This window comes from Crinia signifera, chromosome 7 (genome assembly GCF_055691185.1).
Source record: "Crinia signifera chromosome 7, ASM5569118v1, whole genome shotgun sequence".
NCBI classification, from domain to species: Eukaryota; Metazoa; Chordata; class Amphibia; order Anura; family Myobatrachidae; genus Crinia; species Crinia signifera.
This window is the reverse complement of record NC_139223.1, coordinates 62,107,017-62,209,724: the sequence shown is the minus strand read 5'-3', so window position 1 is coordinate 62,209,724 and position 102,708 is coordinate 62,107,017. Positions and strand designations below refer to the sequence as shown.

General features: G+C 44.7%; 3 protein-coding genes and 1 non-coding gene across 5 annotated transcripts; 3 read left to right on the top strand and 1 right to left on the bottom strand.

Annotated features, from left to right (window-relative positions):
* The first annotated feature begins 5,026 nt into the window (after nucleotides 1–5,026).
* TRNAL-AAG (transfer RNA leucine (anticodon AAG)) lies at nucleotides 5,027–5,108 on the top strand. Its single transcript has one exon. It is a non-coding gene; the product is annotated as a tRNA-Leu (tRNA).
* A 78-nt stretch (nucleotides 5,109–5,186) lies between these two features.
* On the top strand, nucleotides 5,187–49,985 carry POLR3E (RNA polymerase III subunit E). Its single transcript, XM_083153227.1, has 21 exons — nucleotides 5,187–5,333; nucleotides 10,677–10,768; nucleotides 12,856–12,906; nucleotides 14,245–14,322; nucleotides 14,650–14,765; nucleotides 15,688–15,770; nucleotides 19,076–19,183; nucleotides 19,716–19,765; nucleotides 20,594–20,713; nucleotides 22,534–22,619; nucleotides 25,749–25,793; nucleotides 25,961–26,052; nucleotides 26,881–27,001; nucleotides 28,309–28,390; nucleotides 34,979–35,038; nucleotides 36,598–36,755; nucleotides 38,611–38,675; nucleotides 41,144–41,637; nucleotides 46,933–47,010; nucleotides 47,120–47,245; nucleotides 48,934–49,985. Exons 2-21 carry the CDS (start codon nucleotides 10,733–10,735, stop codon nucleotides 48,988–48,990), a joined length of 2,106 nt encoding a protein of 701 aa, XP_083009353.1. The 5' UTR covers nucleotides 5,187–5,333; nucleotides 10,677–10,732; the 3' UTR covers nucleotides 48,991–49,985.
* A 7,047-nt stretch (nucleotides 49,986–57,032) lies between these two features.
* CDR2 (cerebellar degeneration related protein 2) lies at nucleotides 57,033–74,063 on the bottom strand. The gene is made up of 5 exons (XM_083153226.1): nucleotides 73,773–74,063; nucleotides 65,251–65,363; nucleotides 62,485–62,633; nucleotides 60,901–61,065; nucleotides 57,033–60,503 (listed from the first exon to the last, which is right to left on the bottom strand). Exons 1-5 carry the CDS (start codon nucleotides 73,849–73,851, stop codon nucleotides 59,654–59,656), a joined length of 1,356 nt encoding a protein of 451 aa, XP_083009352.1. The 5' UTR covers nucleotides 73,852–74,063; the 3' UTR covers nucleotides 57,033–59,653.
* A 64-nt stretch (nucleotides 74,064–74,127) lies between these two features.
* LOC146020250 (solute carrier family 68 member 1-like) lies at nucleotides 74,128–97,719 on the top strand. Of its 2 annotated transcripts, none has more exons than XM_083153225.1 (7): nucleotides 74,128–74,290; nucleotides 78,060–78,225; nucleotides 83,680–84,408; nucleotides 84,788–84,942; nucleotides 88,403–88,486; nucleotides 93,997–94,140; nucleotides 97,007–97,719. In XM_083153225.1, the coding sequence occupies exons 2-7, from the start codon at nucleotides 78,073–78,075 to the stop codon at nucleotides 97,134–97,136; spliced, it is 1,395 nt and encodes a 464-aa protein (XP_083009351.1). In that variant the 5' UTR covers nucleotides 74,128–74,290; nucleotides 78,060–78,072; the 3' UTR covers nucleotides 97,137–97,719. The 2 variants fall into 2 exon arrangements, with proteins under 2 accessions (XP_083009351.1, XP_083009349.1); XM_083153223.1 differs by having other exon boundaries at nucleotides 74,128–74,371.
* The last annotated feature ends 4,989 nt before the right edge of the window (nucleotides 97,720–102,708 follow it).

The following is a 102,708-nucleotide window of genomic DNA, read 5'->3' as shown; positions in this document are numbered from 1 at the left end:
GGCCCTTTTGGTGTAATGGTGGCCCTATTTTGTGACCTCCCATGGTAAAGCCCTTTAAAAAGGCTTTTTCTTATGTTTATCTATAGGGAAAAAAAGGCCTTACCCGGGTTAAGTGTAAAAGGGGATGATCAGGCAATTTACCGGGTAGCACTGTAGTGGAAATGTGTCTCCTACCCATGTCCCACCCGGGTTCGAACCGGGTACAAATTACCGGGTCCGACCCAGGTTGCTAGTGGAAAAGGGGTATTAATTATGTCAAACCACAAGCTTCCCACTCCCCCAGATAACCCCAGCCAGAGCTGACTAGTTGCAGTGGTAATGCTATGTCCGCAGGAACCAGTATAAACTGCAAGCTTACTTGCGATACCCACTTGGTGCTTAAAGGTCCATACACACTGGGCGATTATGTCCAGCGTGTATGGACAGTGGTGACCTCTGTCATCGCTGGGGGAAGCCGCTCAGTGCATACACACTGAGCCGCTTTCCCCCTACCCGGCACTGTCAGCGGGGGTGTGGGTGTGTGTATGTATGTGTGTGTGGGGCTTTGCATAGCGCAGCGCTATGCAAAGCTGTCCACAAAGCCGCAGCAGATGAGCAGCTTTCCCTGCGATGATGCGGGAGCGTGCATCACTGCTCATCGCCAGGCCGTACACACTGGGTGGCTTTGAGCTGACAGCCGCTCAAACTTGGTGTTTTGAGCGGCTGTTAGCTCAAAATCGCCCAGTGTGCATGGGCCTTTAGTTCAGGTCCTATTATCCTGACGGATGTGGATCAGTTGGTCCCAAGCAAGTTGTTAGACAGTCATTAGGTCGACACCATTAGGTCGACATGCATTTAGATCGACATGAGTTAAAGTCGACATGCAGGAGGGTAAACATGACTTTAGGTCGACGGGGTCATTAGGTCGACATGGGTCACGGTGCCTCGCTACCCTCGGCACACTATTTTATTCTGCCACCACGCCCTAGTGGAGTCAACATGGACACCAAAACGTACCACCGCATCCCGTGCATGGCTCGCTGCACTCGCCATGTTTTGGGCGCATTAACTCGATATGCTCGGCACACTATTTTATTCTCCCACCACGCCCTAGTAGATGGTAGGGCAGGAAATACTGCCTGTCAGCACATGTTGTGTCGACATGGACACCGAAACGTACCACGGCGTCCACCTCGCATGGCTCGCTGCATTTGTCTCTGACTCAGTGTGCAGCTCTCCAACCCACTTCCAGAAAATAGCAAGTTATCACCCCATAATGCGATTTCCCCCCTCCACACCCACTCCCCCCTAGTCCTACCCCTCCTCTCTCTCCCGTTATTCTCTCTTTCTAATCTAACTTTCCCCTACTATTGTTGATGTTTCTTGTATTAGTAAGTTGGGTACTCTTTACCTAGAAGGGCGCCCGCGATTGAAATCGCGGGCGTCGGGGGTAAAAATCGCGGGCATCGCGGGTAAATCGCGGGTACATAAAAATCTGCTACCCGCGATGACCGCGATTTTCCCATAGGGAACAATGTTAAAAAGGCTGATTGAGCGCGATTTTGATGTAAAATGCCTCAATGCCCGCGATTTGGCCATAGGAATCAATGTTAAATGGGCCACAGAGCCCAAATAGCCACAATTAACCCTTAAATGTTCCCCCAAATTTTTAACGCCACCCCACGATCCACGCCAACCCGAAGCGTGGCGAGCGCAGGCGGTACGCGTCCTCCGACCTTTTCATGCCCTACTATCCACTAGGGCGTGGTGTGAGAATATAATAGTGTGGCGAGCGCAGCGAGCCACCGAGCCCGAAGCGTGGCGAGCGCAGCGAGCCCCGCGAGGGGACGCGGATAACTTCACAGGTAGACGCGTCCCCTCGCGGGCTTCACAGGTCTCCGCGTCGCCACGGACACCTGTGAAGCCCGCGAGGGGACGCGTATAACTGTGAAGGTATCCGCGTCCCCTCGCGGGGCTCGCTGCGCTTGCCACGCTTCGGGCTCGGAGGCTCGCTGCGCTCGCCACACTATTCTATTCTCACTCCACGCCCTAGTGGATAGTAGGGCATGAAAAGGTCGGAGGACGCGTACCGCCGCCCCTCGCGGGCTCGCTGCGCTCGCCACGCTTCGGGTTGGCGTGGATCGTGGGGTGGCGTTAAAAATTTGGGGGGACATTTAAGGGTTAATTGTGCTTATTTGGGCTCTGTGGCCCATTTAACATTGATTCCTATGGCCAAATCGGGTCCATTGAGGCATTTAACACTAAAATCGTGTCCATCGGGCCTTTTAACATTGATTCCTATGGCAAATCGGGAGCATCGCGTCGCGGGCATCGCGGGTACATTTATGGCCGGCCGCGACGCGACCGACACGATTTCCATGTTTAACATGGGTTTCAATGGGAAATCGCGGGCATCGCGTCGGTCGCGTCGCGGCCAGACATAAATGTACCCGCGATCACCACGACGGGCGCCCATCTAAGTAAAGAGTACCGTAAGTTGTTATCACAACGATCTCCTGTTTATTTTTGAGGCGTTCTCCCAAGTATAATCTCCCTCTGAGATACAAATCTGTATTTTGATGTTTATTCTTAATAAAAACAGAATATACACAAAAAAGAAAATGACGCTGGCCATCTCCCAAACTACAGAAGTGTGTCAACCATGCCGCTGCTTTTGGGGCACTGCGACCAACACCTCAAAAACAGCTGTACATACAAAGTGCTGCTCCAGCGCAGATCAAACACCATCAAAGATTTACTTAGGAGGGGGGACGGCTTTGCATAGCGCACCCGCTCCATCCCCAGCCCGTCTGCTACCGGCCAGCCGACTACTACCGGCCTCCCACTCCATCCCCCACCTGTCTGCCTGAGGTTAGTAAAGTTGCAGAAAGAGGTGCAGAGGAGATATGGGGATAGAGGTGAAAGGGGTACAGGGGGATGGAGAGGTACAGGGGAGATTCACAGGGAGGATTAATGGAGAGGTGAAAGGGGGATGGGGAAGTGTATGGGGGACAGAGGTGCAGGGGGAATAGAGAGTTGCAGGGGGGATGGAGAGGTGCAGGGGGGAAGGAGAGGGACAGGGTGATGGAGAAGTGCGGGGGGGGGGGGGGGGCAGGGTGATGGAGCGGTGCAGGGGGGACAAAGATGTGCAGGGAAGGAGTAAGGGGGTTATTCTAGTTCATTCTTTCTGACAAAATCCTTCTTAGATGGACAAAACCATGTGCACTGCGGGTGGGGCAGATGTAACTTGTGCAGAGAGAATTAGATTTGGGTGGGGTTTTTCTTCAAAGTGAGATCTATATTGCAGTGTAAAATAAAGCAGTCAGTATTTTCCCTGCACAGAAACAAAATAACTCACCCAAATCTAATTCTCTCTGCACATGTTACATCTGCCCCCCTGCAGTGCACATGGTTTTGTCCATCTAAGAAGGATTTTGTCAGAAAGAATGAACTAGAATAAACCCCTAACTGAGAGGTGCAGTATGCAATATATATTATACTAGCCCCCATACAGCAACAGAAGGGAGGCACTCATGAGGCAGTGTCAGCAGTGGGGAAAAAAACCCGCTATATAGCTTTATTCCAACATGTTTCGGGCTTAATAGTCAATCGTCAGGGCCTTGTGAGTGCCACCCTTTTGTTGCTGTATGGGGGCTGGTTACTAGCCTTTGGAGAGCACCAGAGCAGGTGACCCATTCATTTCCATGAATGGGTCACTGTCTCATTCATTGCAGCCTGCGCACCAGCCACTCCTGCGCAGGCTGCAGCTTCAGTCACTAGGGAAGCAGTGCCGGCGCCGCGCTTGCTAGCGCAGACTTTACCTCCCTCATTCCAATCTGTGGCGGCTGCCAGGGGCCTGGACAGCCAAGTGCAACATCACAGCCAGGAGCGATGCACCCCCACGGATCGGCGATCAGTTAGTACTGTCTATGTAGCTGCTGTGGAGGAGCTTTCTTCTGACGGGGGTGGAAGGCTTGGGCCCCTAAGATTGTGGGGCCCATGGGCAACTGACGAATAACCCTATGCGTTAAGACGGCCCTGCCCCCAAACCCCTGCAGGCATGCAAATGGATGATTTGCATAATCATTATTTCACAGCCTTGGGTGCGGGGGAGAAATCATTCGATGGTCAGTGATCATCGAATGATTTCTCCAGCGCTCGCAGATCAGAAACATGTCTATGGTGTCTCAGACCTGCAAGCGGGCAGCTGACATACGCTGACGTCAGCTGCCCGTCCCCGGCACCCGCGTCAGGGAATTACCATGGGTACACCCATGAAATGCTGGGCTTTCCCATAGGCAAATTCCCCGGCCCGCCACCCCACACACTAATATTGTGCTCAGATTGTAATGCAAATACAATGACTGATATACTGTATGGGCACCATCATGATGAACTGTTCCAAGAACCTATGTTGACATAGACACCAAAAACCTTGAATTTTTTTTTAGGTGTAGAACTAGACACTGTCAATCTGCTATACTATAACCGATATCCCAGAGGAGGAGGGGGGGGGGGGGGGGAGTGGCCATCGACCATCGATGATTCAAAATCATCGATGGTTCATGGCCGATGTCGAATACTTTTGACATCGATGGGGGAGAACCAGATGGTTTCCCTCCATCGATGGTACAGCAAAACGATGTTTGCTTTTTTTTTTTTTCAAAGTGCTGGGACACGGAGCATAGCTCCGCCCCCTGACAACAGCAAAGCCCCGCCCACAGGCCAATCAATCAAACACAATGGATGACCATCGATATTTAAAAATATCGATGGTCATCCATTGCATAGTTTAGCACCATCGATGGCCTGTTGCAGAATTGCCATCGATGGCAACCATCGATGGCAATGGCAAGGGGGGGGGGAGCAAGCATACAGCATTAATGCACATATACTATAGCACAAGCAATGAGACTGATATTAGTTGTGGTGACAAACAAGTTCTCTCACAGACAAAGTATTTTCTCCATACGTGACAAAGATTAAATATATACATAACATACACTATCTGTTGCTTTATTTATACATTGCCATGTTATGCTATCAGGGTAGCGTGGCCGAGCGGTCTAAGGCGCTGGATTAAGGCTCCAGTCTCTTCGGGGGCGTGGGTTCGAATCCCACCGCTGCCAGATACTTTTTATTCTTTATCATTGCATTTGGTGTTCGGTGAGGCAGCGCCACCTGCCGGCGCTCTCACTACCCAGCGGAATGCTGCATTGTGGGTAAGGACAGCCGCTCCCCACGTGTCAGCAGCAGCAGCAGCAGCAGCGTTATTACAAGCAGTATGGCCGCTGCCTGAGCCGGGACTGCCAGCAGTCACTCACACACGCCGTTGATAGCGCCAAGCTTAGCAGGTAGGCCCGGTGCGGTGCGGGGACTGAAACAGCTCCGGTGTGCGGAGGGTGAGCTGTGTACCGGAGCCCGGTGTTGTCAGCATGTGCCACACTACCTGCCCCGGGCCTGATGGGGATATTATTGCTCCTGTCTGTCACAGCCGCCTGCAGTAGTGATGCTAGTATCCGGGTGCTGCAAAGTTCCCCGGTGTCCCATGCAGCAGCCGTGCCCCTTAGTGACATGTACAGTATATAATATCATCAGTTAATATGTAGCGATAGCATGTATAGCAGGCACACTAGCATGCATTGCATCATGTCACTTATGTGTCAGTGACACATAAGTCTAATGTCACCCTATATGCTGTACCTGTTGTGTATCTGTGTGTTGGCAACACGCTGCAATGTGGGTAATGGGCATGGAGTGGGGAGTAATGGTGTCAGGTAGTTGGGGATAATGGACAGGGACTCGGGGAGTAATAGTGCCAGGTAGTTGGAGTTAATGGGTGAGGAGTAATGGTGCCAGGTATTAGGGGATAGTGGGCATGGAATGGGGAGTAATGGTGCCAGGTAGTTGAGGATAGTGGGGAGTAATGGTGCCAGGTAGTTGGGGATAATGGACAGGGAGTGGGGAGTAATGGTGCCAGGTCTTAGGGGATAATGGGCATGTAATGGTGTCGGGTATATGGGGATAGTGGGGAGTAATGGTGCCAGATAATTGGGGATATTGGGCAGGGAGTGGGAGTAATGGTGCCAAGTGGTTTCTGTGTGTTTTTTCACATCGCTATGATGGGTTGCCCTTTATATACCTGGTGGAACTGCCAGTTTGGTTGACCTGGATTATTAGGTATTGTGCTTTCACACTGCACCTCAACCTGGGTTCACACAACAGCAACCCGGCAATTACCTGGGTTATTTTGGCGACGTGAAAGCATGTGTTTCTTCTGTTGATGAGCATGTCATGTGTTCTGGAAGCAGCGACAATATTTCAGTATACCAATTTCAGAATGTTGAGGCGCATACACACCTAGCAATCGGCGGCAGTGCGGACCCGGTGAAGTACCGGCACCGACATGTGCATACACACTTGCCGATGCGAGAGGGGGGAGCATTCTGCAGCATGGCCCTCGTTAACGATCCGTCCCCTTTTCTGTACATACACAGGCAATGGAGGGGGTTGTTAATGACCCGCGGGAGGATGCATTGGCCGTTGATTGGTACATACACAATGGGCGATCTCTTTTATCGAGCAATGTGTACGGGGCTTTAGTCTCAAAAATGTTGGTATTGTAATGTTAACCCTACAGTACTGTTGTGATTGTAAAATACTGCCTGCTTCATTCATGTATTTATTTATTAAGTTTCTCATATAGGGCATACATATTCTGCCGCACTGTATAGAGAATATTTGAACATTCACATCAGTTCCTGCCCCAGTGGAGCTTACAATCTATATTCCCTACCATATATATACACACATTCTAGGGTTAATTTTGTTAGCAGCCAATTAACTTACCAGTATATTTTTGGATTGTGGGAGGAAACCCAGGCAAGTACAGGGAGAATATACAAACTCCACACAGTTAGGGCCATGGTGGGAATCGATCCCATGACCTCAGTGCTGTGAGGCAGTAATGCTAACCATTACACCATCCGTACTGCCCAATAACTAATATGGTTATTTATTACCTGTTCTTTATATAGCACACACAGTTTGCGCTGCTTTTACAGAGGATATGCAGGCAATTACATTTAGCCCTAGTACAGCTTCCAATTTGTAATTCCCCTGCCACATGTTCATAGACATCTAGTGTTCATTCTAGCACCCGCCAACTTTGAAAACCCATGCACCCTGCTTGGGGTGTCGCTGTCTGTTGTGTTGTTGCTAGCACAGGTCTGTTTGGCTATTAGTGCTGATATAAAGACCACACTGTGCTAGAAGCACTACAGCAGACAGCGACACCCAAGGCAGGGAAGAGGAACTGCATGGGTTTTTAAAGATGGTGAGTGCTAGAATGAACACTAACATCCTATGGGGAAAAGTGGAGTGTTCAGAAGAAGCCTATGCAAGTATGAGGAGAACATATAAACTCTAAACAGAGGTGGGGATATAAGTCAAGACCTCGGTGCTGTGAGCCAATAGCCTTTACCCTAGTTACATTTTGTTTTCCTGATTTTCCTGTGTTCTAATTGACTTATTTTAAATGTAGTCAGCTGATAAATATATATCTAATAAATAGATTTTCTCCTGTAAGGCAATGCACAGTTAACAGAGAATGCAGCCATTGTAAATATAATCTGACGTAACATTGCAACAATACCCAGCAAGAAACTGACAAACATGGATGTCTGTATCCAGGCAGGTGTGAGACTGTGAGTCATGGGGAGTGGAAGGCATTCAGCACAGACTGGGCCTGTACTCAGTGAAGGAGCATAGTCAGATATGGGGAAAGGGACTAGGAGACCAGGAACACTGAACGCTGGGGTACTTCTGGGAATAGATTTCAGAAGACGATGGTTAGCAACTATCACTATTACCACTTCCATTGAGTTGCAGGTATCTCATAATTCCCAACCATTGGATGCGGCTTTCTGATGTCCATCTTATGACTGGCTGTTTCAGTGCAGCTACGGACATCTAGAAGTGGTGTCTGCAGCTCAGCTAATTGTCACATGCACGGCTGCTCTGAGAGCTTCTGGACATGTGCACACTAAAACCCTCAATAACCTTGAATGGTTGAGATGACTAGTAGCCATTAAATCTCTGGATTTGATGTTGAAGCCTATTATTATTATTATTACTACATTTTATAAGATGCCACAAGTGGCTCACAGTGCCGTACACATGGCATACATTAGAACAATAGAGGATGCACTGAACTGAACATTACAGTAACTAAGAAGCTACAACAGAGCACATGCCATAACCAGCCCCAGGCTCAAAGAGCCGGTTCTGGTTTTTAGAAATCACAGGGCAAACCGAGTAGGGGATCCCCTGATTTTTTTTAAAAGCAGCACCAGGCTCAAGGGCCAGTCCTGGTTCCCAAGCTACAGAGGACAAAATTAGTAGGGGTCCCCATGTATTTTGTGAACCAGCACCAGACCCAGGGAGGCAGTGGTGGTTTTTTTTTTTTTTGTTAAGGGAGAGTTCCCCATAAAAAACTCGCCCAGTGGGGAGCGCTCCCCCCCCCCCCCCCCCCCAAAAAAAAAAAAACACCACTGAAGAGGTTAAAGGGCCCTCTGGAACTTGTAGTACTTCAACAGTACAAATATATATAAAACACACACACCAGAAAAGTATAACTTTATTACATACATCCCATACATTCTGATACTTACCTACTTTGACACTTAGATGTCCGTCCGTCCGCTGGTCCTGAAGATAATCCATATGAGTACCTGTTGAAGGAACTTATACTTGCATCTTGCGTGGGTCACATCCTATTCTGTCCATGTGGGCACCCAGGTACTTGGCAAAATAATAAACCGAGTACACGATGCCATGCCGAACTGAGAGAAACGCTGAATGTACAGTTAGCACTTCTTACTCCGAATAGCGCTATTGGCCACTTAGCGGCCAATCAGGAGCCGGCTTTCCAAAATATGTAATATCCAATTTTAATTAACAATATGCAGGATAATGATATCATAGTGCATATCGTTCAGTGTGTACCCACTATATTCTGAATGATGTGTGCACCCACGGATCGTTACCTGTATGCCCGCTCGTCTGAACATGCAGTTCAATCTGGCGATATTGCTTGCCAGGGTCCTGGTGATGGCACTGTAAGATATTGTTAACGTTTTTGTTTAGTGTTTAACCCGTGGATCATCGGTTTTTGCAGCACCACCAATACCTGTATGAGAATACGGATCTGTAGTACATCTGCCACAAAAGCTGAAAAAGTGCCCATGTACCCAGTCATGTTTATACCCTTTATTTTCCTACAGAGCCTCAGACTGTACTTCATGTTGGGTCTGTCCTGCGTACAGTCATTCTCTTGTATACTGTGTTAAGGAATTCGGTACTTGTGTATTTTGGCGGCGCCCATCGCATCGCATACCATAAGGCATACAATGGTATGCAATGTGATATCGCGCGATATTGTACAATGCCATACAATTTTAAAATTGTATGACATTGTATATGGCATACAATGCCATACAATGCGATGCGATTAAACATTGTATAAGCACCCTAATGGGTGCTTACAATGTTAAATGCACCCCCCCCCCCACTATAAACGTGAACCCGAAGCGTGGCGAGCGTCAGCGGTACGCGTCCTCCGACCTTTTCATACCCCCACTATCCACGTCGGCGTGGAGTTGAGAATAGAAAGTGTGGCGAGCGCACGCGGATACCTGTGAAGGCCGCTTTGGGCTTGGTGGCTCGCTGTGCTCGCCACACTTTCTATTCTCAACTCCACGCTGACGTGGATAGTGGGGGTATGAAAAGGTCGGAGGACACGTACCGCCGCCCCTCGCGGGCTCGCTGCGCTCGCCACGCTTCGGGTTCACGTTTATAGTGGGGGGGTGGCGTGGGGGTGCATTTAACATTGTAAGCACCCATTACGGTGCTTAAAAGCACCCTTTAGGGTGCTTATACAATCTTTCATCGTATAGGGGGCAAAAATCGCGTCGCATCGCATGCCATCGGGTGCATGCGATACGATTAAAACATCGCGCGATGGAAATCGGGGGCGCCGCTATAATACACAAGTACCAGGAATTTTATTAAATTAAGAAAAATAATAAGTTAATTCCCTGTATAATCACTAGTATTGGGATGCAGTTACAATCCCGACGCCGGAATCCCGACCGCCGAAATGCCGACACATTCTCCCTCCTGGGGTGTCCACGACACCCCTGGAGGGAGAATAAATTAGTGTGCCGAGCGTAGCGAGGCACCGGGCCCGCTGCGTGGCGAGCGCAGCGAGCCCGCAAGGGGGGGGGCGATCCACGTCCCCCCCTTGTCGGCATTTCGGCTGCCGGAATTACGGCGTCGGGATTCTGAACGCCGGGATCCCGACCGCCGGGATTCAATACTGAATCCCTAGTATTACCCCCTTAAATAATGTCATTATTTTGACACCCCATGTATTGTTGCCTTATTAAACCCAGCTGTTGGTATCGGTACAAACTTGTGGGGTAAATTGCAATTAAATATAACAAGATATAATTGTCAAATTCACAACTAGTGTAAAATGAGTTACCAGGCCCAGATTAGGAGGCAGGGAACCCTCTGATGTGACTGCAGTCTACCACATTGTCATGCACTTAGTTTTAATCACTGGGCATGTCCATACAGCATATGTACTTCTTGTTATGTGTAACAGTCTCTATTGTTCCCTCCCTCTTTTCTAGGGATATTACTCAGTCCAGAGTTGAGAGAAAAACGGATTCTTGTGGTTCACGGTAGTATGGAAAATGAAGATGACGATCCAATTATACATGAGGTAAAACAATTATCACTCTGGCGTTATGTTTCATGTTTCTTATCCATTTGCTGACTGCGTTGTACGTGAGGAACGTTGCTGTCCCACCATGTTTTGTTTTAGTTTGATTATCTTTAGGAATGATTTGGACAAATTCAGTATTTGCAAACTTGATGACTAAATGAAAAAGGATTACAATGGTAGAGGACCAACTAATTGTAACATTTTATGGAGATCTGGTTGTTTCATTTGGTGATCTAGTCACATATTGCCCCTCATGGAGCTACAGCTGCTCCAAGCAGTCAGATCGCAGGAGTGTCCATACAAAGCGGATGCTTTCATAAGCTTTCTGCTCTGACAAGGTCATCTTTCACCTTCTGCCATCTCCTCATTGCACTCGTACATTGCACTATACCTGTACACCACTGATGATCCGGTATCGTTGTGCCAGATTATCCATTTTTTTTTTGAGTAATATTTATTGATACAAATGAAAATAGATGCACAACTGTACATTTTAACATTAATAGTGGTATTATGCATTGTATGATACAACGGTTAACAATAAACAATCGTAAGCATTTCAAAGAAGTCCGTGTTTGAGTGTTTACTGTGTCAGGTGACACTGCTTACATGGAGAGGTTTAACGACACTACAGAAAGTGCACATGGAGCAATTAGGTGTTACATTTTCCCCTAATAAACTTATCCCGGTACCTGTAAGATAGAGTACCATCACCCCGCCCCCCTAACAAATAAAAGATAAAAGAAAAAAAGAGGAAGAAGATGTGCAACAAGGCAACACAACAATTCGTTGACATCACAATAAGATGCAATGTAATCGGAGCTCCCAACATCCCAGGGGACAACGTTCTTATTGTCTGAGAGGATACGGGGATGTCTTAATTTAGACAGTGGCAGAGAGAGGGTGGGTCGGCGGTGAGGCCTCGAATATTGGGGATCAATGAGTAGGTAAATCTTGCTGGGGGTCAGCAGACAGGGCCAGCCTAGAAGGGGTCCATCTACTCCATTTGGTTATATAGGGAGCAAGTGTGCCCCGTGATCTGTAGGTGAATCTCTCGTGTCCTACAACCTCATTAACAAGGGCCCTCCAGTTATAGATGTTTGGGTGTGCAACGTCGAACCACCTCCTGGCAATAAGGACCTTAGCTAGGGCGGTAAGGCATAGGACATATTTGTAGACTGGGGGCGAGTGGGACTCCTGAAGGCCCAGAGCAAACCTACAATATCTGGGATCGAAGGGGGGGAGAGATGGTTCAGTGGTGATTATGTCGGCCCATATCGTCTCCCAGAAAGCTAAGATCGGTGGACAGGACCACAGCATGTGCCAGAAGTCCGCGCCGGGTGAGGCGCATCTGGGGCAAGTGTCATCGGGTCTTAGACCCGCTCGCAACATGGAGACTGGAGAGCGATAGGGCCTATGTAGTACATAGAATGAGACTTGCTGATATTTCAAGCAGGGGGTGGCATGTCTAACCGAGTCGAGAATCTCGGCACACTGTTCCCAGATTATCCATTTTGACGGATTATCGTTGGTATCATAGTGACATCCTGACCATTTACCGCCACCCCCTCACCGCCTAAACCTCCCACCAACCTAACTCCCTCTGGCAGCTTATGTGTCTGGCAGGTTTAAAGTGCTGTATAATCGAGATTGTAGCTGTATTTATTTATTTATTAACAGTTTCTTATATAGCGCAGCATATTCCGTTGCGCTTAACATAGGGGACAGTGATACAACAAAACAGGGTATTTACAGTCAAAATGTAGGAGGGCCCTGCTCGCAAGCTTACAATCTATAGGATTGTTGTTCCCCTACACTGCTTAGATTGTAAGATCATTTCAATAAAAAGGTCCATCTTTACCCTTTGTTTCTTGTACAGTGCTGCATTATATGTTAGTGCTTTATAAGTAAAGACTGACCAGAATCATGGTGAAACTGTCAGCAGCTGTGAAAAATCTAGCACAACTGAGCAGTTATCTTGCTTTCAATGTCAATAAGTTTAATTTTTTGCCTTATTAGAGCAGACATCTTTACAGTTACATTGTTTTTCTTGTTTTGCTCTGACTGTTACAATTGTATTTCAGATGGATGTTTTCCTGGCCAAAAGCCTGGCAGATAAGCTGTACTTATTCCAGGTGCGTATAAAGCATGCTTGAAATTGATCTATAAATTAGTTACATATAATAAATGTCGTTAGATGTTCTAAATGTTTATTCTTTATTCATTCGTGTAATTGAGATGCTGTGTGGCCTGTTGGAGATTGGGTGGTGGTCAGTATGGACAGGGCTGGTTAGCCGGTGTGGCGCTATGTTGTACTGTAACCTATGTGAGCACTGCCTGATTATAAGCCATCTACATGCACAATGACTTCACAACTGGGATTCTGAATGTTGGTTCTGTTATTGGTGATGTGCTGTGCATGTATCAGGCAGATACGCAACCCCTGATATGACTAATTTTCATGTGCAGCTCTTTGTGGTACTAGACTAATAGTTGTGATCTGAATGGGCGCAGTGTGGCATTCCTAAATGCAACATCACAGCCATTGCATTGAATTGCATCCCTTCCAGTTTGTTCAGTGATCCCCATTGGTATCTGTGCCAATGGTGTTTTGAGCCCAGTGCTAAATGGCACTGTGCAATTTTGTATTATCTACAATCAGGCCATGTAGACTGGTGTACTCCCATGTTATTGCTGTAATACCAACACAGTAATAGATGTAATATGTCAGTTTTTCCCAGTACTCAAGATACCGTAACAGTCCATGATTTAAGTATTTCCATGTTTGAGTGCAGGTGACTATTTTGTTACCTCATTCATTTTGATTAAACCATGTGATCTCATCGATGGAAATACTTAAAGCCTAAACTGTTAGGGTGCCTCGAGGACTGAATTTGGAAACCACTAGGGATGCCAATCCCAGGGCAAATTTTCAATCCCAGAAATCGGGATTGAAAAATGCCTAATGCCTGGATTCCCGGTATACCCGGGATTGAGTTTGTCAATATAATGGCAAACTTTAATCACCCTCTGTACACCCCAAACCAGTGTCACTTAAGTACCCTGGGTGGAGGTGATGAGGTCAGGTGCCGAGTTGGTAGGCGTGGATCGGCAGGCGTGTGACCTCTGCCATCAGGTACCTCTGCGCAGTGCGCTGGGATCAGGAGAAGCCAAGCAGTGTCTGAGCTGGTCTCTCAGCGCTGCCCTGCATTAGATTTGTGGATTAAAATCCCAGGGTATTTAAGGTCAAATCCCTAGAAAAAAAAAAAAAAAATTATATATATATTTTTGCTAAATATTTTATTGACAGATATAACAAAAAGAAAAAGTAACAATGCATGTTCAAGACACGCCTACATAAATAACGTATAGTGGTTACAAATACATGTGTAAAGTGACCCCAAGCTGTGGGCACCACTGTATTATGTATTGCAACATATATATATGTATTTTTTTGTTTCCTTCTTTCCAAGTATCCAGTCCGACCAGCATCGATGACTTATGATGGAGTCCCGCATCTGTCAGCAAGAATTAAACCAAAGCTCCAGAAGGTGGGACAGACATTGCCAATATTCTTCTGCTAGCTCATTCTATCTCCCCCCTAATTTATTTGCTGTTTTTTCCAGTTCCCCAAACTTGGTTCTCAAGGAACCCTAACCGCTCCGTTTCTAAGGATATCCATGGCTGAGTACAGATGGTTAATTCAAGTTGATTGCCGTACTAATGGAGTTACCTGTGCCCAAACATGGTTATCCTTTAACTCTGGACCGCTAGGGCGACTTGAGGACCTCGTTTGGTAACCGCTGGTATATTAATTCTCATTCTGAACGCAGTGTATTTTCCAGTAAATCCAAATATTCTGTTACTTATTCCTTCAGGTGGAGATTGATATGGCCATCAACACAGTGAGTCCCAATTACTGCCGCAGTAAAGGAGAGCAGATTGCCTTGAATGTCGATGGCACTTGCAGTGATGAGACAAGCACTTACTCTACGTAAGTACACAGCTTGCTAAGCCTCGCCTCTAAGCCTTATCTAGCAATGCCAAAAAATGATAGTCCTCATCTATCTATACAACTTCCCGATTGATTGTCCGGAGTTGTGGGCAGGGCTTTGTGGAAAGGTGTCCCCTGCACTGTCCGCCACGATGCCAGCGCATATGTACTAACATATGCGGCTGGAATCGCGGTGTGGTAACGGAGACCCCCCGCGATACCTGTACTGTGGTCTGCGGGGGGTCTCCGTATCCTCCCTGCTGCCTACACGCCGGGGACAGCTAAGCAGGCTGTCTCCGGCGCCTCCTCCTCCCCCTGCAGCCAGAAGGATGTCCGGCTGCGCTGCTAGGGGGAGGAAGGGCTTACCTTCCGGGGTCCAGGAGGACCTGCAAGAAGGTAAGCCCAAGGGAGGGGGAAAGGGGGGGTCGGCGAGGCGGTGGGCGGTGAAAAGAAGCCCATAGGTCTCTATAGGGTATCGCCACCTTTGTGTGGCGATAACCTGCCCAGCGAAATAAGTGCGGCTGGGTAATAGTACATAGGAAAATGCGGTAAAAGGGGCGTTTTACCGCATTTTCCCTTTAGTACATCCCGTCCTAAGAGGAAAAAGCACATGAGGATAGAGGGCCCTGCTTGCAATGGAGAGGCAGACAGTCAGGAGTGACACAGAAGGGGTATAACTGAGCATATATATATGTCTGGCCTTTGTAAAGTTTGTTTGTCTTTATTAACATAGTTGATCTTACCCTTATCTGCACATTTTGTAATTCTGAAAATACATACATAAAATAGGGGTTTCATGCATTAAAAAGGCCTTAGTTTCTTCTCATAGCTGCTGCCATGAATGTATTCAGAGCTGTGTTTGCCTAGTATATTATAACTTCATGGTCACATCTCTCTATCTCTGCAATTTCCTTTATTCCAGCAAGCTCATGGACAAGCAGACCTTCTCTTCCATACAAGCTGCATGCAACACTTCTCGCTACGCTGCTGCCATCTATCGGAAAGGTATGTCATCATTATGTATGGAGGCTTCCTAGGTCCTATCCTTGTAACCTACTGTAGGTACAGATGTTATCACATCCAAGCATTTTACTGTAAGCTTGGGAGCAGGGCCCTCCTACCATTTGACTTTTTGTAACTACCCAATTTGTTTTATCCCTATTTCCATTTGTTTAAATTCAATGATTTTTTATTGAAATTTTCGAGATACAACAAACAGACTCCCCCCCCCCCCCCTGCATAGACAGTAAGTGTAACACACACATGCATCAGATCCCGCATAGTTGGTAAAAAGACATCCATAGGGCACACATATAGTAAAACACAAAATGGATATATGGAAAAAAAGTTTTGCATTACAGGATATACGGACTACCAACGTCCAAAGGCGCCATTTGGACTGGTGGCAGTAGGATATAAATAACGCACAGATATATATGATAAAATGTCTCACTAAAATACAACATATGCTAATGGCATGTTAAAGACATTCTAGAACAGATTGTTGCAAGATCGGATGTCTGAGCAATCAGGGAATATAAGGAATTAAAAATAGGGAAAGAAAATAAAACTTAATTACCACTAACTAAAGTAAAGTACTACCTACACTACCCAAAGCAAAACCCCCCATAATAACCCAAAACAAATCTCCCCAAAATCCCCCCACCCTGTATGACCTAACCCCAACCTAGGTATACTTGGATCCCTAACAGCCCACCATTCCCCCCAACTAACTATACTACCCACCACTAAAAAGAGATAAATTAGTGGCCATCAGCTATATTAGACAACCTAGCCTAAAAAACCTAATTCACCCCTTCCTCCCACCCCCTACACTACCGTACCTATCTAAACCTCCTCCCCCCCCCCCCCCCATATAGTGATCGGATGAAAAGCGGATGGGTTAACTGGGGCCATGGCTTGGTAATATTCAAGGATTTTAATCGTCTGTGGAGAACCCGTCTCTCCCTCCGACAACAGGATATCTTATTAACTAGCATAGGAATAACTGCACCTTTATGAATAGCGAAACAATTTCAATTTGGTCTTGCCAACATGGAAATATATGTTCAACAGGCAAACATAAACAGGAACTGTAAGGGCCCCGGGATTGGTACACTGAGGCAGAACTAAAAAAATGTATAGTTTTCATAAGAAAAACTGACCGGGCACTAATAAGGAAAACTACTAAGCAAATCAGGACTGACACATCTATACATGACAATCACAAGAGTCATTATGCCAACAGGCATTGAAGGGCGCAAGAGGTAAAAATATTAATCCGGCCAATCTTCCGCCAGCAAAGGAGATGTATATAGAGCAAGTTTCTCTCCAACTGGATATATTCCACCATAAGCAGGGCAGCAAGCCCAGAGTGGTACATGGACCATTAACATGAGGCAGGGCAGTCCAGGGCAAGGTTCAGCAAGTGGAGAGCCTCGGAGCAGAGTATTCAGAGGAGCCTTTACAGTAGATACAACACCCTGGGAGCACATATTTTGGGTATTCAGAGACACAGGAGCTATTGGGGTTGCCACATCTCCGTGCTCAGGAAAAGTAACAGGCAGCATTTCAGCACTTGGATCACTTATGCAGGAGAGATAATTGTCGTCTCTCTGGACATCTGTAGCTTGAGACATGGAATCCTCGCCTATATTGCACTCCTCCACGAGAAGGGAAGTCCCAGATTCAATTGTAGAGGTATCAAGTACAAGGATTTGGAGTGTAGAGATATTAGACATAAGAGCAGGATCAGCACTTATAGTTGGAGTAGAAGAAGCACCGGTATTTATTGCAGTGAGCTCACGACAGAGCCTGTCGGCAGAGGCGTTTATAGCCCGCAGGATAAAGTTCAGAGAGACCTCCATTTTAGTATAGGAATTAAGTATGGCCGGAGTCTAAGTTAGACACACGAGTCGCCAGCCCAGGAGAGGAGATCTTAAGACTGAATTGGTGGTGGCTAGCACACCACCTGTTTAAGTATAATATGTGGTACGGATAGTCAAGAAGCTAGGCACAGAATAAGGCAAGGGCTGTTAACATGGAGATCCCGTATCAGCACACCTGCAGATATGCAGAGGATAGTGGCGGCAGGGGCACAATTGTCAGTGAGCACAGTTACCTGTAGCCAGCAGGGAACATGTGAGTCTGAGATGGCCACCGGAGCAGTCACAGCCAGCAGGCAGAAGATCACAGGGGAGAAACAGCTGCCGCTCCTGTGCAGGATAGTGCCGGCGTCCCCAGCGTGATGAGCTGTATGTGCGGCTGTAGCAGGCACAGTACGTCCGCGCCACCCCACAATCCGGCAGTCTCTCCCACCTCCAGAGCCCGGAGCAGGACGCAGCAGGGGGAGGATGTCAGCGGTGCCTGTGAAGCATGGCCCGCCGGCGCAATAGCAGGGGGGATCAGGCCGGAGCTGCAGAGCGGGTCCAAAATGGCGCCCGTGTCCAGAGCGCAGGAGGCACAATCTGCCGTTGAGTCCCACACCGGTCGTCCCGGAGGCCGGTGGAAGCCGCAGGAGGTGCAGGAGAGGTTCCGGGGAACGATGGGGTTAAAGTAGTTTGCCAGCGGTCCCTTAGGCAGGATAATATAACAGGATTTTTACCGGAGCTCTCCCCACCAGCGTCCGCTCACCTCGCCGGCCAAGCCACGCCCCCCCCTATTTCCATTTGTAAAGTGCCATGGAACCTGCTGAGCTGTGTAAGAAACTTCATAAATAAATATTGTGGTCAAACTTATAAATGTTTTATAAGTAGAAATCGTCTTACTTTGACCATAATACGATAATGTGTGTAGTCACTACATTAAACTGCATTATGCCTTATACTGTATGTTATGTTCATAGCCCATGTAAGTCTTTCCATATTGTCTGCATGGTAATGATTTGATCTGTAGACCTAAATAGCTCTTGTGTGTTCAATACACTAACAAGCTGTATTCAATCCCATTATATTATCTTAGTACATTGTGATTGAGACCTTCAGAAATGGGATGTGGGTATGAATCATTATTGTGTGGAGAACTAGTTTTAATGTGGGCCTGTCACCTAGACACCGGGGGAGGGGGGGGGTTTGTGGATTTTGTTAGCTAAATTAAAGATCCTTAGAATGGAGCAAACAAAGTCGCTGGGAAACAGAGCCTCATACTGGTCAGGAAGGAAGGTCTCTGGCAGGTCCAGTTTGCAGTCTGATTGGCTAACTCCACTATATACTAACGCAAACGAGTAGATTTGTCTGATGGGCCCTTTAGCTTTCGCAGTGTAAGAAGATTACGACTGAATTCAAACATATTTCTTATGTGTGTTTGTGCAGGTGAAATTCATGTAACTCCTTTGCAAGGGATTCTGCAATTGCGTCCGAACTTTGCATATTTGGACAAAGCAGACTCCAAATATCGCGAACGAGAAGCCGCCAATGATGGTAAGTTATTGTACAGATAGAGTCTCCTGTATCCGGAGATCTCTTATCCGAAATATTCCCAAAAATGGTTGTGTTTTTTTTTTTTTTTTTTTTAAGAATATTTCGGATTTTATTTTTTATTCCCCCCACCCCCCCCACCCCTTTTTTCATATGTCCACGGTGGCCTTCAGGATTTTCAGCGGTCCCAGGAGTGCATTGTGTGGTGCGCAGGGGCGCTGGTGACACCGACGTGCCTGCAAACTCGGGCAATGCACTCCTGGGACCACTGAAGAAGATCCTGAAGGCTCCCGTGGGACCATCGTAAAAATCCCTTATCTAAAATGCTTGTGGTCCCGAGCATTTCGGATAAGGGATACTCAACCTGTAGTAGTAGTTTTTTTTCCTATTTACGATTATAGGACTACAGCAATTTCTGTTTTTTTTTGCTTTCATCTCATTTTCTCTATGTAGAACGTTATCTACTTGTATTGGATGGGAGCAACTGTACTATTAGCAGTGATTTAATACACCCTGACTTGTCTTGTTTATATAGCTGGTGACGACTCGCAGGATGAAGTTGAGGATGATGTCAAACAAGTAACTGTAAGTCCCACATGGCAAGGCCTGTCTTGGCTGTATTGAGTGCTTTTTCTTTTGTTAAGTAATGGGCCCCATACATCAGCAATCACAATTAATGGTTTTCCAGATCCAGTGATTTTTTTTTTTTTTGGCCAGATAAATGGTTTCTACAATCTATTTGACTTGCCCACACATTACAGATTTGTTTCAGTGATCGGCAGATTTTTCCCATCAAAAAATTGCACCTTCATATCCCATACATCACCTCAATCGATTGTCATTTCAGATGTTGCTTCTTTTCATAATTTAAATAGAAGAAGATGACGAAACAGGAATGTCCACACATAAAAAAACAACCTTATTAAACATGTTTAAAAATCTGATTCAGCAATCGGGGAGCCCACACATTAAAGACTAATTGTGACAATCATCTACAGATCTGAAGATTGTCACAATTAATTGCTGATGTATGGGGCCCATAACTCTATTCCCATAAAGCAGACATAATTATCTTTTCCCCTAAAGATTACTGCAGGCACCTACCAAAGATGTATGCCAGTCTCCTTGTAATGAGATAGATTCTTTGTCATCCACTATTGCTTCAATTTAATTTTTGTTTAGATGCTTCACTCATTTAATTCCATGTGTTCCCTCAGTGTAGTGCTATTTCTATAGTAGTCTGGTAATAGCCCTTTCATTTACGGTTTACGTAGAGGTAGCATTGGTATTGCAACATATGATTTCCTACATAACTGTAAAACATAATCCCTTTGTCCAAGCAATGTGATTAATGCTCCTTGTATGTGCAGTGTATAGAACTTGTCCAGGCTGACCGTTTTCTTCCCCACGTAGGTACGTTTCTCCCGCCCGGAATCTGAGCAAGCTAAACAGAGGAGGGTGCAGTCCTACGAGTTCCTGCAGAAAAAACAGGCTGAGGAGTCCTGGGTGCATCTACAATACTGCGCGGCCAAGGTGGGTGAAATCGCATACACCTGCAGAACACATATGCGCAACTTTCTGTTTATTTTTATTTTCTGCTTCAAACATAATGTTGGGACAAGTGATTCACTAATATTATAAACCAAAATTGGAACTACTGTAATATAGAAAGACCTGGTGTTTCCAAACTTTATTGTATCATGGTGCCCTAGCAAATAAGCATTTATTTTTTATTTTTTACAACTTTGTATTAAAGCATCACATCCATGAAGTACATTGCATAAGAGTGTATCAGCATTTTTATTCATGGCACCCCTAGTCCTGGTTTGCAGCCTCTAACACTGGCTTTACCTATCTCTTTGACCATAAATTTTGGTCCTGGACCACCAACCTGAAGCATCCCTGCAAGACCCTCGTGGAAACCCAGGGTGCCCAGACACACAGTTTAGGAACCACTGGTAAAATCTATTTCCTTCAGATTTCGAACTGTCCTTATCTGTTATATCAATTTGTTGTTTAAAGCATACAGAAGTGGTCAGACACTGTCTGCCTACTGTTCCGTGAAATCACAGGTTGGACAGAAGTTGGCTTGTCTATTAAGAAAGTTGGTTAGGTGAGTGGGTCACACCTAGCCAACAAGTTTGACAATTGGAGGAAACTTGATCTGACGTATTTCCAGCATTATGAAATGCCCTTCCGTGCACATTAAGACTCTCCTCTAGCCTCCAAACTTTCAAGCGTTCCCTGAAAACTCACCTCTTCAGGCAACCCTATCATATTTGGGAACCCCCACTCAACCTCCAGTAGCATTCATATCTAATTGCATCTCATCAGGATTGTCTTGTAGTCTGGTGGAACTGCCATGCTATGGAATTCTATCCTTATGTATCCCTCCTATTATCCCTATAGATTGTAAGCTTGCGAGCAGGGCCCTCTGTAGGTTTGTTTCTACCCAGTTTGTTTAATCACTGTTGTTTCCAATTGTAAAGCACAATGGAATATGCTGTGCTATATAAGAACCTGTAAATATATCATTACATTCTCTGATTTGCGACCCACCAGGCTTTAATATTGACCCTTTTAAAGGTTAGTAGGTCATATGGTACTTGTGTAGTTTCACGGCGGCACTGCCCGCGGATCGCATCGTATGCAAATGGCATGTGATGCGATTTAGCACACCCCCACTATCTTCGTCAGTCCGAAGCGTGGCGAGCGCAGCGTGCCCCGCGGTACGCATACTCTCGACCTGTTCATACCCCCATTATCCACGTCGGCGTGGAGTTGATATTCTAAAGTGTGGCGAGCCACCAAGCCCAAAGCGTGGCGAGGGGACACGGATTACTTGACGTGTATTCCGCGTCCGCTCGCCGCGCTTCGGGCTTGTTTTGCGCGTGCACTCGCTGCGCTCGCCACACTTCAGGCTTGGTGGCTCGCTGCGCTTGCCACACTTTATAAAGTCAGCTCCACGCCGATGTGGATAGTGGGGGTAGGAACAGGTCCAGAGGACACGTACCGCGTGCGCTCGCCACGTTTCGGGCTGACTTGGATAGTGGGGGTGTGCTAAATCGCATCGTATGCAAATCACATGCGATTTTGCATACGATGCAATACATGCGCAGTGCCGCCGTGAAACTACACAATTACCAGTCATACATGATGCACTTTAAGTTTAGGGTTGTATTTGACAAAGTATGTTTCTTATTCATAAATGTTATACCAGTTTATTAAAATTATTATTATTTTTTTATAGTAGCTCAAATCTAACAGACAAATATCCATTTGGATACGTACAAGCCTAGCTCTTAATTATGTTCTCCATCTTATGTATATTATATTAGGCTTTTCTCTTCTAGGACAGCCGCTCAGAACATGAAAGACAATATTTGCTTTGCCAAAATCCTGGCATGACTGAAAATACAGAACTAATAAAATCCCCCAGGTAAGTGTTTCATTAAATACTTATGTTGGAAAAATACCTGGCTTGTGGGTCAGATCACATTTCTCATGCACAATGCAACACCTGCGTGTGGTTGTTTTGTATTTGAGAGGACTGGGCACCATACCTCTTCAGAGTGAGGACATTGGTTATACTCCGTAACCTTCTATTCTTATCCATGTATATGTTTTCTCGGTACTCGTGTAGTTTCACGGCTCCAGCATGGCGCTACTTCCGGGTGTACGCTCGCCACTAAATATATCAAATAAAGTAACTTAACTCCATGCCAACATGGATAGTTCATGCCTCCACTATCCATGTTGGCATGGAGTTGATCTTAAATAGCGTGGCGAGCGCAAGGGGACTCAGACGCACGGCGCCATGCTGGCGCTGTGAAACTATACAAGTACCGTTTTCTCCATCAACGGAGGGACCCAGAAGTAGGTTACATTACCCCTATGAAGCTGGAAATCTATTGAAGCTTCCTTGTCCCTATATCTCCACTGTTCCTTCCCTTCCTCTGTTCTGGGGGACACTGGCAACCTTGGGGAGTAGAGGGTGCTGTGCGCATCTGGTATACTAAACTTGACAGAAGCAAAGCCCTCCTCCTCTACATACCATCAGCCCCCTTATCCACTTGGATTTCAGTTTCGGCTGTGTGCCCTTGGAGCAGGTACCATCTCCGTTTAGGTGGAGGCGCGGCTAAGTGAGTCTTTTCTTTTTTTCAAGCCATGCCAGTATTGGGCAAAAAGTGTTGAATATATCTTTTGCTGAGCTATCCCCTATTAGGGGATGCTTTTGAACGTACAAAAGTTGACAACGTCCCCTACATTTTAGGACAGTGGAAAGCGAATTTGATACTTGTTCTTAAATCAATTCCATTTAATCCATCTGGGTATATATACTTCACGCCTTCCCTCTTCTAATCTCTTTTTGATCACTCAGGTTTGAGTGTGGTTCTGAGTGTTGTGTTATGTTTGAATTTAAATCGTTGGGTTGTATAGGGGGAGGGCTTGGCTTCAAATCTCCACAAAATCACCACAATGGAGTTTGCCCCAGATTTAACTCTGCATGCCAAAAATAGACGGTGGGCACAGAACTCATGTCGTAATTTTTTTTTAGCTAAACTTTATTCCTAGTGGATGGGTGCTGCAGTAATAGAATACTGCACATGTCAAGTGGCCAACCAATAGCAGCAGCTTCTCAGCAGGCACTATGACTTGAGTGTACATGATCCAGACACCTGTGATTCTAATACTTCCAGCCTTCAGTTTGCTTCAACCTACCAATGTAGGCTAGATATCCACTCATTATTCCGTCTTTCGGAAGGGACAGCGGTACCTGGCCAACAAGTGCGGTCTCTAGCACCCCAAGGGCTTTTTCTTAGGAAAGTGTGTTGTTTTTTTCCTTGTAGTTTGCCTTCTAGTTATCTAGGGTCTTGCTGACCTTAGCATTTCTACCCTTTCTCTTTCATGGAGCGAGCAATTTACTTTGCCAGGAATGCTTGACCAAAAGGATAGTTGTTAGGAACACAAACTTTGTAGACTACAGTTATGGCTGTGTCAAATGGGAGACTAAATTGGCTATGACACAATTTGTCTCACTCCATAAGGGAAGAAATAATTATATCAACGTTGTTTAATGCTGACAGGAAAAATGGTCCGCCTTGTGAAATGTTTGCACTGCCAGAATGTTCGGTGGCAAGCAGGGTTACCCACTAGAGCAGTGATAGCCAACTCCAGTCCTTGAGAGATACCAACAATTCACATTTTCCAGACAACCTAGCTGCTGCACAGGTGCACTCATTACTGACTAACACATTTTAAAAGATCCACAGGTGGAGCTAATTACTTCACTTGTGATTCTGGGAGGAGACATGGAAAACGTTAACTGTTGATGGCTCTCGAGGACTGGAGGTGGCTACTCCTGCACTAGAGGAACTAGTTGGGATAGAGGAATACTCACCTGATTGCCGAAGGTCTGACCTGGAGACAACAGTCACATGGCTACCAGGCTTACCCTGTTATTACAGATGGTGTAATGTAGGGGTGGCCAAACTCCTGCATGTCATGTTTTCCAGGCAACCTAGACAGTGCACAGCTGTAGTCCATTACTGTAATATTTTTAAAGGTGCTGCATTAATTACTAACCAAAAAAAAAAAAAAATGCACTAATCTCGTCCTAACATAGTCCTTCTTCCAAGGTAGTGTCTTCTCACATTCAGATATCAATGGAATGTAAAGATATAAGGGTATAGATAATATCCAAATGGTAATGTAATGTGTTCCCGTCCACTGACCAGAACAACCACAAACGTATAGATCTGGGGTAGCCAACCCTAGTCCTCGAGAGCTACCAGCAGTGCATGTTTTGCAGGTCTCCTCACAGAATCACAAGTGAGCTAATTAGCTCCATCTGTGGATCTTTTAAAATGTTTCAGTGATTAATGAGTGCAGCTGTGCAGCAGCTAGGTTGTCTGGAAAATGTGAACTGTTGGTAGCTCTCGAGGGCTAGGGTTGGCTACCACTGGTATAGATGAAAGCATGTTGCTCACACTACTAAACAGAGCGTATAAAGGTTTCTTTAATCCATATACCAGATGATTATATCATAGCGATGGAACAGAATCTCTTCATTATAAAATAGAAACCGAAGAGTGTAACATTCATACCAGAATGATGTAAATAAATGACAGCAGTCATAACCAGGAAAAGATGGAGCCCCAGAGTATCTATTCCTGGAATGCCAAGGAGCAGTGGAGATGGTGGCGGGAGCCCCACTCTTTTATGCATTTCGACATTTGAACATTTTTCTTTTCTGAGCTTCAAAACTTGGGCAGCGATCATCAATAGATTATGTTGTGCCCTAATGAAATCACCAAGGCATTTATTTGAGAAAGTAGTGAGATTTTGTGGCTGGTACTTTGAAATCTCAAGAATTTTTTAATTAATTTATTTTTATATTTTTTTTTTTAGATGGTTTTGGAAAATAAGCTTTTACTTACGCAATGTAAATTTGTGTTCTTTGCAATAAGGATTATTTGGACCAGAAAAAGTATGAAACATTACAGGCATCGTTGTCTATATTTGGTGCATAAGCGCATTGTTTATTTGTATTTCGTTTTTGTTTTAGTGAATATCTACAGATGCTGATGCCTCCTGCCGTTGAGGAAGAGACGTAAGTGCTAATGTTCTATGTGCAAATGAATTGTGATATTTGCAGACAAAACACATTGCCTGTAAACTTTTAAGGTTTCATTTTATTTGTGTATTGAGTTCTGCAATCATTCATTGTAATGGACACAAATCTTACAGCAGAACTGATCGTGTCACTTCCACAAACAGGGAGAAGCCAGTTGGTCCGAGCAATGTGTTGTCAATGGCTCAACTGAGGACTCTGCCGCTTGCTGATCAGATCAAGATCTTGATGAAAAACGGTACACACTGCTTACTAGCCTGAATAGAAGGGGAGGGAATGGTAGCGGCTGAATGTTCCACCATTATCACGTCACAGTCTGACTGTAAAAGCTGTATTACCACTTTAAATGATCTAGTTGTGAGTGTAGGACCAATCACAAGCGGTAGTCATGAGATTGCCTCCTGTGATTGGTCCTCCCACTTGCATTCTCACTCCACTATTATTTGAAGATGACTATAAGTAACATTTAGTATATTGCATCTTGGTTCTAATAGCACTTTAAGTTATAGCTTGGGGCAGCCATGCTCAATTGCTTTTCTCTATAATCCTTTATATCTTTCCCTGCTCTCTTAAGGTGCATGCACATGGTGCGATTTTGACTATACTATACTATACATTGTACACTTTCTAGTCAAAACGGTCCATTTTTTTTCTTTTTTGTTACCAATTTCACACAACTTCATTGCAAGGTGTATGCACGCTGTGCACGATGTACTATGTTTTATACTGATATAGACTATATAGTCCATATCGGTGGTTCATATAACTCAGTGTGGCAGAAGCAGTGTATGAAGCAGTGATAAGGGAGAAGTGGCCCATGGCAACCAATCCGCACTGAAGTAACAGCTATCATTTGCATCATATAAAATTATACAGAGCATCTGATTGGTTGCCATGGCTCACTTCCCCTCCCTTATCACTGCTTCATACACCTGCCCCAGTGTGTATTATCCGTGAGAGCTTATGGTCTACGTTCTCTACCATGCACACACACTTTTCATGGTTTAAGGTTCGTATTAGCAAGCAGTGCTCATAATGAGCTTTATCTTTTCCTCTGTCTTTGCAGTGAAGGTTATACCTTTTGCTAATCTTATGGGTTTGATGGCAGCAGGAACAGAATCCATTACAGTTCTGCGATGCATTCAGCAGGTGGCAATGTTGGTACAGGGGAACTGGGTGGTTAAGAGGTGAGTAAAGAATGTTGATCATTTTGATTAAACCTGACTTCACGTGTATGACAAGGGTGGAAAAGGAAGTTCATGGAAAAACGTAATAACTGTAAAAAATCTACCTGGTTTTGCCTTTTATGGAATTACTGCTTGAAATCAGGGAGATACTTTCCCCTGGTCTTCACCATCCAATTTGTTTCTACAAAACAGATGTTTTATGGAATAGGAATTTATGTACCGGGGACACTGCTAAAGGGGATGGCAAGAATCTGACCCTAAAACAAGTGCCCGTGTGAAAGGAGCGGACCTGGGCATATTATGGGGCAGCACAGCAGTGTAAACGTGTGTCACCCAGATTGGAACAGTGGGTACCCTGCTTTGGATTTAGGATTTTGATGTAAAAGCTGTATTACCCAGGAAGGGAGCTTGTGATAGACATATTGGAACCAAGGGTGTCACTGACCCACTTTATTATGGTGTTTTACACCCCTGTAAAGATCCCTTGAAACACCGTTTCTGCTCTGTCTTTTTCAGCTGTCCCCATAAATTTCACACTAGAATATTTTTGTGTTTATTGTACAATAAATACAAAAATCCGGTTTTATTAACCATTTTTCAGGTAAATATTGTTTATACTCTTGACTTTATTTTGTTATAAAGGAACTGCTTCTAAATTGCAGAATCATGTAACACTGGAGTGTTTCAATGAATGGTGTTTGAAGGAGCATACAGCGATGTGTGGACCAGAGTTCCGTGCATGCAGTCAAGATCTAGTCAGGCGATGGTGACTCGCAGGACCACGCATCACTGTCGCTGGGGGGCATACACAAGGAGCGATTAATTCTTAAGCGATCTAGTCAGATTGCTTAGAAGTAGCCCTCACATAGCCCTGTGTGTATGACCCTTGACTGTAACCTTGATTCTTCCAGCTGGAAAGTGTTACCTGTTTATATTCTTGTGTATCTGTGGGTAAAGCTAATTTGTTTGTATGACAAACTGATGGAATCTGAATATTGGAGAAATGTATCCAACCTTCTAAATAGTGGAGCAGTTTTTGATGCTCCGCTTCTAGATAGCATTTACCCAGTACATTTTATAACATCACAGCTAGAAGCTGATTTGGTTGCTTTGGGCAACGTCTCCACATTCTAGAGGGTATGCCAGCTTCTTATATAATATTACAGGAATATATGAATGTTTATCTCATCTGTATGATGGGAGGTGTAGTCCCCTGGAGGACAGAGCTTACTCACTGGGAAGGGGGAATCTGCTTTTGGAAGCAGTCCTGAAACTAAAGCCAATGCTGTGCCCTCTTTCTTGTGCAGTGACGTGGTGTATCCGAAGGAGTCATCCAGTCCTCACAGCGGTGTCTCGGCGGAGGTTTTGTGTCGCGGAAGAGATTTTGTAGTAAGTGTACAGAGCTTGGAAATGCCTATAAAGTAAAAAGACCAGTAGACTATATCTAGCCCCAATAAGTGTGGTCTTGTTGATGGATTTATATGCTAACCAGCCAACATATTTCACTGTATTCAGAATAGGATTATTGGAACACAATTTCTCCATCTAGTGAGTTAAATATTGGGTTATCTTTGGGCTCTTGGAAATAATATAAGAATTTCTCCTTCATCCACTAGGTGGCACTGGAGATCTACAGTGGGGAATAGAGGGCGACCACTAGGAGCTTGGGCACTATAATAATTATAACACTGTGGCTAGCTCCTCCCCTCTACTTCCCCCTGCCTGGCAGTCTTAGAATGTGCCCGGGGAGCTGGGTGCAACGTTTTGCCCTCTAAGGGCAAATAGAAATTTTTATTATATTTTATTGATTTATTAAATATTTACATATGAGGACAGACAGGCAGCTTCTGCCGACTGCCTGTCTGCGTCGCGGGAGCTGCCGGAGGGGACCCCTGCGCCACTGCTTGCGGTCTGCGCGGGGTCCCCGCCTCCTGGGACCGCTGTCCCAGAGTGACTGGACGCCGCTGCGTGCGGCCGCGCCTCGGTCCGCACAGCCTCACCGCCGCCGGCCAGCAGGCAGGGTGAGTATATCCCGGCTCCCCGCTAGCAGGGGAGTCGGGTTTACGGGCGGTATTGATAGCGCGTCTTTTTCTAAAAAGCGCGCCATAGACGGTGGACGCAGCCTAGCGCGCGGGACGAGTTCCCAGGGTCCCCTGCGTTCCTCCTCACTGTCGGCGCCATTAACAGCTCCGGAGCTCTCCTCTGCCGCGTCCTGCCTCAGGGAGGTCTCATTAACCACCGCTGACCTCTGATCATCCCTGGGTCTGTGAGTAACACAGTGGGGTGGTAGAGGTCTTTGCTAGAGAGCAGAGGCTGTGCTCAAATTATAGTCAGAGCCCTGCAGCGTTTTAACGCTGAGGGAAGTGCTGACTTGTGGGTGCTCCCTCTCTCTCTCCACTTGCACTTGCTTTTTTCTAACTCTTTGAACTTTAACTGTAGTGTGTGTGATGGCTGGGGGTTCTTCAAAGAAGCTGACATGTAGAAGATGTCAGGCAAGATTCACCCCACAGGTGGAGGGAGCTGTACTGTGTGCAGAATGCACAGACACTCCAGTAACACCCCAGCAAGAGGTCCCTGTTTTGGCTTCTCAATTAACACAAGTGATTTCACATTTATCTGCTGAATTGTCAGCTTCTCATAGAGATAGAGAGACTGCTAGGTCTCAACAGGCCGAATTAAATTCGGCGGTGGAATCATTAACCAGGGCCCTTATCCCTAGGGATGCGGATCCTATAGCTCCGCCCATTTTGTCTAATGAGAGCCGTCTGCTCACGGATAGATTGGATGCATATGGGTCGGATGATGACATGCCTCCTCTGGAGGAGGGACAGTATCCTGACACTGACCCTATTGATATGTTACAAGTACCAGCCCCTGAGCCGGTTTCACAGGGATTAGAAGACCTTATTGCTAAGGTTAAGTCTACCTTAAAAGTAGACAAGGAGGCTGCTCTTTCAGATCGCCCTCAAATATTTGGTAAGCGTCGCAGACAGGCGGCTGCCTTCCCAGTGTCTGAGGAATTAGACCAACATTTGAAGGATGCATGGCTTCATCCAGATAGACGTTTTCAGGCCTCCAACAAATTCTTAACTGCATACCCTTTTCCTGCAGACAGTAGAAAATTATGCGAGACTCCACCTTCAGTGGACCCATCGGTTTCCCGTCTCTCTAAGAAAACAGTCCTGCCTATCCCGGGAACAACCTCGTTGAAGGAGACTTCTGACAAGAAGCTGGAAGCCACCCTTAAGAACATCTACACGGCTGCGGGTTTGGTACAACGTCCTGCACAAGTGGGATGCTGGGTGAACAAAGCGATGGAGGCCCGGGCAACCCAGATTTATGAGAATCTCGGTAACGATCCAGCGGCAGGTGAGTTAGTGGCTTTAGCGGACCACATAAAAGAAGCTGCTGCTTACCTTGTAGAGGCTTCTTCAGATGTGTGTATATTGGCATCCCGCATCTCCGCTCTGTCCATTTCGGCTCGCAGAGCCCTCTGGCTGCGCCAATGGCAGGCAGATGCGGAATCCAAAAGAGCAGTGGAGGCTCTGCCCTTTCAGGGGGAGTGTTTGTTTGGGCCGGAGCTGGACAAGATGATTTCCCAGGCCACGGGGGGGGGGGGGGGGGGAGGAGGAGAAGAGTCATCTTTCTTACCTTCTGCAGCCCCTCCTCCTCCTCCTAGGAGGCCCTTTCAGGGACCGTCCTTTCGATCCTTTCGCCCTACGGCAAGATTCCGGGGGCGTGCGAGAGTTGGCCTTTCTAGTGGCAGAGGATACAGAGGTCGGGGAAGAGGTGTCGCTTCCACAGCACACCAGGATCTTCTTCGGAGCAAAGCAGTCAGAGTACAATCCGACAATGCTACAGCAGTAGCATATGTAAACAAACAGGGAGGAACACGCAGTCACGCCGCAATGAAGGAGGTCAGCCGAATATTACTCTGGGCGCAGGATCACCTCCAAGCAATCTCCGCAGTATTCATCCCGGGAGTAGAGAACTCGGAAGCCGACTATCTCAGTCGACACGACATTCACCAGGGAGAATGGAAGCTTCATCAACAGGTCTTCCAGAGACTCATACATCGGTGGGGATGCCCTCAGATAGACCTGATGGCCTCCCGCAACAACCATCAGCTTCCGAGATATTGTGCACGGACGCGGGATCCAGCAGCGGAAGGGATAGATGCGCTGACGATGCCCTGGCGTTACCAGTTTGTTTACATCTTCCCGCCATTTCCAATGTTACCACGAATTCTGCACGCGTTCGCAGAGAATCAGTCACAGTGCTTCTAATAGCACCGGACTGGCCTCGCAGGTCGTGGTACACCACGCTCACAGCTCTACTAGTAGACGAACCATGGCCTCTACCGCTGCAGCACGACCTGCTGTCACAAGGTCCCTTCGTCCATCCGGACTTACAGCAGCTTCATTTGACGGCCTGGCTACTGAGAGGACAATCCTAAGAAGAGCTGGGATTCCTTCAGCAGTGATTCCTACTATGTTACGAGCTAGGAAGGAAGTCACCTCCATTCATTACCATCGCATATGGAGGGCGTACATTTCATGGTGTGAGAGTCGTAGCGTATCACCAAGATTTTTCAAATTGGCGCGTCTTCTACTCTTCCTCCAGGCGGGCCTTACTGCAGGTTTACGCCTGGGATCCCTGAAAGTCCAAGTCTCTGCTCTTTCCATTTATTTCCAGAGAAAATTAGCCCTGCTGCCACAGGTGCAAACTTTCTTTCAGGGAGTGTTGAGAATTCAACCTCCCTTCCGGACACCCACATCACCATGGGATCTCGATCTAGTCCTCTCGTTTCTACAGTCTCCACTGTTTGAACCGTTAGAAGTAGTGGAGTTAAAATACCTAACATGGAAGACAGTCCTTCTTCTGGCCTTAGCCTCAGCTAGGCGGGTTTCAGATTTGAGCGCATTATCATGTCGCCCACCATTTCTTATTTTTTCACGAAGACAGAGCAGAGTTACGGACAAAGGCGTCTTTCCTACCAAAAGTGGTGTCCTCTTTCCACATAAACCAGCCCATTGTGGTTCCTGCGTTTACAGAGGATTCCAGTGATTATAAATACCTGGACGTGGTACGGGCCCTCAGAATCTACATTTCCAGAACAGCTTCTGTGAGAAAGACCGATTCTCTATTTGTACTTTATGACATCTCAAAAAGAGGTTGGCCTGCCTCCAAACAGGCTTTGGCCAGATGGATTCACCTTACAATCAGACAGGCATATGTGACGGCATCACAGGTGCCTCCTTCGCCTATTACGGCACACTCCACACGCTCAGTAGGTCCTTCGTGGGCGGCTGCCCGAGGGGTCTCGGTTCTTCAATTGTGTAGGGCCGCCACTTGGTCCGGACAAAGAACCTTTATCAAATTTTATCGATTTGATACTTTTGCGGCCCAAGCTTCACAGTTTGGCCGCGCAGTATTGGAAGGATCTCAGCACCGTCACGCCCGTAATGGGAGCTCTGGGACGTCCCCACTGTAGATCTCCAGTGCCACCTAGTGGATGAAGGAGAAAAAGGGATTTGTGTACTTACTGTTAAATCCTTTTCTCCAATTCCACAGGTGGCACTGGACGCCCTCCCGGCGCTGCTCTTCCTTCAGTTCAGATATACAGGACAGTTATTACAGGGTAATTCAGGTTGTTAGTGAAAACCCCTGGTCACTTCAGTTGTTTGGTTGACTCTGTTTGAAAGTAATTTCTATTTCTTCTGTCCTACAGTTTCTAGTGTGCATGTTTTATGTGTAATGGTTACCCTCCTCTCGGAAGTATGTTGCATCTTCCAGCCTCCTCCGGGCACAATTCTTTAGACTGCCAGACAGGGGGAAGTAGAGGGGAGGAGCTAGCCACAGTGTTATAATTATTATAGTGCCCAAGCTCCTAGTGGTCGCCCTCTATTCCCCACTGTAGATCTCCAGTGTGCCACCTGTGGAATCGGAGAAAAGGATTTAACAGTAAGTACACAAATCCCTTTTTTGCTTACAGCTGTTGCTCAGTAACTGGTGACCATGTTAAAAGTCCAGTAGTGTTGACCCCTAGTGGCTACAGCTCCGTATATACAGTATAAGCAAAATATACCAACGTTTTACTTTTCAGCAAAGTATTGGCCTGAGTACTTTAAAATATTTGAGATCAGACCCCTTTAAAGGTGCCCATACACGGTGTTACAGGGCAGTGCGATGAGATGCACATCCCATAAAGTCTGTGCAGCCCATGCTGTTAGTACTAGATTGCAACGTGTCCAGTACAAAAAGCACGCTGCTGTAGCACATTGTATGCTTTTGTACTGTAACTAGAGGCTATACAATCTAGTACTAAAAGCACAGAGTTCATCTCACCATGTATGGTCACCTTAAGGATTTTAGGAATGTTACTGTTAAATTAAAGAAACTTGTTTGGAGCATAACATTGGTCAGCATTGCTGCCTTAATACTCTGGGGTCACAGGGCACCATCTGTGTGGAGGTTCAATGTACTCCCTTTGTCTGGGTTAATCTCTGGGTGCTTTTGTTGCTTCCCACACTCAAAAGCTAGATTTAAAAGGAACATTTAATTATTTCCATAAATAATCAGGACAGTGACTGTAATAGTGTGTACACACGGACCGATTCGGCAGGGTGCTGGGATTGGCTGGATAGGATGTGGGGGGTGGGGACCATGCTGCATTGGGCAGCATGGCCCTTGTTCCAAGGAAATAGAAATAGACTGTGCTGCACAGTCTATTTCTAATTTCGATTCCGGTGCTGCAAAACACTGTGTGATTTGGGTACTTATGTATTATCTGGGCTCCCATGTTAAATGCACCCCATTTTTTCATACCCCTACTATCCAACTACGCATGGAGTTGATTTTATATAGTGTGGCGAGCGCAGCGAGCCACCGTGCCCGAAGCGTGGCGAGCGCAGCGAGCCCCGCGAGGGGACACAGTCTCATAAGAAAAACGGGAGCCCAGATATTACATAAGTACCGTGATTTGCACTAACCTGCTATCGAGTTTGACTATATAGCCTTTAATTTTAAATCCAGCCTCGTAGCTTATCCAGTAGGGGTGCCTTACCCTATGTTAATATTACCTGTAGAAAGAAGAAAAGACTTGGAGGTATATTTGCTAACCATCAGTTGAGAACATGCAATAATAATAATAAATACACACACAGGCATTTATGCTAGTTCACTCGCAAAGGCAAATTTCTTCTCAAATGGACAAAACCATGTGCACTGCAGGTGGGGCAGATGTTTCTTGCGCAGAGAGAATTAGATTTGGGTGGGGTTTTACTTCAAAGTAAGATCTATATTGCAGTGAAAAAATAAAGCAGCCAGTATTTACCCTGCACAGAAACAAAATAACTTGCCCAAATCTAAATCTCTCTGCACATGTTACATAGTAGGTAAGGCTGAAAAAAGACTTGCGTCCATCTAGTTCAACCTGGTATAGATATCCATTGCTGTTACATCTGCGCCATCCTGCAGTGCACATGGTTTTGTCCATTTGAGAAGAAATTTCCCTTTGCGAGTGAACCAGAATAATCACCATAGTCAGGCTTGTTTTGCATGCATTACTATTGCCTTTTTTAAATCCAACACTCCTAAGCAACAATAGTCTACCCCCTTCTGGGGTTCATAATCCGTGTCTTAAGTAAACAGAAGCCCAACTATACTGTAATGCTTATTGGGGAAATCCGCAGCACTTTGAAACAATTGCAGAAAGTGTCCTTTTTCTAGTACAGTTTAGAAAATGTGAGGGGACAACTGATTTGCTGCTATATATATATAGTATATCATTCGACTAGTTGCGCACTACTTTCTCTGCATTTCGTCTTGTGTTCTTAGCAAATGATGTCCTGCAGTGGCCTCTATCTCTTCACAATGTACTTTAATGCCATAGCTCCAATAGTCAGAATTCTAGGCTTCTGCATCAGATCCTGAAGCTGGGTAAAGTGTTGTAACTGATTTCATGTTCAAACTTAGATGTGGAAGTTCACACAAGACCGCTGGGTGGTGAGGAAAGAGGTGGCTGCTGTGACTAAGGTAAGAAACTTGGAACTGTCTTGTATAGGGCCTGATGGACTGTAAAGCCCCATACACACAAGAGGATATAGCTTAGAACTAGTCACTAGTGTGTACACACTTAATATTGTTAACCGCGCACGCTCCTGTGCATTGTTGTCATTGTCTGCTGAACATTAAGGTCAATTTGGCTATTTAACCAGTTATGTGCATGTTTAGCGGGTCCCAGAGACTTCATTGAATGATATTCGTTTATATATTTTGAGTTTTATTGATGTCCGATGTTTGTATTTACCACCTAAAAAGATCGGTTATTCATCGTATTTTTATTTAATCTACTACTAGGCGGAACAGGTACAATGGGTATATCTTGGAGAGGTTAGAGTCTGGGCACCAATTAGTTAAAGGTTTCCTAGCAGCCCCATTCTTCCTCTTCACTATACCTGCCCCCAGTTTCTGTATTGTGCCAGAAGGAGTAGACACCATCATTATTATTTATTTTTTCTATTTTTACTATTGAGCGGTCGGTTTCGGGACTCCATTTGGATGCCTTCGCTCCCAGTGCCGGTGGTGGCAGCACCGGTTACTGGGTCAGTATATTTTTCTGCGGGCTGCCTGGGGAAGCCTACACATGAGGCTCCCTGGATTACCCACAGTTGAACACTGTGGTAAGTTAAGAGCACATGCTTGCAGGGAGCCGCATCAATGTGGCTTGTCACCATTGGTGTGAAGTGCACCGGCGGTGCTGGCAGTGGCTCTCAAATGAGGCTTTGTCCTCTAGAGCAGCGGTTCTCAACCTCAGTCCTCAAGTAACCCCAACAGTGCATGTTTTCCAGGTCACCTGGCATGTGCACAGGTGCACTCATTACTCACTGACACATTTTTAAAAGATCACAGGTGGAGTTAATTATTCCACCTGTGATTCTGTGTGGAGACCTGGGAAACATGCACTGTTGGGGTCCTTGAGGACAGAGGTTGAGAACCACTGCTCTAGAGCATCAGGGAAAATTTCTTATTGGAGGCAATGATTGCAGTGTTCTCATTCTACCTTGTGATCAACTATTAACATAGTAATTAGCCTGTTGCTGCAGGGGGGCTGCAGTTTGAATCCAGACGCCGGAATCCCGACACTTTCTCCCTCCGTGGATGTCCACGACACCCATAGAGGGAGAATAAATGAGTGTGACAAGCGTATCGAGGCACTGGGCCCACTGCGTGGCGAGTGCAGCAAGTCCGCAAGGGGGCGATTGCCCCCCCCCCCCCCCCCCCCCTGTCGGGATTTCGGCGGTCGGAATCCCGGCGTTCAAAATCCCAACTCCGGAATCCCGACCGGGATTTCATGTCAATCCCCTGCATGGACCTTTGTCACTGGTGATGCACTGTAACTTTATAGAGCTGTTCCATTTGAAAAAATACTATGTGGCGGCCCAGCAGTACTGATTTAGATAGGGTTCATAAAAAGGCAAAAAATATTGACCCTTGAGGGCTTCTTTGACCCTTGGACTAGCACATGTGGTTATAATTACTGTGAAAACCATTCTGAACATCAGATCTTTCATTTTCTCTCTCCCCGTCCCCAGCTCTGCCAAGAAGATGTGAAGGACTTCCTGGACCAAATGGCCACCCCGAGAATCAACAAAGGCTGGGAGTTCATGTTGCCGTACAATGAAGACTTTATGAAGAAGCACCCGGATGTTGTTCAGAGACAGAATATGCTGTGGAAAGGCATACAATCCAAGTAGGTGCATGGACAGTAGTAGATGTTTACTGCATTCTGATTGCATAGTTCATAATGCACGTTGGCTTAAGTTTTGTTCCTGTTCCACTAATCTGAGTCTCTGAAAATTATAATATCAAGAATGAACTAAAGAACACTAGAAATATTTAAATTGTCCTCTTCCTTATATCGTGCTGCTTGCAGTAAACTACAGGAAGAGGCACTGTGATCATATCTGTGTATGACACACTCATTACTTTGTGTAAGTGTGCTCCCTGTAATGATTACCGAAAGAGGCATTCAGTGACCGTGTCACTGCTTTGTGTGGTTGTGCTTCTCACAGTAATTACAAGAAGAGGTCCTCAGTGACTGTATCACTGCGTTGCGTAGATGTGCTTCTCACAGTAATAACAGGAAGAGGTCCTCAGTGACAGTATTACTGCTTTGCGTAGATGTGCTTCTCACAGTAATTACGGGAAGAGGTCCTCAGTGACAGTATTACTGCTTTGCGTAGATGTGCTTCTCACAGTAATAACAGGAAGAGGTCCTCAGTGACAGTATTACTGCGTTGCGTAGATGTGCTTCTCACAGTAATTACAGGAAGAGGTCCTCAGTGACTATCACTGCATTACGTAGATGTGCTTCTCACAGTAATTACAAGAAGAGGTCCTCAGTGACCTGTTGTTGGGATCGCCATTGGCCACCTGGTCACCTGCTTATATGGGACTACATCCTAAGATGTCTATGTGGTAATATGCAAATTATATGCTTTATTCCTGCTACTATTGTGCTGTGAATTGAATGTCCACATGTGTATATTTATACATTTTATATTATTGTAACCCCCTTTTTTTATGAAGTATAAAAACTTCTATATGCTATTACAGCTTTTTAAATTCTATTATAATAAATTGTATTTTGTACAGGATACCGTTCCACAATTTTTGTTTTAACTTATATTCAGCCAGCGCTGGTACATATTCCTTTTATTTCTCAGTGACAGTATTACTGCTTTGCGTAGATGTGCTTCTCACAGTAATTACAGGAAGAGGTCCTCAGTGACAGTATTACTGCTTTGCGTAGATGTGCTTCTCACAGTAATAACAGTAAGAGGTCCTCAGTGACAGTATTACTGCTTTGTGTAGATGTGCTTCTCACAGTAATTACAGGAAGATGCGCTCAGTTATTCATATCTGTGTGACATTCTCATCACTTGGCTTATATGCAGCCACAGTGCACATAATGTACGGAGACACACTTGGGGATCTAATGTATGAAATTCTCCTTCCCTTTATGTGGCTTAGCGCCTTACAATTCTAAAAACTAAAAGTTAGCACACTGGAAGTACAAATATAAAAAGGAAATTGGTGCTTATTGATGAGTTGTTTAAAGTATATAAACTGGAAAAAATAATTAATTTTGACTCACTTAATAATCAAGTGGAAACAAACATGAAGATGGAGAGAGCTAATCTGTGACTTGTTTTCCTTGGCCGCCCCCAAGAATGTAAAGTTACCAGGATAGATTTTGTAATGAAATCTAACTCGGCAGACGCTGGATGAGATACAGTATAGAGTGATGGAACAGATCATCCCTGTGCTAATTGGACCGTACAGAAACTGATATAGTACAATGCTACCCATGAAATGACGAGCTTGCCTTTTTTCATACACACATTATCCAAGGGATGTAGTTCCGGAATACAAGAAGCGTTGGGCCCAGGTTCGTGTGGTTTTCTTTTGGTTTGTTCAATTCTCTACAAGCGACACATTCTGCCACACTGCTATGAATGATTGTAGACATCTTATTATGGTAGTACCACACTAGTGTACATGACGCCTGCATGCTAATTAAGGGCTGTCTGCTTCTCTTGCAGGTTAGAAAAAGTGTTCAATTTGGCAAAAGACGACCTGATGCTGAAAAAGACGGATCTGTCTGCAGGTAAGGTTCAACCTATTTTGCTGTCATGGGGTGATTTTATTTTTAATGGGTTTTGTCTGCGTTGCAATTACTGCAACCACTGGTGACCCAGTTATTGCTCATTCCCCCAACTAACTGAAGACGACTCCTAGTCCTCGTCAGTGATGGTAAATCCAGCAGCCAATAAAATATGATTATAGTCTGTATATGCGCGTAGGCTTGGGCACGCAGAGCATTACTGGGGAGTTGCTGATCCTGCTACTTGTGATTACATTGTTTTCCTGTCTTAGCATTTTTCCCTGTTCTCAGGCAGCTAAGAGGATATGCTCAGGCTTATTTGGGGATTTGATTTTCAGACAGTAATCCTGCTTTATTAACTATTATTTTGGCTTGGCAGGAAAGCAGAGAATATGCAGGAACACACTCTGGCCTTATTCTGATTGCTTCGCTCGGACCCGTGCACGGGTACCAAACCCAACCTAGCGAATGGATCGCCGGCGCCGCCTTTAGCACGCTGAATTCGGCCAGTCTGCATGCGGTTATTTTATGTGACCAGCCATTCGAATGCCTGTGGGAACCTTCCCCATCATCCGATGGTCAGCAACCATCGAATGATGTCTAAAGCGCTCGCCCATGCACGAGTAGTCTAGACCACTCGTACATATGAGCGAAGAAAAGCAGGGATATGGGCGGGCAGCTGGCATCCGGTTAAGTCAGCTGTCCGCCCCCCCACACGTCACGACCGCATTTCCATACGCACATCCTGCGTTTTCATGGGAACGCCCAAGAAACGGTGGGCGTGCGCATATGTTAATGACCCTGATCAGGCCGCAATGCCCCTCTCCACCCCCTTCTCGGAAGGCCAGCAGCGAGCACTCAGCAACTGCACAACATCGGAAAACACTGGCCGAATTCGGGTACGAGCGAAGCGATCAGAACAAGGGCCTCTAAGCGCAAAAAATACAAGTAGTCAAAACAGTTAAGGGGTGTACACACGCTTCGATTTTGACAAGTTTTTGATTCGGTTTTGCTAACAGAAGCAAAGTTTAATCGAAATCAAACGGTTTTTACAGATGCTTTTGATCCGCATTTGATTCGATGCACATATTCTCTGTATCGAAAAGAAAAATAGACTGCTGGCAAGGAAATATCGAATTCATTCCAGTAAATCGAATGTGTACACTGTGCCTTGAATGCACAGTGTACACATTTGATATTGATTGCAAAAGTGCAGATCGAATGTGAAATCAAATTGAAAGCAAAGTCCAAATCAAAAGGGGTGGAATTGGGGAAAGTAAATCGATGCATGTGTACAAACCTATTGGGTAAACTCTACAATTATCATAGTGAGTGATAGCAAATATTTGTCCAAACGTGTGAGCCCATCCATCACAACAAGGTGTAACTCTATCAGATGAACCTCACAGGGCGATATCAGGGCATTTTCTAAGGGATCTTACTAGATCACTTAAAAAATTCACCTACATTGCTCCGTGTGTGTGGGGGCCATAGCGATGTGTTGCCCGGTGCATCGTTACCGCCATGCGATTAAGAATCCTACTTGCTGGATAAATCTAGTTAATCGCTGGTCAGGGCCAGTGTTCTGACCAGAGAGCACTGGCCCTGACAGATCTCTCAGGAGAACATTGCTGTGTGCTGAGCGTTCTGAGCGATCTAGCATTGATCATGGCAAATCTCCCCATGTGTAGGCCCCTTAACTCAATCGGATGGATCTCTACTACTAACTATTTATAACAATTTAACAAGGACTGACCATAATAGTGCCCCTTACCTGTAGACTGCACTGCAGGACCTGTTCTAATTTAAAGAACCTAAAAGCAGACTGGAGGGGATCTAGTACCCTGCAGAGGTGGGTCTCTGCCTACAACTGTACTGTACACACACAAATATAGAGACTGTACAAGCTTTAATTCTAAACTAAGTAAAAGGCACTAGCATGCTGAGGCTTGTAACAATGTTGGGGACCCATCTGATGGGGTTCATGCAGCCAGATGCGATACCTCAGCATACATCGTATGTGGTCCTTTTATATTTTTGGGAAAATAAAACCGTCCCACAAGGCTCTGCTTTTAAATACCCCTTCATTATTACATTGTGTCCTCCTAGTCTTTACTCTACCTTCGGGCATGGCCAAACTTGTTCCTCAGGGCACACTAGCAGGCCATGTTTAGTGATATCCATACTTGAGCACAGGTGACTTATCACTAAAACCTGGACTGTTAGTGAACGCAGTCTTATGATTCACACTTTTGAGTACTCCATGTATTCTATGAAAAGCATTGCAATCATTAAAGGTCTGTACACACTGATCGGCTTTTGAGCTTTAAGTAGCTGAAACTGCAAAACTGAGCTGCTTTCAACTCAAAATCGCTCAGTGTGTATGGACCTTCAGCCCACGTATGGAAATGTGTGGATATCCACTTTAGTGTAAGTACGGTCATTATAACATTTTTCTTTTTATCCTTCAGCTGCTACATCTATGGTCATCACTGGGGACCAAGTGCTGAACATTGCCAGAACCAAAGCCAAGGAGAACCAGGCACGGCTGGAGAAGGACATGCAGAGGAAGAAAGAGCTGAGCAAGCAGGCTGCCAGCACAACCATCGTGTCTGACGTCCACATTAAAGAGGAGCCGATGAGCGATGACGAAAGCATGGACACATCTACTTATGACAGTCTGAACAATGGGCTGGTTAATGGCTTACACCTAGACGAGAACTCTGGGGAGCCCATAAACGGACCCAGTAGTAATGGAGATCTGGAACCTGTTGCAAAAGAACTTAAAGAGTTTGTGGTTTCAACATTTAAGAAACAGTATGTGTTGACCATGAGAGAACTCAAACGCTTATTTAATCTTCATTTAGCCGGCCTCCCGCCTGGACATATTCTATTTAGTGGCATCTCTGACAAAATGCTGCAGGAAACGGTTTTAAACTCTGACTGTAAGCAGATCATGGTGCCTGTAAGTATGTGCATATACTAACGTTTTACCTATACCGCGTGGGTCATTGTGAATACCTGGTTTAGTCAGTAGGGGTATGCTTTTCTTAGGCCTGTGGTGTGTTGTCCTATGGATAGTAGAACTTGCTCCACCTTCCATTCAATGCTCGTGTACTGTTGTTGTTCCCGTGTTATGTGTCGCTGGTATGTTGTAGAGTTCTAAAGATTACACAGTATGGAAACATTGCAGCGCTGAAGTATGTTTGTTGTCCGCTGGGATATAAAAGAATGATACGCTAATACCAAAGTACAAAATCCTCATAATGTCATGCAGTATTGTCTCATTACTTTTGTATATCCATAACCGCGTGGTATATCCTTTTACCTGATGTATCAATTGTCTCATATCCACAAATAAACCAAAACGTCTCCTTTTTAAAGATCTAAAAAATAGAACTTTTTTATTCTTATTGTAAACAATAAAAAAAAGGACAAAAATTCCAGAGAAGGGGGGGAGAGACAAATAAACAAATTCAAATGCCGTAAGTCGGTGTTCACCGGACCTTCAGGGGTCATACGACAAAATGATATCATGGTGCCTTGACAAAGACCTGTAATAGGTAGACACATATTGGCAGTCAGGTGAATTGTGGGGCTCGTCCTGTGAAGAGAGTGTGCAGTGAATTGGGGAGGTTTTTTTGTTCTTTTTATATTGTTTAAATAAACAGAAAAAGTTCCTGTTTTTGGATCTTTAAATGAAAGGTTTTGGTTTATTTGTGGATATGAGACAATTGGTACATCAGGTAAAAGGATATACCACCCTGTTATGGATGTACACAAGTAATGAGACAATACTGCATGACATTTGTGAGGAGTTTTTACTTTGGACACTTTGATATTAGCGTATCATTCTTTTACTTCCCAACAGATAACAGAACCATATTTCAGTGCTGCAATGTTCCCATTCGGTGTACTCTTTATATGGTGTTTTTTTTTTTTTTTAAATAGTGTGTGGTTGCCCATGTTCTGTGGCAGCTACGGAGTTAAGAGGTGCTTGGTTTGTGATCTTCCACCTGCATACAATGTTGTAAAGTGCTGACTGAGGGCATATATATATATATATATATATATAAGAAAACGGTGTGACCGCTAGGGCACAAATATGGCAGCACTCCGTTGTAAAGATGAAAAATCACTCTTAATTTATTAGGCTTCAAGCCATCAGCATAGCAGATCAAACAGTATTAAAGAATAGTGGGACACTCAGTATTCACCCATCCAAATTCCGACTGTATGTAGCTGTATGGCAGTTGTGGCAGTCAACGAATCCGTTTCGGCAACCTGTGCCTTCCTCCGGACTGACTCGAGTCAGTCCGGAGGAAGGCACAGGTTGCCGAAACGGATTCGTTGACTGCCACAACTGCCATACAGCTACATACAGTCGGAATTTGGATGGGTGAATACTGAGTGTCCCACTATTCTTTAATACTGTTTGATCTGCTATGCTGATGGCTTGAAGCCTAATAAATTAAGAGTGATTTTTCATCTTTACAACGGAGTGCTGCCATATTTGTGCCCTAGCGGTCACACAGTTTTCTTGTTTATGCCACTTTGGACCGGCACCCACATCTACAACAGTATAGTGTGCGACTTCCAGATGTTCATATATATATATATATATATATATATATATATATATATATATCTATCTATCTATCTATCTATCTAATCTATCTAATCTATCTAATCTATCTAATCTATCTAATCTATCTAATCTATCTAATCTATCTAATCTATCTAATCTATCTAATCTATCTATCTGTAGCTGTAAAGTATTTAGTTCAAGATCACTTGTGTACAGAGTGAAGTTATACCCCTTTTGCTGGGTCTTCCCCAGTCGTGGCTCACTTCAAAAGAATTCCCTGAAAAATAGCCCTGATCCAGTTACTCAGGAATCTGACCCAGGTAGTGGACATGGTCGGACCCAAGAATGACCTGGTTCAGGGTGCAGTGTAAATGAGAGCCAGCTCACAGCACATGGAGATGCCCTCTCCCTGTGCCAGCAGAGCGTAAACCTGCCACTAATCTGGGTCCAGCCATGGTGTGAATGGGATTTGAAGCTGTTGCGACACTGCTGGAATCTTTTGTTCCATTACCCGGGTCAGACACTGGTTTTCTGGGGAAAAGGGTATTCGTGATGTCACCCTGAGTGTCCTGGCTTGTGTGAGTGCAACCCTTGTTTCTTCAATTTTATATAGGATGACTGCAGATTTATAGTTGAAGGATAAAGGGTCTACACCGCATTTGGGAACCTCTGAACTATGATGTGAAAGTGTAGTTGATATGACTCTTGTGCTGCTTAAATTTCATTCCTGTCCAGCAAACCACAGCTTAGTTTTTGCTAATTGTGTGCCACCTATGACTGTCCATAAACCCATACCAGCTGTAGATTGGTCTCTACGGTATTATATTGTTGTTCTGAAATGTATATAAACAGAGAGACCACATCATTTGGTACTTGTGGAGTATCACGGCTCCCATCGTATGCCATATGTAGTAGCATACGATGGCATACGATGCGATGCGATGTTTTACCGATTTTTGAGCATTTTTGCTCAAAAATCGTATACCATCGCATGGCATCGTATGCCATATGTAGTGGCATACGATGTCATACGATGCGATACGATGTTTTACCGATTTTTGAGCATGTTTGCTCAAAAATCGTATGCCATCGCATGGCATCGTATGCCATATGTAGTGGCATACGATGTCATACGATGCGATACGATGTTTTACCGATTTTTGAGCAAAAATGGTCAAAAATCGGTAAAACATCGGATAACATCGTATGCCATATGTAGTGGCATACGATGTCATACGATGCGATACGATGTTTTACCGATTTTTGAGCAAAAATGGTGAAAAATCGGTAAAACATCGGATAACATCGTATGCCATATGTAGTGGCATACGATGTCATATGATGCGATACGATGTTTTACCGATTTTTGAGCAAAAATCGTGAAAAATCGGTAAAACATCGCATGGCATCGTATGCCATCGATGCGATACGATGTTTTACCGATTTTTGAGCCATTTTAGCTCAAAAATCGTATGCGATCGCATCGGATGCGATGCGATGGCACCCGATTTTGCACTGAAATGCATCAGAATGCATTGAAATGTGTATTAAAGTAGTGAAATGCCCCCAAATGCCATTTTTCATAGTGCACCACCCCCACTAACAACGTCAACCCGAAGCGTGGCGAGCGGCGGCGGTACGCGTCCTACGACCTTTTCATACCCCCACTATCCACGTCGGCGTGGAGTTGAGAATAGAATAGTGTGGCGAGCGCAGCGAGCCCCGCGAGGGGACGCGGATACCTGTAAAGCCCGCGAGGAGACGCGTAAAGCTGTGAAGGTATCCGCGTCCCCTCGCGGGGCTCGCCACGCTTCGGGCTCGGTGGCTCGCTGCGCTCGCCACACTATTCTATTCTCAACTCCACGCCGACGTGGATAGTGGGGGTATGAAAAGGTCGTAGGACGCGTACCGCCGCCCCACGCGGGCTCGCTGCGCTCGCCACGCTTCGGGTTGAAGTTGATAGTTGGGGTGGTGCACTATGAAAAATGGCATTTGGGGGCATTTCACTACTTTAATACACATTTCAATGCATTCTGATGCATTTCAGTGCAAAATCGGGTGCCATCGCATCCGATGCGATCGCATACGATTTTTTAGCTAAAATGGCTCAAAAATCGGTAAAACATCGTATCGCATCAATGGCATACGATGCCATGCGATGTTTTACCGATTTTTCACGATTTTTGCGCAAAAATCGGTAAAACATCGTATCGCATCATATGACATCGTATGCCACTACATATGGCATACGATGTTATCCGATGTTTTACCGATTTTTCACCATTTTTGCTAAAAAATCGGTAAAACATCGTATCGCATCGTATGCCACTACATATGGCATACGATGTTATCCGATGTTTTACCGATTTTTGACCATTTTTGCTCAAAAATCGGTAAAACATCGTATCGCATCGTATGACATCGTATGCCACTACATATGGCATACGATGTTATGCGATGGCATACGATTTTTGAGCTAAAATAGTCAAAAATCTGTAAAACATCGCATCGCATCGTATGCCACATGCGATGCAATGCGATGTGATTTTTAGCATACGATCTGCATACGATGCAGGTCGTGGGAGCCGTGATACTCCACAAGTACCCATCATTTGCTCATTAAAAACTGGTGGTCTTTTCTCCAGAAGTAGAACTATGATGTAAAATGGTTAAAAGCCAGTTTCAAAGACAAACCAGTTCACTGCAGTTGCGGAATGTTTGGATTTCTTTGTATGAATTCAATTCCTCCTCTGCTAACAATGTACCTTTTCACATGTGTGTATAAATCCAGGCCACTTTCAGCGCTCAGTTAGAAGAATTAGCGCAGATTACGGTTACCGCTCATTGATGTATTACTGTAGTGGGGGCCTTTTTTGATGATTCTGTTAATCCTTTTACTTTTGTAAAAGAAGTTCTTGGGCACTAATCCACGTGATGAAAGGTTAGTAACCCTAACAAAGACAGGATTTTAATTCAAATGAAACTCTGATTTCTACCTGTCTGAAGATGCAACAAAGCACTACACACAGCTTATAAACTGGGTTATATGAGAAGTGAAATGGTGGCAAATGATCATGAGGTAAATAAAGACTCCTTAACTATCTCTAAAGAACATGTAAAGTCAGTATTTGACATTTAATTTAATGGCCAGATGTATCAAGCTTCAAAAAGTGATAAAGTGCACAGCCAGCCAGCTCCTACCTATCATTTTTTAAACCCAGCCTATAACATGGCAGGTAGGAGCTGGCTGTTTATCACTCTCCACAATCACTTTTTGAAGCTTGATTCATCTGGCCCAGTGTGACTGAGGATTTGTCAGACTCGCTCTGAAGAAACAATCGCTGTGGATCGGTGTGCCCATACACTGGGTGGTATCACAGGAACTACAATTACTGCACTCCGCTTTTTTGTACTTTTTTTATTAGATCCCATGAGGAGTGACCTAGAAATGTCTGTAATAGAATGGGCGGGTGGGAGTGAAAATGGGCAATATTGGTACAGAATGTTTGGCACGTTTGGACTTTAGTGCTAAAAACAGCCAGTCTGGTGTCATTGTTGTCCATCTTCAGATTGACTCTGGGTGTTTTTAGTGTTTGTGTCATGCTGTGGAGGTTATGCAAGGCTATTCCTGAAGTGGTCAACATTGAAATACTGACTGGTTTCCTGTTCTAGTTCCCTCCCCAGAGCACTGCGACAGCCGAGGAACAGAAAGTATTTGCATTATGGACCTGTGGGGATACTTATGACAAGGTAATATTCCAGCCACATGGTGTATCGGTCTTATCACAAGATAATAAGCCATATTTGCCCCCTGCTGGTTAAAGTGGATCATCACTCAGTCTGCATCTCTGTACCATAGGAAAGGCAGGCGCTACTGGAACTCTTCTCCAAGGGCCACAGACTGCGCAGGAACATGATCCAGACACGGCTGAGCCAGGAGTTTGGAGACGGTCTCAGCAAACAGCAGCTGGATAAGGTGTTAAAGGTATGAAGTGTGAAAGGAATTAAACCGCTTTGTTCTGGCAAACTGTTTTAATTGGCTTAACAGCTCAGTCATGTGTTTACCAGCACTGGGGTTTTTTCTTTTTAAACACTTCTGATGCTTTTTTAACACCTTCAGTGCTTTTCATAGTGAATATCACATACCATTAATTGTTTAGAGGAGCATATACTGTATAATAAAGGATATACATCACATAGCTAGAGAAAGAAAGTCTAGTCCTATTTTCTGTTCTCATTCATGGGGGATACAGTTATAACCATGGGTGTAAATGGGGAACTGGAGCTGGGCCCCGACCAGTTACACTTCTCTTCCGAAAGGCCTAGGCTCAATGGGGCAGATGTATTAAAACGGATCTTATGTTTTGTAATGATCAGGTCCTGCTTCAGCTGCATAACGTTCATAAGCGGGCACCTGTATCTCCTTAATGCAGAGGTTCCCAAATGCGGTCCTCAAGGCACTCCAACGGTCCAGGTATTAAGTATATCTATGCTTGGCCACAGGTGACTTAATTAGTAACTCAGTCAGTCATCTGTGCTGAGCCATCGATATACCTAAAACCTGGACCGTTGGGGTGCCTTGACGGACCGCGTTTGGGAACTTCTGCCTTAATGTATTATTAGCCTCCTTGCCGATAAAGCTGGTATGTTCAGTCCACGGCTCTCCTTATCAGTGCCTCTATTAGGACCGTGCATGCGCCATGAAAAAAAAAACTGGGCATGCGCAAGATCTATTGATCTATTTGAGATCTCAAACGCAGCCCATAAGCAGGGCTAGCGTTGTCCCTGCTGTGAGAATAGAACAATGCTATTCTGGGGCTGGTGGAGCTGTTTAATGGGAGATGTATGCCTATAAGGCTGTTCATACATCGTTAAGTGCACTCTTAATACATTTAAAAAAAACTAGCATTAAGTGCAGCATGGGCTATTTGCGCTGTCACAAAATGTACAGACTTTTCTACAGGGTGTCCTCCATGTACAGCCTCCGGTGGCTCTATGGAGGCTCTATGGATCTAGGCTCTCCAGTGATCTCCCTTTTGAACCTTTGGACACTGAACATTCATTGGGTTTCCGGGAAGACGTTCTTCCTCATTGCCATCGCATCCGCCTGGCGGTTGTCGGACTTGAGTATCTTGTTGCTCACTTTTCTCTCGGTCTGGGCTGTCTATATATTTGTTTTGCCATCCACTGAGGGACACTGGATTTACACTGGGGCATAGAAGATAAAAATCTAACATTGTTTGAAGTTGACACATACCTTTTAAATGACTGTATTGAATAAAGTAAATTAATGTTTATTCATTTATTTTTAGTTTGCATCCAACTGGTGCCTACACACCTAGCGATGTAGGGGTAATTTTTTTTAGCTATCTCACTAGATATAGAAGATGCCCCTACCTAGCTACGTGTGTAGGGACTTAGCGATGTGAGGCCCCGCTCATCGCAATCGCCGGTTGATAAATATCCAGCACGCTGGATGAATCTAGTTAATCGCTGGGGTCAGGGCCAGTGTTCTCAGCAGAGAACACTGGCCCTGACGGATCTCACAGTGCTATGTGGTGAGCGATCGTTCTGAACTCTCAGCATTGCCGCTGTGTGTAGGCCCCTTACCTGTTGTGTCACTCCTAACATTGTGCAACTCATAAATAAAAATATGTGGATTTAATTTTGCAGGACTGCTGTGTGTGTTACGGAGCTATGTGGTATCTTAAAGGAACGGTGCAAACCTGATGACATCTGGAACCTGGTAGTAGATGAAGAACCTAGAGGCCTGAGCACAGACTGTACCTGCCCTGGATTGTACCATGTCAGGCTCTTGCACCATCATACAACCGTTACCAAAAGGATGAGATGCAGTCGACTCGATGGTCTATAGAGGACAGAGCAGTCCGAGGAAGGAAGCTGCTCTGTTGAGATGTTTACTTTTTGCTTTTAATTCTTTTTCGTTCTCTAACCTCCGTAAATGCACAGGAGTATGCACACCCAAAGGAAGAGAAGATGGTGGTGCATTTAGTGGCAACAATTTGAATCATGTACAGGAACAAAATGGTGTCTGCAGTAATAACAGGTGGAATTATCTGTCATAAAGATTAACTCTCATAAAGAAACGTGTGCGCGCTTTTCTCCACCTCATTCAGTATGTCAAGCACTGGCTGGCTGCTCTGCTTTCACTGGCTTAAATACAGTGGGAGCTGCCATTTTGTACATTCAGCAACCATGAATATGGAACCTATGGGTCACTAACAACTGATGACATCATGGAGGCATCTTATGATGTCATTAGTTCATCCTATTAATATGGTCTCTTCCACTGTGTGTAGGCCCGCAATAGCTCTTGCACTTCCGGTCACTGATCAGGTATGAATTCTTCAAACTTTTTCCCCTTTTCTGTATTTAAAAGGTTTCGGATAACGGTAATGATATTATTTAAAATATTAGAAAAACCATTGATAAACGACCTAATTCTTACGTTTGGTTTAATTTAATACTACCATTTAGCTGTTGGCAATGTGTTCTGGATTGACCCTGGGAGTGCCATAGATTGCCTGTTCTGTCTGTATGTAAAAAGCCTTTTGGACTGTAACCAGCACATGGTCTGAGTACCGAAAACCAGAAATGTACTGAGAAAAGGACGATCATTGATTTGTTAGTCAATTTAATAATGACCTTTTTATGTAAAATACTTCCTAATGTAAAATAAAATAGATTGAATTATATGTTCACTATATGTAGGTGTCATCCTATAGTTAAAATATGCTCTACAAGACTGGTAAGGGGGAGGGGTATCTTTAAACTACTTGTTACCTAGACAAGGTGGGGGGAGCTGTTTTGCAGCCTGAACCATATTTTATTAGGGGTATGGGTCATAGAGTCGACAAGAGGAAGGTTGACCTGCATTAGGTTGACCACTGGAGGATCGACATGCATCATGGAAGACACCTCTGACGGGCGACATGGGGTTAGATGGACACAAGCACCAGGTCGACAGTCAAAAGTCGACATGGGGTTCACTTTTTTTTTTTTTTGTCACAAATGTTGACACGGACACCGTAATATTGTGCCGGGTCCCCTCGCATGGCTCTCTGCACTCGCCATGCTTCGGGCACGGTGCCACGCTACGCTCAGCACACTATTTTATTCTCCCACAATGCCCTAGTGGATGGTAGGGCATGAAATACCACCTGTTGGCACTTGTCGGCTCCTATGTTGACCTTTTGACTGTTGACCTTCCCCATGTCAACCTATGCATGTGTCTACCTAATGGCCCTGTCACCGTAAGCCTGTGTTGACCTTCATGCATGCCGACTTAGTGACTGATACCTTTTTATTCGATTGGAGCCGGGGACTTGACTGAGGAACCACAGTGATAACTGGTGGCTCTAAACTGTGGACTTGAGACCAGTGACTAAAGCATATGGTGGGGGGTATGCAATCTGGGATCACGGCTGTTGATCTGTAGATTGTAGATCTGCGGCCTAGATAACGACAATCCACGGCCGTTATCGGTAGAACGGGCCCAACAGCTTCTGAAGATCCCGCATCAATGCTGTCGTTAATGACCGCATTGAATAGGGAGCTGCCGCTATTTCACAGCTCACCTGTGTTAAACAGGTTTCTCATCAATGACCTATGCCCTTTGCACATCGCAACTAATTACTGGGTACAAGCCGATTTGACCCGGTAATTAGTGCGATGTGAAAGGGGTTTCAGTGTCCCTAAACAGGTAGCAACATGGCAATTTGAACCGGTAAGAAAAGGTTAAATGGGTGGAGCAACATGTTTCCCGTTCACTTTATGGAGGAGGCAGCGCTTGGAGCAGCGCCAGCTCTAAACGCTTCCTTCTCCTCCGCCCCCAATGATGTCAGTGAACCGACATTACTGAAAAAATAAACTGAAAACTGACCCATTTCAAGGTCCCGGTGCGAACCTTCATTTTGCGATGTGAAAGCAGCATTAAGTGAATGGGGACCAATCCTATCTTCCGTGCTATTTTTTTTTATTGGGCTATCCTATTATAACTAATTTTTCGGCTGAAAAATTACTTGTTTTTGGGTGAAACCACATGGGGTTTGCGATGTGTTCCTGCACCCATGTAGGTTACCTAAGGACCAGTACTCTAAAGCACTGGTTCCCCACCTTGGTCCTTAAATACCCCGCAACAGTGCACGTTTTCCAGGTCACCTGGCAGGTGCACTCATTATTCACGGACACCTTTTAATAGATCCACAGGTGGAGATAATTATTTCACTTGCGATTCTGTGTGGAGACCTATAAAACCAGAACTGTTAAGGGTACTTAAAGATCAAGGTTGAGAACCAGTTCTCTAAGGCCTGGCTAATAGGGATTTTGTTCAGAAAAACATAATCCCTGATAAGTACTAGATAACGGAGCTAATTGAGAAGTCCCCGGGGGCCCTGCGACTGTATACCATACTATGTTGGATATAACTTGTTAGGCCTCTGCCAGCCCACTCCAATACTAGGTTGTTTGTACAAATGGTGCTCTTCTGTTATATTAGCTTGATGAAATGATTTGGGTCTACCAAACTATTTTCCCAAGCCCCCCCCCCTTACCATCCAGGTTCTAAAGATTTACATACTTGTGCAAAGATTGTATAATCAAACTGACTTGGGTGCTAATGAAATCACCTATGCTTATGCATGGTGTTCCTTAAAACCTGCACGGTTGGGGTGTAGTTTGGTAACTACTGATCTAATTGGTTATACAGTAGTAATGCAATCCCCTTATAATTGCATTGTAAAGGAATTTATTTTCATACACTTTCCTCCTTAATTACCCTACTGCCATTTATGTTGACAATCCTTTTCATTAGTAGCACTTTTCTACAATCATGATGACACCTGCATGGAAGCCATTTAAATAACATTTCCTCCCATCTATCCTTATTAATGATTGCTGACAACGGTCCTTTTGTTCCTGAGGATCTCTCTAACCAAAGCTGCTCCGCTACAAACTGACAACTTTCTATCAGCCTAGGAACAATGGGACGTGTCTAGTAACAAAGTATATCTGTTTCCATACACTATTAACCCAGCGTTTCCCAGTACAATGAGTTGACAGGCTCTGAATATACGTATGAATGGAGAGAGTAGGAAAGCCAGCCTGGCTTGTGAAAATAAAATAATTATAAAAATAAAATTGTTTTTTTTTACAATTTCCTGTGTTTTTTTTTATTACGGAGAAACACAAGTACCCTGTAATGCTCAGAGCGGCTGGGGCATGGATTGGAAATAAAAGAACCATGATAAATGCAAACAATGTTGTATAACTTGCATTGTTCTGAGGAAATAAAATAACTGAGCAAGTGCTTTTGGGTTTTATTTTTGCATTAAAGGTACTATATAAAGTAGTCCACACATTTACATAAGAATAAAGGCTTTGTATAACTAGAATACAGCTATCTCCGGCCCATTACACGTGTGTGTGTCCCAGTATTGTTTGCTGCTTACTCCCATTATTCCTTTGTCCTTTGCACAGAAACTGTCCATATTTTAGTCATTTTCATACTTTAACACCGCTGGATAAATAAAAATTACTGGCACTAATTTAGTTTATCTTGAGAATCGTGGTTGGTTGTTGAGTATTTCTAGGGCATCCAGGTCCCTATTATAGCCGAGTTTCAATGTCTTGTCATTTTAATAAACTTTCTATTCCACTAGATAAGTCATTTTCATTCATATGCAATTTGTTTTGCGTTAAGGAATAAACCCGTTTTAATAATAATCCCAATCCTTCCCGTGGACTACATTTCCCAGAATGCAAAGTAGATATTGGGTAATGCAAATGCATTCTTGATACATTCTGTACTTGGCTACCAGAAATGTTTTCTAGTCAAACTTTACAAGACAAAATATAGGAAAGTTGGTACTTATGTATTATCTGGGCTCCCATGTTAAATGCACCCCATTTTTTCATACCCCTACTATCCAACTACGCATGGAGTTGATTTTATATAGTGTGGCGAGCGCAGCGAGGGGACGTGGTCTCATAAGAAAAACGGGAGCCCAGATATTACATAAGTACCGGAAAGTTCACATTTTCTGTGAGTGTTTAACCCATTGAATGCCAACTAAACTAAAATAAAAAATGGTGTAGAAAAAAAAATTAGATTTCCTATATAATGTAAACATAGGTCATTATGATGCTTTACATAGTTTGCTTGTCAATTTTCACATAAATTCACTTGACACTCAAAGGGTTAAGCAAGTGGTTCCCAAACACCCTAGAGCAGGGGTGTCCAAAATTTTTGCAAAGAGGGCCAGATATGGTGACGTGAAAATGTGTGTGGGCCGACCATTCAGCCTGACATTCTTTGAACCATTAATCACATCAGAATTGTCCCCTAGCGTGCCTCTTCACTGTATATTCCCCGCCTGCCCCCATTCACTGTATGTGCCCCTCCTTCACTGTATGTCCCCCAGCGTGCCTCTCCTTCACTGTATGTCCCCCAGCGTGCCCCTCCTTCACTGTATGTCCCCCAGCGTGCCCCTCCTTCACTGTATGTCCCCCAGCGTGCCCCTCCTTCACTGTATGTCCCCCAGCGTGCCCCTCCTTCACTGTATGTCCCCCAGCGTGCCCCTCCTTCACTGTATGTCCCCCAACGTGCCTCTCCTTCACTGTATGTCCCCCAGCGTGCCCATTCTTCACTGTATGTCCCCCAGCGTGCCCATCCTTCACTGTATGCTGTCACTGTGGAGGGTGGTATATAATTGCAGCAGCAGGAGTTGGACACATACTCATCTGAAAGACTGCAAACACGTCTCACAGTGGCAGCCGGCACCCCTTCACCCATGCAGACAGCAAGTCAGCAAGGTAAAGGCGCGCTCACCGGGGTCCCACCTCTAGAGTCCTGTGCGTCCCACGTCAGCCCGCTTCTGGCTGGAGGCTGCGGGGCCGCTTTAAGCGACATTCATGGGCCGCAATTGGCCCCTGGGCCAGACTTTGGACATGCCTGCCCTAGAGTAACACAATTTTTTTTTTAAGGCATCCCAACGCCAAAAGTTTTGTAAGAAATTTAGAAAGAAAATATTAAATGAAGTAAACTGTGTTTATATGTCACACTCAGGGTTAGTTATGTGGTGAGGGACAGGATTCACGTGTGCTTGAGCACGTTTATGATGGAAAGCTACATGCTAGTTTCACCTATTATACTGACCAATTTGAGGCCCCGCTGCAAGTGTCCCAAGGACCCCAGCATATCATTAGGTAGCCTGCCCATGTTCTGTAAACTTTAAGATGAGTAATATGTACACTTTAATACTGTATCCTGTTCCACATATGGAGACAGATTTAATTTATATTCTTTTAATCCAGGGGTCAGGAAACTTTTTTTTACCTTTACCCCCAAAATATACTTAGATGCGCCAACGTTACTCACTTAATTTGAAAGGAAGGAAATCCTATAATTGTAATACACTCTGTACCCCCAGAGATTGATGGTATATCCTGCTAGTATGGTACACAGCCTGACAGCAACTGATGATGATTGCCATGTATGGCTATGTGTGGTACAAAATTTGTACCACACACAGCCATATATGGTAATCATACTCATCATTATCATCGATGGCTGCCAGGCTGTGTGGTATAGCCATTGATAATGTGACGTCCAGGCAACTATTAGTGTCAGTATTCCAAGATAATATAGTGACAGTTTGTGCAAATGTTTCCCTCTAGACTAGAGATGGTATACCATGACAGGAGCCTATAACCAGGCAAAGAAGCTGAGCACTGCACTGGCAGTACAGACTGCTCGCTGCCACAATGGCAGAGCAACTAGTCAACTATACTGAAGAAGTGGGCGGACATGGAGGCGGGGCCTCGGCATCAGGCAGGAAAGCGTGTTATAGACAAGGGCCTGATGCACTGTGTTAGGTCTTTATACACTACAGTACTGTAACACACAGCCAGGTATGCATATAGAATCTATATATACATTCTATATGCAATGAAATGAAATTCCTGGGGGTAACATTCCTTAAGAATGTAAGCTCTAACGAGCAGGGCCCTCTCTCCTCATGTGCTTTTCTTAGAATATATCTCGGCCACTGTTATAATTGCATCAGTGTCCACTGTTGCAACTGTCTTTCTTATTTACCATGTACTTGTCCTAATTTGCATTAGTACTGAATCACAATCTTTCTTGTATTGTTCTTGCTCATCTATGTATTTTCAGGCGCTGCGGAACCCTTGTGGCGGCCATATAAATAAACAATAAAAATAGTAATGGACAGTCGTGCTGCCAAGACACAGCCAGGCATGCATATTGATTCATATGGATGCCTAGCTGTGTCTCGGCAGCACGACCCTCCATTACCCCCAGGAATTTCATTTTTACCCCCATTTGGGGTGAATTTACCCCTTTTCCCTGACCACTGGTGTAATCGCTCGTTATGAATGATAAAGGGTACTCCAGGCAATCTGCTCCTGTCATTTGTCAAACATAGGACAGGATTGAAAAAAACACCTAAAACTGTGCTGGGCAAAATCAATCAATATAGTTTAGTACATGAATGTATTATTCACTGCCCAGTGATCGCATAACATATGAAATAAGACACCATATAAACACTATACACAGACAATTCGTTAATGTCTCCACTATTGTAGAAAGTCACTTATGTTTTTTTTAAGGAGCCAACTCGGTCTTGTATGACACTGATATTAATACATTGTGTCCTTTAGTGATTAGTAGAAATTATAGGGGTAGTCCTCCTTAGTAGTTAATATGGGTTAGTACAAACAGCCCTCCCACGAGTTGTTAGGTATTTTAAGATTAGTTAAGTGTCTGGCCAGACAGTACCGTACCTCAACTTATTTCTTGCTGGCTAGCCAGCCGCGCCCCCCAGGTGCTGGTGCTAATCCTTAACAGGGTGCAGCTCTCTCTGCAGTTGCTCCAAAGTCAGCTTTTCAATGTAATTGAGTCAAAAGGTTGATATAAAAAAAAAAAGGTCAACATGCCTTAGATCGACACAATCAAAAGGTCTACATGAGATTTTCACGGTTTTTGTGTAGACATGGACACTGGTATAAGCGCACCAGCTGGTTGCACTAGGCACACATTTATTCTCCCTCTATGCCCACTAGGACGGTAAAGTGTGAACAAATCATAAAATACGTTGATATTTTCATGTGGAGCTTTTGACCATGTCAACCAATAGGTCGATCTGTTGACTGTCAACCTAGACACTGTTGACCTAATGACGCATCCTTGTCAAGAAGCTCTCCAGAGAATCAGACAGACAGAGACTCTGTACAAACTGATCCTCATACAGTGTCTAGAAGTGTAAACATGACACCCTTAAAAGTAAAGCTGGGCAAACACTGATTTCTCGCAGCAGTGTGCGCCCAGCCGTGACTTGTGATGGATCGCACGCGACCCCTGTTGCCAGGAGGGAGGTCCAAGGTTGCATGCTGGTCCAACCTTCGACTCCGGTCCGATGCACATGGGTCCACACATCGGACCTCTGGGGACATCACACTGACCCGATTTGGTCCGATTTCTTGGCCCTTCCAATCGGGAATGGGTGAAATTGTCCCAAATCGAGTCAGTGTATGGGGCCTTACGTCATGCAGAATGGTAGAACATAAACAGAGCCCGATTATATTGGTTACTACCAGGTCTTGTTTTATGATGGTGTTAGTTGCAGTTGGTGAAGTTCTGCAGTCTACTGACACTATAATGAATAATAATAATGCTTTGTATCTCGCACTGGCTTTCTATGCAGACACATCAAAACTTAGACACGTGATTGATACAAGAAGAGAGCACTTTATTTTGCCCATCAGTAAACTATAGGATTACAAATATTACTCTGACACCAAATCATACAATATGCAGGAAACCCTTCTCACGTTTGTGATAATGCCATTTCTTCTCTGTCAAGGAAAAAACCTCCAACAACAAACATACATATCCTTTCTGAAGCCGTCCATTGTTCCCCACAGGTTCGATGCAAACCTCTGATGTCATTGCTAGATCTCATTGCTATGGCTGTATGCACCGGTGATGTTTTAGCCACCAATATCCCTTTTCCACTAGCAAAAATAACCTGAGATTTTGTGCAGGTACACACATATCGACACAGTTTTTTTGTAGTGGAAATGCAAACTCCCGGATTGACTGACTCAGGAATCCAGCCCAAGTAATTACCTGGGTTGAACCTGGGATGCTCCCAGGTCCTTGGTAACTGGGGTTGATACAACCCGGATCCTATTCACTGCAATACAGAAGCCGCTGCTGGGAGATGCTCTCATCTCCCAGCGCTGCTGCAGGCCCACCTCCAGATGAGGTCACGCGCCTGGCTTGCATAGTGGAAAAGGGGTATAATGCACTCCTACAAACTGCAGTCTCATGAATGGTTTTCTTATGGGCATGTTGCCACTATTGTGTTTAAAAATGTCCAACACTGAATATCTAACTGCACAATATGGCAGGGGATAGTTCTCATGCATTTACATAAGCTATCAGTACTATAGTATGTTTTGGTAATAGCACGATGTAACATTTCTGCGTTTCTAAATTAAACACATGTTAAATGAGCTCTAAAGCTGTGGACAAACTGCGATCTGCCCTGTAGAACATAATGCAAATAGAACCGTGCTATGCATTTGATCCTGATGCGCGGCCCCACGTCATCGGAATTCAATGTACAAACAAACTGTGCTACAGTCTATTTCTACTATCTCAGAAAAAGGGCCATGCTGCATCCACTGCGCCGTCTCTCCCTCCTAGTCAGCCGACGTCGGCACCCCACCGGATCTGCCCGTATGTCCGCAGCCTAATACTCTAGAGGCTGAGATAACATACACTTGCTTTCTAGAATTCCTAATACTTACTGCCACCAACCTCAAACCTTATATCCCAGAACTTCACATCAGTACACACCAACAATTATTAGACTTTTTTAGTTTTCTCCATAGAACCAGCAATATAATTCCGCTTTCACATCGCCTACCCGGCTCTGACCTGTTCACAGTAAACCTGGGTCGCCCATTATACACAGGGCAACCCATGTTTAACCCTTCCTATAACCCGGGTTGGGGTACCTGGGTTATTAAGTTTGGTGCTTTCACACCGCACATCGAACCGGGTTATTGCTGCGATGTGAAAAGGGTATAAAAAGGTGGCTCATTTCCCATGATGCTTGATTGGGAATCATAATTGCAGGCAGCAATGTGCAGTCATGTGCTTTAAACTAAAGGGACCAATCAAATGCTAGCTTTCATTTTCTAAATTGTTAGCAAAACTGCAGCTGCATCCCAGTGCTTAAAAATTGTGTGCACCTGTCATAAAATAATCCTCATTTCCAAACCTATTGCAGTTACTTTTCTATATACAATAAAAAAATGTTTTCTCTGCTTTCCTTACATATTGACTGACTTGGTCTTTCAGACATCAGTCCTGAAGCCATACTACAGCTCAGGAATAATGGTCTTATAGTTACTGAACTAGTTAGTCCAATTAAATAGTTACATTTTTAGTAATCAAAATAAATTAGAATTACAAAATAGAAAAAAAAAGGCTGCAAAACTCCCTATTTTGTTTGCTTGTTCTCATTACAGAATTCAGACAAAGTTAAACGGGGGAGTATTCAATCTGAGATTCCAACTGCCAGAAATTCCCGACAGTCGGAATCACAACTGTTTTTGTCGGACAGGCCAAGTGTTCTGTGTGTTGAGCACATTCGGAAAGGTGAAGTAATAGATAACTACTGTACAAATTCTGTAAGGACAACAAATAAGAGAGGTTTTGTATCTCATAATAAGTGCAATATATATTAGTCTTCTCTAACACTACTTCACAGTATTATCTTGAGTCTATCTCGGAATGGGACTAAATGAGAATCGTCCCAATCCTACCTTTAGTTTCTTTATAAAGGACGGTAAGAGATACTAGATCTATAACGTTAAGCAAACAATCTACAATACGGATAATAATGTTTGGTCCCTACACTGTGGTCATGCATGTACATTGTTATCCTCACACAGTAGAAGACTGCACATACTTTCATTTCAAAAATACATTTTGTCACACCGAAACAGTGATTGTTGTATGGCTTAGTCCCAAGAAGGTCTTATCAAAGTAGATAACTACTCACCCTATAAGTCAGATATTATTTTTTTCGGACATGCTTTAACTATAACAATTAAAAAATACATGAAATAAGCGTAGTAAATGCATCACCTATCTGGGTCTTGGCTGTAGGTAATTGGCTTGTGAGGAAGCCAAGAAAAAAAAGTCAGAAGTAGTCTTGGAGGCCAAGCATTACAAAAATAATTTAGGTGAAAAACATATGAACATACATAGTTTCTTTTGTGTTAAGTAGTGAGTACATTTAATAATATATAAAGTTCAGGAACGCTGGATATTCTAGCTGCTCAGGGAGTTAGAAACATTTTTGTATTTTGTTCTGTGCTCACTAATCTCTCGTTTGGTTTTGTTGATGCAGCTAAATATTTCCTGAAAGAGAACTTTATACTCTGGCTGAGTGACAGGAGAACCAACGTTGTGCTTTGCAGAACCTGTTAGGGGCAAGTGGTCTACAGATGAGACACTGGACGGGCTTCTGGATGGTTTGGAGGTCTGGAAAGCTTTATGGCTTGAGGAATCATCTTCCAGCTGACACCGCTGAAGAAGTTCCTCATATTTGACCTTCAGAGCACTGTATTGAGAGTCAACCTCATTAAGCAATGAAATTCCTCTTTGCTTCACCGCCTCGGTCCTCCTGATACAGGTCTCCTCATGTCCATTACGGATAGCTTCTGCAGTAACAGTCGGCAGAATCATCTCACTGGTACTTCTTTTTAAAGGCTTTTTGTCCACTTCTGTGACCTGTACACGTGTCTCTTGTTCAAAATCCTTATCTGCCATCTCTTTGAAGGAGATAAATATGGCCTCTGGTATCAGCTTTTCAACACTGCTTGCAAACACGCTGTCTGACCGACATATCTGTCGCATTTCGGCCACCTCTGCCTCCAGCTCTTCAGCACGGGCATGGCAGGAGTCTCTGTCACTGAGGATCTGCTCCAGTTCTGAATTTTCTCTCAGCACCTGATTGTAATCTTCTTCCAAGTCCTCTCTTTTCTTGCGTTCCAGGCTGAACTGTGTTTCCAAAATAGCCAAGGTCTTTTTGAGGTTCTCGTTTTCCTCCTCGAGGGGACCAGGCTCCATATTTAGGGACGTGATCTTCTCCGCAAACACATGATCATAAACAAAATACCTGCAGAGAAGGGAAAACACTTAGTGCAACTGGTAAACTCAGATCTTTACCTGTTCTCATTAAAACTTCTAAAGTACAAGAATTTGAAGTCCTTGACGGACATAACCCGGTTACTCTGGAGAACCCACATCTAAACAGTGCTATAAATTGGGCCGTGCTTGAGGCACAGTAGTTCAAGGCCAGTTCTCAACACAAGAAAGGCTTGCGTGTCTCCCAACACCTTTCTCCTCAGTAAGGACAATGATCATGGACCAAAGGAATCAAACTGTAAGTAGGCCTATAGACTGGATCCTAAGGTTCTTCTAGTTACAGAGTGTTGAAGTATCATGTTAGTTATGGGATACATAGCAATTTTAAGCTCTTGAAGAAACAGAACAATGTGTAAGACTAGACTTACTTGCGGAGGTCATACAGTTCCTTCAGACAGGAGAAGCTGTGCGTTGACCTAGATTGCTCAAACCTCTCACGACTGTGACAAACACGGCCCGGCTTCCTTAAGTCTTCCACCTGTCTCTGAAGGTCCTCAATGTGACCCTGCAGCCCTTCAATAGTCTCTGTCAAACTGATGAGAGAGTGAGGTGATATGGACTTGCATTGATGTCTTTCACAAATAAGCAATGTTCTAAGAACTTGGATCTTACCAAGCCATACAATGAAAACAAACAACTTTTTGGTAGACTTACATACCGTCTTTTAAAACTGCTGATTGTCAGTGGTTCTGCCCACAGAATTCATATTCAGTGCAAAACTTGACCGGTTTCTCATTTAATATTAATTCTAGGGACAAAGCCACTGACGATCTGCAGTTTTGCAAGCAGGAGGTTTGTATTATTGTTGCCATCTTAAAGGTAAACCACCAACAAATGAAAGCAGACATTTAGTAAATACACCCCTGGTATATGCAACAGACTTTCAAAGATGAATTCAAACGGTTTGCACCCAAAAAAAATCATTGGGCGAGATTCAGTAAAGCAAAATAAAGCAAGTAATTCTGTATCTGGAACACGCCACGTTGCTATGCAAGCAGAGTACATGGTGTAGATTTATATTGTTTCTGTGCAGTGTAAATACTGGCTACTTTATTTGACCTGGTGGGGTGTGAGCATCGGCAGGGGCATACACACTTGCTGAAGCGGGCATTCTGCAGCATGCCCTCATAAGTAATCCGCTCCCTAGTAAAAATAAACTGTGCCTGCATAGTCTATTTTAACTTGCAATACCGACCTCGCAGGTCCTCACATCCTTACTGCAAGCCTCTTAACACTGTGTGACTTTGGCTAACTGTCTTTGCCAGTGACGGACTGGGCCACTAAATTGGCTCTGGCATATGTACGCTGCTGATCCTGGCTGGCAGGAGAGAGGGGAATAGCTGTCCCATAAGGTCCCATAGGTGGGCAATGAGCACAGCACCGAGCTTGTGGAACCACATATTTCTCCACCGCCATAGCTCTGTGTTCTTGCACAGACATTTAGGATAGCCATGCGGTTCTCTAAATCATTTCCACACCCACAATGGGGCAAATCAGCTGCAATAGCGGTCACACAGTAAGTAATTGTGAATATTCCGTGTGAGGAGTTACATTTTTGGGGGCGGGTTCATAATGTCATCACAGTACACACTTGCACCAATGAAACAGAGGAGTCTGACAACTGCTGTAATAACATGTACAACTGCAATTCCAGCTACACTCACTCACTCACCTTTGCCTATGAGTTGCGCACATTTAGCGCCGGAGCATATGCACAACTGACTAGCGTGAAACTCTGTATCAGTGCCAGTATATTGTAAGTGTAAATAACATATGTACTATTGCTTTATATAGCGGATCTGTTATGAACTCTACGCCAATATACGATGATAAAACAGGATCTAACATATTAGATTATTGCAATTTTAAATGCTGCAGACAAAAAAAATACAGTGAGAGCCTTATGCAGGCAAAAATGATAAAGGAAAAGGGTTTGTAGTGAGCCTTCCTACCTAGACATCTTTTGTTGTGATGTCCGGCTCTCCAGCACCAGTTTCTGATTGGCATCCTCTAGCTCTCTAGCTGTGACATCCAGCTGTTCATAAACCTTTGCATGTTGCTCGTTCATCCGCCTTAGTAGATCCACCTGCTTTGTGAGGTACTGCAATAAAAACAAAATGGAACAAAAACAAAATACTTAATACGTACTTGTAAAACAGAATATTTTCCAGTGCACTATTTCAGTGACATGGCACAGAGTGCCGCGAGGTCCCACACCCTTATGACTCAGAATTTGTTATTTCTAGAGAAGAAGGACCAAAATGAAGAACTTCCATAATATAGTGGTGGGAGACGGCACACAAACATGCAGAGTTTGGCCAAGGGGCGTCCTATGGAAGGATTTAAGCTGCCTCGATAGATCACCCATCGCAACCCAGCAAATAGATGGAATGCAATGATGTCAATAAGCAAATTCAAAGTCACACAGCATAAATAGATAAATAACATCTGAATTCCCACTATAGCAAACTTTTCACAGATTTGGTCTCCCTATAGATTGTAAGCTAGCGAGCAGGGCCCTCCTACCGTTTGACTGTATGTAACTACCCAGTTTGTTTTATTCCCATCTCTAATTGTAAAGCACAATGGAACCTGCTGCACTGTATAAGAAGCTGTTAATAAAATAAATAAATTACATAATCAATAAACAAGTGCAACTCCAGTTGTTATCATTATGCGACCAGTTAGCAGCCCGCCACCATGACAGAACACTAGAACAATAATGTCAGGGCTAGCAGCTGTGCGTGCCTGAACAGAGCAACACTTGAATTATTCCATGGCTGCCACCTAGTGGCTGCTGGAAAACACTTGAGGCAATAGTAGCCCGATTTCTGTAGGCCCCCCCAGCGATGGAGATGCACAGTCCCATGAATCGCCATCGCCAGGCTCGATATATACTGCATGCATTCATCGAGTGTTCTCTCACCAGAGAACACTGGCCGTGCCAGATCGCTCAGCACACATCGCTGGTGCATCACATGTGTGCTGAGTGATCTGCTCAGCATGCAGGTTCCATTACTGCGTGTGTATGGGGCATTAGATCAGTGGCGTGCGGTGAGGACAGTGGCTGGTGAGGCACCCAACCAGGCTCCCGTAACCCCACTCTCGCACCCCAGCAAATCAGCGGGCTGAGCTCATCGAATCATGTGGGCGGTCCACTGTGGGCTGCGAATGGATGTTTGTGCAAAACATCTTTTCACAGCCAGTGCGAAGGAACGTGCCCTGCGAATGGTGGGCCGGCATGCCGCCATTGCAAGGCGGGGTTAGGTCGACTCGCAAGGATCAATCAGTATAACCCCCAATAAGTGAGTGATCATGTCACATAAATAAACACCTCAAATTTAGAGATTAGCTTCTTCCATAAATCTGACTTTATTAATAAAATATACTTTGATATATTCCTTATGTGCTGAACAGCACTAGGCTGATAAGGGCCTATCTGTGCGCAAGGAAGTACAGTCAGTGCATAAACCGGACATAGGGTCTTGGGAACAATAGCTTTTACATGGAGTTTCTTTTGCACAGGAAATAAGCCTAGTGTGAGGCAGGCAATGCTCTACATCTGCTGCTACATCTCCCATGATGCTCTGCTAGCAGGGCATAGACCTGGCTGTCCGACAGGCTTGTTGCCTTATACCCATGACAACATTGGAAAGACCTGACCGTGGGACCACAAGCACATCCTGTAATCACACGGACAGCACTTACCTGCACTGGTCGTCCAGCAATCATAGCGGATTCCTAGAACTGACATGATACAAGCAGGATTTGCTGTAAAGTATGGATTAACCTGAAGTGGTTTACTATGACCTACAGTATTTCAGATTAACACCTCCTTATGGGGCAGACTGGTAGAACATGGGATTGGCAGGGTCCTATTATTAGACTATTCCCAAACAGCACAAAAATATTCACAGCAGGAATAATACAGAAGCTTCAGATACACTTTAAGGGAATTGATTGTTATTACAATATATACTGTGATCATGCACAGTGTTCCAACAGATACCTGGCAGAGAGTGAGACTACATCTCTTTCTCACACATGCACAAACACAGAAGGTAGCAGACTAGCTTCCAAAGCTTTTGCTTCGAGCGGGCTTACTAGTGTACTAGTCGACAGGGTCATTAGGTCGACAGTCAAATGGTCACTTTTATTCCCCCGATTGTCAACACAGTCGACATGGACACTGAAACGTAGCACCGCATCCTCTCACATGGCTTGCTGCGCTCGGCACACTATTTTATCCCCCCCCCCCCCGCCCTAGTGGATGACATGAAATACCACCTGCACAAAAAAACAATAAAAAAAAACCCATGTTGACATTTTGACTGTCGACCTAACCCATGTCGACCGAATGACCCTGTTGAACTTCCTGTATGTCGACCTAGCCTCACGTCGACCTAAATGCATGTCGACCTAATGACCGTTGACCAACATGTTGGTGACCCAATTACCGTATCCCACAATGCCTGCATACTTTAGCAACCTACTGGCCTCTATGTGTGTGATAACTATAGTTTCAATTTGCCGATACTTTAAATATATGTAAATGGGCATCTCCCGCAGGAACCGGCTGATCAGTCGCCAGCTGCCTGTTCTGTCTTCATCTCGGAATACTAAACGTAGTCTGAAGACAACCAACTGAGTGATCTTTATGGCCACATAAAGGAAGATTGTACAGTGGTGAATAGCTAGAGACAGGAAAGTGTTCATACTTCAATTTCCTGGATCTGCTCCTGGTTGGTGCTGTACATCTGCTGCAACGACTCCTCCAGTTCAGTGTTGCGGTCCAGCAAGGTCTTGCCCAGTTCAGCAGCAAGCTGCAGATCTGGAGATGTAAAATAACAGATAAGTTACTAGCTATACACAAATAGATCCTTTTTATTTATATTTTTACACAATTTTTATTTGAATTTATATAACAAATGTGACCGGCACTGGCGTTTCTAGCTGATATTTTGCACCTCTCTCATAGCGAGGTTGTTAAAGCTGCCACTTAGTAATGTAAGTAGACAGCTAGCATGTGTTCCCTTTTACTTAGCACAGTAATCTGCCTTTGGCAACCCATGGATCCCAAGCCGCTGTGGAGCTACAAATCCCAGCATGCCCCATCAGACCTTTGTAGAATTTTCCATTTCTCAGCAGCTGACAAGAAGGTGTACACAGGTCCTAGACTACTGCGTAGTACTGGCAGGGCATGCTGAGACTTGTAGTTGCAATGATTGCCTACTACTGGCCGAGATGTTTCATCGTTCTAACTGTTCTCTGGATGAACCCAACTAAAACAGATCATGGAAATATTTCATATTGTGCAATACACACACACACACACACACACACACACAACAAAGGGAAATTAATTCTTCAATAAGTGAACAATCCAATGTATTCATTGAAAGGCAAATGGAGCATACTGTAAAGGCGATGAGAACGTGGATTTAACATCATGGTGCAATGAGATATGGTAAGTGGATAGCTGGTTTCAGAAGAGTTCAGGATTATTGGTTTCAATGTGTAAATCATAATACATACTGCAGGGAGTATCGTCTCACCACAGATACTACAACGCAAACAGCTTGTGGGATGTAATGGACTAGTGGACTAGAAAAACAACGTTTTATCGTATTATACTGGAGCAGATGCTCTCACTGCTTTCTATGCTGATGTTTTCATGTATATAGCTATACGCAGGGAAGCCCAGGAACAGAGCATTTTCTCCCTGATGGAGTGGGTCAGGTAGGTAACCCTGTATTAGTAACAAGTGTCCAGTGTTAAGATGGCCATACAATTATAGATATGGCCCTTTTTCACATGATTTTGACCCATCAGGCTGATAAATTGTATGAAAGGTGCCATTTCGTATGCTTTTTATCTGCAGATCCGATGCGAGGTCCCGTGTGGATCAGTTCGGGTTGGAAGCTCACCATGGCCACCACAAGGATTTGTTGGATCCTGGTGCAATTACGCAAAAGGAAAACATACAATGTATGCGGTCCAGATACCGGAAAGACCGCGGGTAATAGCCAGGGCCACACATTACAGTACAGCGGGTCCGCTTGGCTGAAGCCTGCACAAAGGGGCCTCAGTCGCTGGGTCTAACAGCAACATCTGAATGTATGTGTTCACACAGTGCGGCTGTGCCGCATGGTGTTCTACTGGAACACTTGAACTGCAGTTCCCGCTTCACCACTATGTATGGCCCAAGGCTTAGTGTATTGGGGCCTTTACAGGAGACAAAAAAACTTGATGGTCACAGTGCCCTCGAGTATCAGATTTTAGGCCAAAGATTTGTTACAGAGAAATTAATTAAAAAAAATAAATTATATTTTTAAAACACTGCTCTAAACACTATATGCTGTTGCACAAAAAATACAATTCATATAACTGGACACCATGATATTGAACTCAGGGGTGGCAAGATATCAGTGTAAATGTAGTGTTCATTCTAGCACCCGCTATCTATAAAAACCTATGCAGTTCATCTTCCCTGCCTGGGGTGTCGTTGTCTGCTGTAGTGCTTCTAGCACAGTGTGGTGTGTATATCAGCACTGATATGCAAACCAGACCTGTGCTACAAACACCACAGCAGACAGCGACACCCCAGGCAGGGAAGAGGAACTGCATAGGTTTTTATAGATAGCGGGTGCTAGAATGAACACTATAAATGTGATAAGATTTACAGAGAAATTAATTAAAAAAAATAAATTATATTTTTAAAACACTGCTCTAAACACTATATGCTGTTGCACAAAAAATACAATTCATATAACTGGACACCATGATATTGAACTCAGGGGTGGCAAGATATCAGTGTAAATGTAGTGTTCATTCTAGCACCCGCTATCTATAAAAACCTATGCAGTTCATCTTCCCTGCCTGGGGTGTCGTTGTCTGCTGTAGTGCTTCTAGCACAGTGTGGTGTGTATATCAGCACTGATATGCAAACCAGACCTGTGCTACAAACACCACAGCAGACAGCGACACCCCAGGCAGGGAAGAGGAACTGCATAGGTTTTTATAGATAGCGGGTGCTAGAATGAACACTATAAATGTGATAAGATTTATTCCACTTCGTTCATATACTCAGTGGTTTAGCATTATCCTTGGAATAATGTCACTACAGGGTGCTGACTTGGGGCCCGATTTACAGTTGGTAGCTGATCAAGGGATTATTGATTGTGCATGCATACAGATCGTATCATGCCGATGGCCGGGAGGGTCCCGAAAATCAGGTCCCCCTCCCGGCCCCCCGGAAAGGTGGGCAACACTCCCAGATACTGGCGGACCCCTGCATTTCCCCTGTGGCGCGATTCAAGGGTTTCCACCTGAGGGAGCGGGGCTACATATGCAAATTGTGTCTATTTAGTCCCACCCCCTCCTCGGAGACCCACGAATTGCGGGATTTGCATTACTGGGAGCAGGGACTAATAATATCTCCATCAGCCCTGCCCACAGAAGTGCTGCTGACAGTCTCCTCTCCCGAAGAGGAGACTGTAAAAGTCGGCAACCCTGTGCGTGCCTGAGCTCAATAGCAATAGAAAGAGCGTATGGATCTCAATCCCCTTGCAATTTCACTGACAGGAAACCAGCATTTGGAGGGTAGAAACATAACTTTTTCAGGGAGTGTCCAGAAAAAAACCCCCCAAAAAACGTATGAGTGCCCAAGCGTTTTCAGGAAGGGTTTGTGACGTCAGTGCCAGCCTCGATCAGCCTGTCTGTCGCAGATGACCGTAAGGGTCAGGCCTACTGACATTTGCATTTGCAACTGGATAGCGAATAGCAATTTTTTGGAATTAATTTGCAGATTTGCACGGGGCTGGTTTTCTGTTTGTGCGGCAGCTATCTACTCGCAGTCATCTGCAAGTTTGAAGATGAGCGATCAGGACTTAATCACTTGGTTCAGGAAACAGCACTGATCATAATTACACGCGTTACATCCAAAAATCTGGTAGTGTGCAGCTATGCAACAAGGAATAAGGTTAATAACCCATGATAAACGTCAATATTATTACCTGTGTTGACTGTTTCATGGCATGTGTACAAGATATAACATGCTGGAAGTAATGACAACTGGTGCGCTAGTCACTATTCAAAAAGCATTCTGTAGCCCACAGCAACCAGTCTGTTCCTGAATTCCACATTTTCTGGTATAGTTTAGGCACTAAAAGTAAATGGTTGCTATGGGTTACAGAACGGTTGTTTTACACTCACTGGCAGCTCACGAGGGCTTGTGGTATTGGCACTCCAACATAATATTTTATGGCCCTCCAGCTGTTGTGATACTAGAAATCCCATCATGCTATGAAAAGGTTTCGCGATTAGGGAGTGCTAAAACTATAGCAAGGTATGCTGGGATGTGTAGTTTCACAACAACTGGAGGGCCACAGTTTGGCCATACCTGGTGTGAGCAATGAGGGGCCTACGGTGTGCAGATGTGTGCCCATTGTTTGTCATGCTCAAATGCAGCGGGTTAGACACATAAATCAGCTAGACTGGTGCAAAGAGTTGGCACGCTCACAAAACAGCAGCTTGGGCGCCCAAAAGCCTAACTTTGAGCATATTTTGGATTGCCATCTCAGTAGGGTGCCAGCAGCAACAATAAGTGTCCTAAAAACTTCCACTCATAATAAAATATTATTTTCATTTACAGCACAAACTGCAAATAACAAAACAAAACCAGGCAACTATTGATTAGACCAGCGGTTCTCTAACTGTGGGTCCAGACTCCAAAGTGGGTCCCAGCCATCTCAGCATGGGGTCATGGCATGTTGCAGACCGTCAGGCTGAGGACTTCTCTGATTGCTTAGTGACCCAAGGAGTCAGAAAAATCAGTTGAGTTGTCCGTTACTTCACACTCCTCTGGGTAAATTTACTAAGATCGAATAGGTACTAATGCACCCATTCGATCTAAAATATGGCAGGTCCTGGTGCCCGGCTAATTTACGAACAGCCAAATTCAGCTGATTTTTTTTTTTTACGATTGGCAACTTCAGCCAAATTCAACTATATAAATCAATACACCATCAATAGAACTCGGCCTTATATGGCCAATCATTTATATTGTTTGACTGGAACCCAAAGCAAAAATGTTTGTGAACATGCAAATTTGATTTAATGACAGAAAAGTTACTATAACAGTGAAAAAACATGACACTATTCTATAGATTGGTAAAATACCAGGAGGGTGACTCTTCTGACCACAAGTCTTAATTTTTCGGGTGTCTGCACCATTTCTATTTTTATGCCCCTATAACATTCAGCCAGGGCATCTTACATTTCTATACAGATTTTAGTTGTAAAAGATTATTTAAAAGAATGCAGATCACATTCCAAGATGGCCACTCCTGCACCAATATAGGCTGCTCCCCACAGAGCAGGGAGTATTAGAGCCACATCCATGACTGAAGAGACTGAGATTGCACAGCTGCAGAGTGACACAAAGAGCTCATTCAATGTGCAGTATGTAAAGTGTTATCCTTCAAGTGAATTATTGTATTGCCTGCTATATGGGCTAAAGACCAAGACAAAGGCTAGCTAAATGTATTATTTTATATAGAAAGAACTGGAAATACAAGCCATCTACAATGGATGCAGAAGGACTAGTGTTTTGTGGTCCAACATGTGCAAGGAAAAGGCGCTAATCTTGCTGTGTGGGTGCCATGACACAAATGTAACACAAAGCAGACACAAAATCCTGTACGTCTGGGTACAATGACAACCCCAACAAATTAAATAATGCTAGTCAACATTAGCTTTTCCACCAGGCCCAATCAATCCCAATAGGATTGGATTCTGAATGAGCATGGCAAACCTACAGACTATAGGTTGACAATGGTTGGCCAATTTGGTTGAATAGTTTTCTCAGAGGCAGAGCCAAGTTTGTACTGGCCAGAGGTACCGGAGAAACCCCTGGTGGGTCCCACTGTCTGGTGAACCACCTCTTCCTCAAGGAATCATTTATCAGACTGTGCTCTTGAATTATACATATTATACACGTTGGGCATACACACGTGGCGATTCTTCCTTACCTTCTAATACCCATTTCACACCGCACAAATAACCTGGGTCGTTGTTGCTGGGTTGACCCTGATCACTAAGTGGTTTGAAAGGTCCTTTTGAAAAATCCCAGGTCCTAACCAACCTGGGTTAAAAGAAAGGTTTTACCCAGTCAGACCCGGGTTACTGGGCAGTGTGAACGGACAACCTGGGTCGAGTGACCTTGGTCGCGTTCATACTCCAAGCGCTGCCTCCTCCCCCTGCACCCCGATGATGCAAACACACACACACACACACACACCCCCCCGATGACATCAGCAACCAGCTTATTGCCTGGTCGCTGCAGGGAGCTTCCCCATGCAAATGCATTTTATTAAAATCTAAACCTCTGCATCATTCAAGGATCGTGAGGGAGATAATCGTTAAATAAATATGATATTAGTATGTAATGATAGATATAGATATATATATATATATATATATATATATATATATAGTGGTCAAAATCCCGGCGGTCCGAATCCCGACAGCCGCTATGCTGCCACTTTGTCCCTCTATGGGTGTCGTGGACATAATAAGTGTGCCTAGCATAGCGAGGCACTGGGCCCGCTGCGTGGCGAGCGCAGTGGGTCCCCAAGGGGTGGCGATCCACGGCCCCCCTTGTCGGCATTTAGGTGGTGGGGATACTGATCCCATATATATATCTAGCTGTGCAATCACAATTCAGATTGTGCTGTATATAAAATCAATGTTTACAGTATAGAAACTGATCAATACATTGCTAATAATCCACGTACAATATTAAACATCTAAAAAAAAAAATTAAAAATCACAAACCAGAAGAACGTTTACTTTCATGATATTTATGAATAGAATAATATTGTTCTGTGTGACAAGTAGCCTACAAACAATATGCCAGTGCCCTGACTCCTATGTAATACTACAGGCTGCCGTGTGGCCACACTGAATTTTGGGCTGGCACACACAGGTGTTGAATTAGTTAAAATCTTGTACTTTGTTCCAGCTTTAACAGAGCATAAAATGTGCGTTAATTAATGTATCAGATGTCTGCAGTGTAGGTAACTAATGAGCATTCTCATAGCATGGCATTTTACCAAATGTTCCTGATTCTGAATGCTGCACGTTACATTAAAATGGATCCGAGTTCCTGTCTGACAGTGTCTGTACAGGTCCATATGATTGCATTACTGTTATAACCATCAGCAATATAACAGGCTCAGGAATGTGTGCAACATGCTTAAAGGGAACGCCCATGTGTGAAAAGCATAATAATGACGGATTCTAGTAAAATTTCATTAACTCAGAATCTGGAATTGCAGGTTATTTAATACATCATTTGCAATTTACACTAAGGCACACATGTAACGAAGGCTATAGGGCAGGGGTTCCCAATCTTTTTTGATTCACGGCACCCTAGAGAATCCAAATTTTTTCCACGGCACCCCTAGGTCCAAAAAAAATTAATTAGATTGGGTTTATATGCGATTCTTAGCAGCAGTTATGTGGTAAAGGGCAGGATTTGCTTCTGTTTGTACACATTCTATGATTGGCAGTCACCAGCACTGGTTTTGCTCATAAATAATTAACCATTAATAATTTGAGTTGGTCCTGGACCACCAACCCGCGGCACCCCTGCATGTGTCCCGAGGCACCCCAGGGAGCCACGGCACACAGTTTGGGAACCACTGGTATAGGGTTTCAGATGATTTTCCTGCACTGTGCATAACTTATCCTCATTGTTCCTCAGTAAAAACAAGGAATAGATCAAGACAGGCTCATGAATTTGTCCAGGTTATATAGAAATCCTAGATTAAAAAGAAAGAAAGAAAGAAAGAAAGAAAGAAAATATGTGTGTAGGGGATGGAGGATTACAGTTTGAATAATTTCATGTAGGAAACAAGCTAGGGAAAATTTACTAAAATAGCAAAATCCCATGTGAAAACAGAACTCCCGTGTTAGTAAAATTTCCCCCACTGCTCTTGAGAAGATGGGACTGCAGTTTGCGATACAAAATATTTACTTTTAAATAACTAGTTATTTGATTAAGCCGACTGCTGTGCCTCACTTGCCAACTGGACAGCGTGGAAGCACTCTGTTCTGGAGTCCAAACGCAGATACAGCATATTACAACTCCTATTGCATAATTCATTATTTCCAGTACAAAGAGTACTTGTATTGCAGGTGCAACTCCAGACCACAGATATCAGCCACATTGTGACATGCTCTCTGCCAACAAAATCTCACCGTTACGATCAAAGGGCTATGAAGAGATAGCATTTCAGATCATACCTCCAAATAGATGTATTCAGTATTAGCACATGGGAAACTCATTTTTTTTTTATATACTGGACACTTTGCTCCAGTTAAAATGCATTGACGCCACTTTCCTATCTGTGACATACTGTATTAGAATTTTCATATGTGATAAAAACAAGGAAAGGCTCAAACCATGTGCACATTACCCCTATGTGTCATTTGTGATGAATGCAATTTAATTAAAAGGGGAGCAACTATTAAATGGGAACTTGCACTTTGTTTAATATTCAACCCAGCTTTGCATGTGTGGTTGTTGGTTGGATTAATGATGTGTGCTCAGACAATCTGCCAGGAAATGTGCATTAATTTATCATCAAATGGTAAAAGGGTTTACGGGGGTGTAGCTTTCATCACCGATAGAGGTGACATCTGCCAGATGTATGGAATCCAGTTGTTGTACATCTGGCTGTCAGATGGGAAGGATGTCATTTTGAAAGGGATTGCATCAAACCCACCACATCCGTACCCTACAGCTAGCAGCTACATATACTGTATACTGTAATGATGATCTGCACTGGGCTCCTGTCAGTCTACAGAATAATAATAAAAATTTGTGTGGCATATAGCTGAAACAGAAGACAGCACCCACTTACTTCTGCTTTTGGTGCCCATTTGGATTTTAACCAGTTATGTCTGTGGACATAATAATAACACTTTTTAATCCAAATTAATTCGTTATGCCACCAAACACTGCATGGTACTAGCACAGGGAGACCTGCCTTACATGGCATGGGCATACACCCTAGTTACTTACTAGTGTCTGCACATGCAAATGTTAGGGTGTCTGCCCACTGAGGCATACTAGGGCCCCCCACAATGTCAGTGGTAAGAGGGGAGGCCCTAGGCAGCAGGGTGGAGTGAGAAGGATGCACATGGGGACACATGCCCCCTGAGGCTGGCTCACCTTGCTGCAGGTCCTGGTGATCATACCACGGCTCATCCTCCTTGATCTCAAACTCCTCCACGTTGCTGTCGGTCAGCATGATGATGATGCTGCTGCTACTCCGCTCTCCCCCGAGACTACTGCTGGGCTGCTGTAGGCGGCGGCTGATGCTGACAGCTCAAGAAGCAGTTACCGGCTCTTCGCAGCAGCAGCTGCATGTCCCTCCCACACCCCATCGCCGAGCCCCTTTCCGATAGCAGTCGAGCTTCTCCGAACCACGCCGCAACGTGGCAGCCCCAGAGCGTGACGTCGCCAGACACAGACCCGATGGGTGCTGTACAAACGGACCAATAGCTGATTGAGCTGGAGCGGCGGCCCGCACCAATTGACCAACCAGCTGCCCTGATAGGAATTTAGCTGACCCCATTGGGTGAAGATGGCGAGCTACGCCCACAAGACTGGAGTCTGGCTTCCGTGTTGTGCTGCTGGAAGCTGAAGAATCCCGAGGCGTGTGTGTTGCGAGGGGCAACGCGAGACTGGTGGGAGCTGCTGTCCGCCTATTGTTGTGTGCTGTAGCTGCTGGTTCCTTCCCACCCATGACCCCGGCTTGTCCCTGTCTGGTAGTATCTACGCAGTGCCGGCTAATGCTTTATATTGTCTACAGTCTTTGTGCAGGTCTTTGGAAATTGCAGGAAAAGAAAAATACCCCTGTTATACAGCTTATGCTGAGTGCCCTGGCTTCAAGCTGGGTGCCCTGGCTTCAAGCTGGGTGCCCTGGCTTCAAGCTGGGTGCCCTGGCTTCAAGCTGGGTGCCCTGGCTTCAAGCTGGGTGCCCTGGCTTCAATCTGGGTGCCCTGGCTTCAATCTGGGTGCCCTGGCTTCAAGCTGAGTGCCCTGGCTTCAAGCTGAGTGCCCTGGCTACAAGCTGAGTGCCCTGGCTACAAGCTGAGTGCCCTGGCTACAAGCTAAGTATGCCTTGTACATGCAGAGTGCGCGTTGTACATACTAAGTGTGTATGCTACAAGTTGAGTGCGCATGATATGTGCCCATGTGACAAGCTGCGTGCGCATGCTAGCTACAAGTTGAGTGCGCATGATATGTGCCCATGTGACAAGCTGCGTGCGCATGCTAGCTATATGCTGCGTGCGCATGATATGTGCCCATGTGACAAGCTGCGTGCGCATGCTAGCTATATGCTGCGTGCGCATGATATGTGCCCATCTGACAAGCTAAGTGCCCATGCTAAAAGCTAAGTATGCCTTGTACATGCTGAGTGCGCATTGTACTTGCTGAGTGCATGCTACAAGCATGCTATGTGCCCATGTGACAAGCTGTGTGCCCATGTGACAAGCTGCGTGTGATGCTAGATACATGCTGTGTGCGCATGCCACAAGGTGCGTACTCACCTCATGCAATATGCTGAGTGTGCATTTATCATGCTGAGTGCGCATGCTGCATATATGAAGTGAATCGGGCAATTTATTGGTTTCCGAGTTGTGTAACTATAAGTCCTCCCATGTCCTTCTGAACTTTGTCTGCCTGGTCATCTTGGCGCTTGTGATCGCAAGGTGCCAGGCTGAGTGCCTCTGATTACATAACAATTAGAGCAATGTGCAGTAAATTGCAGGTCACTGACAAATCCAGCATTAAAGATTGGTACAGGGTTGTATAAATTTTTACAACCGCAGCATGTTGAAACATGTGATGGAAGCATTTACTTCTTACACCACAGACCTGTAATATTATAATAAAAAAAAAAGTTCTAGCAGAAATACAGCTTATTTCTCATATGAGAATGCACTGAAATGAATTGGGAACACGCCTCTCCTGTCATCAAGGAATGATTATATCTGTGGGCATGAGAGCGAATGAACACTATTATGGTTGGTGGCATTCTAGTTGGCAGTGAACTATTAAAAGCTCCAATCTGCCATTGCCGGTACTCTCCGACACTCCCAGAGACAGAGCTACTATTGGTGCAGCAGGTGCAGTGCTCTGGGGCTCCTGAGGACTAAGGGGCCCACTGCTACCCTCGTCACGCATTGCCTTTCCTTGTCAACCTCTGCCTCTCCCTGACATCTGTGTTGCATTTGTGACTTTGGGCTGGGTTGGAGGATGGGTCCCAAATTATATTCTTGCACCTGGTTTAACCTGCTCTGTACAATGGTAGAATGATTGATAGGAAGCACTGCAATGACAACTGGGCATTGTGCATTACTGCTGCTGGAAGTGACTCTAGAAACATAACTTTAACGATTGTGAACTGACGTTGCTGCAGACGTAATCTCGGCCATTTCATAAAGGAGGTTATTCTTCTAGTTCATTTGCCCCCCCCCCGATTGTTTGCAGGGGGGAGGGAGCAATGTTTTGTGTTATGTGCAAGGTGAATGCGGCCAAGGTGAACAGGGTGTTTGCTGGGCGCATGCACCCAAGTGTGCGGGCATGGGGTGGCGGGCCGGCTGGGCCATTTACATATGATAACGGCCAGCATTACATGGGCGTTTCCATGAGAACGCTGGGTATTCTCATGCAACTGCCCCAAGGTTCCGGGGGCGACCAGCTGACATCACTGGATGTTAGCTGCCTCCCCAATTCCTCCCGTGCATCCACACATATGTAACTTGAGTCACTTTTATATGCGTGCACCTTCGCCATCATTCGAAGGCCCTGTGAGGGAATCACCCTTGTGAATGGCTGTTGGCCAGGCCACCATTCTCAAGGTGTAGTTTGGTGGACTCACAAGGCTGCAAATTCGCAGCCGTGCGAATCAACCAGAATAAACCCCAAATTGTAAAACACTGGGGTGGTAGCATGTGCAAGATGCCGTGCAAATGGCCACCGCACCATTTACCCGGTGATTTCTGTAGCAAAGCTGTTGCCGACATGGGACTCCGCGGAGTAAGTGTTAAACAAAATAGATGCAGTGTGCACAGTGCTGAGGTCAGTCCCCACAGCCAAGGTCAGGGTGGTTGCCCATACACACAACCACCTTTTTGGCACTAGTGTCATAGTTTGCCAACCCTTGTTATACAAAACTTTTTCTCTATTCTAAAAACTGTGCAGCAAATTGTCACTATTATCCATTTATTGCCTTTGTTACTAGCAGAACCCTAAAGTCCCCTTATCTTATCGATGGCAGGTACTTCTGCATTAGGAGGTAGTAAATAATACTGTGAGGGAAAGCAGATGTTGTTTTGGAGACTCAGGATTTGATTTATCAGTCCCTGGTCTTGTACTGGTGCTTTTACCTGATTTAACATTGGCCAAAAAATTATAGCTGGTGTGTTTCTATTGATTATTGAGGCATCATTATATCCTTCTCTGACTTGTATAATGCTAGATCTAATAACCCCCCTTTGAGTGCATGTTATACCCCTTTCACACCAGAAATGCAGAGACAAACACGGGAATTACATTCCGGGGACAACCAGGGAAATTCATGGGTTAGGACCCATTCACACATGCTTTTGAAGCAGGGACAACCCGGGTCGGCACCTTTCACACTGAACCCGGGATGACCCTGCATTTCTATGAGAATAGCATTGAAAATGGCCTTTTTTTAGGATCACATTAGATTATTGATTATTAATAATTAAGACACAAAACATTTGTAGTGTTTCAGCCTTTGTTTACTTGTATAAAACAAATTAAAAGGCAAATGAAAGCATCTTCCCCTCTAATGATTAATAGCTCTTTCACCTCCTCATTTGTCCAAGACATGGCACACATTGCAGGCTTTCAGGGGTTAAAATGCACTTGGGGTCTGTGGTGCTACAGAACATGCACAGTGTCTCCCTGCACGCTGTATGCTGTCTCTGGGTATGTCTGTGAGTGTCCACCACAACAAGAAGTTGCCCTGCTAGCAAATCAGCACTAGCAGAGGCAACACGGGAAGCAGGGACATGTCCCTGCACCTTTCACACCAGCCAGTAACCCTGGAAGGACCCGGGAGCAACCCTGCTACCTAGCAGGGTTGAATTGCCGGCAAATTAATCTGGGAATTTCTCCATGGAACCTTTCACACCAGAGCTAGTCCCGGGTTGTTCCCGGACCCAACCCGGGAATTTAGGCTGATGTGAAAGGGGTATTACTAAGTAATATGTAATTACTAGCTCATTGCATCAGTTTTAAAGCATTTCCATTTTTATACATATTATATATTGTTAATAAAAGTTAAGCACTCACTAAACTGGTTAAAAAACAGACTACAATTAATCAGCGCTATTACATCATGTTCTGTGTGTTTATTTATAAAAATAAAAACCTCCTGGTGGTATAACAGACGTGTCACTGTTTATGTTCCCTTAGGTGACCTTCCAGCATGATGCTATCCCTTGGAATCCACATGCCAGCCCTGGCTTACTCCATGACCACATTAGGCGCTGGAATGATGAACAGCATATTCCACTTCTACTACGTCAAGCTGTTTCTTAACCAATATAAAATCTCAGAGGGATCCTTTAATCAAGCGCAGGTAATTTATCATTTCCGAGGCATTGGAAGAGGTTTCCACTATCACTGGAATGTCATTACTAGAGACAGGATTATATGCACCATAAAAAGCTTGAAATATGCATGCAAATATGCATGAAAAATACTTAAAATATGCATGAAAAGTGTTAAAATATGCTACATTAAATAATAAAAAAAGAAATTTTTAACTTATTTATTTAAAAATCAGCATAAAATTAGTTGCAAATAAACCTCAAAAATAGGCCCACAGCATCTGCAGATGTTTAGTGCTGTACACAGGACTTTTTTTCTCCCTGGCTGCTACAGCAGACTGCAGCGTCCTAGGATCTTCTTGCATCAACTACATGGACCCTCATCTCCAGAGCCGATGGATCAAATGTCAGCATAGCATGTGAGGGCGGCGCAGTGAAAGGCTTCCTCCCTGCGCCGCATACTCACTGTGACACGGCATTTCCTCCGCCCACGTGATGTCACAACCGTTCTCCCCACCTCCTCTGCTGCAGAAGTCTGTCTCTTGGTGTAAAGTCCCAGGCCAGGGGCAGGCAAAGGTTCAGGAGCTTCGTAATGGCATCCGCCCCGACTGACTTTTATAAACATGGATTGGCAGCCTAGAGCAGTGTCAGACATAGCGTACATCCAAGGTTCCCCACACTGCGCACATATTGCCCCAGCCTGCACACTCTACCACTACCCGACCAGCAACAGCAGGGCAAAGCAGTGCTGCGACTCGCGGGTGGAAAGGGTGCGGAGCCTAAAATATGCACCATCACTAGATTTTAGGTAAAATATGCAATAACCAGTGAGAATGGGCAAAATATGCAAATGCATATGCAAATATGCAAATGCATATAATCCTGTCTCTAGTCATTACTGTAGCTATTTTGCACTATCCTGCAAATTGTAACAAGTAAATTCCTAGATCATGCTGACTGACTGCTGCCTTATTGTTTCTTAGAACCCGGTTTCTTTGTTCAGGGCATAGTTACTGGTAAAGGAGTGTGCACCCCTCCACAAAATAATTGAGAGGTGCCAGGCGTAGAGGACTCTTTGGTATCTACTTGTACCCCCTCTAGATGTAGTTAGGGCTTGTGCCACCTTGGTGACACACTGGAGTCATACACTTTCATTTGTATCCCAATTTGATTCTCTTATTCAGAAATGAATTCGGGACAATATGTATAGTCAAATAAAATTAAATAGAAAAGTGACAGTTTCTCGTCACCCATAGAGGAAGAGATATGGAGAAGTAGCTGATATGAGCAACATCTATGCTGATCCACTGTTTTCACAGCTTGATACATCAGCTCCATTACACGCAGGGCCGGTGCTAGGGGGTTCGGCGCCCTCCTGCAAACTATAAATTTGCGCCCACCCAAACTTTACAAAGGTAGGGTGTAGCCACACAATAATGCTCCCACTCCAAATTACACCACACTGTATCACAATCTTATTCACCTAACACAGCACCAGTGCCGTAACTAGCCATTTTGGTGCCATGTGTAAAATAACAGGGACAGTGCGCGCCGAAGGCGCGCGCAAAATTGTAGAAGCGTGGCTTCATGGGGAATTGGCGTGGTCACATAAAAGTACCAATAACACCATAATCCCCATAACACATTATGCTTCACACCTCAAAGCCCATAACATATTATAGTAACCACACACAGTAATTCACATTATTCATAATGCCACACATCAATGGGCAGAACACCATAATGCCCATTACACATTATGCCACACACTGTAATTCCCCTTAAATAATATGCCATGCACTATAATGCCCATATGATTGACACACATTATGCTACACATAATGCCCCGAGTACTCCTGCATATGCCCACATTTGTAGCATTGCTTATTCATAACACCCACACCAGTTGCGAAAAGTAGTTGCTCTGCTTACAAGTAGTGCCCACACCAGTTGCCGACAGTAGTACCGCTGCCTACACACGTGCCCACACCAGTTGCCGACATTAGTAGCGATGCATATAGACGTGCCCACACCAGTTGCCGACCTTAGTAGCGCTGCCTATACACGTGCCCACACCAGTTGCCGACATTAGTAGCGCTGCCTATACACGTGCCCACACCAGTTGCCGACGTTAGTAGCGCTGCCTATACATGTGCCCACATCAGCTGCCGACATTAGTAGCATTGCCTATATGCGTGCCCACACCAGTTGCCGACATTAGCATATAGTACAGGGGCTATGTACAGGGGCTATGTATAGTACAGGGGCTATGTACAGTACAAGGGCTATGTACAGGGGCTATGTACAGGGGCTATGTATAGTACAGGGGCTATGTATAGTACAGGGGCTATGTACAAGGGTTATGTATAGTACAGGGGCTATGTACAGGGGGTATGTATAGTACAGGGGCTATTTACAGGGGCTATGTATAGTACAGGGGCTATGTACAAGGGTTATGTATAGTACAGGGGCTATGTACAAGGGTTATGTATAGTACAGGGGCTATGTACAAGGGTTATGTATAGTACAGGGGCTATGTACAAGGGGTATGTATAGTACAGGGGCTATGTACAAGGGTTATGTATAGTACAGGGGCTATGTACTGGGGGTATGTATAGTACAGGGGCTATGTACAGGGGGTATGTATAGTACAGGGGCTATTTACAGGGGGTATGTATAGTACAGGGGCTATTTACAGGGGGTATGTATAGTACAGGGGCTATGTATAGTACAGGGGCTATGTATAGTACAGGGGCTATGTACAGGGGGTATGTATAGTACAGGGGGTATGTATAGTACAGGGGGTATGTATAGTACAGGGGCTATGTACAGGGGGTATGTATAGTACAGGGGCTATGTACAGGGGGTACGTATAGTACAGGGGCTATGTATAGTACAGGGGCTATGTACAAGGGGTATGTATAGTACAGGGGCTATGTACAAGGGGTATGTATAGTACAGGGGCTATGTAGTGACTATTAGGAAATGAGCCAGGATCTGGTAATTCATGGGTTACTATTCCTAGACTCTAGTATTAGTAAAATAACAGGTAAAGTCACTGCAATGATACCAACTTATTTAGACTGGAGATAAGCAGCTGATATATTGCACTATAAAATGAGGGCTAGAACAATGTGATTTCCAAAACAACAGTTAATGCAGAGTGGGGACTGTGTGACCCTTGCAAGGTCAGTGTGTAAATAAAGCCTCCCTCCATCCATCATTATCCCCCTCACTCGATGCTCCACACTAGCAACCCTCTTGTCCTGTCCTGAGCACCTGATCCCTCCGTGGCCAGGGGGAAGCTATAATGCTCTGCTCAGAAAATTAGCTTCCCTGTAACCCCTTCCCTGCCAGGCAGCGCAGACTGGGTGGTCACCTCCTGAGTAGCAGCAGCATAGCACATACACAAACATACTTGCTGCTGCTGCTGCCACCACCATCCGTCCTCAGTCACCTGTAAGACTACGATGATATGCATATGTGACATCCACTCACGGGCAGAGGGAATGTCTGATCCGGGGATTAACCCCTGACGCTACCACTGCACTTACATTTTCAGCACTACCACTGTACCAGAGTCACAGCCCGGCAGCTGCTTTGAAGTTCCCACTGCTGCTGAGTTCAGTACCCGCCTACTCTCTTACACAAACAGCCTATAGGCAAGCTGCTAACTCCTAAATGCACCCCATGCTGTGCATGGCAAGGGTTTGTGGGAGTTGTAGTTTTAGTATTTGCTGCCGGGCTGAGGGAAGGTTGTGCGTGCGGACCTGCCAGGAGGGATAGCGGCCGGTTCTGGTGTCCTATGAGCCGGCCGATAAATCCGCCTCTGTCAGCAGAGGATGTACAGCAGGGAGGGCGCCTCTCCTGCCCGGCGCCTACCTGCTTTGCATCCTTTGCTGAGCGGGTAGCGCCGGCCCTGATTACACGTTATTGTTCACTAGTTAGATGGAAAATAAGATGAGCAAGACACAGAGCTGGGAAAATGCTTTGCCAGAAATGCATGTGGGGGTTGGCAAAGCGGTCGCACTTAACTTCCCTGAATTGGTGGTGTGTTGTGGGCTTTTATCAGAGCTTGGGAAAATGATTGACTGGTGCCAGGCATTTGGGGGCGGTTCAGTGATGTTTTCCGTGAGGGAGGGCCGCTGATGGCTGTTAGGAGGGAGGGCCGCTGACGTCGGCAGCAGCGTCCTTCTCCCAATGGCCTTCGCAGCCACTGAGTGGCTAAACTGTGAGCAGGGAGGAATACATTCGACAGTGAATATTTCTGAATGGATTTACCCTGTGTGCTCGGCTGTGAACACATTTGCAGCCGTGTATAGGGGCTGGGTGGAAAAGCTGGTGGACTGCGTTGACCTGCTTGCTGGGCTCTGAACATTTGCAGCCCATTGAGCAGGTCTGAATTGTTCCTAATTCAGGTTGGTTTGCAAAAGCAAACTCCTTCCTTAATGGACAAAACCATGGCCTTTATTCTAGTTGATTCGGACGGATGCGTATTTCGTACAGGAACCGAGTGTTCTTAGTCCCGCCTACCGTGCGGATCGCTCACACCGTCCGTATGCGGTAAGACACAGAGCAAACGGACCGCGAGTGGATGATTCATGTGAACACCTCCTCCATCTGTCGGAACCTCCCCTAACTTCCGATGGTCACCGACCATCGAATGATGGAACGAGCGGTCAGGCAGCACCGACTTCTCCAGACCACTCGGACATCTCTCCTTATGAAAGCAGAGATATGGGCGGGCAGATGACATCCGACTATGTCAGCTGTCCGCCCCCACACGTGCGTCACGGCCGCATTACCATACGTACGCCCAGCGTTTTCATGGGAACTCCCATGAAATGTGGGGTGTGCGCATATGGTAATGAGCCCAAACATCCCTTCACACCCCTCTCCACCCCCTGCTTGGATGGTTCCGTATGATCGTTTTTTGCACGGAACTCACGCCGTGTTCGGACGTGCGAGGCATTCGCACATGCGCAGATACGCCTCTGCACATGCGCAAACATCGGCCGCCCGACCGCACACGGAGCTGTCCAACTCAATCCGAATAAGGGCCCATGTGCACTACAGCTGGGGCAGATGTAACAGGTGCAGAGAGAGTAAGATGTGGGTGAGGTGTGTTCAAGTTGTAATCTAAATTGCAGTGTAAAAATAAAGCAGACAGTATTTACTCTCACCCAAATGTAAATCTCTCTCTTACATCAGCCCCACCTGCAGTTTAGCATGGTTTTGTCCATTAAAGATTTTTTGCAAACCACCCCTCAAGTCCCATAAGTGAGTAAATACAAACTTGAGCAAGACCAGAGGTAGAACAATCAGGTAAAATCTGGGGCTTGTAGTGGAAATCAAAAGCGATATATACTAGCATATCTGACACTGAAAAGAATATGGATTTGTACTTACAGTTCTACTAAACAATAAAAAATTTGTATATTCTTTCTTCGTTCACAAATTACTAATACTTTGCTATTTTTTAGGTTGTGTTCATGATCTGGAATGCCCTCAATGACCCCTTATTTGGCTACTTACAAGATAACTCCAAATTAAAGTTTTGCTCCATCCGTCGCCATTCCATTTTGTACGGAGCCCCATTTTATGCCCTGGCCTTCTTGCTTCCGTGGTTTCCCTGGAAGGATTACTCGGAGGGCGAATGGCTTAGTGGCATGCATCTCATGGTGGCACTTTGTATCTTTGATGGCATGCTTACCTTTGTTCTACTTGCCCAATGTGCCCTGTTTGCCGAGATATCAACCAAGCACGAAAGCCGCCTCCAGCTCATTAAGTATAATCAAGTGGCTTCATTGCTGGGCTCATCAAGCATCCTTTTCTGCGGACTCCTCTCCGACAACATGGAAAACTTTCCCAGCTTTCAGACATTTGTTGTGTTTGTGGCGGTCCTGTCCACCGCCTGCATGTGTTATACCGGATTGTATAGCGTCAGCCAGTACGAGCTGCAGGAAAAGGCTGCGGAGAGCGCCAGTCGGCCTGAGGCTGCGCTCTCTTGGGCCTCTGTGCTGTCACTCACTAAACAGATCCTTACTCAGAAGAACTTCCTGCTTTTTGTGTCTATGAACTTCTTCCAAGTCTTTCATGCCACTTTCTGCAGCAACTTCATGATGATTTTCGCTGATAACCTCATCCCCAAAGATGCGCTCCCTTCATTTGTCAGGAGCATCATGTATGGAGCTGGCTTTATTTTCCCTCAGGTAAACTCAAGTACATTCAGGGGGGAATTTACTAAGATCGAATGGTAGTATTCGTACCCATTCAATGTGAAATACATACGTTTTCTTTAATGGTGGCCCTTTTGGGTAATGGTGGTAATGGAGATCCTTACTGAATGTAAGCTTGCAGCAGGGCTCTCCTACCTCCAAGTCTGTCTGTTGTTACCCAGTTTGTTTTATCATTGTCTACCATTGTAAAGCGCAACGGAATCTGCTGCGCTATATAAGACACTGTAAATAAATAAGGACCTGACATTTCTCATGGTGATCCTGATTATAAGTGCACTGGGTTTTGTTTGGGACTATTGCGTTAAATGTACTATATATCACATCTAACAAATCCCTTTCCTTTGTGTTTCAGTTGCTTGTGCTGATAAGTCACTCTTTATTGTTGAGAATCGGGTACTACAAGGTCATCTTGTATGGATTCTACATAGAAGCTGTATGCGCAGTTCTGATGATGTTAATAGGGCCCCAGCATTACTTTGTCCTGGCCGCGTTCCTCATCATTAACATGTAAGTCAGCATCTCCTGCTTCTGGTGTCTGTCACTGTCTTGTTTAAACACATTTCTTATTATTCTCTTGTCCTCTGGCACATTTTTAGCTATAACAAGAGAAGCTGCAGTTTGAGTTAAATCATAATATAGCTGTAATCAGCACACATCACATCTGCAATGCTCCCGTCTCCTGCCCCACAGCACTAAGCAGGCTGCCATTTTGCCTGCTCAACTAATATTTCACAGCATACTCATCGGTTCACTGTGCTCAGTGAGGAATCCATAATCCTATGAACTGGTGCCACAGGCTGGTGCACCTCCTACCGGTAAACACTGAGCTAACGTGAGTGGCCCTTACATCCATCAGGAAATGGATTTTTTTTTTTTGCACATGTAATTTAAAGGGGTTGGGATCGTTTGGTCGACAGGACATTAGGTCGACACAAGCATTAGGTCTACAGTGTTTAGGTCGACATGGGGTTTTCACCGTTTTTGTTTTTTTTACCTGAATGTCGACATGGACACAGTTTGAAGTGCGCCCCACCGCTCACTTCGCTCGCCATGCTTTGGGCACACTATTTTATTGTCCCACCACTCCCTAGTGGGTGGTAGGGCACGAAGTACCACCTGCCGGCTCAAAAAAACAGTGAAAAACCCCATGTCGACCTAGACACTATTGTCCTAATGCTTGTGACGACCTAATGGTGTTGACCCAATGCTTGTCGACCAACATGCTGTAGACCAAATGACCGTATCCCATGTAAAGAGAGAGAATTGTATATATTACTATGGTATTTTGGGTTTAGGGCAGGGATGGGGAACCTTCGGCCCTCCAGCTGTTGTGGAACTACACATCCCAGCATGCCCTGCTACAGTTTTGCTATGTAGCCATGCTACAACTATTGCAGGGCATGCTGGTATGTGTAGTTGAACAAGAGCTGGGGGCGACTGGGGTTTGGTGGACTCGCAAGGCTGCAAATTCGCAGCCTTGCGAATCAACCAGAATGACCCCCTATGTGTGCGCTATATAAATAATATAAATTGCCTTCCCAGGAGTTATGTGCGATATCCAGTTATATCAATGTCGCACTCTTCGGAGTTCTTACTAAGTCACCAAACGTAGCGTATAATCGCTCCAACATTTCATATGTTTACTCTAACATTTTTCATCAGATCCCTGGTGTTGAACATGATAGCGTGAGTAGGATGAGATAATATCTCCCCTCATCAGTATATGAATATCACAGAATAGAGACATTACACATTAGAACAGTGGAATCTCAAATAACTAACTTCAAAACTATAGATCCTAAATATGACACGTATTTTCTTTGCATGGTGATGATGTTGCTATCCTCCAGGGGAGAAACCGGATCAGGTGGGAAACAATTACAACATGTGGCTCATTATCAAGAATCCTAAATGCATAGGAAAAAAAAACCTGCTGTGTGAAATCACATTGGGGATACTTTCGTTACAAGGCCTGTATTTGTCTTGCACACAAGTGAGCTATGCCCTTAGGGGAGCTATGACGGCGAGCAGCGCTGATAGCTCACCGTTATACAGTAGCTCGCGGGTCAGTATTTAACTGACCCCTCCTTTACTCGCCATTTCCACCTCACTGGTTCTTTTCAGTAAGGTGGAAATGGCCAGTGCGGCCATCAAATTGGCATGCTCGCTGCTATATACAGCCGGCTTGCTGCATTTGCAGTGAACCTCGCCGTTTTGGGAGATTCAGAGGACAGCAAACATTACATACGGCGTTCCCCCTTTCCTCCCTTCACAGTGCGAGCACCTCAGAGAGTGTACTATTCACATATGCGCAGACCCTCTCCATCCTTCGTTCTATGCGTTTGTCCTGTTCAAGCCCCAATATCATCCTACATCTCAATGTAATATCACAAAACACTTGTTGTATTTCAGCAGTAACCAACAAAAGCAGAGAATTTAGAATGAAATTAGCCTAGATAATGCCTCTAAGGCACTTATCCCGATCCTATGGAAATCAGAGAGCCCTCCCTCAATCAAAGATTGGCTTAAAAAAATAGATTACTTCATGGACATGGAAGATATCATAACCTTCATAACAGGGAAATTTACCACATTTAATGTGACTTTGTTACCCTGGCTGGAATTTAAAGAGTCCTCCCTTTACTCCTCCTACATGGCCTAAAGTCTCCTAAAATTTAGCTAGCTTCGCTGTCTATAGCCCTGTACACACGCTTAGATTTGCTTTAAATTTGATGTTAGATTTGATTTTCTATTAGATCTGGCATTAGATCATCCCATTCGATTTGGCATTAGATCTGTACTTTTGCATTCGATTTCGATTTTACAATGTAGGCACAATGTACTTTTTTGATTTACTGAAACGAATTTGAGATTTCCTTGGCTGCACAGTAGATTTTTCTATTCGATTTTGAGAAAACGGGAGCGCGCATCGAATCGAATACAGATCGAAAGTGTCCTAAAAACCATTTGATGTGGATTTGATTTTGCTTCTATAAGCAAAATCGAATCGAAAACAGGGGAAAATCTAAGCGTGTGTGCTTGGGCTTAAGATATGTGGACATCATTCCCCCTAGACAAGGATCAGACGCTGGACACTTACCCCCCCCCCCCTTCTATATTTACCCCTTTCTACCATGCTTCCTATACTTTACTCTTTTCTTATACCATATTTTTATCCCTAGAACTTCAATTCAATACTTTTAATACTTTTGCGCGGATGTACCTGGTAATACCCTATAGCTTTAACACTGCTATACATTGGGGACAATTCACAATGGTCTTTTTCCTTAACTTTCTATGCATTGTTATCAGTGCTATTTTTCAGCAGGAACCAGCAGGAACTCAGTTCCTGAACCTCTAATTAAATATGACATCATCATGAACTAAAAATGTACTTTTTATAAGATAAGTTTTATTTTAAAGTCACCTGTGAGTGTCTTTGTTTCTAAATACAATATATACATCTATCTCTCAGTCCCTCTCTCTATTATATATGGTTTTTTTTTTATTTAATTGATCCACCCACAGACCTGGAGTTCCTGAACCTATTTTTCCAGAAAAATAGTACTGATTGTTATACTAATGTGTAGCATAGCCTGATTAGTCTCGGGTTATTTCCTATGCTTTTGACATATATCATCATTTTGTTATACTTTTGTCCACTGTTCAAATTTCTGTTTATATGTTTCTTAACTTATAAAAACAGATTACCAAAAAAATAATTAAATTAAGAGTTTTATATTGTATGTTTGTCGTTTAACCACTGTAACTGATAATGTATCATGTGATAGTATGTGAAAATAGTTTTGTCCAAACATACGGAGATGATCCATTACCAAAAATATATCGGTTACAAATGATCCATAACAACAATATCAGTTACATTATTTGTATTGGATATTAGTATTGTTATTCAGTTAAGATTGTAAAGGACTCATTTCTCTAAATGGTTTTCTTTTCTTCCCAGGGTGTTAGTGTATGCCTCATTTAGCTTATTTAATCTGCCATTGGCTGATATTGTGGATGCTGATTTGGCAAACTACAAGCGCAAGTAAGTGATATACCTTCTAAGTAATCTTCTGAAAAACAGAATTATCACATTGAGTTATTTTCCAAACAGGGTGCACATAAGCACCAACTATAATGATATCAGCAGCTGGCGCGTATGGCAAACAGGAGCAGACGTGATTACATAAGATGCATGTGTAATATTTTATGTGTATACTCAGCATTCTGTTTGCATTTCAATCACCTTCCTTTTACCATTTCAGAATGTAAGATAAGTCCCAGCATGCCTTGTCACAGTTTTGCTATTAGAGAGTGTTAACAAGGCATGCTGGGACTTTTAGTTTCACAGCTGGAGAGCCTCAGGGTGCCTAGGCGTGACCTAGAGTACATACCATCATAAGATATGGACAAAAAATACAAAATGGGACTAAGGGGGAAATTTACTAAAGCTAAAAATAAAAAAAAAATGTGGTGACTTTGCCCATAAGAACCAATCCAATTATGTCTGGCATTTTCTATAGATGCAATAAAGAAATAATAGACAAAGGGTGCCGGACGCGGTCCCGACAGTCAGGATAACGACAGTCATTTACCCGACGTTGGGATCCCGACTGTCGGAACCCCATACCACACCCATAGACAAAGGGCAGTATTCAATCAGGGATTCTGACTGTCGAAATATTCCGATAGTCGGAATCCCGGGCCGTTTTCGCTCAGCTCAACAGAAACTTTGTTCCGGCATTCAATGTTACGGCTGTGTTGGGAAGTGGGCCTGTCGGCAAAAGCGGCTGCGGATTGTCCAAAACACATCCGTGAATTCAACACTCAGAATCAGAAATCAGAATCAACTTTGTTGGCCATGTGTGCATGAGCACACTAGGAATTTTTTGTGGATTACAGTGCAGCATTGAGCAGGAATGGGGGGTGGGGGGGGGGCGCATTACATCCATTTGTTAAGACATTACATGCAGGGAACACATACCTGCCGAGCTGCACAGCACCTAGGCAGCCATCAGCGGTGCCACTGGTCCTTGCAGCAGCCAGGTAGGTAACAATATAAGCAGGGACAGTACAGTTATCACACAGGGAAGATATACGGCGCCAAGCTGCACAGCACCTAGGCAGCCATCAGTGGCGCCACTGGTCGTTGCAGCAGCCAGGTAGGTAACCGTATGAGCAAGAACAGCAGAGATTATAGCAGAGACAGTATAGTTATCACATGGGAGACATAAGGCTGAGTGCACAGTGTTCCTAGGCAGCCATTTGCAGCACCATCTTCCTGTAGGGAAGGCCAGCGTGGGGTGGGGGGAGAGTCAATGATGCCAGGGGGTGCCGCTGTGCGGGCCGCTGGGGGTGGTGGTGAGGTGACCCTACCGGCCCCTGGGACATTCAGTGTGACCCACAGATGTGCCATCACTTCCGGGCCAGGCCGGACTCCATGGCCACCGGGACTTCCTCTCCCTGCTGCCGGCTCTCCGGTTGCTGCTACTCCACCGCTGCTGAGCACAGGGCACACTCTCTGGGCTGCCAGCGGGACCTCCAGGCTGACTCGCAGCAGCCCAGTCCTGCAGGCCAACCAGCAGCCGATGCTTCCCCACACCGGGCATCTCCGCATCTGGGGGACCGCGGCATCTCCGTCTCTGACCGGAGGATGCCTCACCCGGCACCAGGGACTCCCCAGTCTCCATCCTCCCCATCCACGCAACGCTGAGCTTCCCTTTGCCGGGGATAGGAGCTCCAAGGATGGAGGACGGAGCTCTCCTACGTGCGACCATCTCCATTTCCCCTCGTAACCCAGCGAGGGGAAATGGCGTGTGCAGGGGGGTCAGTTGAATACTGACCCTGCGGCTCGCAAAAAGCATTGAATACACCACCTAATGTTACAAGTTGATATAAGATTTACAGTAGCCTCTATAATCTGAACAAGTTTCTAGATGCACATCTAATACTTTCTAAAATGGTTTTACTGCTTTCTATCTGTCTGTATACCATCAACTGAGAAACGCTGGATGTGCATTACATGTTCATCCTGCAAAACTGGTCTGTGGCAATCTGGTAATTACGTGACCTACATCTTATTAATACTTATTCCATTATTTCTGCCTGTCTGGGGAACCCTGTTAAAGATATTCGGGTTATCCCATTTTATATAAATAGTACTGTATTCCCAGTTTTGTTAGAAGTGAAACATGTACAGGGCTATGAAACACTTGTACACTGATTTGAGCAAGGGGCCATAAGGACAAAATGCAGTACATCAATTGTGCAGCAAGACACAGGTTACCGTCCTGCCAATTCTCTTACGTGCATCTCTGTATCAGAACCTGTGAGACTTTTGCAGAACGTGTACTTGCCCTGTGTGCTTCAGGCCTGATTTCAGCTTTGTTAGCAAAGCAAAAAAGCACGCAAATGGGCACAACCATGTTGCACTGCAGATGGGGCAGATGTAACCTGTGCAGAGATTTAGGGGGGTATTCAATCCAGGATCACGGCTGTTGATCTCTCCAGACAGCCGTGATCCTGGCCCATTTGCGGTCTGATCGACTGCAGAACAACAGGCGGGATTCCATGTCCCACCTGCCAATCGGCGCAAAGGGCCGGTCTGCGGCCAGGATCGCGACAATCCACGGCTGTTATCGGCAGAACGGGCCTGACAACTTCTAAAGCTTGAATAGGGAGCCGCCGCTATTTACCTCGTTGGAAATAGCGGCGGCAGATTGCATTCCCCCCCCTTTAAATTTGGGTGGGGTGTGTTGAAACTAAAATCTAAGTTGCTGTGTAAAAATAAAGGCGTGGTCTACATGCAAAACAGCCAGTATTTACCCTGCAGAGAAACAATATAAATGTATTTGAACCCCTTGCATAGCAACATTCTTTGTTTCAGACCCAAAATGACTTTCTTTTTTACTATACTGAATCTTACTGTACGTTAGAAGGCATATCGTTTGCAGCTGCTATAGGGCCAGGTACAAGCTCAGATTAATGACTTGTCCCAAACCAGTGTTTTGAAAAACATCCCTGAATTGGAGCCATCGTATGATTGTCTTACAATCTGCTCACAGTCATGATCGTCCTGGTGTGTGTACAACTATTTACTTAAACTCTGTGCACTGCTAAGAAATAAGAATGTCTTGCTCATGGTGTATATCGCAGGGTAAGTCCAATTCACCCTTATTAGTGGAGGGGAGCAAACAAATAGAAAACCATATAGCAGGGGTTCCCAAACTTTTTTGACTCACGGCACCCCGAAGCATCAAAAAAATTTTCGCGGCACCCCTAGGCTAAAGGTTTCTCATTGAGAAAGCCAGAAACAAATATTAAATTTACGTAAATACAGTACAATGTGTTTATATCTCATCCTTAGGATCAGTTATGTGGTAATGGACAAAATGTACTTCTGTTTGTCCATAATTTGACTATTATATTGATTATAAATAACTTGAATTGGTCCTGGACCATCAACCCAGGGCACCCCTGCAATTCCCTCAAGGCACCCCAGGGTGCCACGGCACACAGTTTGGGAACCACTGCCATATAGTCTTTTACAGGTATACTACTTTTCCTCTTCGTCTTGAAACCTACACAGACTGCTTCACCATAAGTGATCTGCTTATACAGTACTTTGGGCCCAATTCAGACCTGCTCGCTGGACTGCAAGTATTCCAAGCCCAGCGAGCAGGTAAACACCTCCCCGCCGAGCTCCTTCCCCCAGCCCCAGTGTGTGGCTGCAATTGTGTTCGCAGCCCTGTACGCAGGAAAAATCACTCCCCATCGAATGATATGATGACCAAATTTGCAGCCCTTTGTAGGGGTCTGAATCGGTTCCTTTGTACAATAGCCGTTAAAAGAGACTTTCATTGGTCTAAAGTCTCATTTGCTGATTAGCTGATCTGGTGCCACCTGTTCTTTCCAATGTAACGGTGTCTCATCTCCAGTACAATCCTGTGCTGTGTAATGTAGACTGATAGCGGAAGCATCACTTGCATAAGAATGTTTTGTATACCAGGACTGAGAAATGCTGTATGTTATTACATACCTGAAATACCTGCTTCCTAGCTAGCTAATAAATCACTATAACAAATTGACATAATAAAAATCAAAACATTGCCCCCGCCTCCGTTGTTACTGGAATAAAATTCATAAATGAATAACTGACGTCCTTGATATCACAATCCCAAGTTCCCTCTATTACTCTCTACTGTCCCGCCCTATCCCTCAAGCTCTTCATCACCAACAAAAGCTAGCCAAACATATTCTGAACACGGGCAAATGTCAAACTGCATCAAACTGGAAAGTCGTCACACCCCCTACAATAACCGCTACTATTAAAGCTATATGGCAAACCTACAGACTAGAACGAATTACTGCGATATTACAGGATACTCCTGACCTCTTTATTAAGACCTGGTCACCGTGGACAATACACTTCGGGGCCGAACCTCCTCTAAACCCTATATGACCACATTCATACGCTCATTCTATTTCATATCACTGTAATCTCACCGCACACAAACAGAACCAGCCGCTACACCCCCCCCCCCCCCCCCCATTTCTCTCCTTTCTTCCTTTCCTCCCCCTTAGCACTTCATATTGTAACACTTGACTGAATGCTATTCTCAAATACCATATTTAACCACATCACATAATCGTCTCATCTTGGCTTTTCTAACCCTTGAGGTCCATTAATAGGCACTCAGTGTTTTCATGTTTCACTGCATAAATTGTCTGTTTTGCTTTGTACCTGAGCAGTGTGTACACTGGATGTGCAACTGTATCGTATGGACATTGCAGTGGCATAACAATAGCACTGCAGCCCCGGTTGCTATTGTAATGCCCCCCCCCCCCCCCCCCATATGCACCGCAGCTTTACCTGTCAGCGCTGCGGTGGTCCCGGCTCCCGTCCTGACTTCATTCTGAGCCTATGGAGACGGACCATCATAAAATGTCCGCCCCCATATAGCAGACAGTTCTCTGAAACTGTCTGCTGTATGGGGGCGGACATTTTGTGATGGTCCGTTCTTCGTATCAGAATGAAACCAGGATGGGAGCCGTGACCACCGCAGCGCTGACAGGCACCCCAGCTCCCACCCGCACCGATCACATCCCAGCTCCCACCAGCCGGACTCTGCTGAGAAAGTAAGTATATGGGTGGTGGGTGGGGAGGGGGGGAGGCACCAGAAACCTTTGGAGGGGGGGCGCAATATTTGAAGTTACGCCACTGGGACATTGTTTTTTGCTTATTTAAAAGAAACAAAAATTATTCTAAAAAAAATAAAAATAAAATTTTTGTTACCTCAAATTCTGTGCAACCTCCTGCAAGTAGGGATTTTTTCCAACATATAAAGTCCCCCTGAAACTTGCTTTTGCGTAAATACTGACTCTTATGCCCCTAACCCAGCAGTTCAGCAAGGAGCGAGCTGTCCATCTCCTTCCATCAGTTTGTGCTAAACTTTGAGCCCTCACATATCTACTGTACATTTACCCATAAAACTAGAAGAGAAGTACTTATTTTGAATAAAATCACTTTATATGCTGTTTTTTTACACTGTGTAGGTCCCCACTGTCCTCCATGGTCTTTGGAACAAATGCACTCTTCACGAAGCCTGCCCAGTCCCTGGCACCTATGTTTGTTGTCACTATACTCAATCAGTATGGATATGAACATTTAACCAACAAGGCTGATGAGCCAAATCCCAGGTGAGTTAAGAAGTGCTAGGGTTACGGATGTGTGTCCTAATTATTCCTGCCAAGTTCCTTATGGAAATCCCGGCTTCTAATCTCGCTGAACTGGTCATGTTGTCTTGCGATGTATTATTGTCCCCTAATTTATTGTATATACAGTATACAGCTATTTGTTCATGTTTATGTAAGTATTTACAGGAGCCGCTATGGTGTAGCTGCAAGAGGGTACAAGGAACTCTTAGCTTGCTTTGGTGCAGATTTATGAGCTAGGGATAAGTGCATCTGCTGCACTTAACGCTAGTTAACTGGGGGGATAACATATTTTTTTCAAATGTACTGCTAGCGCACCTAACGTGCGCTAGGGACAGCCCGGCGATTGACGTGCTGCTGTCCCCTTTCAACCCCCCCCCCCCAGCAACTAGTGGCTAGGGGCGATGTATTAAAAGCCTCCTAGATGTTAATCCGCCCCAGCTGCTTTACCAGACCAGGGCCAGCGTTGTCCTATTCCCACTGCAGGGGCTCCAGGTTGCGCTCAAGATCTTGTGATAATAGCGAGGTCTCACACATGCACATTACTGCCTGTAGTGGACACAGGACATAACGACTCTACTTATCGTCTCCTGGGGGGTTAGTAGGCTGCTATGTGTGCCCACTTCTCCTTGTTATGCAGGAGAAGTGAGACCCATTATTTTTACATTATGGCCCCATTAATACATCTGCTCCAGTATCTGCCAGTGCACTTAGACTTGTATTAGTACTTATCCAGGCTACTATATTGGTTCCGTGTGAATTTTCTGGACTTTTGGCCAGATGTATTAATATGCCCATAACAATTGTAAAATAACGGGTCCTGCTTCTCCTGCATAACGAGGGGGCACCTGTTACAGCCTAATGTACTAACCTGTGTCCACAGCTCTCCTTATCGGCGGCCCATCAGTGCTGCGCATGCGCATTTAAAAAAATTCCCCTGGCCAGCTCACTGGGTATGCATGAGATCTCAAGCGGAGCCAGCAGCAGGGCTAGCGTTGTCCCTGTAGTGGGATAGGACAACGCTAGCCCTGGTCTGGCAAAGCGGGCAGGGCAGCTAAATGCTGATGTATAACTAGGAGGCTGCTCATACATCACCTGGGCCGTAATCGGCTGGGGGGATTGAAGGGGACAGCCGATGCACTGATGCGCTGATAGAACATTAAGGAAAAGTTACCCCCCCCCCCAGTGAACCAGCGTTAATTGCAGCATATTATTACAATAATTACTTTAATTGTCATAAGTCGTATACAAAAGTTTAATCTATGCAAATGAAAAACATAAAGATTGTGAAAAAATATTATTTAAATAAATTGGTATAATCTAGTGTTACTCAAAGTCTGTCCTCAGAGAACCCTGACAGTGCATGTATTCAAAGTAGAGATGTGCAAGTTTGTATTTACTGGGATCTCAAAGTGGGATCTTATTGGCTATCCGGCTGTCACATGTTTTGGAGCCAAAACATGTGACAGCCCATCGACAATAAGATCCCACTTTGAGATCCGAGTAAATCCGAACCTGCACATCTCTAATGCAAAGGTTACTCATGAATAATTAGTACCACCTATAGATCTATTATGTTGTCAGCAATACCGCTTTCAGACATGTGACCTGGGAATTTGCCTGGTGTAGCAACCCAGTAAATTCCAGGCTCTCCACTACATCAGGAGCAGGGATGTGTAACCAGGACTTAGAGCCTGATTCAGACCTGATTACCCAGCGGCGAATTAGCAGTGCTGTGCGAATAGTTAGCCATCACCCTGCCAGAGTGTAATCCCGCACTTCGCAAGTATGAAAATGGGTAGCCCTGTGAATATTAGCAGGATTTCCTTGCATATGCGCATTGTGACCCGCGCGCATGCGTATTCTATCGATGATCGGCCACCGTGCAAATTTGCAGCCCTGCAATCAGGTCTGAAATAGGCCCTCAATCTCAGGTTATTTGCATTTAGTCCTGGGGTGATGCGCGTTCATGTAGATTTTCATGTATATGTGAAAGGGTAGAACACCCCTGTGCTGGAATCCATCTAGATCACAGGTCCTTAAACTCGGTCCTCAGGACCCCACACAGTGCATGTTTTACAGGTCTCCTCACAGAAACAAGTGAAATAATTAGCTCCACCTATGGATCTTTTAAAATGTGTCAATGAGTAATGAATGCACCTGCTAGGTGAACTGTGTGCGGTCCTGAGGACTGAGTTTAAGAACCCCTGAGCTAGATGATCTGGAAAACATGCATTGTTAGGGCTCCGTGCGGATCAGATTTGAGAAACATTGGCATAATCCAGTTTTATTTAGAAATACATTTCTATATCCGTATACAGAACACACCGCTTGGCATGAAAACATGTGTTAATTTGTAGTAATCATTGTGTAATTGCCACTAACTACACGGATAATTGGTTTTCACTGTACTTATAAACATAACTGTCTCTTTATATCCATATCGGAAGACCGGGTCAATTATTTTGGACAAGTTACTGCTAATGGTCCCCACATGATGGCCGTTTGGTGCCACCATCTGGCAGTATGGTGTATTAATGGAATAAATACTGTTTTAGGACGGGTTGCCTCTATGAGAATACATTACAGGATCTCCATAAAGGCATATGTAAATAGCTGTATTCATTCATTTGTAAATTGTTACACAACCTGGTGTTATCCTATCGTCTGTGTTAACGATAAGTGACCTAAAGTTAAGCATCTGTGTACATATGGATATTACTTGTTATTAGAATAAATTTGCATTGCATCCATAGAGATAAAAGCATATGCGTGATGAAGGATTGAGTAAAATGTATTCTGTCTGTATGCATCAATGTAATTATTTTATTTTCCTCTCTTTTGTATCCAGCTTATTTTTAGGCCTCCATGATGCTATGTTCTACTTGACCTGTATCGTTCCACTCTGTATAGCCATAATACAGATTGTATTATGGAGACCATATTCCATCCGGAGCAGTCATGTGACCAGTACGCACTGAGGGTAGATTTATTAAGCTTGGTGAAGTGATAAAGTGGCTGGGTTTTATCACTGGCCAATCAGTTCCTACCTGTCATTTTTCAAACCAAGCCTGTAACTCAGGGTTGCCTACCCTCCCGGAATGGCTGGGAGGGTCCCGGAAATTGGGTCACCCTCCCGGTCCCCCGGAAAGGTGGCCAACCCTCCCGGAATCTGGGGGACCCCCGCTCCCCCCCCCCCCCCCCTGATTGCAGCTCCCCCCCTGACCGTGGCGTTTAAATGACCTTAACTCTGCAGATCTCCGGGGAGGGGGCAGGGCTAAAGTGTCATAATCGCGCCATTTAGCCCCGCCCCCTCCACTGATATAGGCAAATTGAGTAACTTTCCTTCATGGGGGTGGGGCTTAATGATGTCACATTTAAGCCCCGCCCCCGAACTCCTGCTGAAAGTCTCCTCTCCGGGCTTCTCCCGGAGAGGAAGGTAATTCCCTAGGGAATATGCAGGCGCTTTGACACGAGCTGTTACTTCAAAGTAAGCTGCTGCTCAAAGGTGGGGGTAGTCACTCCCCACTAAAAAGACAAGAAAAGGGGGACAAGCACAAGGCAAGTCGAGCAGCGCTAGGAATAATATAACCAGATGATTGGAAAGGTACAAATAATTTTTACTCACATAAAATACACAATAAAATACACAATATTACATAACAATAAAAAATGGTATGGGGGGGGTAATAAAAGTAAATTGGAATTAAGATATAAAAAATGACCAAGCCTCAATGGATTAGTGCACAGATTGATGGAGAAGAAAACACTTTTGGTAGTGATTGGGTATATATTACCACACGATTGACCAGGTCCCAGGTTGGTGGAGAAAGTCCTCACAATATATGCGGAATGGCTGTTATCGCCGCTGGAGGATGTGGTAGTCGCTGTAGCTCACTGGTGGAATATTACCCAAATAGGGAGATGAGCAGAGGTCACCACTGGAGTACTTTTCAGCAGACCACCGACTGGGGTATCACTGGTGGAGATGGATGAAAAACGGCTTCCGTGCACAGTGATTGAAGAGCACTTGTGTGCTGAAGATGGTAATAGCAGAAGTCCTTAGCAGAACTGTGCACGGTGTCCGCCGCTGTGGAAAAAGGTATCAAGTGCAAAGTCCACGGCCAAATGGCAATTAGGTATAGAATCCAGAGGCTGGTGCCAGCCTCTGGATTCTATACCTAATTGCCATTTGGCCGTGGACTTTGCACTTGATACCTTTTTCCACAGCGGCGGACACCGTGCACAGTTCTGCTAAGGACTTCTGCTATTACCATCTTCAGCACACAAGTGCTCTTCAATCACTGTGCACGGAAGCCGTTTTTCATCCATCTCCACCAGTGATACCCCAGTCGGTGGTCTGCTGAAAAGTACTCCAGTGGTGACCTCTGCTCATCTCCCTATTTGGGTAATATTCCACCAGTGAGCTACAGCGACTACCACATCCTCCAGCGGCGATAACAGCCATTCCGCATATATTGTGAGGACTTTCTCCACCAACCTGGGACCTGGTCAATCGTGTGGTAATATATACCCAATCACTACCAAAAGTGTTTTCTTCTCCATCAATCTGTGCACTAATCCATTGAGGCTTGGTCATTTTTTATATCTTAATTCCAATTTACTTTTATTACCCCCCCCATACCATTTTTTATTGTTATGTAATATTGTGTATTTTATTGTGTATTTTATGTGAGTAAAAATTATTTGTACCTTTCCAATCATCTGGTTATATTATTCCTAGCGCTGCTCGACTTGCCTTGTGCTTGTCCCCCTTTTCTTCTCCCGGAGAGGAGCTTTTAAAAGTCGGCAACCCTGCTGTAACTTCACAGGTAGGAGCTGATTGGCCGGTTATAAGAAACAGACACTTTATCACTTCACCGAGCTTATTAACTCTGCCCCTGAGTGACTGACAGCAATGACCGTATACACTACTAAGCACGCCATACCTGTGATATCATGGTGCCTTATACTTTATTATAAGAGCTGTATGCTAAGCAGCTTCCTGCCATGGACATTTTGTTGTAAATCTTTCTCAGGTCCAAGTTGTTGTTTTACTTGTGGACGTTGGAGAAATGCAGACATTAATGACCCCAATATATAATAGTAATAATTACTATTATTATTGTAACAAATCCAGGTTTTCCTTCTTCCCAGCTGATATTTTGTTCTGTTAATGGAATGTTTTATCATTTTAAAATATTGAATGAACCAGCTGTTGCAATTGCCTGGCACCGGTGAAGGGTATACTTCTGATTAGGGTGCTCCCCGCACTTGGGGGTTATTCTGATTCACTCAAAGGCACAATCACTCTCTAATGGACAAATCTATATGCACTGCAGGTGGGGCTAATGTAACATGTGCAGAGAGAGTTAGATTTGGGTGGGGTTTGTACTTCAAACTGATATCTATAGTAGCCAGTATTCACCCTGCACAGAAACAATAAAACACCCAAATCTAACTCTCTCTGCACATGTTATATTAGCCCCACCTGCAGTCCAGCATGGTTTTGTCCATTAGAGAGTGATTGTGCCTTTCCGAGTGAACCAGAATAACCCCCTTAGTTTCTTCAAAGAAGTTTTTTATATGAAGGCTGCTAATTGCATCCGGTTAATTGGCTGCCATGGCATTACATCAATTCAGATAGAAAGCCACCACCCAGTCCTGTATCGTAAACCATTTGTGCATTTTGTTAAGGGACGGAATATTGGGGGCTTGGTTATTCCTCCCTCGCAGGCCTGAGCTGCCGGACAGGCATGGCAATTCATTCCCCTCCGTCACAGAGCCCCTGCTTCTCTATACAGTAGCAAAAAGGCAGCTATACAGTAGTCTCCCTCAGCACTAATTCAAGACACATTAGATAAAAAAAAAAGTGAGATTACATTATTAAAATGAAGATTTCGCACTTAGTAGAATTATTTTTTGACAACATTCCGCAGACTGATTTTTTTTTTTAGCATATACTGTATTGTACCTACCATATAGTATGGGAAATATATGTAATTGGTCATATTCATAGGCAGATTTATTCACTGGCACTGTATTAACCCTTTGAGTACCAACATATTGCTGTGAGAGATGTGCAAAATATCCACTAAAAATGCCAGGATCGAGGAATATGAATGACTTAAGTCACTGCCAGCAAATGATCATCAGTTCATTCATTAAAGTTTTGTTATAAAAGAACAGTCGCTCTGAGCGACGCCGACATTTTTTTTAGCAGATATTCCGCAAATCTCCCAACAACGTTGGCACTAAAAGGGTTAACACATTTGGTGTTTTTAAATACACAACATGGGGCAGAAGAACTAAGCCATGGAGAGTGATAAAGTGGACAGAGATAAAGGTGTAAATGTATGAGCTGTATGGCTCTTCCCGCTTCGTCTATTTACCAAGGCAAAGCGGGAAACCCTAGCACCAAGATGCATTGTCACCACGGCTGCCAGTGCCAATTCCTGTCCATGTCTATAGTGCACCACTATGATTGTACCCCCCCCCAACATTTCCCGGGCGCAGTCATGGGATCTTGGCAAGATATCCCAGGGGCGGCCAGGAGCCACAGCAACCACTAGATTGGCTGTCAATGGGGCAACAACACCTGCAGCTCTCTATCGACAGCTGCAAGTGTCGGAATTGACCATTCATACTTTCCCGCTGCATATTGACCTGTTATCTTACAGATAGAAGCGCTACTAATGATAGGGGCCATTTACTATATTTCTTCTCCTTCATACATGGGGAGAAGCAGTATAATTGTATATAACCGCGTTGATACTGCTTCCACTCTACCCCTCAGTACCAATCAGCTCATACCTATCATTTTTCAAACACAACCTGTAACATGACAGTTAGGAGCTCATTTGTAGTTACTTCATCTCTCTCCACTTCATTTCTCTGCAAAGCTTAGTACATCTACAGTATGTAAAACACTAATAGGGGTATCCTATTACAAGCAGTAATTTACCACACAGTAAAAATGGTCTTCTTAGCCCGATAGTACTATCGGGCTAACCAATTAACAGCCTGTTTTTACCGTGCAGTAAATGACCCATTATCGGGCAATAACACATGGGATTCAGGATAAGTACCCGAAACCAAGTGTTATCTGATGAAAAACTGCTTTCCTAAGCATGCTTTTCCTGGATTCTGCCAGTTGGATAGCCCCCAGGAGATCCATTGACTAGGGTAATTTACCACAGCTAATAGGATACCGCCATAATTCTGCTTCCTGGTAATTGGACTTTTTTATGCTTTGTACATATTTATTGTGAGGGTTGATACATGGGATACATTTTAACAAACTTTATTTTTCTCTCTGTTAATATTAAGATGACTATTTATGTAGAAAAGGAAATATATATGTGTGTGACCTTGGTTCTCAAAAAACACAGATGTGTGTTATCTGTGATGAATAATTTATGTTATGGACCTGAGTTTTTGCTTCGGTAGTATGGTGGGATGTAGACACTGATGCAGGTATTTTGTTTCTCATCCTCAGTATGGCTTTTAATAAAGAAAACTTTTATTCAACATCCCATCGTTGTCTAAGGTAGCTTTCATTTCCACATCAGTACAGTAATCTACTTATATTGGGATGATACATGGATACTAATGGATGTAAATGTATCTGTGTGAGAGCTTTCCTGGATGCTGTAAGCAAGAGGTGGTGAAAGAAGAACCATAGGGTATGATTGAAGGGTTTACATTAAAGGCACATACAAAACACCTGTTACAGGCTGCTGTGATCTGCTGGCTGAATGCATGCAAAGACAAAGCATTGTGTCTATCAGACATCTGAGTTACCCTCAGGTTACTCAGGATATCTGGCAAAACCACATGCTGGGGGCAAGTGAAACCGCACCTGAGGATGCAGCCACTGGCTTTGGCATGTCTACAAAATGGAGGCTGACAGAGCAGCGTGGCTTTTGGGGTACTGCGACCAACATTACTGGATCATATTTGCTCATGCACAAGTCCAAAAATACAGAATTATGAGAATACTAAAGTTTTGTAAATCTCTAGCTGGTATATGAGCAGGCAATGGGGCGATCAGTAATGTAAGTGAGGCTAGGGTGTACCTCCCTAAAAACTTTGAGGGGCCTTTCAAAAATTTGTTTAGGGCATACAAACTTCTAGTTAAGGCAATGCTCACATCACTACTATGGGGGAAATATATGACGATGGGAGTACCGTTTCACATGGAATGTTGCTATGGCCATCCAATCAGATACAATGTTTTATCTTTTAGAACCGTGATTTTTCAACTTTTTTACCTTGCTGCACACTAAATAAGATTTTATAATTGCCAGGCCACACCATGAGATCCCCACAGGGCAAAACACATTGGCCCCCACAGGTAAAAACAATCACACTGGTCCCCACAGGTAACAAAAATAAAATACATTGGCCCTTTACATGAGAAGAAGAGACCAGTAAATAACAGTTGAACTGGTGGTGGCTGTAATCTGGTTTAGGCATCTCTAGATCTGGGGGCACACTTGAGAACGGGATGCAGTGTAAATCCTGGTGGTCGGGATCCCGGCGTTCAGAATC

Bases quoted from the DNA above. Each gene is read 5' to 3' on its own strand.
- POLR3E (XM_083153227.1), top strand. From the start codon at position 10,733: ATGGAAAATGAAGATGACGATCCAATTATACATGAG. The intron at 25,794-25,960 runs GTAAGTGCTAAT...TTCCACAAACAG, and splicing joins CCTGCCGTTGAGGAAGAGAC to GGAGAAGCCAGTTGGTCCGA. The intron at 35,039-36,597 runs GTAAGAAACTTG...CCCCGTCCCCAG, and splicing joins AGGTGGCTGCTGTGACTAAG to CTCTGCCAAGAAGATGTGAA.
- LOC146020250 (XM_083153225.1), top strand. From the start codon at position 78,073: ATGATGCTATCCCTTGGAATCCACATGCCAGCCCTGGCTTACTCCATG. The intron at 84,943-88,402 runs GTAAGTCAGCAT...TTTTCTTCCCAG, and splicing joins GCGTTCCTCATCATTAACAT to GGTGTTAGTGTATGCCTCAT. The intron at 88,487-93,996 runs GTAAGTGATATA...TACACTGTGTAG, and splicing joins TTGGCAAACTACAAGCGCAA to GTCCCCACTGTCCTCCATGG.
- CDR2 (XM_083153226.1), bottom strand. From the start codon at position 73,851: ATGCTGACCGACAGCAACGTGGAGGAGTTTGAGATCAAGGAGGATGAG. The intron at 62,634-65,250 runs GTATGAACACTT...TTTTTATTGCAG, and splicing joins AGCAGATCCAGGAAATTGAA to TACCTCACAAAGCAGGTGGA. The intron at 61,066-62,484 runs GTAGGAAGGCTC...CTCTCTCATCAG, and splicing joins TCACAACAAAAGATGTCTAG to TTTGACAGAGACTATTGAAG.